The sequence below is a fragment of the Toxotes jaculatrix genome, chromosome 17 (assembly GCF_017976425.1).
Source record: "Toxotes jaculatrix isolate fToxJac2 chromosome 17, fToxJac2.pri, whole genome shotgun sequence".
Classification (NCBI taxonomy): domain Eukaryota; kingdom Metazoa; phylum Chordata; class Actinopteri; family Toxotidae; genus Toxotes; species Toxotes jaculatrix.
Window position 1 is genome coordinate 16,854,945 of NC_054410.1, and position 109,138 is coordinate 16,964,082.

Genomic DNA, 109,138 nt, shown 5'->3' on the forward strand with positions numbered 1-109,138 from the left:
TGTAGAAGCGATGGGGGCCTGTAGAGATACTCAGCCTCTTGGAATTTTAAGAGTTTGAATTTTCAAATCCATTCCTTCTGTTTTTATCAGCTGTCCTTTGGGACAAGTCTTCCTGATCAGGCCCATCGGAACGCTGGTATGTTCTCCTCAATTGCCTAATCAGAGGAGATGGTGAAATCAATGAGATTTATGGATCCTAACAGGAATCTGAAATGAGCACCAGCCTCTAGGATCAATGTGTTTCTTCGTCTGTGTGTGTCTGTGTGTGTGTCTTTGCATGTGCGAGTGTGTGAGGTGGCTGAAAATGTTCGACCTTCGTCAGGACAGCAAGCAGCTTAGATCACTTTTGGGAAATGACAGAGGGGGGAGGAAGGGGAGGGTAGGAGGGGTGTTAATTAGAGGCCGAAGTTCTGCAGAAGAAGGCAGCCACCACAAGCCGCTTTACTAGAATCAGAGCCACAATCTTTTGTGGCCAAATCAATCTATCTACATTATGAAAGGGCAATGGATCCTGCAGGATCAGTCATAGCAAATATGAGGGATGTGCGAGGTGAAGTGAAGGCACATTGATTTAGTCTACGGCAGTTGTGTTGGAAACCGAAGACAATCTTGATGGCGAAAAACCTAAAGCGTTTTGATGGCGACAGCAGGGGAGGGAGTACCCCCAACGATCTGACAGATAAGATAAGCAAAGGACAAAAAAGAAAACCACATAGATGAGAGGTGACGAGACGAGAGGCTCAGGAGTGGCTCATCACCATCTCTTCGCCATCTGGTCCCCATCATGGCTACAGTGATGTCACTCTGAGAGGAGATGGTACCAATTAGAGACTGAAGACATCTCTTGAACAGGGACAAATGGGCTCAGTCCCAGGTCTCTGTATCGATAGCTGCACAGTCAGTGGGTCAGAGGCTTAGTGTCTTATAGTGTCTTTACCATCAAGGCCAGGCGTATATATAAATATATGTTTTTAGTTATAGCTGTTGATATTTCCATACACCGAACAGTTGATCCTACACTTGTCATAGAAGAAGGGTGCAAAGCAAATCCCATTGTCGTTACTCAGCTTTGTAGATAATGGCTGTCTGACTGGGAAAATCCACCACATTTTAAAGCTCCTCTGTCACCTCAGGAGCGAGACGAGCAGCGCTGGCTCTCCTCTTATTTCTTTATCAGGACCGGAGACGGCTCAAGCTCTTTCCCAGAATCTGTCAGGGCCCGGCAAGCACAACGCTTCATCCATCACAGGAGCCAGCTCCACAGGCTTTTCATTTTACTGGGGAGGCCCACTTCAGAGGCCAGGCCCATTAAGTTTTCACATTCGTGTCCCAACGCCTGTCATTTGGCTCACATCAACCGAAACACTCTTTCATTCTCGCCGTTTCTCTCTCTCTCTCTCTATTCCTCATGTCCCATTTATCTTTATTTCTCAGTTTCTCCCTCTTTGCCGCCCCCCCGTCGCTCCATCACTTTTCTCACTTCTAATGAGGAGTGAACTCGTTTTGAAAATTATGACGTGATCTCGGGGTCAAAACTGCAAATGAAACACAGGTTTCGGAGCTCTCCGAGGACAAAACAGGAGAGGGTGTGCAGGGCTTCCAAAATAAAGCTTCTGCAGTGTTTGCAAGCACTTGTGTTCATTTCATGGTGTGACTATTAGTTCTCCCATATGAACAGAACATCACATTATAATTTCTGGTTTCATGAAACAGTCCACCTTAATCCTCGAGTCACTTGCATAACACACGAAAGAGTGAAAACAGCTCTGTCTTCCTCAGCAGTTAAGCAGAAAATTTCATGATCTGCTGAGTCACTAAATTGACCATCTAAACACTATCAGGTTCCTGCCATTACTCCTGAAAGCAATGGCGTGCCGTTGGTGTCGTTGTGGAGGGCCCAGTCAGATTTAGTCTTGGAACAGACCTGATGCGTCAATTGCTTTTTTCCTCCTTCATCTTCTCTGACCATTTAAAAGTGGTTCTGGTATCACTGCCAATCATTCCGCAAACATTTTCCCTAATAGGAATCCGATGACTCAAGGCAATTTATCCCTCATTCTGGCGCTGCCTAAAATTGTTGTGAGGCCACAAATCTGGCACGATAACATATGGTCTCAAAGGAGGCGCAATGGCGTCTCTGCACTATCCTTGCTATGGGCCTATACTGTAGCACAGTGATGCAACACTGACCCTGAAATACCCTCTTTCAGAGAGGTGTCTGTCATAAACAGTATATGCTGTACATGCACACTTACCATATACTGTACATAACATTATTTAATTAAACTATAGAAGATTTGAAAAAATAAATAACATATTTAGGGTTACATTAAGGGTTTTGCTGCTACAGCCTTATTTACTCTCATTGGCTGGAGTGACTGACACCTTATGGTGGCTAGCGTTAGGTAATGACTCTTCCTTACTGGTGCTGTTGTCACCGTGGATGCCGTGTTAAAAGATGGCGTCCCATTCATTCCTGTTAAAGTTGATCACATTGTGCTTTGTGCCAAGAATGTCTCAGTGGGCTCCCTCACACCTCCTCATGCCTCATGGGCCCATGAAGCATGCGGACTACAGGCCCGACTTCCTGTTGACACCCGCACATGAGTGGAATAAATAATAAATACCACATGAGGCCAAAGTGACTGCTGTTCAGCAAAAGTTACATAGTTAAGTATATATAAATTTTGCTGGCACACTACCACTGCCTGTGGTTGATCAGTGCAAAAGCATTAAAATGTGTTTTTCATGTGCTCACACAGATACAAATAAAAATGGTGGGTGTGCACGGAAAAACCTTGCTCCATGGCACCACTAGTGGTTGAAAAGTCCACAGGATCCTTTAATTAATTGTGATCTCTGTCATCTATTATACATAAAACCTCCAGTAACTTTTGATGCTCTTGTAGCCAAAGCAAAGAGAGAATCATTTGTTCTACATATTATAGACACAATCCAGTATAAAAGTAAGGCTACTGTATGTAAGTGCTGTCGAACCCAAACATTTTCTAAAACACAGCTGTCAAGCAAAGAACAACTGAAAACCACAAATGATTTTTGAAAACAATCCACAGGTATTTAATAGGTTTTATAATTCACGGAGGTCTAAAATCATTATCACAGAAACAGTAACACAAATTCTCAGTTCATTTGAAAACACTTCCCTGCTATGGTGAAATTTACTTCCCTCCAGCTCTTCATTAAAAAACACGCCACACACTTAAAGTAGTAACATGTAGTATTTCTGTAATAGGTGTTCTGATTGTAACCACAGCTCCCACCTCATTAGACATGAACAGACATGGCCGGGCTTGGGTTTTGCCATCTCATTTGCATGTTTTCATTGTTGTTGTGCCAAGCAGAAATTTGTGGCAATGCACCTCTGATTGCCAATAAGGGAGCGTTTAAAGTAAACATGCTGAACATTCCTGTGTGTTGTGATTGTGGTACAGTGTGTTCTCACACATTTCTGCCCCCCCCGTCAACACTCAACAGTTAGGGTCCAGAGTGAGAGTATTGATTAGGGGTCAGCGATCTGCACATTGTGTATTTACTCTCCCCTGCTGCTCGCAATTGGAAGAGAGGAACTGACAAATTTTGCTGAAAAGCCTCTTTGTCGACTGTGACTTTTTCTCCTCTCTTATCCATCTCTGCCACTCATACCTCCATCCAGGAAGGAAGCAGTTGTTGTGAAACACTCGGCCGGTTTCCGCTGTACATCATCTGTCAGCTCTCTCAGAAAAACAGCAACAAAGAAAAACCAGTGTGCTTGGACATTGTTCTATCTATCCATCAGTGTGTTTGGGTTATCTTGCAAAGCACCAAACATTTGGTTTTGAGTCTTTTTGCATATGGGCAGTACTTTAATGAAAACTCCACTTTTAGCTAATCTCTACGTTTTGACTAGTTCACTCTTGCTCCCTGTCTCTCCCAGCTCTTTAAGGTGTTTACAAAATGAACATATTGAATTTGTTACTGGGCCCAAGTCTTATTTCCACTTCGCTCTGGGTAAATAAAAGGATAGACCCTATATTAAAACATATTTTTAAAATTATATGATAATTAAACCAATTAGGAGTTGTTTATGGGCCCGTGCTTGGGTTATGGCCACTTTGGGCATGCCATTGAACAATGTGGATCTTGTTTGGCTGACGTTTGAAGCGGTTTGGCTGTTTGGAGGGTCCTGTTAACGGAGCCTTTTAAATAGCTGCTTTTTGAAGCTCTGTCGTGCGCTGTGCACTCAGTCCAATCCGTGGGCTCCTGGAAACCCGAGGGAAACATTATCAAATTTAACACAAAAACACACATTCTGTTTTATATTTTGTCAGCCATAGCCCCTCTACCAGCCTGCCCTTAATAAAAAAGACACGGGTGCCTTTTTTCTACAAGAGCTCCACCTACTGTATTCCAGCAACTTTGTGTTTGTGTTGATCAAACGTGGCCATATCTCTAATTCTGAGGAAAGGTGCCAATGTGTTTCCTGTTGATAAATCATGTGACTCACCTTTACACAGGCCTGACCTTTAGTGTAATACCACTGTCTCACAAAAGCTGCCTTGTACATCAAAATCTAACATTTTTCAGCTAAATTCACATTATCTTATGCTGTTACAACACGAAATTTATAGAGAGCTTCTTTTATTCTCATGTCTGTCACCTCAGCTTTCAACAGATCTGATTTAACTTAACTTTATGCTGCTGCTTGGAGTTGAGCAACGACGGGCGAGAAACTCTGCGTCAGTGCCTTTCCTCCTGGTACATTTCAGAGAAGGCTTTCACAAACCACTGGTAAAAATGTTTGTCTCAAGTTAATGGTCCTCTCCTCACACTTGAGACCAAACAGAACAAACAAAAAGCACTTATGTCAAACAGCATCCTTCATTACATAGGAAAGAGAATGTTTTATTAACTCTAAATAAGCCCCACACCTATCGTAAACACCTATATTACTGTAATGCTATCATTAAATGAGCGAGAGGAAGCCTTTCAGCCTGATAAACAGCAAACAGCTCTCCATTTGCCTCTGACTAAAATGATTTAATGGCCAGATTGAATCAGTGAAATTAAGTTGTTGTTTCAGTTCCAATGTATAAGCAGCTGAGTCTGAGCCAAAGGAAGCTTACAGTATGTTCTTCTATCTCTTGGTGACTGTACTGTATGGAGCCCCAAAGCTGGCAAAACAGTGACAGTAGTAAAAGCTTGTCAGTAAATGTTGTTATGATGGAGTATAAGAAGACATACAAAGCCTTTCCCACACACACAGTTCCTGCCCTGGCCATACATAGACACACCCATCTCATTTTCATATAAGCATAAGGAAAAAATTTGCAAATGTGTTGGAAAAATATTTTTTTAAGGAAATTTCATTTATGTTATTAACTGAAAATACAAAAAGTTTAGCTTTTTTGCATCAACTGATTGGAGATCAAAGAAAAAGATAAACATTTATCTTTCTTTTTACACACCAACAGTGTTTTTTTGGTTGTTGTTTTTTTGCTTGTCCGATAACCTTAAATGCCATTTTGTCGGTTCCGGGGCTCTGTAGTCATAGGATGAGACATGTGACCTATTTTACGGAGCTTGAGTTTTATCAACACTTTGCCTACACACCCATAAATCTATCCACTGCTTCTAATTTTCGCTGAGTGCAGATAGACACAACGTCATTGCAGTGTAACATTGCACGATAAGGCCTTGTTTACTTTTGAATATCAAACAACTTGATTTGTGCCAATGAAGAACCCACATGCCTTCATGTGTGGGAGGACTCCCAGACTCATACTTCTGGTTAACCATTATCTTACATCAGGTTTAGCATGCTAGGCCGCAACCCAGATCAGGCCTGAAGTAGGTGGTTGATGTGAAAAGTGTGAGTGTGTGTGTGGGGCCTGAGCTGCAGAGGTCGGCTCCAGCAGATCGGCGTTAGTTGCAGCAGCACCTCTAGTCCTCCTCGGTTTATTTTTAACTGTCAGCACTAAATGCCTCATTCAGCCCCAGCATACCCCCCCCCCCCCCCCCCCCCCACCCACCCACCCACCTCGTAACCTCAGCCAGAATACCTTCACTTCTGTGTATACAGCACCACAAGCAGGCTTGCCAGCTGTTTACACATGTGCACACACTCAGATACACACACACACACTTGCACACTTAAAAAACACAAGTATGCAGCAGGCTTTCTCTGCTACACACACAGACAAACACTCACACAGAGAGCACATCTATTTAAACTCAGCCTCCATGAAAACATATTCATATTTTTGCAAATGTAATCACACAGATAGACTCTTCCACTCATACTGCACACACACACACACACACACACACACACACACACACACACACACACACACACACACACACACATCATGTGATTTGGCCTGGGCCGTTCTCGTCTGTTGGCGAGTTAGAGGAACGGAATGTGTAAGTAACGGTGCCCACACATCGAGCAGCTGCCCCCAACACTTGAGCTGGCATCGCACACAGCAGGGAAGTGTACCAACTGAGCAGCAGGAGAGGAATGCAGACAAATAACTTGTCTTTATTAAATAATACTGCTGCAGTTAAACACACTCTTCCTCACCTTCTGTCTCACTCTTTATCATCAGATCAAGGAGATAATGGGTGGCACTATGTTATGAGACGATGGTTATCTGTGAGAGCCAGCCTGAGGGCAATCAATCATTTTGGTGAGACAGCTTTATGACTTTTAATGAATTTCTCCCACGCCACCGCCAACACTAGATATTCAGTTGCAGCCAGAAGAAGTTTTTGTCTGCAGGCTGAAATCTGAGGGCACGTATCTGGCATTTATCTGAAGTTGTGCTCTTTTGGCAAAAGAGCCTGGCCTCTTTCTTGGGCGTGGATGAGATCTGAAAGCGTCTCATAGTACACAGGCTTTGTTTTTTCCACACCTACTGTCAGAGATGTTTCAACATTGCATCACCTCGTGCACACAGCCTTCTCTCTGCTTCCCCTCTGTTAGCTCCTGAGTCTGTTCGGTGCTAATGAATGAACGAGGGGAGCTGCGGCTGAGCTGCTCTGTATTTTTAGGGCTGTGTGCCTGTGGTCTATGTGGCCGGTCCCATTCAGAGGAGCCATGGGGGGATATTTTTGGCCACAGCCTGAGTTGAGTCCAGGCCCACACAGAATCGCTGACAGACGCAGGCAAGGAGGAAAGAGGGATGTTTTCCTATTGGGAGGAAACCAGGCCTGATTATGGAGGGGAGAGAGAAACCAAGAGAAAAGGCAGATGACTGTGTTCGAATGTGTGTTTGTGTGGATGGAGAGAGAGAAAAGAGAATTTTTCTGATTTCCACACCCTTCCTCTTTGCAGTCCACATATCTGAAAGGCTTTTAATTTGACATTTGAGTCTAATGAAGAAAACAAAGAGCATCATTTATCATGCCATTACCAGCTTTTTATGGTTAATTGTTAATAGTGGCTAGTGGCTTACTCACATAAGGTCAAAGCAGCTATACACCGCACATGCAAATTAAAACCAAATATTACTAATTACAGTAATTGTTTCCCAGTTTTATGTTATTTTTTCCCTCCGCAGTTGGTTTAGTCCATATTAATGATATTAAAGATAACCATAGTCTTATTTATACAGCTCTCCAGATGCTATTTCAGTTGGCTCACTGATTGGAGCGATTTGCATGCTCCATGTAATGTGGATACAGCTCTCAGGCTATGATTCCCTATATTAATATTTAATTGCCATCAAAGTGTGTTTTCAAAGTATAGGGTGACGCTCCGATCTCTCAGCCCAGTCACGATAGAGCTGATTCCGGAGCAGGGAGAAGAGCGTAGTGTGGTTCCAAAGAGACGAGTTTTCGGTCATCTTATCCGTCCCTCCTCACGCACTGGCACCTGTAGAGCCTCTCCAGCAACAGTAAATCACGTGACTATTTCCTCGCGAAGAAATCCTAATCCTCGTGCCAGATCCGTCCGGGCGTAAGCAGCTGCCTCGGCCCAAGACATGTTGAAACCCGAGGCGACGGCATTAAGAATTAAAAACGCTAGAAAGTGGTCCCTGTGCGCGCCTTGTTTTGTCATCAATGTTCCATTAGTGTCACTTTATTCTGCGCCTCCCCTCCTTCTCCCCTCTGTGTGTTTGAGTCAATATCGGGAAAGCCGGCCCGTTTCTGCCCAAATGGTTACAATATACCTTCTTCACGCCTAAAGAGCTGACAAAGGTTATTAGGCTGACCTGGGCTCTGAGCAGCGGACAAAGCAGAGCAGATAAATCAGAGCTGCAACAGATATGTAATCTCAAGCCATGGGAATTTGCTCAGAGAGAGAAAGTGTGAGGGGGCAGGGGCATGCTGAAATCCATTAATTATTATGAAGATGCAACAGAAGCCATCTTAAAATATCTAGAACGAGTCTGTCAGTAGCTGTTTCTTCTGCAGTTTCCCTTTAATGTCTTGGTGTCAGATGGGGTACCTGACTTCCTGGACAGTGGCCTTGGTGTTTAGAGGGCTGTCCTCCAGCAGGAAGTCTCATGGATATAATACCTATGTGCGGCTCCAGCCAGTGGCCAGTGTGGTGATGTTGATACAGCAGCAGACCTGACACACAGCTGTTGTTTATGATGTGGCTAGCCCAGGTGGACGAGCCATGGCCACAAGCCAACCTAACCCCAAATCCACAGATCTATAGTCCTGACCAGAGCTGTTTTTAAGTCTAAGGGGAAGACAAGTCAGATCTGTCCCAGCAAAGTCCCAGGCAAAGTACAAGCTCCACTGAAACAAGTTCAAGGGAACTCTTATCATAAGCAAGTCACAATGCAGGAAGCTCTTTTAAATAGTGTCAACAGTTAAGATCAAATTTCTCAAATGCCATCACTGACAGGGAAGTCATAACCTGTCCTGTGGTGACTTTTAGTCAATATGTAAATCCAGAATGTTGTGCTTTGCATATTAAGATATATTAATTTATTTTACAAACATGAATGCCCTCTCTCTCACTCACACACAACCTCACTCTGTGCCCGACAAAATTAGGAAGCCCTTCAGTCTCTACGTTCTGTTTCTTAATAATTTCAAGAAAGAGTTTATATGTAACCAGCAATTCCCAAAGAAGTTTCCTGGAACCATTATTATATATTTATTATATTTAAAATGGAGCAAAAGTGCATGAGGCACTGTCGGGAAAGGCCTCTCAGTTTATTTAATCTTTCTAAGAAAAAGTCCGGTAATTATATAGTAGTTACTTACAAAATAAAAGAGGTCAGTTTGATTGAGTTCATAAGAAGCTGTTAATGTCTAAAAATATTTTCTTGGAAAGAACTGTCATGATTCTGGATTTGTAATTGGAAAAATTGAGGCAGAGATCCGCTGAGTAACCCAAACAGGGGAGTAAAGTTTATTTCAATGCTGTAGCACATTTCTAGTGCGAGCATCACATGTCATAACTACAAACAAAGCAAATGACAGACAGTTTTCAGACACAAAAGCATGAGTGCCAGGCTACAGACCAAGCTGCTGCACAATGTCCACAGAAAGGCTGTGCCAAAGTATCAGATCCACAGTGGGAAAAGCTGTGTCACCATCATTGTTAAATGTTGATTAAGGGACTGGTTCAGTGTTGAAGGAATATTTTTGGCATTTTGGCAAATATGCTTGATTGCCGAGAGTTAGATGAGAAGCTTGACATGGCTTTCATGTATGTTCTGTGAATACGAAGCTAGAACCCAGTTTTCACTCTTTACTTTAAGCTAAGCTAACCAGCTGCTGGCTGTAACTTCATCCCATCCAGACATGAGAGTCATATCGATCTTCTCATCTAACTCTCAGCAAGAAAGCAAATGAGCATAGTTCCCAAAATGTCAAACTATTCCTAAGAGTTCTGAGTAAATATTTGTTTACAGGGAAATTTAAAAATGTATTCTTAATCAGTAGTTAAACTATATGGCTTATAACCAAATAGAAAGACAAACTTCTTGTTTGACAAGTCGACTTGTTGGCTGCTGATCAAAATGCAAATTTTAGAAATAATAGCTTCTCATAGCCTCGTCTTAACTTACGACCCTACTTCAATGTTTGATGTACCTACTGTTTTTTTCTTTATTGCTTTTTCGTAGAAACAGAATGTGCCTGCTGTACTTTTTGTTCACGTTCACTGTAATTTGAACATAATGCCAGGAAATTTCTGAAGGTATTACCATATGCAAACAAACTCATTTTTAAGCAGTTACTAGGGAACAAAGGAACTCTAAGAAATTATAACCTTTTATATAGTTTTTTTCTCTCATGATACATGAGATTTGTGAACCCATGAGCATCAGACATCAAGCACTGTTGAAGCCCTATGGCTACATACACAGTGCATGCACTGAGTTGTACTGATATACATCTACACACACAAACACAAAGGCAGTAACAGAACTCTCTGCTCCCTGGCCTTCGAGTCATCTAGCTACATCAATAAATACAGCAAAATAGCATTAACAATAACTTCAACTATATGACCAGGCTCTAATATGATAGAATTAGTATCAGTGTTTTAAGGTTTGGCCATTTAGGTGAAATTCTAAGCCGGGCAGGGAGTAATTTGGACACAGGGAAAATTGATTTTGACCATCAGCACTTTCTCATTTTCAAACAGCGCCTGCGGCTAAATGGGTTAGCCTGTTAAGCACATTACACAGGTAGCTTCTCCTTTCCTCCCCAATGATTATGTGTCCGCCTTGAGCAATTGATATTTCTTGCAAATAAGAAAATTATCATATTCCATGACTGGAAAGAGAAATTAGGGCCTGCTGTTATGGAGTGGAGTCTCTGGACTGAGAGAGGGAGGCCGAGGTACATTTTTCTTTGCTTTTTTTTTTTGTTTTTAAGGGTGGGGTGTGCATATCAAATGTCCCAAGCTATATTGGAATTGGGGCGCTGTCAGGCCTCATCAATAAAAATGTACAGTGATAGACTGTAAGTGGTGGAGGGGGGACAAGGAGGGATAAGAGACAGAGGGACGGGCTTTTACCCTGGGCTGAGGCTGAAAGAGCTGGGAACATATACAGTAGGGTGTGTCATAAGAAAGCTGTAATTTCACCACCAAACTGTGCATTGGTCCCATAAATCATAACTCCAGTAAAAATTTTATTTTGCTGCTGTGTCTGACTAAAGTTAAATAAGCATTTCATCCAAGTCAAGTGTAGTTTTGAATAATTTATTGACACATTAATCTTAAATTAACCCAATTCTCTTTCTTTGTAGAGTCACCTCTAACCTGACCTATCTTATCATCCCAAGTAAGCAAAGCTGAGAACAGCCCAGTAATGATCACTGGACAGTAGCACATTTATTTGGTGCACCAATGAGGCCATGAGGAACCATTTGCTAGCGATGAGGTGTGTACCACGCTGTGGGTTATTTAGCCAGTTCAGTGAGGCCTTGCCCTGCACCACTCCTGCCCTGCGGCCTGAGAGGCTGTCTGCAGACTGTAGCTGGAGCCCCCGGCGGTCTAAGTGGAACCACATGGGGGAACATGATAGCAGCGCTTGGCCAGAGGAGAAGTTAACCCAGGCAGTGCGACAGGCAGCTCCAGGCCTGTGAGATGGATGGGTACTGCTGCTAGGTCTGACCCTCAACATCACACTCAAACATGCACAATATCATCATATAATGCAATCTTACTTACATACTCATTTATATATGTGCTCTCGCAGCCATGCCTTGGACACACACTTTCTCTCATTTGCTCTTATGTACAGACCATCCATCCTACACCCTCTCAGGGGTTTCTGTGGCTGCGGTGCCCTCAGGAGTGGCCGACCGATAAGGAGCATTTACTGTAGGGCCAATCGGCATGCGAACAACACCAAACACACTAATGGGAGGGAGACAAAGCCACAGGCCACAGACATCCAGTAAACAGCAGACCACAGTCCACGAGATGTATGCTCTCTCTTCCATTTGACCATGCAGGTACACCGAGGCACCAACCAGAGTTGTGACTTCCTCAAGTCTTCTGTGTGTTAGTTGCCGTGCAAACTGGGTAACTTGAGTAACTGTCTACAGTAGGCTTTTATATCCCAGCAAAGGGCCAGCTACTGTGCGATAACAGTGTCATTAGGTTGGTCACTCTCTTACACCTGCACTGCGATGGCTATTTAATTGGGAGGTCAGTTAATAGGAATAATCAGTCTCTCTCTGTCTCTCTGCCTCTGTCTAATGTGCTCTGCAGCCATGTGCTTCCAGTTAAGTTGGCGCTCAGCCCTGAGCAGAGGTTAAGTGAAACTACCTGCTCCTCTGTGTCTGGCGATTATTTGCTTTGTCCGCGGCACTGCCAGATCATAAAACACTTGCGTCCACTTTCCTCCCGCTCTCAAAGTCCCTGAGGTTCATTATTGTTACGCCTGGACGTGTGGCTGTACAAGGCCGCCTTTTTAATGTCACGCTGTGACAGCTCACTGAGGGTTTCACTAACAACACGTACCACAGGCCAATATTTCAACAGCAAACTATTACGCACTTCAAACCTTCTCCAAAAAGATTTGCCCCCCCTCTTCATTTACGCAATATTGATGATCATCAGTCTGGAAGTGATACAGTAAATAATGAAAAATGAGGTTTTGGCAAGCAAATGGGATGAGACATGAAAGAGCTGTAGTGCTGGCTCTGGTTTCCTGTCTGAATGGCTGTTAATTAATGGAGCAGACGAAGGCCATAATTCTTCACTGGCCCGAGACTGCCACAGTGCCAGGCAGTTCAGCGATCACAATCATCCACATTCTGCTGGCCTCATGCTTACATTGTTTCAGTGTAGTGCAATTTTTTTTTCTATTTGAAAGAATTCATGTCTATTAGTCTTCGGGGGAAACCCAAGCCATTCTTCCTCTTTCTTTTTTACCCCACACACACACTTGCAGAAAGAGAGAGAGCTACAGAGAGATAGGGAATCTGAAGCAGTGGATCTAAGAAAGATCAAACCTTTTTCACCCCCTATCAGTTTGGAAAGCCAGTCCAGTCTAAATGATTTCCAAAACCGCAGGTGATTCGTCTCTGTCTCTCCCCTTGACTTCATTTGCAGGATCCAAAGATCAAAAGGCCACGCAGCTTGTCTGAGATGAGCTCTAATCGCTTGAACTCCAGCGCGGTCATTAAATACAGTAGTATGGATGTCTCTGCCCCAGTGCCAGCTGAAAAAAAGACCGCTCTAAATTTCTGCTCTCTTTAGCAGACGCCACTCATGGGGAAACATTGGCGCCTCCCATAGACTTTGATTAAAGTAAATGAATGAAATAAGATACAAGGAAATTGAAATGATTAGTTTTTATAGTAACCACGACGACTGGCGAGGCCCCCGTCGCTTCAGAACAGGAACGACTAACAGCGGCATTGATTATGTATTCCAAACCATGGATTTCTCTCTGAAATATGGTCAGCTTTCATACATGGTTGAATTTCAGAGGTACAGTCAGACATCCCCTTGACAATGTCTGGTTTTGATCACTGACAGACACTGACATTTCTGTCATGCAAGAATGTAATTTCCATCAAACTGACATCAGTGAGGGTTTTTGAAATGTGCACGTTAAATCTGAGATAACTCATTTTTTGTCATTTGGGGTAGTAGAAACAAGTTGTGAACACAACACTGGTGTGTTACTACCTTTTAAGTTGAACAAACACTTGCCTTTTTACACATCTATCAGTTATGGAGCCACATTAGGATTCATTCGGAGTCATGTTTTTGGCCACTTGGTGAAGACGAGTCCGGTGTTCACTCTCCTTTTAGCGCTGTTCTTGGTCTCCACTAACTCAAATATCTGGCTTTGCAGCAAGCTAACAGCTGCCTGCTGCAGCCAAAAACATGACAGCGGTGAGGGTGAACCAAAACAGTAAACTTGCGGGCTGCACAACCAAAACAGTGAGCTGAAAGGTGCTAAAAAAGTCCCATATAGTTGATTGGAACTGAAGAGTTGGGCTCATCACAATGAGCAACCACTGTCACATGCATAAAGTCATGTGATTCGTTGTTAGTATAAAAATATTGATTATAGCTGCATCGACAGTTATCCTTCACATTTGATCTCAGCTATAATTTAAAAATTGTAGGTATCTTTGGACAGACTTAAACATGTTATTTTGATTAGTAGAATATTTAGCTAAATTCCTCCCTCACCATAATGAGTACCCAGTCATTCTCATGACTTATTCCCACAATATAATATATTATCTTTTTTATGTATGAAAGCAGTATATAAGCTTTCATACATACTTTATTCATGCTGTTTTTAGAGACTTGACTCAGTGAACTTGTTTTGCACTGTCAGCTTCACTCTACAAGGCTGTATTTCTTACTTATTTTTGTATTTTTACACCTCTTTCACCCTCTCTATGTCTTTAGGCGTGGGTGTAAAAGGGACCACATTCCCAGTGGGGACAGTTAAGTCCCTCACAAGGGGAAGCAATCAGACCCAAACCTCCAAATGATGAGTGTCGTCTTCCTCCCTCCCCATCCGGCCGGAGCCTGCGAGTGGTGGTTGGTTTGTTCCATCCTCACCACCACACTCTGGGCTGGGGTTCCCCACTGAGAGCCCACACGCCTGTGCTGGAAAGGCTGGGATAATGAGACAGTATGGGGACAACAAAGGCATCTGCTGCTGCTCTTAGTCACATTGCAAGTATGTATGTGAAATTCCCAACCTCAAATACAGTATGCAGAATCAGAGTTTGGACAGTGACACTGTTGAGTGGCAAATTACAGACATGGTCATGGTGAAAAACTGGTATAGTTCATTGAATATGCCTGCTAGTACACATGAAGTAGCAATTTAAAACATGAGTGAAACTATAAATACCTCGCATTAACAACTGTTTTTCCAATCTTCTTGTGGTACCTTACGTTTATAGGATGAACAGTGCAGGATGTATTTTCAGTCGAAGGCTGTGTGTCATTTTGCGTGGTATCAAAAAAGGAAATGAAACACTGCATCTAACATTTTAATGAATGGGGCATTAATGGCTTCAGAAATATTCCACAACCAGAGACGGGGAAGCCTCATAAACATTAACAGAAGGGAGAAAAAAAGCCAAACAAAATGCACGGACGATTTGTGCAATAATTAATCACATATGAATTAAAGCCGTCCAGTCAATTGACCACTCCTGACACTCATCACACAACCACCAACCCCCACAGCCACCACCACCCTCCAGTGCCTCTCTAGTGTTTGATCCCAGGCCTGTGTCCACCCACCAGCTCCCCAATGCCCTCTTTCATCCCCCACCCACCTGGCACGAGAATAAAGGCTGCCTCTAAACACAGTGCAGAGTGGGCCGGGCCCAGCGGGCATCGTGCCATGCGTACATTTCCACATTCTCTCATCGCCTGTGTTGTGTTTCCTCTCCAGAAGCCATACATCAGCCACCGCTGGGCCTGCGCCTCGCCCTGCCCAGCTCCTTTCCGCCTCACAACACGACTACAAAGCCATGGGCTAAATGACAGGAGTGGAGACGATGCACAGCATGACAGGGAAAGAAGAGAGGGGGGTGGATATTTAACATGGAAGTATTAAAAAGAACACAAGCAGAAATAAGGGCATAGTCAAAAGCTCTCTGGTGAATTAAAACATTCAGCTGCATCAATGGGTGCCTTGCTGTGAAAGTGGAAGAGGGTGTGGATGTCATGGCTGGTTGCCAAGTTGGAAGCTTCAGTACTTCCTAGTAGGGCACAAATTGTCACATGCACCAGTGGCCAAACCCAAACCACCATGACCAAGGGTGGAAGTGACATCATTCTCTATGGCTTGGCAGGCAGGGATGATGGCATTATAATAGCGATGGCGTCGCGCTGGAGGAATGAGCCAAGAATTGGTTAACCACTGAGGAAAAGACATGGGGGCGCAGCGAATGACAAGAAAGGAAAGGGATGATTTGTCTTGTTTATCAGGTGAAGGTTTGTTGATCTTGTATTTAGCCTTGCTAACGGCCTGGCTTTATGGATGGCAATGTTGGTTGGTCAGTCAGTGCATGAATTTGGTCCAGACTGAAATATCTCAATCAGAGATATCAGAATGTTAGAACTGTATTTGATGCTGCAAAAGAAAAATCTGTCCAAAAACCTAAATTGTAACTTAGTTATGTTTTTTGTTAGCCCAGTACACATTCACTGCAGCCTTATCAAATGGCACCTCTTTCAGGCTTTGCTCTCAGTACAGTGAAGCTCTGTGCTCAGCAGTGGGGCTTTCAAACGAATGATACTCCCGCAGCATCCTGAATGTGTGTTTATAAACAAGACTCAATATTATTGTGATGTCTGAGCTGAATTCGATAGATTCTTCCTCTGTCAGTTGTGCTTCCGCTGCAACACGATCCGAAATTACATTCAACAGCAACAGGAGACGGGCACGGCTCATTCTCTCTGCTGTAGAGCTGCTGCCTCTCTAACTTCATCATAGGGGCTCAGAGGGGCTCGCGAGGGGCCATGGGAGTCTGAAAACACCCTGGTCCATTACTCAGAGTGAGAGGCTAACCTGGAGTTAGAGTGTCTTGGCTACCTCCATCAGAGTCCCGTGTCTGGCTAGAAACGTTCCCTCAGAGGCTTTTGGCTTTAATGGACTCTGCTAAACGCATTCTCGCTGTATATTACCTTTAGGATTGGCCCCTATCTGGTTTCTATGTCCTCTGTTTACACATGGCCCTCGCTTGCCCCGTCTAATGCTCTCCTTTCTTTTCCTTTTCATCCCTCCATTTCTACAAATGTACCTTTTTACTTTTTCTCTAAATTCCTGTGTTTTTGTTTTTTCCTGGTCGACAGCAATGATCTTTTCCTCTAGATGTACAAGACTTAAAAACGGACCTCCAGTCTGAATTTGAGCAGAATATTTTCCGCGGCGCTCCGCCTGCTCCTCCCAAGAGGCTCAGATTATAGCCCACATTAGGGGAAACACCTCATTCATTCACACACATAGCCCTACATCACTGCAGATTGTCTGACTTAGACAGTTCATTGACTCTGGAATATCCGTCATTGTTTTCTCTGTCCTGTTCAGCGATCCCACGTGTGCATCTGGCTTTAATGACTGCAAGTCACCCACAGACCCATTATAACTTGACGGACCAAATAGTGCCAATACCACACTGGAAATTTTTACACTTAAAAAAAAAGCTTTTTTTTCAGTCTGTTCTAACACCAGCAATTGCTTTTGTCATTAATTGTATTTGGTTGTCATGGTTTGGTTGCATGCCATGCCTCTGTCCTTCCTCCTCTTTTCTCTTCTGCTTCTGGCTCTAATTTATCACTTGTGTGTTCACACAGTAGCAACCTCTCCTGTCACCTCAGACCTGCCATTCCTCACCTGCCCTCACCTGCCCAGTCACAGCTCTCTCACCTGCCTATCCAACTTCTCCTTATCAATAAGCCTTCACAATGTTTCAATAGCACAACTATCAGCCAGTATTTACCAGGATGTCCATGTTACCTCAGTGTTGCAATCCTTGTTCTATACTGCCTCCCTGTATCTGTTCTGATGACTGTGTCTGCCTTTTGACTGCCTCAGTCATAGCAGAGACTAGCACAGTGAAACTGATTTCTATTCTGACAGATTAGATGCTACTGGGAGCTTGTAAATTGTGTGGAGCAGCTCATATGGTAGGTTGCTCAATGTTGGAAGACAGAGGTCAGTATTGTTAAGGCAGTTTATAGTTGGTCGTTAACATTCATTTACAAGTCAGTGCTCACCAAATTCATGTTTTTAACTTTAAACACATGAAGACCATGATGCAACACAAGATAACATCCTACAGTAAATCATGAAGAACAGATACCAGGACGAACGTTGGCACATAAAAAACTACAAATACATAAATACGACAAAATGGAATATAACAGTTTCAGGAAAAAAAATGATAATAATTATGCCTTTGTGTAGATTTTAAAAATGAGACCAAACTTCATAGAAAGATCAGAGATTCAAAAGGTAAACACTTGAGGTACAAAGTGATAAGAAACATACTTACATAAAGCATCTTTAATGAGCAAATAAATGGCCCATGTGGACATACCTGTGAAGGTTTATGCAACCACTCCAACAGAATAGAGACAAAAGAGAAAGGAAGAGAAAGACTTGATTTATTCTTATCCTTTCTCCTTTTTCTTTTTTCATTTTACCTTACAACTTTAACTGGTGTATAATAATAATAATACCTTTTTTATTGTTTTTAATGCGTAACATCAAAGAACTGTGCAGATTTACTTTGCCTCTATGTGCTGTGAGCCTTTGGTCCTCTGGTTTTATTGACCTGCTGTGATTTCTTGTTGTGGTTTGAAAGACTACCTAATAATAGCTGTTTTAGGAAACAAACACCTGGTTTGTTTCATGAATCAGCTTTTAGGTACCGAGTCTGTGAACCAGTGTTTTATAGTGTCAAATTGTTCCAGTTAGACGTTTGCTCTGGACTTTGTGGTGTTTCTTTCCTCAGCTGCTGTTTCCATGGTCGAAAGTTAACTTAATAAAACTTAATGAATGAAAAAAGTGTATAACCTATATGACTCGTATGAGTATCTCATTCCACTTTCTCACATCACAAATTCTGCTTTTGACATTCCCAGGGGAAAATACTCTCCACCTTGAAAATTACTTAATTAGCATTTTCTGCCTCACAAAATAAGTTTGTTCATGAATATAAAAGATCTTTTTAAGCCCTAAATAGTTCAGAGAATAAACCATACTGACCACGAAGAAAGAGCTCATTTATCACTCTGCAGTTCACAGTGGTGTTGTTGTTGACACTTGTTTTAGATACTTGGCACTGGTTTGTTCATCATCAGATTTGGAATTAGATCATCAGTGCCTTGAACTCAAGATGAAAGGAGCCACTGCAGTTTTTGTACTAAACAGATTGTTAGTTCTCAGAGCACGATATTGGGTGGGAATGGGTTTCGCTTTTTCTGTGTGTATGTGTGTGTGACTGTGCATAGCCTCATGCATTTTGACACGTGTGTGTGTGTGCGTGTGTGAATTTATTTGATCTGGCAGCTGATTTTGCGTGTCAGGTCGGGAGCAGATAAGGAAGACTGTTCGCCTACACAGCTGCATGTCCAGAGGCTGTTGACTGGCCACCTCTTATCACAGCCCTCTACAACAGCGTATTGTTTGGCCAAGTGAGAACTTTACTCTCTCATTAAGGTCACTGGGTAAGAGGATGGGAACTCAGAAGCGGAAACCCATGACAATTTTGGGCCACGCTCAAGGGAAGACATTTGTGTTGAACTCGTGTGTGGGTATGGTGGTGAATGGATGCTTCACGGCAGATATGGAGCCCAGTGATTTCATCTGTGGTGAGAACTCAAATCTATTGGTGATTGTGGCTGTGGGAAACAGAGACACAATTGCATAAGTAAGGATAAGCATGAAAATGTGGCCTTTTTATTTAATATTCTCAATCAGATTTGATAGAACTGTCATGTCTGGTAAAATATCAGGGAAATGCCTCCCTCTTGTGGTATATGGGAGTCAAATAGGCTGTAGGAGGAGCTGGCTTCAGTCGCTGCCTGTCATCACCTCGGTATACTTTTCTCCTCAGGATGAACATCTCGCAAACACTTCCCTCTGATAGTCCCACTTGGCCCCGCTTACCGGAATCGCTCAAACTTTTTTATTGCCATCCTCTGAGTTTATATTGTTGTTGCACTTTAATTTTGATCAGTAATTATGATCATAAAGTTTGTGGATCAGTCTGAGTTCCTTTGGATGACAACACAGGAGACATCTGTGTGCCCGCAATGTACGGGCCGTGGAGCTGCTCTCCCTGTGGTTGCTGCTAGTGGAAAACCCATAATGGCCTTTAATTGGGACTTTAATTGTGTGTGGTGGAGCAAAAGCATTGACTACAAAACTGGTGGTATTTGAGTGCATACATGCGTCTTTTGTGTAAGTATATGTGTCGCTCACCAAATCCTTTTCCTCTCTTGGTCTGTGAATGGCTTCAGCTGGAAACAGAACAACTAGCACCATGTCAAATCACATACATCACTATCAACATGATATTAGCATTATTTTTGCCTTCAGGGGAAGATGATAATTGGTGAGTCGAGCCTAATAAGGACACACATACTTTGGCGTTTGTGCTGACACAAAGATGCATTTGGTGTGAGGCGTTTTACAAGGACTCCCATACAAATAGCTCTATATTCGCTCCATTCATGCATGCCCTTTGGATATGTCTAACAGCAGCAGCTTTGAAATCAATGGGAAGTATTTTGACTGCGAGGGATTTCTGATAATGATGTGCTGTGAAGAATGTCTCAGCTGAAAATTTGCTTGATGACATATGACCCTGTGAGAGATTTCAATTTCTCCCTTAGAACATGTACAGCTGCAGTGAATATTTGTAGTTCTTTTGGCAACGTTACAGGCAGATCCTCTCTGAACATCTCCAAAGTCCTATCACCACCCTATATATTATGTTAACAAGCGCGGTATCCAACATGGACTGGAGAGTATAGGAGGCATGTCAGAGAAACCTGAGGGAGAGAATAAGATGGAAAGGAAGAGCAGTATAAATGGGGTGGAGAAAAGGGTGGCAGGGCATGTGTTGCACATGCTGAGAAACAGAAAAAGAACAGGAGGAGTGTGGAGGGGAGGAGGAAAGGAGAAGGAGAGAGATGAAACAAGACGGGCTGTGCCTGTCATGATTGTACTGGCACCAGTGGGAACATTTGGATGGGATGGAAAACAAGACGCCATCTTGTGTTCCGCTCATGTCTGCAGCTCCTTGGCCTCTGTTCCTTATACATACATACGCACTCACATTTCCAAATTCACACAAAACACACACTGGCAGAGCAAGGCAGGAGCTTGTGGTTCCAGTCCAGTGACAGCGGCCTGTAGTCAGGGTGGCGACGCTTCAGGAGTAGCTCCTTGTATTGGAGAAGCATGTTTGTGTTGGCTCTGAATTAATAACTTTTCATTTAGTGCGGAAATGACAGGAATAGTAATTAAGGAAATGGAATGATTTTATTGGCCATGATGTTTATATTAAGTTCCAGATGTGAAGCAGCTGCCTGCGCAGCAAGAGGCCCTGCCCCCCATGTGCTATCTAGAGGAACTCCTATTAAGAGCAAGATAACAGCCCTCTTCAAATGTATTCTGTATGTGCAAAAACACACAGTATCTCATTCACAGCATGTAACAAACTGAACTCATATCATGTCCGGTTTGATTAATGGGAGACAGTTGTGAAGTACCATGGGGTCTGGTCTGTATTTATAAATGTGCCCCTAAAGTGTAATTTATTTGCAGATATAATGTTACTCTATTTCAGGTCTGATTTGCCTGACTGGAAAAGTTAATATTGAAGAGTGACTGTTCAGCATTTTTGGGTGGCCCCAACGCATGTGAGATACACGTCGTACTACGCTACAGCGCTGTATCCTTTAAATGGCAGTGACAGCATTACTGAGATCACATTACCTGTCACAAAGCCAATTTGTATTTCACATGTAGATCAAACCAATCTCTACTGAAACTTGTGAAGCTGTTGTCAGGCCCATGACAAGCACTGGCACAGGAATGAACTGAAAGACTTCTTTTCCTTTGCCTTAACCAAACTGTAGCTCGAATATTATTACAGTATGTACCCGCAGTGAACGTGCAGTTACGCTCATGTTCCTATTGTGCAAATGTTACTTTCTCTTGATTGATTTCAGGTGTAACATAGGTTCTGTGCAGCAGGTCCCTAAACATCATTTAAATACATGAGTCTCCATTAACTGTGGCTAAAAAGGAAGGCCGTACCTGGGGTTTATAAATGGCATGAATGATAAATATGAAGTTACAGCCATCGCTGCATAAGTTCTTGCTAACCAGCAACCAACACTTTTCATTCCCAAGCAAAACACGTTAGAGTCTCCATGGCAGTGAGTGAATGCACTCAGAGGGGTTAACATATGAGAATACTTAAGAAATGTAAAAGATGTGTGAACAACATTAACAGAGAGATTATCGTAACGGCTATTTAAGAAATCGAACACACCCATAAGCTTGTTTTGTACTGATTCGTGCAAATTTCAAAGTCTACACATCACTCTGAAAGTCTCTATTCCTGTTGTTTTGCGACTGTTCTGCACAGCAATGCACCCCATTTTAAATTTATATCAAATGCAGGGAAAATGCTATTTTACTTCATGTTCTTTCTTTTTTCTTTCTTTCTTTACTTTAATGTGTCTTTCTCTCTTACTCATTTGAGAGTCGTTTATGATGAAGATGTTTCTCTTTTGCATGGTAATAGCAGAGCCCTGCCCATTACTGTAGCCAATGATGTTTTGTTCTGTTGTGATGTGCTCCCATCTGGTTTCCAGTGAAAATGCATCACTCCATTAACATTGCCTGTGATCTAGAGGATGCTTTAATCTAAGACTATAAACTCCACTTAATTACATCCTCCAAAAGAGCTCTATTAGTATAATGCAATCAAACAGGGAGGACATTCATTTTTGCAAGTCAAACATGCTCAAATGGTTCTTGGAAGTGTTTTCTTTTGTCTTCTGATCAGATCATAGAATCATATTTGGAGGTCCTAGGTTATGTTCCAAAGCCCTGTGTGTTTTTTTGTGTGTATAAATAAGATACACTGGTAATACATATGAGATTCCATTTCTCCATAGTGAAAATGACCATAACAATTGAGTTTAGGGGAGTCTAAACAGACTCTCTGTGTGGCACACTGATGACTTTATGCTTGACCTTTCATGCCTCTCACTGTATAACCTCCAGTCATATTCATAATTGCTGTCTGTGTGCGTCATGCCAGTTTCCATTAGTCTAGCAGTATTTTTTTTGATGAATTTAAACTTCAAAAGGAAACAAGATGGCCTGGTTTAAAATTATACACAAAGACACTACTGTAAAATACAAGATGCCTGACAATTACTTTTGCCACAGTGCCATGATAAAAAGGGCTGACAAGCCCAGAACTGACGCAACATTATAGCAAATAATTACATATCTTTCCAGCTGTTAGAACAGTTTTTACATTGTTCTTATCTCTAATAACTTTACAGAAGGTTGTCAGAAAAAAAAAACCTCCAGACAATATTGTCATGTTCTCTGTCAGCTCCTTAATCGCCTCCTTTGAAATAGGATTGTGACGGCCCTCTCTCTCTGCCTGCTGCTTGGGGAATTTGTATTTCTAGTTCGTCTTGTTATTAAAATTCATACCTGCCCTCAGGTTCAATGAGGGAACCATGATACACTGTGCATTTTTGAAGGAGTAGCAGATGAAAGGAACTGGGATGGTCTTGAACATGGTTTGAGGCACACCTCTGAACTTTGTTAGTGTAAAGTCTTCTTTGTGCTAGCACATGTGTCTTGGGACATTTCTGTGGCTGGTAAACCTTTGTGCTTTTGGTTAGAGGAACTTGTTTTGCTACTTTGGTTCAGCATCCTTAATACGATAGTAATTTGATAACTTGAATTTCCTAACTTTTGAAAATTATTGCTTTGTCTAGCTGCAGACCACTTGGCTGGACAATTGAACACTGGTACTAATTTGGTGCTTAACATTTACATGTATTTAAATGTATTTTGGGTCAGGAAATGAACGTTTAGAGTTCGTACTGACCAAAATGTGTCACTGTTCCCAGCAAAATCTAAAATGTTTGAAATGGATATTATTTTTTACCACCTTACTGATGATACATATCAAACTCTTAATGGTGAAGAGATGTACTTAATGATGCTCTCTCTCGTGTCTTTGTTTGCTTTCACTTGTCAACTTATCGGGGTGGTGGAAGTTTGTGTATTTGTGTTGGTGGCAGGGGTCTCACTTCTGTACACTAACTTTGTTTTTTTGGGGGGGTGTCATACAAAGGAGGAAAAATTATGATAAAATACTCTACGGTACATATGATGAACAAAACTATAAATAATTTGGAGATTAAATATAAATAACTGATGACTGTGACTGTGAATGTGACTGTGAACAAAGCAAATATTAGAACAGCAGAATGCATGGGTTTTGTCTTTATTGGGTGAAAATAAAAGATATAAATCATGTGGAAATTATTTTCAATCACAATTAATTAAGAGTTTTTTATTTTTCAAATTGAAAGAAAGGGGGAAAAATCAAGATTAGAAGAAAACTTGTTCAGTGGTGTTGCTGTACAAACAATATAGTAAACAAAAACTGCAGAAAGTGGTTTGTTTTTGTGTCATTTCAATCCACTTTTCTGACAAAATTATTCGATATGACCGTTTACGTTTGTTGTCTCTCAACATCCGGAATGAACGTCACACGTCACTTCCAGTCCTCTTCCTCCGTGGAACACAACAATGGCGTCTTGTAGTGAGGTTAGTAGTTTCTTTTTAATTTCAGGTTACTCGCTTATCTTAATGTTATAGAAGGTAATAGCCGATTAATATAATTCATTTGAGAGCGACTTTGTATTTCACACACGGATATTGTGTCTCTGATTCATACCTGTTTACGATCTCGAGTTGTTGTGCTAAGCTAACCGATGTTAGCGAGTGCTAGGCAGCCAACGTTAGCTCATCACAGATGTTTTCTTGTCATCGCTGTTTAAAGTTAGTTCTGACTGATGTTTTCGGCTGTCTTGTCTATAATTGGCTACACTTGGCTACAGAAATATCTCATTCTATGTCAGATTTTTCATAAATAACGGTAACCGTCGCTATTTTCAGGAATCTGCTACAGCTACTGAAGAGGAACAGACGGAAACTCCTGCGTCCCAGAAGAGAGAAGCGAGACTACGAAAATTTCGAGAGTTACATTTTAAACGGGTGAGATGTTCACCTTTACCTGATTAAAGCACATTTACGTTGTAAAGACAAATTCTTATGTTCAAGTGGTTTGGTTAAGCTGTGGACTGACACACACCTATGACACATCAACATACAGAGCACTGATGTTTTAGTGTCAGTTCAAGAAATAATTGTTTTTACTCAAAAACTAATCATGTTTAGGTGCACACTCCTGGTGCTTTGGTCTGCATCTCTGATCAATCCATCTGCACACTGCTGCTTGTACAACTCGCCATCACATATAATTTTCCATTGCAGAATGAAGCACGTAAGCTCAATCACCAGGAGGTTGTGGAGGAGGACAAGAGGCTGAAACTCCCTGCTAACTGGGAGGCTAAGAAAGCTCGACTGGAGTGGGAACTTGCTGAAGATCAGAAGAAAAAGGTATTTTATTGCAAGTATTTATTATAATATTCATAAATTCAATATAATTTTGTATATTCAAAAAGATGACAAGTGTTGTTGTCCAGCCTGTCAAAATTTTTATAATGAAAGAATATATATAAATATATATTTGGCTGTCAGGAATGTGCTGACAGAGGGGAGGACTATGACAGAGTGAAACTGCTGGAGATCACTGCTGATGACGCAGAGCGTTGGGAGAGGAAGAAAAAGAAGAAGAACCCAGACACAGGTTTTGCAGGTTGGTATTCTCCAGTGAACACAGACATACAGAGGGGTCCAAAAGTTTGATACCACATTGAAATTGTCTAATATGTTTATGTAAACTTGAAAATAATCAGAATGTTTGGGGATTCAGAAACGTTCTCAGCATCAAATCATGGCTGAAATAAAGGTTTCTAAGCGGACAGTGCGTGGAGCCCTAAAACGCTTTGCAGAAACTCAATCAGTTGTATCCACAGCTCGATCAGGCAGACCTGACTTAGTTCTCCGAGAGTTAGAAAAGCAACTTCACTGTAGATACAGAATTTGCTACAAAAAGAAGAGAGAGAGAGAGAGAGATTGTAACCCACCAACAAAAAGTACTGACAAAAGAAGGTTGTCTTGTAGTGGTCTCAGCAGACAAGTAGCAGTTTTTAAACCAATTCACAGGAGGGGAAACAAGGCCAAACGCTCGGGGTGGGTTAAGAAATATCAGCATTTCACAGTTGATGACTGTAAAAAGTCATAGTTACTGATAAATCCAAGTGGGTTTTATGGGAGTAACAGATGGTGTATTTAAGGAGATGAACGTGAGAAAGAATGATACCACAGTTTGGTATCAAACCCACAATGAAACATGGTGGTGGGAATATTCACGTAAGGGTGTGTTTAGCCTTCTCTGGAGTTGGACACCTTCACCCTGACGGAGAAGTACCTCTCCATTCTTCAGAGACATGATGTGCCCTCAGGTTTATACCTTTATGGAGAAGGTTTCACACTGCAGCAGGATACAGACCCCAAACATGGACTGTACATGGACCTCAGACCCACTGAACATTTATGGGGGCACCTGAAGCCTGAGAAGGCCAAGCACAAATCATGCTGGGATTACATGGGTCATCAGGTTTAGCACAGATTTGCGGACTCCATACAGCTAAAGTGCTGTCATTAAAGCAAAACCCCCTACATGCAGAACAAATGCAGAATAGTTTGGCAAGTGGTCTCAAATGTTTGGACCCCACAGTGGACTTTGGGTACACTTGTTATATATGATATGAAACGTGTCATAAAGCGGGAACAAATTTGTTAACTGATAATTGTCGTGTCAGAGTTAGCCAGCCTAGTCTGGTTACCTGGGGTTAACCTTGTTATAGCTTTGTCAAATTTGTAAGGTGGTTTGATGAAAGTTAGACATTTTCTCTGTCATCATCAGAAGGCAGAACAGATGCTGCTTAACCAGAACTTAGAAGGTATCAATTGTCAGTTGAATTATTAAAAGATTCAGGTTGTTCTAATTACTTTAAAATACAAAAGAGCTTGGAGCACAATGACACAGCTTCCTGCCCTTTTAGTGTCACAGATCAGGCTTGTGTCGATAGGATGAACATCAAGGTTGCCATCTTTAGATTGCCCAACACGTGCTGACATTAGCCTCATGTCCACCTTAACAAACAATCAGCTGTGTGAATCACTTTAGGCCAAAGCACAGTCTGCAGACTGCAGCCTTATTTATCTTTAATTTTGGCATTAAAAGAAATCTGAACTGATGGCACGTTTCTTTACCACTCAGAGGAAAAGATGTTTTTGTTGCTTTCACACCTAATATGATTGGCAGTGCTGATTTAACACACTGCCGTGGACTGTATTGACTTTGGAATCCCTTTGCAAACATTTATAGTCAAATCAGGAAGTAACACTGAGGCAAACAGTGATTAGATCAAACTTCTTTATTTAAGGCATGGGTAACCCTCATGTCACGCCATAGAACCTCAGTCTATTCATTTAGTAAGTAGTAATTTAATACAATTTACTGTTGAGGAAAGTGGTGCACCGTGATTCTAGTCTTCTACTTTGTTTAACTGTTCTGTAGCATGTGATTGTTTGAGAAGTTTTCCACTACTTTACACACAGTGAAATGCTGCTGCCTAAAGATTGTGTTATCAAAGTCCTACAGAGCAGCAGTGTATAGAGCAATACCAGTTACATGTAAGGACCCCTTGGGATATTAATCTTCTCAAATTGCTCCCAATTTAATCTACTGAGAAAAAAAAAAAAAAGTCTTGCTGTGTTTCCTAAATATGGCTGCCATCTGTTGCATCAAAACCACCTCTGAATTAAAACCTCTGGGGAGAAAATTATCACCAGAGGGGCTTGAAGAGAGGAGGGGAGGAGCAGAGTTCCCCCTGCGTCCTTCCTTAACCAGCCGCAGGTTGTGTTGCTGAGCCTCGTGCCTGCTTGCTGTTTGTTCCAGTAATTATAACTCAATTCAACTCAATTTTTTCTCTCTCTCTCTGTCTCACACAATCAACTGCAGGTTACGCAGAGGCCCAATTCCGACAGTACCAAAGGCTCACCAAGCAGATCAGGCCAGACTTGGAGAACTATGAGAGACAGCGAGTGGAATGGTCAGTTGATCCTCTCTCCCCCTCTTCCTTTGCTATGACTGTACTGTGTTAGCGTCTTTCAATGGTTTATCCAGATAGATGGACAGCTCATCCTGGGAGGAAATGTCCTCTGGTGTTAAGAGTTGTGCGTTCCCACTAACAAAGCCGTAAAGATTATTAATGAGGACATGTCTGCTATTAAGACCGTAACTGTGAAATTTGTTTGGCGTAATCATCTTAGCATTCACCCATCACATGTGCACAAAGCATTTTCTATATGTTAGCTTAATTTACCCCCTCATGTGCCCTGGGGTTAGCGTTGACATATTTGCACGCTCCCGAAATAATGTAAAGACGTGTTCACGTAAGGCATACATAATAAGTCCAGTGCCTGCAGGGGTTTTCACCCTTAAAGACTGCCACATGCCGAACTGTGAACGATGCACCAACACATTTTACCCTAAAGCCACAGCATCCTCTCTCATCGGGATGACTGTAATCACAGCGATGGAATAGAGAGGTCATTTGAAGTATGTTAAAATGATGATTATCCATGGTTATGTATTTCTAATTCCTTTGCCTGTGCTCCACAGTGGTGAGGACTTTCACCCCACGTCCAACAGCCTAATCCATGGAACCCACGTCCCCACGAAGGAGGGAATTGACCGCATGGTGGAAGATGTTGAGAAACAGTAAGTCATACTCAGAAACAGACAACAGAAGAGAGATGCAACATCCTCTCCTGACCCTCTTTGAATTTCATTTCAGTCTCAGCCTGCCAATTAAGCATTAGCCTGACTCACTGGGCCGACCACTAAGATAAACCTTCATAAAGTACTAACTAGCTGCTCTTTAATTTCTGCTCTCTGTGGACGTTGCCAATGAGAAATAAGAGGCTCTCTACCAGACTAACAAGCTGAACACTAATGATGGGAGACCATGACAAAGTAATGAACCGTACATAAGGCAGGTCGTAAAGTCGTATGTAAAATCCTCTTCAATAGAATCCCATCCTTCTGTGATTTTATTTAAGAAAAGCGTGGATGAGCGTAGCTCTGTTTAGGCCAACCTTTCTTATTATGATTGTCTCAAGCAATTCAAGCAAACCAACATTTTTTTTTTCATGTATCTCAGAATGACAATGGGTTCAGTCAGCCTTGTTTTCCTGGCACTGGCACAGCACAAACGTTGAGCGGAGATAGGTCTGGAAATATGAGACTATCTCAGTTGTAATAAATCATGTGTGGAAAGAGTGAGTTTGCGTTGTCTTTGCCAATTTGGAAGAGAGGAGGGGTATTTTGAGTGAGCCAGGGCCTGTCAGAGCTGAAAAAAAAAATCAGCCCCAGAGTGGAGATCCTGATGCTAACAGCTGATAGGAGGCAGTTTATTATTATCTGAATAGGAGGATGGGGATTAAACAGTATATATCTCCGGTTCCTAGTTAGACCATCAGAAGACTATGTATATATTATGTCAAACAAATAGTACTGTGGATACCACAAATAATCATACTAAGTATCTGGGTAAGTGGGCGTGGGTAGACTCTTCTCAAACTTTAACAAGAACCACATAAGAGTTACAACACACAGACATCAAACGGTACCTTTGGTGTCCCTGCTTCCTCAAACTGCTTTTTTCTTCCCCTGGTTCTTTGTTATGTTTTTGTCTTTGCTACAGAAGTCCCTTTCACGTTTGATTACCCCGGTCTTTCCCTGAGCTGTTCTATATTTGAGACAGTCTAAGGCTTGTGTTAGAGATGGGACTGTGGGGCATTAGACAAGGATTCAGTTGCCAGTGTATGACGCACAACAATGCTTTGAAGACACAGTGAATCAAGACTGGGAGTCACAAATTGACAGTATTTTCCTCTGAGTGTGTATGTGTGCGTTAGGTTTTCCATTGCCACTGTCCTTGCCAAATTTAAATGCTCATTGCCAAATTATTGCCCTGTAGCCAATTATTGTTAATGGATATGTCATGGATAGTGGCCACACCGGTTTATGAAATCCTCCCTCAGCAATCCCTTTTATTTGCCATTGTCAGGATCGAGAAGCGAGCCAAGTACAGCCGACGCAGGGCCTACAACGACGACGCAGACATCGACTACATTAACGAGAGGAACGCCAAGTTCAACAAGAAGGCCGAGCGTTTCTACGGCAAATACACAGCGGAGATCAAACAGAACTTGGAGAGAGGCACGGCTGTCTAGTGGGTCCATTCACTTCAGTGGATGTGTTTACTGCTTCAGTTTTTTTTTTTTTTTTTAATTTAGGAGTCTTGGGTGCAACTTTTTCTTTTTTCCGTACATGCTACATACATGTTTGTGAAATGCTAAAATGGACTGTGTGTTTTAAAGCAGTTTCTCAGACATCTTATATCATGCTGAGGTTATTTTGAGCTGGAACATAATTCAGTTAACTGTAAGGTTAATGTAACGTGGTGTCCCTTTGTACAGTATTAGAAGTTAAAGCAACACTTTATGAGTATTCTTATCCTTATTTTTAAATAAACCACTTCCAATTATCCAGTTATCTTGCACACTTGTTGGTTTTTCTGTGGGTTTTTACTGTGTGTGGTCTCATGACGGAGACATTTTGAGCGTGAGAATGAACTACTATTAACTACCACCAAACCTCGGGGCAATGTTTAGCAAAAGATGCCAGCCAAAAAAATGTTTAAATGTAGGTGCACACAGAGGACCAACAATTGAGCAATTCAATTTAGCCATTATCTTCCACATCTTAACTTTAACCAACTCGCCCCGAGCTGCGACATGAGCAGGAAAGCCTTGTGACTGGAGAGGAGATAAAAGGCATGAAAACAGGTTCCCAAGCAAGTCTTCCAGTTCTGAGATGATGTCTGTCTGAACGTGGCAGCATTGCGCCCTCTACAGGGCAAACTGTGATCAGTTCATGCAGTGGAAAGACATCAACACTGAACTGAATCAATCACATCAGTTATTATATTATGTTTCACCTTGATAAGTGATTTCTCTTAGTAAATTTATGGGATGCCCCAGAGGATGGTGTGCAAAGACGCCATGGCGCGTTGCTTATGTTTTGCTGATGAAAGGTAGGAGAGGTCTTCAAATTATGCCTTTGATATCTGACTCTGCTTTGGAGCAGTTAGGGAGTGGATTAAGTGTTCAGGTTTATGATTGTGATATTTTTGTTGTCTTATCTGATTCACCTGAGGATATTGGCGGGGAATTTTGTGAGGAACAGTGGTGCATAAATTCACTGTTGTGTCTCTCACATATACAGACACCTTTGATGCTTTCAAAGCCAAAGTTAAAGGTGTTCCCTGCAAAGCACAAATGGGTTTGATTTAAGCCTGGTAAACAAGAAGAGGAAGATCAAATCAATACCAGCACCAGCAGGTGAGTGAGATTTTCCATAGATACAAAAGCCTGCAAGTGACTAAGTGGCACCAACTTGTAACTTTAAAAAAAAAAAATTCACAATGATTGCTTGAGTCATACAGAAATAACAAGACAAACCTGCTTTCTCTGCTTTCCCTTGAAAGAATCAACTCTTCATGTGTGATTATCAGTGCTGTTTTCCCATATTAAGTAAACTGTACATAATTGTGTTCTTTTATCTTCAGATCCAGATCCACCAAGGCTCACTGTGTTATGTGTAAGTATTCCTTATCTCCTATCAAAGTAATTAATCAGAATGAACAGGTCAGTTTACAGCAGGAGAGGGCTGGCAGTAAGACATATTCACAACAGTGTGATTTTACCCTTTTATTACAACGGATTTTGACATGTCTGCGAAAATCATCCTGAAAAATCTTGAAAGGATTCGAATGTATTATTTACTCAGTAGATACTTATCTTACCCAAAAGATAAGTTACCCTTCTTACAATAATTCACTAGCATTTTAACACATGCCAAGAACTTGTCACGCTAAATACACACAAGCTTTAGGGTAAAGTAACACAGCAGCCACAACATCAGATCATATCAAGTTACCCAAGAAGCAACATGCTCAAATCCTGCGTGAGCAGACAGCTGATGGTGATGGATGGTTTGTGATCATTCCGTCAGCGAAAAAAAAAGAAAATGTGAGCGGCTGTGATTCCTGAACAGGTGTTGATAAAATATTACAGGTCTTTTTCACAAGAGACATTTTACCTTGTCATGGTAGGAAAAGTACATTACCTATGGCTCTTTATCTGTTCAAGTGCCACAAGACAGTGTGACAGTAAACTAACATGCACAATACCAGGACCCTGAAACTGATGCAGATACGTGGGCCATCATCACTCATCTGTGTCAGAGTGTCTCTGTGAAAAAGGCCTATTGTAAAACCTGATAAAGAGAGCAGAGTGAACTGCCAATCATGACGAACCTTGTTACTTTACTGTGGAGTGGTTTTTTTTTTAAACACCTCTGTTCTGTAATACACCCTTGTATGGATACATTGGTATTATCATTATGATGATTATTATTATTATTTGTTACCTTTGGAACTAGCCTAATAATCTGACTGACTGAAGTGCCATTTTCTATCACTTCATTCATGTTTTCCCCAGTTTGAGGGATAATGAAAGTACTAAACTTAAACCAAGTGATGCACAGATAAAAACTAATGTAATACTGACACCATGTGGTTACTTTATGAATTGCAGCTAACTCGTCTCCATTTTCCATGTTGACTTATTGTCCGTGTTCTTGGTGCTAGTACAGCAAATCCTGAACAATCAGTCCAGTTCATTCAGTTGAAGTGAAGCTAATATGCCACCAAAGTTGTCTTTCTCAACTGCCAAACCTCTGCCTATCTGTTAGTACATGTACTCAATAACATTATTGTAGCTTCTTACAAGTATGGAGTTACCCTTAGTTTACCTACATTCAGCTTCACATACTTGTGTATTTATGTTGTTGTTGTAAGCCAAACACCCAACTGGAATATCTGAATGCACCATTACTTTACACTGATTTATGACTGGTTGAAAAAACATGACAGAAACAATCAGTATTTTTCATCTTTATTTGATTTATAAACAGCAAAATACACAATGAAAGGGGAAAAAAATAATCCCACCTGGAACGAATTCTTCATTTCTTCCCATATAACTCTTTAACATCTGAAAGAAAACGCCGTCCATGAAATGAACATATGTACAAAATATTTACACTATTTACAATGTCCATGTACTCTGCCACACTAGTGTGACTTAGTTAGTGTGTGTTTGCGTGCGTTGGAGGATTGGCGTGATTTGACTGGAACCCAGAGGCCATAGGGCTTCCTGCTTTCATAGCTGTCCACTCTGGGAGTTACCTTAGCACCGGATGGAGCTGCCACTGTTGGTTTGGCCACAGAATTCTAAAAAGGAAACAAGAGAAAGAAAGATTAGAACAGATCATTATGTGTAAAGCAGCATTTGATTTGGCTTTGAATAATAACAGTTAAGGAAAAAACAGGATGAAAATGCAAATTTGAGCCACTTACATTAATGCTGAAAGAGATTATTCTCCTTTTAGGGGACATCTTTGGGCTGGACATGTCATCAGGCTCCGCCTCACTGCTCTGTTTCACAAAGACAAGACAGACGGACCTAGTTAGAAGTGAGTGGAAAACTAATGGTAGAGTGAGCTTTGACAGTTTGTGAAGTTGATTTAGATGGATTATAGGTTTTACAACTAATATTGTAAAAACAATTCTACTGCATTGATAATTATTTAAGTATTAGCTTCAACAAACTGCAGCTCTCATGCACACTTTCAAACCCCCCCACCCAACTGCTGTCAAAGACTAGGCTCAAACATTAAATGAACACTTCAAGGACAGGCCTTGAAACACAATAAAACAAAAGTTGACAGTGAAATATCAAAGAAAGAAAGGATGTCTTCTCTGACTAGAGTGGCAGAATGATGGTGACGCAGGTTTCCCAGCCCCTCAGTACATGCCTCGTGTACCAACTTATCTTGGGCATACGGAGAGGAGTTCTTCGTCTGTTTTGTTTGTTCTCTTGACAGGAATAGTCACTATAATGCAGTCCACACGCCTGTGCTCCATCAGCGAGTGGAGGACTCTGCTAAATAACAACGACCCATTTCAACTGCAAGCATAAATACATTTGTGATTGTCAAAATTCTGCTGCCTTGCTATATGAAGTGTAGTCAGTGTAACACAATATCTGAACTTGCTTGTACATCATCCAGTTATCTATGTGTCTATTTAGCATTTGAATGAGCTGTGTGCATCATGTCTAAATGTGAGCTAACATATGTGTTGGTTTAAGTTCAAACCTCTAGTTGATACAAGACATTACAACATTACAAGAGTTATCAGTTAACCTTTCACACAAACACATATTGTCGTCACCCAAGTCACATGACAGCCTTTTAATCCCAGGTGCCGATGAGTGAAGGAGACCACTGTCATGTTATCTATGAAGACAGGAATAAATACAGAGAGTATGTGTGTTCCCTCAGGGGTCCAAAGGTTAACACAAGACACAGGAAATTCAACACAACACAGACCTCACGCTAATCAACAGACATCTGTAGACATTACACTGTGCTTGATACACACTGCATGTTTGTTGTAACGTTGGTAAACTGCTGTGACAGATAGGAGCAACTTATAAAAATATAAAATAAAAAAAAAAAATTATTCCTCAACACCCAAATACTTACGAGTCCATTGCCCACTTGGTAGAACAAATTAACAGATGGCCTGTGCATAGTTAAGCGCAAGTGGTATTTTAAAAAAAAAAGACAAACTTGGCTGTCTCTGAAATTCAACACCCCTCGTTTTATATTCACATCTAGTCCAAGGGGAAAAGATGCTTCTAGGTTTTTAATCAGAATATAAGACAAAGTCTTCTCTTGATGATGTGATGTGTTCAGTATGAGCTGACGTTCATTTTAAGACACCCACCTGTAACAGAGTCTTTTCAGGGTCTTGTCTCACCCTTGTCTCTGGCTCTGGGGATGCCTGTTTGGACTCTAACGACTGCTCTGATAGGACTGGTTTCACGCTCTCAGGAAGTTCCAGTGTCTCCACTCCAAGGATCTTCATAGCATTGTCCTTTGCAGCTTTGAGGAGTTCTCTCTTATCTGGAGAAAACAGATTAAATAAAATTGAATTAGTTATAAATTCATCATTTTGTCAACTTTAAAGTATGCCACTCTGGGCAATAAAAACATAGAGTAATGACAATTTAGCCATTTTATCCAATCAACTTACCATCCGCACTCAAACTCAGAGAGCGTCCTGTAGATCTGGACCTTGAGCGGTTCCTGTAGCTTCTGGCTGGGGATCGGGAAAACCGACATCTAAACTGGCTCACATCCCTCCTGTACCTGTTCCAACGACTGGAAGACCTAGAGCGGGACCTATAGCGTCTGCGACGTGAGTACCTGTCTGGCGAGGGCGAGCGGCTGTATGAGCGAGAATGGGCCCTGTAGCGGCGTGGTGGGGAGCGGCGGTGGCGACCATATCTGTGATGGTTGTCACAGCGACAGCGGGAAGAACGTCTGTGGCAGCGAGGGTGAGAGCGGGACCTGGGGCGAGAGGAGGGTCTGCTGCTAGATGAAGATGATGATGATGAAGATGAAGAGGATGATGAAGACCTGTAACGTCCCCTGTGGCTTCTGCGCCCCCTGGAGCCGCTCGAGCCAGAGGATCGGCTGCTGCCACAGCTGCTTCTGGAGCGAGAGCGAGATGAAGCAGGGCTGTTCTGGTCAAAGATTACATTGATGCCATCATTCTGACGGGCGAGGGCCATTGCAGAGTGCGAGTCTTCTCCCTTGGCCATTGTTTTGATTTCTGCCCCAGGCTGGAATGAGACAAAAACACTGCATTAGTATTTAAGAAGGTTCACTTTTTTTGAAAACAATCAGTAATCCTTGAACAGTGTGACACATTAGCATTTTGCAGTCGCAGTCTTTTTGTGAGAAGTGCCTTGATAATACCAGCCTTACTGAATATGTAAGCCTATAGCTGTTGTTGCGTAACAGTTGTTATCTCAGTGCTGCCCCTAGCGAGCAAAGACGCGTAACTGCAATGGCGGACTGGAAAGTACTGGAAATTTCCACAATGACGCAAGCAAAAAATGGCTCGACAACGTTGAGCTAACGTCTCCTATCACTACAATACACATCATAGCCAAATCCTTAACCTATGGTCGAAAAACAATTTTGAAATTCATTTTACAGCTACATAAACAATACATTTACGACAACCGATTAAAACAGTTTACATGTAGCTCCAGATTGGTAAAACAAAGTTATGCTAACGTTAGCTGACGTTGTATTACTTACCGGGTCGACTGTAGCTTGAAACCTTTGTTCGGATAACGTCGATATAAACTAGATCTGTTTTTTTAATCGCCTTCAAAAACGTATCACAATGTGATAATTTGCGAAAACAACTCAACAGTGTTCAAATGTGCTGGTTTGCAGCCAAATACTTTTCGAAAGCGCAGGCGTTGTCTCTGTGTCGAAGTTGAACCCTCTGCCGTCGTCACTCAACTGTAAGCGAGGCTGGAGATGCAGAGGGCTTAAAGCTGCCTTTGGAAATTTCCAGTCGGCTTGTTACGAACGATCGGACTCTTTTGAACGGTTCACCGTCTGACTGACTCAGTGTGGCTCAGACCAAACGTAAAATTCTCCATTCGCTTTGGGTGAAAGTAGTTTTTTTTATGTCCACAATATGTATTCTACAAAAGTGATACTGTCGCATATGCTTTTATTTTCTAACAAAGTGTGAAACGTGGCTTGGTGATCGGTAGAAGCTGATTCAGTGCCGGCTCATTCAGACCCGGACAAAAGAATCACATCATTCGGGCTGGCCAGCAGACCACCAGAAAAGAATGCAGTATTTGCAAAAAAAACAAAAAACAAAACACCCTTCACCGTGTTAATGCATGCATTATAAATTTAATTTCCACCCTGGCATGTGGGAAAGATGAAAATACAAGCATACAAATTCTTTTTACAGTTTGAGTAAATGTACGCAACAAACACATGCACCTGCTTATTGTTTGTTTTTTTTAAAGAGAAACTGTTCAGCGAGAATCAGAAACCAATTTTTGTTTCCCTTCCTGTACACACACACACACATATGAAAAGCACCATTCCCTTGAAATCACTTGAACATAGTCTGTATTTTAAAAAACGGTAATAAAAAAAGATAAATCAAATAACATATGAAATAAGCCTGTGTTATAAAACAGTAAATCATATAATTACTGTTACTGTTAAGATTATGCAACTCATGGGGGGCGGCGGGGGCATTGGAAGGTTTGTCCTTTGAAAATTCCCTCGGCAGACATGAAATCTCGCGATCTTCTAAGTAACCTCTGCTCTGTTTATTTGGTGGCTTCCTGCATCTCACTGGGCTGTCCTTTTTCGCTTCGTTTGCACGCCACCGTGTTCTGGCAACCCGAGACCTGAAAAACGGGTTAAATATCGAGCAGAGATGGATGTTCTCACCGCGCTGCCGTCCAACTTTGGATATGTCATATTTACTTACCTCTACAGTTGGATTATGTTGATGTATTTAGGAGTCAAGGTTGGGGCTGCCAGGAAGAAGTATGGTGTTAAGGTAGTTGAAGTTTGACTTAAAGATAATTATCTTTTAAAATGTATTTACTTTCGCTGAATGTAATCGTTAAAACAGGACTATAATGTGTAGATTATTTGCAATAATGTTATCTAAGCAATTTCCGGTTTTTGTTTCTTGCTTATTTATTGCATGTGTGGTATTTGCTTCACTTTGCAGTATCCCACTATGTACAGTGACAAGGAGCAAGTGTTCAACTGTATCCAGAGAGCACACCAGAATGCCCTCGAGGTGTACCCTCAGTGGCTTGTGTTCCAGACCATCGCAGCCCTCGTCTATCCGGTATGTATCATTTTAACTTAATCATAATCATAGTTAGTCACAGTTATGTGTATGTTTTTCAGTATAAAGTACATACATGTATTTTTTTTGCTGCACTGTCTTGGCCTAGACGTGGATATTAATGACTAGTTCGATGTGTGGGAGGGGAACGCCTCCTGATTTTTGGCATAAATTTTACAGATAACAGAATCAAGCCACAAAGACAGTGTCACCATGATTCAGCATGTTTTCATCAAACTAAATCATGCTTGTATCTTCCCATTGTTTTTGATTTTCTGTTTGTAATCTCAGTTATCAGCATCTGTGCTGGGGGCTATTTGGGTGACCAGCCGGTTTTCCTATGCCTGGGGGTACTACACAGGAGGTAAGGCTGACCTCGTGCTAATGTAATGTGGAAGGATGTAATAGAGGGAAACTGCACCTAAAATCAGTTCACCCACTCTTTTTTACATGTCTAATAGATTTTAAACACACTTCTAGGTTGACATAATAACTTTAAAATATAGCTCACTTAAATGTACTGTCTTTAAGTGTTAACTATAAAATAAATGTCCAGGTGTGTGCAGTCCAGGTGTGTGCAGTCCAGGTGTCTGAGCAGTTTTATTGCTCCTCACCTAGTTTAGCTTAATCATTAACAGAAGATAGTATATGTGCAAAAGGTAATGAAACTAAGACATCCATCAGTGAAGTCTAAATTGTGGTAATTGTTCGACTTACATGGTTAAGAAACGCACTGTCATTTAATGTGTTATCCCCAAAATTTTCTGTGTTCAGAGTTGCAAAATCAGACCATACAATTCCCCTAAGACTAAATTTAGTATTGATTGTTCATACTAAATAGTAGTTTTACTGTATGTTTCCTGATTCTGCTTTGGTGAATGTTTACATTGTCCTGTTTTTATGTGTTATTCCAGATCCAGCCAAGAGGATGAATGGTGTCTATGGCTACATTGGATACTTTGGAGTCATCATCCTGTCCATTTCTGTTGCCTTGCAATTGCTTGGTGTCTTTTAAGATGATTGTCGTCTTCTAGTTGCCCACCGGACTGAAGACTCTGCTCATTTACTCTGGCTTGCATGGCATTTTCAAATTTATCAGCAATAAAGAATCTGTACAATTCATTTAATGCTTATTTCAAATTACGAAACTAAACACATTTTTATGGACCACTAACTTGATACTTGATATTTTTTTAATCCAGTACGTGTTGTCAATGTTTATTGATTGTAATCACTTACAATAAAGTAGATGCTGACTGATACTACTGTCTCAGATATGTTCTTTATAGCCCTTTACCCACAGTTGAAAGCACTGCAGTGTGTGAATAAGAAAAGGGTTAGCAGCAGGGATGAAGGCCCCATGTGACTCACACATGATGTCCCAACTGAGCACAAATCTCCCATTAGATGGAGCATATTGCAAATGACTTCAAAAGATCAACAGGTCATCTTAACAATGCTAAATCTAAGAAAATGTTCTATTTTTTCCTCTGAGATAAACCAATGTGTAAAATGTTCTACCTTTGTTCCAAGAAACATTATATAACATTTAAGTTATTTAACATTTAAGTGCCCCCGCGACCCCGGCCCCGGATAAGCGGATGAAGATGAAGTTATATTTAAGCATTTACTGTTGATGTTTGCTTCGTCAGTCTTTACTGGCAGTGGTGTACGTTTTGCAGTCTGCAATAGCTTCAGGAGTAAATATCAAAGCATATGGTTTCTACAAAATGCTCATCCACCGTGCCTCTTTCATGTACAAGTGCTAAGCTCGTTCTTCGAAAGTAATGACCCGTAGATGCCATTGTGTGCTGCAATTTAAGCATTTTTCTTTGGAAACAATGGAGAAAATAACCCCCAAATCGGCTCTGTATAGTTTGGTGTGTTTAGTATCAAAGCTAGCACACATTTTCAAAACTTTATACTGCAATACTGTAGTGAACTGGAGAAAAATGAGCATGCGGGTTTTTTTTTTTAATTTAGCAGGACGTGTACTTGTTCATACGTTGTTCATGTGTCATGTCTAAGTCCATTACCGTATTAATACCATATATGTACCATGTACATACCAGGTTTATTACTTTTTGAGTGGTCGATGTGCTTGTGTTGGTTACACAAATTCCCGTTTTGTCCAACAGCACCTGAAGGCACCAACATCAACAGCGTCTCAGAGGTTCCCCCATCAAATGGGTGGGGATGAACTGCGCATGTGCGTGACCGAGCTCTTTCAGAAGCGCAGTCGGATTTATTCAAGGGATCCACATAAAAAAGAAACCAAAATAAAAGGTAAGAAGCTCTTTGAAAATGGCATTACCGCAAAGTAAAGCCGTTTGGTTGTGTGTTTCCGCTCGGTACGAGCGTTGTCGTTTGAGTTACGATGTTATTTACGGCGACTTCGTAGCAAGAAGAAACCTTCAAGGAAATGTTTGCTAGTGCCAAAGCGATGAACAAAAGACTCGACACTGTCGTGTTGTTATCTACCGTATGAATACACTGTCTGTTTCCACAGCTTTTAAGTTTAATACGTCGACAGCTTTGTTTTCGAATAGGCGTTAGAGAACTGCTAATTTAGAGCATATATGTTTCAGAGTTAGAGCATTGTTGGTGCTTCGTGTATGAGTCGGGGGGGCAAGCATCATCCTTACTGTACAGCTATTGCGCACAAAGGTGTACATTGTTTTTCTGATTTCAGATATCACTTTAGGAGGGGGGTTGACTTTAGCGATTATATATTGGTTATTATATTTCACGAACACGTACGTTGTCGAGCTGACAAAGTATTCCTGTAAAGGTTTTTATCTTATTTTCACTTTTCCACTTTGTTCGACCTAACCCTCCTCTCCCAGAGTCATGTCAGGTTTCCTGGACGGAATCCGGTGCGGGGACTGCGAGTGCAATGTGGACTGGGGAGAGAGAAGAAACACCATCGCATCTATAGCTTCTGGAGTGCTGGTATTTTCACTGATATCCTCAGTTAGGGCATACAAAGTGTAGCTACAGAGGAGTAATGTCGGCTACTTTGAAATTTGTGTTAAAGATCTTTATTTTTGTCTAGTTTTTAATGATTAGAGTGTGCAGGATTTGCAGAACAGTGGGTTCCTGATTGTAAATGGTCAGCACAAAGATGCATTACATGTTCTTATTACAGCTTCATATGTCAGCAAATAGTCAGTGAACTCCTCAGGCCAACACTGGATCTTGTTGTTGCAGTTCTTCACTGGTTGGTGGATCATCATCGATGCAGCAGTGAAATATCCTAATGCAGGAGAGTTTCATCATGCCTATCACACCTGTGGAGTCATCGCTACAGTGGCCTTTCTCATGTAAGACTGGTTTTGCAGGCTGTTTCTATTGCGGGAAATATTAGCTTCTTCAGTTTGGCAAAACTCTCTTTGCAAGATCCACTCAGTTTGTGTTACCGGAGCTTGTGGCCCCACCCTGAGGCATCCCTCAGTAGATAGAGTTACTCAGTTGTCACCTAGATGGTTTAATTGTTATTACGTGGTTGTATATGAGAGGAAATCAGTACCCCTGTCCCTATTCAGAGATGGTCTCTGGCACTGGATGTGAGTGACCTACTTAATCTCTCTAACTCCTGGTTGGTGACTTCAGTCCTTTTCCAGTCTGTGCTACAGATGTCATGCAGCAGTTGTCATGTGACTGAGATACCTTACTTAGGTCAAATGATAGCACCTAAACCATCTACATGACAATTCATTTATAACCTCTGACATCTAAGTGGCCTTCCTTGGTGGGGACACTAAGTAAGTGGATTCTTGGATGAGAATTTTTTTGTTTTTGTTATATTACTTTTCCCCAGCTCATTAGATTCTTCAGTTTCAGGTTTGAGAATTTCATATTGCTAATAACTTTCACAATCTAATGGGTTTTAGACATCTGGTAAATGGAACTTACCAAGTAGCTTCTGATATGTTTGTAATTGTTTTTTTCTCTCTCTCATTTGACCCATTTAGGATAAATGCTGTTTCAAATGGCCAAGTGAGAGGAGACAGCTACAGTGAAGGCTGCATGGGACAGACAGGTATGTATGATAGAACAGACATGATGATGAACTACTCTGTATTATGAAGCACATTTGCACATATACATGTCATTTTCTTCACTTCCCATTTATGATGATGGTTTCTTCTCTAGTCAGATAAATATTCTGATAGTGCCACATGCGGTTTCCATGCCCTAATTTCAGACTGTTTCCTCGTATTACCATTACAACATATATGCAGTAAAACACAAACCCATAAAGAAGCGCTGTGTTGAATCAACCAGTAATCCACCCTTTCTTATCTCTGTTTGCAGGCGCACGAGTGTGGCTCTTCATTGGCTTCATGCTGGCTTTTGGTTCTCTCATTGCCTCCATGTGGATTCTGTTTGGAGGATTTGTAGTGCCTCGTAAGTCCTGTTTGTCTTCTTTGCACATCGCAACGTGCACTGACTACTCAGTAATCAGTTCTGGGGCGTGACTCTGCAAGTCCTTTTACAGTATTAAGCAACTCAGACGTGTGTTCAGCTGGAAGAGAGAGATTAAATATAAGGCAGTATGATTCAGGAACAAAACATACATAATATGCTGTAAAAGGTGAAGAAAATATTATATAGTTGAGGTGTCATATTGTGCAAAATAATACATGTTGTTTCATTTTATAACCTCTGTAAACCTGTCGTGTCTTTTGCAGAGAAGCCTGTCGTGTACCCCGGTATTGCCATTTTCTTCCAAAATGCATTCATTTTCTTTGGGTAAGTCAGTGATCCTCATCCTCTCTTTGGTGGCATTTTTCTTTCAACCCATGTTTACCCTTCACTCTCTCATACCATCTTCTGGTCTTTTGATGCAGTGGTTTGGTCTTCAAGTTTGGACGTACAGAGGATCTGTGGCAGTAATGGACTGTGTCTTTATGTCCCCTGTTAATACACTTTGCTTTCTATATTGTATCAGACAATATGCTTTAGTGGTTCTTCGCTTTATATATATATATGTATTATATATATATAAAAACTTTTTTAGCATTCAGAGTAACCTTTAATTTATATCATTTACTGTATACCGGCTAAATCATAACTAAGTACAGACTTTAATAGATTCCTCAAAAGTTTGAATATTTTGAAATGTGGCACATCTTTAAATGTGTCTGTTTGCACTCGGACTGTGTCGCTGTGTGGTTAGAAGGGTTTACAACTTGTGTATAACAAAATGTGTATTTTGGGAGATGTACTTTCCTGAACTGTCCATGTTTCCTTTGGGTATACTGACTTCTATGACATTCATTTAATTTGAACGTTGAACTTGTTTGTTGAGAGGAATTTATGTAAGTTATTATGGTACAAAGCAACATTTCAAAATACTATACACTATATACTGAATGTAAGCATATGGGGCTGCTTGTATTTCTTTTGAAAACATTGTCAGCTCTGAAATTTTGGCATCATCCAGATTTATTGTTGAAGGTTAATGAGCTTACACCAATTGACCTGAAGTCACAACTGTAGGATGTTGTTTGTATATTGGAGATTTGTATTTGGCTGCAACACTCACCCATTTTGCTTGTGTAACAAACCATGAGGTCATTTTCTGACAACCATGGCAGCATTAAACATAAACTGAACAGTAAATGAGTTTTCCATTCATGCTTCTCAGGCTAAACCTCATTTTCTGTCACAGCCTTGCATACATAAATGCATCTAATAACTACTTTGAATTAAAAATGTAAATAATATTATAGTATTAAATGATATACATTGACATGAATTTAATCCCGAAAATAGTTTGTACTTCCAGGACTCCAAACTTGGCCTATTTCTTTCTCCGCCTTCTTACTTGCGCACTGCAAGACTGGGAAACTGCAAGAAATGAAAATATTTTATTAATACCAGTCTTTGCCTTTGTAAGACACAACACAAGATGATGCCAAATGCGATAATTCTCACTATCACTGTAGCCATTTTTTTTCAGTGTAAAAAGAGGAATATAAAATTGGTCTCATACCTCCCAGAAAGCCTGATCATCAAAGCATTTCCTGTCTTGGGGTGGTTTCCAGAATTTCCACATGAGCAGAAGTCCTTTTAACAATGGTATATAAAGGTCATTAGGAGAACAAGCTCACAAATGGTAAACATATAAAACAGTATTCACTTGCACCTGCAGTTGTCACCCTGTGTATTTTTGGACAATGTAAAAAGAGGTGATTTCAAGTTAATTCCACTAAAATACTGAAAACCTAGAATTCAGTTCATTGGTGTAACTGTAACACTTTGTTTGGAAAAATAATACAATACAATCAGGAAAAATGGGCCCTGATCAGGACCTTTTCACTTTTTTACAGACCTCATTTATGATTGTGGAGGCTGCTGACTATGGAAACTTACCAGTAATGATTCCCATGGACAGACTTAGAGATATGGTGATCAAGAGACTAGAAATGTGAAATACAGCGAACCGGATTGCCCTGCAAATGAAGCACACAAGGTGTCACACCTTCTGTGTGTGTACGTGTGCTGCCATGCCTGTCATGTGACTCTTGGGTTCTTACATTGTGTGATCATCCAAGTAGTTAATCTGCAGGAGGAGATGTGCTAGCCATCCCAGCAGACCAGGGAGTCCAAATGTACTGAGAACGGCACAGGTGTCATGGCACTGAAATGCAAGTAGCATGTGGATCTGGAAAATAAGAGGCTATCAGGAATTCTGATGTATACAGTATTTAATCATGGGGTAAAATGTTCATGTGGTGATCAAAACCTTGAGGCATCGGTGTCCAATGGTTGATACAACGGCCGCAGTGAATCCGATTATCATGGCTTCCCATGGATGATGAATGGCTGGTATTGAGACCCCAACAGCAACACCACCAGCAAGGATGCATGACTGTATATGGATCTGACATAGGAGTGAAGACATAAGCCCTAAATCAGACCTCGTTGGTATCAAGCATAAGGACTGAATGATCTGATTTTTGGTTTAATCTCATGATCCCAACACAGGCACCAGCCCTTTCAGTCCAGCTTACAGTGGATACATGAAGCAGCATAATTCTGTGTTAAGATATCAAGTGTCAGATCATACCAGGTTGAGTTTTCCCTTGGGACTGGAGAGAACAGACACAGCAGCTGCTGTTACAGCACTGACAGCCAGGGCCAGGTAGGTGCTGCACACGGCCCCTAACTTCCTCCAAGGAGTATCATCATCCACAAGGATTGAGTTGAAACTGGGCCAAAACATCCAGAGAAACACAGTCCCTGGAGAGCACAGAACAGAAAACAGGATTTCTATTTTATCCAGCTAAAGGATTGCCATCCCATTCACTGCACCATCCTACAAAGCCTTCATAGCAGTAACATCAGGGAAAAAAAACAGATTACTCACCAAACATGGAGAACAATCCTGTCTTGCGGTCAAATTTCTCTTTTTCAAACCCCTGCTCTGAACCTTTCCGGTACAGGATCCAGGTCAGTATGAGTCCAAAGAATGTCCCAAAGATGTGAAGTACCATGATGCTGTTAAGCATCCGTTCCTACATTCAGGAGACATCATCATCAGCAAATGACCACCAAAATCAGGACAGCCCATAGCATGCACTGTATGATGAGAATATACTTGGCCTGAAGATCTGCTGTAAGGGTGAAACACAGGATTAAATGTCACTTACTCTCAGCAGAGTCTGGAGGACCCATTTATTCAAGATGAACCCCGACACCTCCAGCAGGGAGATGAGGATGAGCTGAACAGGGTTGGTCTTCCCCAGCACAGCTCCAATTGAAATGAGGACAGAAGCTGCACACATTTCAGCATCTACCAAGCTATATTAAAACATTAGAAGCAGTGACTTAAAAAATAGAACTGTAAAATACATACATTTAATTGATTCTGTTAAATACATCTATGCTCATTGAAGTAGCAATTTATTTTGCCACAAGCCATTTACAGTATAATACAGAACCAGAAGAGATCTTTCATGGAAGAAAATATGTGTCATCGAAATTGAAATGTGAGACCCTACCTTCTCAAGTTTAGCCTGATCTTTCCCCTGTAGGACACAATACCATTTAGTATCATTGCCCACTGGGTGGCCATGACTGCCACAAGGAGGTTGAACGCAGAGGCACTGAAACCATACCGCACCAGAAAAGTGCACAAGAAGCCAAAACCTAGAATGACCATCACATTCACATCCTGGAACTCTGCAAGAGAAAAGAAGTAGCAGGCTTTAAAACCGTCACAAATGTCACATATCTGAATCACAAGACAATATACTCTAGTCTGGTGTATTTCAGGTCATAGCTCAATTTTCTGGAAACAACCCAATTGATCTGCTCCAAAAGAACCAGCAACTGTCGGAGCTTATCAATGTCCAGCAGCAATAACTGCAGCCCCTCCTCCGGGTTAGGAAATTCCAAGATATCACTTTATGTCGATTTTTAAAGAATCCATATGAAGTAGCTTAAAGTGTATTTTTTGTTAATGAGTTGTTCAAATGGAGCGTGAACTGCCTACCCACCCCCTTCCAAACGAACTTCTCACCAGGGTAAATGTTGCTGAAAGTTTTTTCATCTCTGCTCTCCTCCCTTTGGATCTCGGTGCAAAAGGCATATATGACAATGAACCCCAGCTGCAGGAAAAGCAGCAGAGGTGCCAGGCTGGAGCGCAGACTTGGTGCGTACCGAGGAGCCATTGGAGATGTTCTCCGCGTACTTCTCCTCTAATTGACGCATCTGTTGCCCTTTCGCTTTGAAAATGGGCGCAACCCCAAGCACAACATATCGGTTTTATCAGCTGCTGGGCATGCAGAAGGAAAAGGTCTATCTGACTGGTCCTGCATGTGTGGAGTTTGACTTTAATGCTCATTGAAAAATGCATTTTATTTAAACTAAGAGCAATTATCCTCTCTGTTATGCAATTTAATAAAAAAAGATAATTTGGGTAAAGAAAAACATAATAATGGCATAAATGTTGACTTCCTATAGTTTGGCAGCGTTTTATATACTTGCTTATGTCTTGTTTACCAAAGGAAGGACTACACAAAATGCACCAATATTCCCATAATAAAACAACACGTCGTTCTTATAAAATGAACAGCTGATAAGCAAATATAATTTACCTTTATAGAAATCTATGAAGGTCCCTTCACTTTAGTTGTGAATGGATATACCTTTGTAATTTTTTCTCTTTTTATTTTCATCATGCCACTTTGTTTTGGGCCTACAGACAAAGGTATAAACAAAAAGGCACGGGTAAAGTAAATCAGATTATAAACATCGATAACTGCAACCAACACTTTTTGTCAAACGCACGCACACGCTGATTTATAATGCACGCATGTTAACCTGCTAACATAACATAGATGGCATACGAAGCCATTTGACAAGACATTTTCGTGTCCAGCACAAAGGGAATTTCGTCCCAAAGACTGCATATTTTCTGCTCATAATAAACCACAGGCAGAAACCTCTTAGCTACAGCCCGCCTACGCAATCAGTTGATTGGTCAATCAGCGGTGCCCGATTTGTCCACAAAAATCTGATTGGTTTAACGGCGAGACGCTCCACACACAGCCGCCCCGCCTCCTCGCTCTGTCCTGTTATCTTTGGCGGAGGAGACGCGAGTGAGAGGCCACGGTGCAACGCAACTGGCTCATTTCGGTATCCGTCAAAGAGAGAGACCTCGGTGGATAGATTGATTGGATATACCAGCCGTCTGACAGCTGGACGTACGTAAAATACAGCGCGGTTTGGGCTTATTGAGCCTGCGCTAAGAGAAAAAGAGGAGGTTCCCGAATAGAGTCCTTTATTTATTTCTTTGTTTCCAGTGGGGAAAAATAATAACAGCGACATATACCACAAGCACTTCATTTATTATTTTTGTCCGTATACACAAGAAAACTGGATAAGATTACAGTGGGTACTCGAAGGCCAAAGCCAAGGGGAGGAGGATGAAGCGGCGCAATGCGGACTGCAGCAAACTCCGACGGCCGTTGAAACGGAACCGAATCACCGAGGGTATATACGGCAGGTAACTTATATGGAGCCTGACGAAGGGGTCCTCCTCACGACAATAATGGGGGCCACTGAATGGAAATGCTTGCGGCTTGATAGCTGTGGAACGTTAAACTTACTAACGTTGCCATTGATGTGTTAATGAACTACCACAGTTAGCACGCTTATTAACCTAGCTAGCTGCGAGTGATAGCGTAGTGGATGCTAGCAGTATGTTTTCGTTGTACATTAGTTAGACGGTAACGTTAGCTGTTAAGCTAGCTGTAGCGCTAGGCCGCAACACAGCCTGTTTTGAACCATGTCACAAGGTCTTCTTTCATAGCAGCGTTACTGTCTGAAATACAATATTGTGGGTGTTTACATACTGATGAAACAACCTCGACTATCTGTCGTTTTCCCACGTCAGTTGTCATCTGCTAGCCACGTCAATAATTAGCCGCTTCCCTGTTAGCTAATGTAACTTCTGTTAGCTAGCACCACAGCAGCTTTGGCTGCTCATTGCCAACTTCACCTCACACACCTTACCTGTACACTAATATCCTAATTTATGTTATCATTAACCGTAAACAGGAGTTGATAAGACTACAGTCAACCAGCCTGACATCGGAAGAGGTTCTGTTCATTTTGGACAACTTGAAGTTGCTTGGTTGTCCTTCCAGCAACACCTGACAGGTCCTACTTCTGTTTGACTTCCTATATATGTGATAAACCAAACGTTAAAGGCCACTAGTTACACTCGTGGCATCTAGACCTGGAGCAGTGGGGCAGTCCTTGAATTATTGAACAGATATCCCCCCATCACACAACAGTCATCCTTTGGAGATCAAAGAACACCCCCACTGTGTCACTGTCTAGGTCTTGGTGTTCTAACAAAAAAAAAAAAAAAGTAAACTGAGATCAAATGTATCTGTCTTATTAAACTGACTTGAATTATGACAACATTCATATATGATAACATTCATACATTTAACAACTGTAGGGGCACTATTGTCAAAGCGGCATCACATAACTAAGTCTAAGTGCAGACATAGATCCCTTCCAGAATGCCTTCACAAGTCTGAAATTTCTACATACTTGTACTATATACTCACCTAGTTGCATTTTATAACATAAGCTGCTTAGACTAAGGGCAGTGCACACAGGCACCTAATCTGTCAAACAGCAGCTCCAGACATGCATCTTACAGTTGATTTACCTCCCCCCCATACACACACTCACAATCAAGCCAAATCTGTTTGATATATTTACCTATCAATTAATTGCCATATAGTCTTGAGGCTACCATTCCTGTTAACACAAGTTACATTGCCAATAGGAAAAAAACACTCTTGAAGGTTGTAGTGTATTTGAGCTTCAAAACACATTGTTGTCCAATTTTTCTTCTCATTTTTAGTACCTTCCTGTACCTGAAATTCCTGGTGGTGTGGGCGCTGGTGCTACTGGCAGACTTTGTACTGGAATTCAGGTTTGAGTACCTCTGGCCCTTCTGGCTCTTCATTCGGAGCGTGTACGACTCCTTTAGATACCAGGGGCTGGTGAGTATCTATGGCCTAATTGTCTTAGGCTGGCATTATGCAAAAAGTTTTTGTCTTGAAAAAACCTGTGAAAAGAAGGTTGTTATTGCTAACTGTAGATCAAAGAGTACACACCTTTGATAGCTCAACGGTGTGTTTTTTGGACATCTGTGTCAAAGTGATATGCTAACAAACATAAATGTACTTTGTATAAAAGAAACAGCTCATATCTGAGCGACCCCTGTGCACATTTGACTTTGAGCAGCCTGGAGGAGCATAATTCCAACTTTAAACATGGCCACCTTTTCAGACTTTCATTTCTCTCTCTTCCACACTTAGCTTTCACATATTGAGTGTACAAGTACAGAGATGTGCTGTCATTATGGACTTGGACTACCCCGCTGTTCTGACTTTCCCATTGAGATGTTGAGTTTTGAAAGAAGTCTTATTATGCCATAGTCAGTCCAAATGCTCAAACCATAAAATAAACAACTTATAACAAGCTTATTGTTTATCAGTAAGAAGCTTAAGTTGTGTCAGCGTTGAAGTGATTTCATGCCTCACCTGAGTTCTCCCAACAAGCTGATTTCTTGTGTGCATGTAAACATAATTAGTGATTTATTCATTATTTAAAAAAAGGAAAATAGGAAAAGTGATTGTGTTGAGGAAAGGGTCAGACGATTTATCTCTGAAATCCCTTCAGAATCATAGACTAACCTACAGATCATTGATAACTGACACAGTAAAACCCAGACAAAGGACCTAGAAACTGCATGAGAACCTGGAGGGCAAAGCAGCTCTGATAAACAGGAGAGAGCAGCTATAAATGCAACAGGCACATGGTTGAACAGGGATGCAGCAGGTGTACAATAAATATTGCATTTCAAATTATGAATGTTGCACCATCCCAAAGAAATCAGAGCTTCAGTCAGTTTGCCATCAGTTCAGTTCAGCTCTACTACACTGTCAAAAGCGAGACTCTGTTTTCACCTGTACCTTGTTTCTGACTTCTTTGGCTCAGACCTCTCATCTGCCATAACATACAAACTGCAGCTCTGATCAGGCTTGCAGGTCATTAGTCTGCCTCTTATCTAAATTTTGTATGCTAATGTTAATCTGTCATAGTTTTATTTGTCCTCAGATCCATTATTGATGCTGGACAGCTTGTTCTTTTTGAAATGCATTGTGTAGGTGTGTGTTTGTTGGTGTGTCTGACAGAGAGGTAGAAAGAGAGAACCAAAAATGTAATATCTGTATAACAATTCGTGGTAGAATTTTTTTTATCAATGAAATATGGTGTTTGATCACCCAGTACTGGGTCACTCCCATTATAAATGATTAAGATACGGCATCCAGCCTCCCATGAACTGGTGTCCTCACAGCTTAACGATTGATGTCAACATGAAAATGATTTCCATTTAACCGTTAACATTTGGAGCCTTGATGTTCTTAACTTGTCATTTGTCAGAGGAAAAACAACCTACATCTCCTGTTGCTGCACATGTTGCTCGTTTATCATAACCACCTCTCCTCTCTCCAACAGGCCTTCTCAGTATTCTTTGTGTGTGTGGCGTTTACCTCGGACATCATTTGCCTCCTCTTCATCCCAGTGCAATGGCTATTCTTCGCTGCCAGTACCTATGTGTGGGTGCAGTATGTTTGGCACACAGGTACGACCGTCCTCGGTTTAGATTTCTTGATATTTGTTAGATTAAATACTGAATGGGAAATTGGCAGGCACCAGTGAAAAAGTTGACTAATGGTTTGTGAGTGGCTCATGCTTAAACAAGAAACAAAAGCTACATCATGGCTGTGACCCTTGTGCAGAAGTTCTGTTTAACAGTGCAAACAGAAAAAAGGAAAGGAAGAAGCTTTCTGTTTATTTGCTCAATAGACAATTAAGATAAATCGTCCTTATAAGTCATATATTCGACTAATTCTTAGAATTTCCACTTAGTGCTTCTGAGAAAAGCAGATGTGAAATGTGTGGAGAAGTACCCGTGCACATATTTGCAAATAGATGGCTTGCTTCTTAGAATTTTGCATGGTGTGTGTAAGTGAGCTGCGCTCTGCGGATTAGTTGTCACTCTGATTTAGCGGTATCCCCCTGTGTTGACCAAAGGCCAGGTGTCAGATTGAAATCCTAGTGCCAGTTGGGGGAGGGAGAAACTCAGGGTGGTTCCCAGTTGCTTTCTGAACCGTCCAGCTTAACTCACCAGTGACATTCACAACCGCAGCATGTCACAGAAGTATAAATATCTCTTAACACTTGAACTGGTGGTGAAGGTGTCTGAGTATATTACAGCCAGGGAGACAATAGGTAATCAGTGGTTATATGGTAATGGAAGATCACAGCAGAAGTTTTAACAGGTTGTTAACCTGCCCTGACCATGAACGTGTTTGCGAAGGAGGGGGGGCAGATCTGTGTTAACATCCGTGTCATGCTGTTGCCCATATTCCCGAAATAAGCCGAGACAGTCAAAGTGGTTCAGATGCTTTGTTTTAACACTAAAATACATAAAATTTAGGCAGTAGCTTATTAAAGAAAAAGTACACAATGACCAAGAATTCTGTGCCAGCGTTTGGCAGTTTATGATACTCTTTACCATGGACACAATTAGGTTAGATGTTCAGTTCTAACATCTTCGGCCTTCTTTGTTTTGTTTTTGTTCTTTTTTCCAGAGAGAGGTGTCTGTCTGCCCACAGTGTCTCTATGGATACTTTTTGTGTACATCGAGGCAGCCATCAGATTCAAAGACCTGAAGAACTTCCACGTGGACCTGTGTCGTCCATTCGCTGCACACTGGTGAGCCACTCTTGTGTTTTAACTTGGGGCAGCGGTCGTTGACAGGCATGCTTTGACTGAAACACGTGTCTGGGTTTTGTGTTGACTGTGACTGTGCCACCATGGTGCAGAGGAATGATGTGAAGTAAAGACAGCATTAAATGTATTCATCTAAATTTTCACACAGCTTCCCTCATCGTTGTTTACTCCCCTTTTCTCATTTTCATGATATTTATTATTTTCAATAATAAATTAACTTAAATATGCCTTATTTTCAAGTAGAAACTGTTGTAGCATGTTGTAGCAAAAAGCAGTTATTTTTCCATCACTGACATTGTGTTATGTTTGCCATTAGCTTTAAGAAAACTGCCTATTGGTATTTGCCTGAGAGAGGTTTAAAGTAGCACTTGTACATTGTAGATTCATATACTGCAAAAGGCCAAGAGGGTTCAGCAGATTTAATCTAAGAAGTCTTTAAGACCTTTGAGCTGGATTTGGTTGTGTATTATGTATTGAAGTTGGGCAGTTTACGTAGTATAATGAAGAATTATAAGGAATTGATAACTTAAGTACATTTTTGCAGCAGTGTTTCCTTGACTGAATCAGGGCTTTGTAATTTTTGATCTATTGTGGAGCACACTTGTGATTGTACTTGCCCTGTCCATGTCCGTAGCATTGGCTACCCAGTGGTCACGCTGGGCTTTGGCTTCAAGAGCTACGTAAGCTATAAGATGCGCCTCCGGAAGCAGAAGGAAGTGCAGAAGGAGAATGAGTTTTACATGCAGCTCCTACAGCAGGCTCTACCTCCAGAGCAACAGATGCTTCAGAGGCAAGAGCGAGAGGCAGAAGAAGGTAAGGTTCAGCACATGAGGCACCAGGTTCAGGAAATGAGAGATACACTATCCACTAAATCTGAATAGTAAAATCACGTTATTTGATTAATTTGACATGTCAAAAGCACAAAACAGAGATTTCTTCAAGTATATAGATTTCTTCAAGAGTCAGTGATGACACAAAATGATCTGCCAGTCAGTCTTGCATCAGTCAGTCAACACTGTTAATGGATATAGCAGGTACCTACTAGATAGTTCTGAAAAAAAGGCAGCAGTGCATGTTGGTGATACAGAGGTGGTTTGGTCTCGTAAAGTCCTGTGGCACTGCTCCAAAAATAAAATGGTTTTGAAGTGGTGCCCTTCTGTTAGTTTTGTACAACTGTTGTGGTACATGAAACGACTGTGTTTGAATTATATCTTCAGTTGTGTAAAGTTGGTTGAAATGATGCTTATCCATAGCTTAGATCTTGTTCGGTTTTCTGTTGGGCCTGTGAGAGACAATTAACAAGAAATTTAGGTCAAAACAGAACTATCTTTTTCAGCACAACCAGGCTTTTATCAAGTTCTTGTTAAGTTGTCATAAATCCAACATTACTCCAACTCATAATCGCAGCTCGTGCATCATTTCCCTCTCTATCCAAAGTTTGTGGTTACAGGTGTACCTGCCTCACATTTTAAACAAACATCCCATGATCTGAGAGGCCCTGCTCACTGGGTGCGATTAGGCAAAGATCACTGAGATGCAACACAGCTGTGTTAGGCAAAGTCTGTCCATTTCACGAAAGCAGCACCGAAGCAACACATGTGAACCTGAACTTGTTGAGTTATGTTTGAAATACAAGATATGAAGAATTACACACTTGTTAAGTGAGGATTATGGAACTTCAGGAAACTCTCTTTAAGATGAGGTTTCATGGCAATTGTGATATATAGACACACACACATACGGATTTCATGTGTACCCCTTTGCTTCCTTTTTTCATACAGCAGCAGCAGCAGCTAAAGGAATATCTGAAGTGGACACACCTCCAGTATCACAGAATGGCGCCCCTGCCAATAAAAAGACATCGGCACCACTGCCGGAACTAGAGTATAGAGAAAAAGGGAAAGAGGGAAGGGGTGGCGGGGAGGCTAAAAAGCAGCACAACAGCAACAGCATCCTGCCATCATCAGTGGACTCTAAACTCCAGGAGATGGAGTATATGGAGAACCATATGAACAACAAGAGACTGACCACAGAGCTGGGCAGTACAGAGAACCTGTTGCTTAAAGAGGACAACAATTCTTCCTGCTCCTCCTCGTCGTCCTCCTCCTCTAAAAACTACAAAAATGCTAGCAGCAATGCCGCAACGCTCAACTCCTCGCCCCGCGGCCATAGTGCTACCAACGGCAGCGTGCCCTCCTCTGCCCCATCGTCCTCATCTTCCTCAGGGAAGAACGAGAAGAAGCACAAGTTAGCAGTGGGGAAGGGGACATCGGGTGGCTCCCACAGGGATCCCACAGACAACTGTATCCCCAACAACCAGCTGAGCAAGCCAGAAGCACTTGTTAGGTAAGAAGCTCATGTTCAGACATCGAAACATTCATTAAGACACATACTCATTAAGACCATACTATACCACGCTGCACTGAACAATGCTATGCTATACTCTACTAACAAACTATACTGATAAAAACATTGTTGTCACGTTATGCATTGAACTATTTTAATGTATGTGTTGAGGATAGATTTGACCAGTTGACATTTTTCCTTGATCCTGATAATGATACAGATTCTAATTCAACCACACTTTTTTGTCAGTAATGGTTTTCTCTGAATAACACAGCTGCACTCAAGCTAAAGTACATAAACTACATTAAATTTAGTAAAGTAGTCTAAATGTTTTAATAGCTGAATAGTTCTCCATTAGGAAAGTATGGCCTGCATCACAGCTGAACTTTAATGGTTTCTTGTAATATAGTGTAACATCCTGTAGACCTGTAGTGTTTTGTATGATATATCTGGTCAGAAGAGGAGTCTGGATTTGATGTGGCAGAAAAGCTGCAAACTTCTGGCTGCTCTTTATTTTGACATTTGTGTGGTTGTGGTATTTTATGCTGCGTTCAAAAAAACCATGTGAGTGTTTTTACCAATTACATGTTGACAGTTAGTGTACCTGGAGCAAACAAACAAACAAAGGATCAGAAATTGATTGTGTTTTATATATCCAAAACAAATCAATTTAAAAATGCCCAAATCGGCTCTTATTCAGCTGACCTACCAAGCTGAGGCCACTGATGATATAACAGAATCTGCACAGAGCAAACAGATGGTCATTAGGACCGTCTATTCTTGGTGTGACTTAATTGGACTGAGGGTGTTGAAAAATGCCGTCTCACTCCTGTTGTTATTTGCAGTCTTTTCTGTGCAACATAGGTGATTTAAAAACAGATAATGTTGTTTGTTATGTCAGATGTAACAGTAGGGTTGATGGTGAAAGAAATTGGACTTAATGTGCAGTGCCTGTCATTGTTTTTCCTGCCTCTCCCTGCATGTGTTTTCTATTTGATATCGTCAGTGGTTTACTTTTTGTAATTTGGATTTTTGTTGCAGACTGTTCTTAGTGACTGCAGACAACAGCAGACAGAACAACATAAATTCATGACAGTATTTGTAGCATCAGGTTCTACTTTGAGGGCTTATCATGTTTTTATCCCAGATCTTAGACGACTCTCGTGCTGAAGGTTTGATAACATTCTTTTCTCAGAGTAGGATATGAAAGTGGTTATGAAACCTCCGTCACACACGTTCAGGTCCTGTAACAGTGAATATGAATGAATGACCTCACCATTTTTACAACACCCAGAGGAATTAGGAATTATTAGGAATTAGTTTTCTTGGTTACACTGTTAAATTACGTTGTTAAGTTTACTCAGTTTAAAGAATTAGCTTTGTCTTTTAGCCATATGTCTGTATAGATTGAATATGAACTGGCCTTGGCAGCAATAATAACTTAAGCAATGCTTTGGTGGGGCAGCTGTTTTCTATATTCATCTGGGCATGTGCACCATGCATGGCTGAACTATTAGACCACCACATCTGGAATTGTGTATCCATAACTATATACGTGTATTGGTACTAAGCTATAACACACCTTGGAATGCAGCTTCATCTGTGCTTATAGCCATGGCTTTGTGCATTTTCAAAAAATCATGATCAATGTCATGTGAGCAGCAGATCAGTGTGTCTCCTCTGTTTACTCCTCCCACCTTGGACAGATTGGAGCAGGATGTTAAAAAGTTGAAGGCGGACCTGCAGGCCAGCCGGCAGGTGGAGCAGGACCTTCGCAGCCAGATTGGCTCACTGGGCAGCGCTGAGCGCTCCATACGCACTGAGCTGGGCCAACTGCGCCAGGAGAACGAGCTGCTGCAGAACAAGTGAGTGGTGCTACAATCCAACAGGTCTGAGCAGGTTAGGCAAGTGATTGTTTTGGTTTAGGATCATTACTATTCGAGGTATTCAGGGTGTTTGTTGTCATGCATCGGCAAATAAATAAAATATAAATAAACACTGTAGGGAAACCGCAGTAGTCAGTAGCAAAATCATCACATCACTTCCTGCTAAACAGCCTTTACGTTCATAAGCTAGTTTCTGATTTGGAAAGAAGAGTCTTCCAGATCGGTGCGGAAAGATGGAATCACAAATGACAGCCATTCAGGTTGGCTTGAACAAACCAGTGCTGTACATGTAAAACAATAATGAACACATACAGCACAGGTAAGAAATACTGATTCTGCCACCCCGTATTTCCTATTCGATAACATGCTGTTCTGTGATATGTGTGTCTGTGCACTTGCAGGCTCCATAATGCTGTGCAGGCAAAGCAAAAGGACAAACAGGCAGTGGGCCAGCTGGAGAAGAGGCTCAAAGCAGAGCAGGAGGCTCGAGCCACCGCCGAGAAACAGCTCGCAGATGAAAAGAAGCGAAAGAAGTTAGAGGAGGCCACAGCAGCCAGAGCAGTAGCACTAGCAGCAGCATCCAGGTAGGAGCACATCTAATGTTACAAATTTAGTTTTCAGCAACCATTTTACTCCTGACTTGTCTTTCAAGGTTTGGTTTGTTATTAGGTTTGATATAATTCACTACTTTTTTTCATGGCCTTTTTTGTCAGAGGGGAGTGCACAGACACACTGCGGCGGCGGATCACTGAATTAGAAACAGAGTGTAAGAAACTAACAATGGATATCAAGCAAAAGGAGGACCAGATCCGAGAGCTTGAATTGAAAGTGCAGGTGAGGATATTTTTATGAGCGAAAGTACTTATAAGAATTGTTACCATCAATCTCTGAAAAAAAATAAAACAACATTTTTCCAAAAGTGTTGTACTTAAATACATTTGTCTGTTTATTTTGCTCCTGTTTAATTCTTTTTGCTAGGCACAGTAGGTGAGGTACAGCGTGCTTGATAGTTTTCAAAGTTGTGATATATTAATATATTTTTAATTCTGCTTGTTGATCCGTGAAAGTTTGAATTCGTGCAATGTGAATCTCCTGCGGTGCTGCCCGCATTGCCAGATCTGCATATAACAAGCTTTTACAATAATGTGGACTGCAGTTTGACTTAGCTACACAGCAAAACACAACATGTCTCTTTTGATGCAGCATTTCTTGCAGCTCCTAGAGAAGTTCTCAGAACAAGCTATGGTCTGGGTGCACAAGTCAAGTGAACACCATATGAAAGTTTCAACTTCTGTGGCAACATTGAGAAAGTTACTGTTTATAATTTATCTATTTTACTTTTTTGTCTAACAAAACAACAGTGCTCATACATAAGGCAGTAAAGGAGAAGCCACACAATCCGTGATCTACAGACTGTTACACTTTCAAAGAGGAGCCTGTCAATTGTTATCAGCCTTCGTCTATGTCAGACAGCACAGAACATTCAGTCACCAGTGTGCTAAAGCAACCAGTCACAGACACTAACCTCCTGACTTGACCCTGACTCTATCTCTTCCCTTTCATCTTTCAGGAGCTTCATAAATATAAGGAGAACGAAAAAGACACAGAGGTGCTGATGTCAGCGTTGTCAGCCATGCAGGACAAGACCCAGCACCTGGAGAACAGCCTGAGTGCAGAGACCAGGATCAAACTGGACCTGTTCTCTGCACTGGGAGATGCCAAGAGACAGCTGGAGATCGCACAAGGTCAGACTTATTGACAAACAAGATATTTATTCACACACAATATTGAAGAGTGTGAGAAGTATACTCGGGGTTTTTGTTTTTGGACTGACTTGTTTAATGTCTGATTTCAGGTCAAATCCTGCAGAAGGACCAAGAGATCAAAGACCTGAAGCAGAAGATTGCCGAAGTGATGGCCGTCATGCCCAGCATCTCCTACACAGCCGACACCAGCAGCATGACCCCCGTGGCCCCCCACTACTCCTCCAAATTCATGGACACCAATTCCTCCGGCCTAGACCCCAACGCCTCCGTTTACCAGCCACTGAAAAAGTGAAATCCTCGTACCCGCTGCTCCCTCCCTTCCATCCTTTTTATTTTACCGGCCCACCACCTTCCAACCAATCTGCTCGGCACGTCTGTGGCTGAGAACGGTGTTTCTTTTTTGTTTTTTTTTTGTTCTCTCCTTGCCAGGTCAGAAGGATGTTGTATTGTGTGACTGTATTTGTTGTAGTTAAAACAAAAGACAAAAAAAAAACTTAAAACGGACAACTAGAAAGTCCCAGTTTTTTTTTTCTCTTAAGTGTCTAGTGAAACCTCACAGAATTGGGTATGTATCTTCATCTCAAGGGTGTTGCTCTCTCTTTCCCGTCACCACTGCAACCACCTGCAACCAGTTACCTGCTCATTGGTCCTGGGGAAGAGCTGCTTTTTCTTTTTTTTTTTTTAGGTAGATTTTTTTTTCCCCCCTCCTCTTAAAATTGGAAAACAGAGTTCTCCTCCATCATACAGCCTGACTTGTGTCCCAGTTTCTTTGACAGATTGTTTTTTCTCCCAAGGTAGTACGGCAACATCTGTACAACCAGAGGAATGTAGTGCAAAGTTGGCACAGCCTCCTGCTCCCTGTTATGTTTAATTTGTTCTTTTAATCCACAATCAGACGGCAAATTAACCCAGCCCTCAGCTGCTTTGGGGTTTGGTGGTAAACAGTTTTTACAGTGTATTGTGTGGTCCTATTTGTTCCCTCTTTAAGATTCAAGTGTTGATTTCAACAAGCTGGAAAAGATCTTGTGTTGTAAACAGAAACCTAGACCTTGAAATCAAATAAACCTAGGAAGCTCCAAATGTTCAGCATCGGTGAAAACAGCAGTTTGGTTTCCCTCGCTCTATCTTCTGAAAGAGTTTTTGAGTTGAAGGAGTGCAGTAAGAGGAGACTGTGTATGTTAAGTGCACAGCTTCTCAGTGCTCTGCATAGTCTTTGATCAGTTGTCATGATCTCAGTGCCTTGAGTTGAGGACATAGAGTGAGTGTGATAATGAAATGGCCCAGCCCTTCTGAATTAGTTTTGAAGCATCTGGCTAAGCCGGAATGGATAAGAATTTGACCGTGCCCAGTCAAATGGGACAGAGCTGCCTTTCGGACACTGATGTGGATTTCGGGCTCCTTGCTGATTTCCACACTGGTGGGGAAGCACTCTGGGGCTGCTATGTCCCTTATTGTACAGGTCACATTAAACAAGTACAGTGGACAGCACCAAATTCTAAACTTTTCATTGTACCCCTATTTGCCCGTTGGTCAGTATGTTGACGTGATGTTAGCCACCACAGAGTCTACTCCACACAGGTCTCTGGCTCGTCACATGTCTGTACACAGAAGCTCATCTCTACTGCTGTCAAAAACCCCGAACCTCCCGGTTTAGCTATTGCCCCCTCTTTTCTTTTTGAGTTCCAGTTAAAAGTTGCACTGTAGAAAACACACGCTGTTTGAAAGGGAAAACTGTAAAGATGGACTGTGCAATGTACACAAAGCTTTGGAAATGCCAACTTGAATATAGCAGTTAAATAACTTTATTTAATTAATCTTCCACTTCAGTTCGTGTGCCAAGACTAGAATGCTTGTTTCTCTAGTCATGTGTTCAAGAATGTACTGCAAATACATTGGCTGACCTTTTTGTCAAATATCCAGTTGAATATCACTTAATGGAAGTTTCTGTTAAGCAGGTAGAGAGAGTGGTCACCTGTTTGTAGTAGACTGTAGTTAAAAGTAAGGGACTAGAAAGTCAAATTTCTTTTTGTGAATGTTACAGTATTTGCAACTGTTGGGTAAGTGGCTGTTTTAAAACAGTTTTCCTTACTCCTGTTTCTGGTATTGTTGTTTTCCTGCAGGGAGAAAATCGCTTGAGTCTGATGTGGTTTCACCATCATCTGAAATGATCATTGTTGTGCGTGTGGTTTTCACCAACTGTTTATGGAGAAGCTTTTTTTTCCCCGCTCAGGCTGCTGACAGTGGCTCCTGGGGGGGGGGGGGGGGAGAAAAGCTGTGAAAATTACAGCTTAGTCAGTTGTTTGGTCAACTGATTGTTGAAAGTTATAGAGAAGTGATTTTGTTTGTTTTTTGTTTTCTATGCCCACAGTCACTGCTCTGTTTCTCCCCAGGTCTGACCTTGGCTGCGCTCTCGCTCTGTGAGGTTTGCAAGGAATAAACTTTTTTTTTCTTGCAAATTGACTTTTCTCTGCTTGTTGCTGTTACTCGGACATATTTCAAAACAACTTGTCGGCTTTAATTACGAGTTTGTTTGGTTAAAGGGATACTCTGCTCCAAGTTTACTCACTTTCTGAACCCATTAGGGGATCTAATAAAAGATGCTATTGTGTGGCATTATGGGAAATGTAGGATCCAGTATTTCTGCAGCTTAACCCATACTACAGACTAAAAGTTAGGATATCTCTGCCTCTGTTGCTTCATTTTTGACCATCCTTTTATTTTATTTTTTTAACAATCTGTTGTGAGTCCCTAAACTTTATGGAACTGCAATACTAAAATGCTGCCGTACCCCTGAACCATTTTCCCTGTTTCAAACCAGTTTCATTTTGTTCTAATATTATCTTTGAAGAAGTTCATCTTTAGTGAGTGACTCAGCTCTAATAAAAGACTTTTGCTACATTATTGTAGTTGAAGAAGATGATCAGACATGATCTGACATTAACCCCCAAAAAGCTTAAAAACAGTTAACAAGGTCATTAAGTTTTCCATATTCTGGTATTTGAAATTCACGTGGTGCACTGTCATCTCATTGCCAGTAGGAGGCAGCACCCATCTCCAAACTGTAGGTTAAAGGAGATTATCTGTGTCCACACAGAATCTGGTTACTAAGTCTGTCAAAAATCACTAATTCCCTCTTTTCAAGACTATAAAATCCCATTAAGCTCGCACAAAAGAAACTTATGAATAATTTGTTCATGCCAGCCACTAATCACAGCTAGTCAAAACAGGGTGACCAGCCGTGCTTCCACAATGTGATCGGGCAGCATTGTGCTGGAAGGTAAATGAAATTGGAAGTGTGCACCATTTAAACAATGCCAGAGGGGGAAACACGGAGAGTATTTTAGAGCATTTTTTTCATCCCCTCTTTGTCTACATTTCAAATTCAGACATCACCATCAGGGGTTTTCTGCGCTCTGCTGACCTCTGGGCCTGAGGATTTCAGTGATGGAACCATGAAAGGGAGCAAATTATGGGCTGCCACACGTTTTGATTTGAATGATAACTCTGTTAATGCACTTTGAAAATTTGGGAGGGAGATAACGAATCCTTCTGCCAAGGACACAGAATTTCAATGCATGAAAGAAGCACCCTGCTCAGCAATCTGTCACATGCCAGGCTTCCCCAAATACACCTGATTAACCTGTGCAGCGAGACGAATGTGGGTAAAGCTCCTCACTCGTTTTCTCCGCATTAACCAGTGCCTAGGTTAGGCATGAATTTGTCTTTGCAGTCAATCCTCAGTATTTTATTGCTCTCCCAGTTCCAAATTGGCACCACACTACTTGGCAGAGTCAAGCATGTGGAATTAACAGATTATAATAGGCCTTTTCTAGCAGTCGACATTTGGCACAGCTGTACTCACAATACCATTAGGCCTCACAAATCTACAGTAAATCCAGCTGTTTGAAGAGAATAAGCCATAAATGAGAAATTCCAGGTACAGCTCTCCTGTTTCTCTTGACCTGCTCAATTAACATAAAGTACACGAGCAATTTTCTTGGTGGAAATGCACTCTCCATCTCCCTGCCTCTGAACCTGTCCCTCTGGAAAACAAGGAACACAGTGAAACATATTAAAACTGAATTGGTTTTTCTCAGACGCTCACTTAAGGTATAGTGAATTTGCAGCTCAGGTGACTAGATATTTGTATAGATATACTCCCATAGCTGGGGCTATGAGGTCTGCTTACATGTGTTTGTCGTCATGAATAAATAAATCACAAGTATTTTGTCTTTTACACTCACCCTCGGAGTGAAGAGTCATCTCTATTGAATGCTGGCAAACCTTCTCAGTCCCCCCACCCCCAAGTGCAATTGGACCCGTCTCTCTCCCCACCAGCAGAAACTCATTGATTCTTCTCTCCAAACACACCTACTGTAACTATTTCCCATGTTGCTGCTTTAAAAGTCAATATATGTCTTGCATGCTTCAATAACTGGCAGATTTACTAACAGATAGTGCAGACTCTTGTCTAAAGCCCTTTTTAGCGAAGCATGGTTGTAGCTGCCAACAAAGAAACGGTGATTTAAAAGGAATGCACCTGCCTGACTACAGATGAATTGTTTAGTTTACAGCACAACACGGATGCGGTGATTTTTCTTTCTTTTCTTTTTTTTTTTTGTGCAGAGCATAACCAGTACTTTAAGCACTGCTACCTGAGCTTCATATTGAAGCTAGTGGTGGTGTTGCCTAATATGTCCTTGGGGACGTATTAGCCTGTTGCACTCTTATCTCTGAGCTTGTCATCTCCAATGAAATGTGGTACTGCAAGAGTTTTTGAAAGCCAGTCTCCTGAGTGATTCATTTTACAGTGTGATGATGTAAGCTCAGTGAAACTCAATGTAGAAATCGAGCTTGGTATCATTTAAAATGTTTTGATAATGGAGCCAATGCAATACAAAAGGTTCAGCACCAACACCCAAACCTAAAAATAGTCTACAATCAACAACAGTAAACCAGGAAGCTATCGAAGAATTTCTAAATCATACTAAAAAATACTCTGTGCTATGGACACACTTTGATAGGTACTCATAAGGTATTGAACCAAGCATAAATCGAAAAATATTATCTGCTTAATCTATACTGCTTTCTTGCATCATCTAAGAAGTCTCAGCTCTTAGATGTTGAGACATCTAAGAGTTGAGACTTCAACTCCTCAACCCCACACACACACACATCAGAGTACTAAGGCAGAATATGAGAATATGGGGGCTATGGTTACATATAGCATAGGATGCACTTTGCCTGAAAACAATGGTATTATATTCAGTGTAAGTACTGTATCACAGAAAGCACCTGATCTGACAAAGGCAATGAATGGACATTGCTTTAAATAGGTGAGAAAAATATGGCTTTCAGCCTGTAAGCATGAGGAAAATATTCATAATTATAAACAAAAATCCCTTACAGGTGTAATGCTCAGAAGCTGATTCTTACTGTGATGCATAATGTGAACTGCAGCTGCTTTTTAGCTCTTTATATCAACCTGTAAGGGTGAGTGAGCTCAATTAAAGTAGTTCCAGGTTATTTGGTTGTGGTATTACAGACATTTCCACCGAACAGACTGTAGGAGCTCGGGAAAGAAGAAGCCAAGTGGCTGAATTAAACATGAGAGGTGTGACCACTGCCCGTGACACGACTACCGAGCTACTTGTCACACAAGACAGTGGGTGGGAGTGAAACCGTACCGTGTGTTCACGGGAACAACATCTTTCTTGTCACCGCCCGCCCGGGATGCGAGCTCTGCTGCTGCAACAAGCTCACTCGCGTGATTCCACACACGGGCGTCACGCGCATTATCCTTAATTTACATATATAACACCGCCCAGGGGGACGAACATGATAATCTACCGTCGGCTAGAAGCTAACCGTGAGGAGGGGAGGAAAAAAGGACAGAAACAAAGTTTGGACGAGAGAGGGCTGTTTTAAACCAAGCGAAGGGTTTCGACAGAGACGAACAGGCGCTTGTCGGGCTCTTTGCCCCACTTTTGGATTACGATATGGACGCTTTGAAATCCGCTGGAAGGGCAATTATACGGAGCCCCAGTATCGCCAAACAGTCGTGGGGTGCGGGCAAACATAAAAGTAAGTATTCAGTTGTTCAATGCATCACCACGAAGGCGTTAGCTGGTGCTAGTTTGGCTAAACCACGCTAGCCTCGACAAGTAGCTAACACTATAACCGGCGTTTACTTAGCGTTACTTTACAACTCGCCTGTGGACGCCAGCTACGGTTGGTGGGGTCAGAACAGCTGCCAGAGGGCTGGGTGTTTGATTGACCTAGGAACCCAGAAAAACAAATAAGCTCAGCAAAAAACAAAAAAAACAAAAACAAAGCTTAAGAAGCGAGTGGGTGTTTTATGTCGGAAATGTTTTGTTGTGCAATTGAACTTGACTCTCAAACTGACAGCAGCGCCCCGCAGCTCGTAAACTGACTCCTGTTGAGGCGTTTGCGCACAGAGCAGCGGGTTCAGGTCCCGTAGTGGTTCTCCACAAATCTGACAAGCCGATCGAGGCTTTCGTTTTTAGCTCACTGAGACCAAAAACAGGACGCGTGTCACGACTAAAGTTTGAGAGTCCCGTGAAATCCTGTAGTTGTTGTTCTGCCACGTCACTCCACCGGGTGACAGACACGGGTTTGAAATGTGCAGCAGAGACTCTCAGCTGGGAGCTGAGATACTGCCGTGAGGACCTGCGGGCGACCACAGAGACAAGTACTGGAGACATTGGAGTGAAAAGGCACAGGCAGATGAGTGGTCGTCTTCCTGGCAAGGCTGTACAATCCTAGCAACCCACTGTTGCTAGGCGATACACTATGTGAAACAAAAATGAGGGGCTGTGCAAGGAGTGGTTGCGGAGTCTCTGAACCTTTATGGAGGTCTCCGGTTCAGCCGAGCACGAATCAGGGGTTTAATGATCACCCCCTCAGGTTTATTTTGGATTTCCACACGGATGCCCGGCGTCATCTCTCCAGTGTGTACAATCACTGAGAGCTGAGCATGACCATGCTAGCATGGCTTTCACATGCAGGCTGAGCTGCCTAGACCCTTTTATGTTTGCTTACACAAAGGGGAATGTCCCCTGCTCCCATGCCTCTTCCACCCCCCCCCCGTTTTTTATTTATTTCATAGACAATAGATCAGTTGGCAGCAGGATGTCACACGTGCCACACAGTGCAATCGATGCTTTGTTTCGCTTCACTCCTCCCTGTGGGGGGAGAGTGATGCACAATAAACATGGTCCCTCCACATCTGACCAGGCAGTGACCACAGAGGGCCAACAACCAGTCAGTCGCTGATGTTGAACTTTGCCATACCTCCACATCCAATCTGTGGCAAAAGTCACATCTTCCCCCCTCTCTCTGTCTTGTTGCTGCCAGAGCTGGCAGAGGAAAGCTGATCTTGACAGTTATTTTTATATATATCATGCTATGTCTTCATCTACTTTACTTTCCTGTTTTGAGGTTACTGATTTTGCCTGTGACTAAATAACTGTTGGTCTTCCTCTTTTTTCCCCCCAACCTGTTGGTGTAATTATAGGCTATTAACTGTGTTTCAGAATGCACCAGTGAACTGCTGTGTCAAGAATAAGCAGCAACTTGTTTCATCTTGTAGTGTCTGTGAGCTCCTGCCTTAAGGAAGACCCAGTTGTTGTCTTTTTTGCATTTGACGCATGCAGATATTGTGATTTAGGACCACATAATGAAAACTGTGGGGACTCTTTTGATGGCATGTCCTCTGACTCTGGGTTGTTATTTCTAAGAAAAATTTCTTGATGTAGACAGGTTTATAATTTGGGGCAAAGTTTTGCCACATATCTCCAGTAAAATTGTTTCTCCCTCCCATGTGTTGAGCTTGGTCTTGTCAAAGCAGCCTATTCACTTCTTTGGCATCTAACAGCACTGCATTCCTTCTCTCCCACTGTCAGTGGTGGATTGTAACAGGTTCCAGTATTGTTTTCATAAAACTGTCAGTGTCTCTTTAATGATCTCTGCACATCAACATTGAAAGTAGGCTGACATTAGCGCATGGTTTGCACTATTTGCCCTTCTTTTGCAGCCTTGTTCCACAGCACGGGCAAGAATGTGTCAGCTCTGTCATTTCCTGTATGGTTTTAAACAGCTCAGTTTCTTTTTGGCAGTGTGCTGAGCTGAATGTTTCTCTGCTCTGCCCTCTCATTCCATCAAAATAGTTGCCATTTTACAGAAGGGGTGAAAAAGGGAATGTAACATCAACCATCTTTTTAGGTCATGAAGGCCCTGTCTTTTTTTTTTCTTTACTAATCTGAAAAGTGTGGGAGGTAGAAAATCCCTGTCTGCATTGAACAGAGACAGTTCCCTCCCACATTCCTGGTCAAGGAGCTGTCTTCTGTGGGCTTGTCAATATTGAAACAGCTACATATCAGGATCGACCTATACAGATGGCTAATGGGGAGTGTGTATGATCTCAAACCACTTGAGCTGCATCAAATGCAGCACCTCCTCTAGATGTGTGAGTCCTCATTGTGGTTACAGTTACCGGAGGCAGTAGCTGTTAAGCCATTTGCATATTGTACATTTTTCAGAAAAACATATCTGCAGTGACAGAGGTTGACATCCGTAGGTTTAATGTACATTTCATAATGCAAAATCACATAAATAATAGGTACTAAATTTAAAAGTACCATTCATTCTACAGCATATACTTGTGTGGTCTGCACTGGCCAGTTAACACCCCCCGAACCTCTGGCCCTTCTCTGGCCTGTCAGTGTTGTGTCCTCTGCACAAAGTCATCCAAAGGGGCCTTCCAGGCTGTAATGGAGATTGCTTCCTGCAGGACCCTTTATGGAGTTGTAAAGTCCTCACTGATTTAAAGCCCTGTCAGATCATCTGTATCTGTAAGCTGCTTCTCTGTGTGGAATCAGTGCATGGAGTCACATGTGAGTGTGTTTGGATAGGACTGCACAATCACGCTGTGTCACCGATCCTCCACGAGGGCAGTTTGTAATCCTGTGAGGAAATAGATGTTTGACTTTCTCTTGTATCGGCTGACACGGCAGGAAAAATATGATACTTTAAAAAGGTAATGTGTGAGAATTTACCAACTGTCAAATTTATACTCCAAACAAATAGAAGGCGGCATGTTACCAGAGAGTTGTATCATAAGAAACAAGGATGTGCACTCTTTGGTCTCTCCTACCCCCTCTCCCTGTGCAATAGTCAGACCGGTCGGTCATTTAGGGTGCACATGAGAGCCTGCCTCATACGTGCTCCAGTGGACTGTGTTCCTTTATGTGTAAACTGCAAAATTTGCTCCAAAAGAAAAAAAAAACACATTTATGGCAGAAACTAAATTAGAAAACCAAGTCCCCACCAAGGTGTGTTTCTTTTCTGACTCAACGAATTAGAGCACTTTTTATTTTCACAGTGGAGACTGCTTTGAATGACTATTCCATTCTGTATGAACAGGAAGCACTGCGGCTCACCACCTTCCTGGTAAGAAATAATTGATGTAATCTCCTTCGGCCATATGTCTAGACATATGGTCAGTGTGGTAGTTCACAGTTCTCTGTCAGCAGGACGTCTTGGTGACTAAATATATGCCCATTTGAGACTCGGACAGCAAGAGGAAAGCCTACAAATCCCAATTAAGTATATTTAGACAGCTATCTCAGCCTGGAAGCAGTTCACCTTGTTGGTCATTCTGTGTCCCCAGCAATTTCAACTCCTTTCCTTTTAATCTGTTCTGAGCAAGTGAGTTAATGTTACCAGACGCTGCTACAGCCACGACAAGAACATTGGTCTACGGCCTCTGAAGCCGGAGTAAGATATTACTGGGCACCAACAGTAGGAATACCCCCTTTTCTCTGACTTATCAGTCAGGCTGTGAGGGGTGTGGGATGTCTTTTGGATGTTTGACCCGTAGACAGGAATGAAACTTGTGTAGTTGATGCGGCAACCTGTCCTTTCCCTTCCCCCTTACCTGTAATTCAGGTGGGACTTTCCAGTTTTAAGGACCTGCTCTTAAAACCAATGCTTGTTCTAAAAGGTGTCTTTTTTTTTTTTCTTCAAGGTCCCAGTATACCCGGGGCCATAGCTTGGAGAAAATCCCTGCTGTCTTCTGGCAGTGTTAGTGAAATCTTGTGAAACCACACATGACACACCCTTTCCCTTAAATTCGTCTTGTATACGACGTCCCTGGGAATGCAAGGGGGATTATTTTCAGCAATGGAAGATTCCTTTACCTCTCACCGGGCTGCCCTTCTGCCCACCACCTGTGTGTCTGCACTGAGGAAAAAAACATAGTCGGAATGGAGAGAGGATGCAGAGTCACATTGCACACATTTCTGTCAAGAGCTAACTCATTGTACAAGAGGCATGTTCATAAATCCCTTTAGGTAATATGGTAATAAAACACAGACTCAAACAGTCAAAGCAAACAAATGGTTCATTTATTTTTCTTGTACTGGGTCCTCTTGGTTCCAAGCAACTGGAGACCTGACAAGGACTTGGTTCAAATTATATATAGTTTTTTTTTTGCTGCAGGTCTTGGGTCTAAGTGTCAGTATGTCTAATACCTGAGTAGATCCAAATGGACTCTCTGTCAGGTGGTGTGTAAAAGTCCCAATATATTGAGGTGACAAAGAAAAGCAGAAAATTCTTCATGTTTGAGAAGCTGGAATCAGACTGTTTCACATCTTTCCTCAAAAACTTACCGAAACGATTTATCGATTATCACAACAGTTGCAGATTATTTTTATGTCAGTCCACTAAACGTTTCAGCTCTATTTTTTTTCGTCCACAGCTGCTCATTAATTAGTGATGCACCATGCTGGTGGCAGTGTTGTGTCTCTGTTTTGGTCTTTGCAGGTCAACCACATTTTGGATTAAGTCTCATTGTCTGGTTTTATTTCGGACCGGCTCTGGCTGTCCTTGGTTGTATTTGAGATCGGGATGGGTTTTCCACAAGCCTGTTTTGGATGAAGTCCAGGGATTTGGTCACTGTCAAGGCATCTAGTTTGATGCATGTGTATTGAACATGAAAATTGTTTTTAGCAATTATTTTTCTGAATGATTATTTGACTGATGTTTACATTCATAGACGATGATACGCTCAGCTGTTTTATAAAATCGCCATCCTTATTTGTCAGTATTATGTGAGTTGCAGTAGGATCCAGCTCCTCCTGTTTAGCGCTGCTGTGCACAGGGTGCTTTAAAGATCAGTTTCATAACCCTGATTCTTGTTGAGAGTACATTCTGGCCTCAGCTGGTCATCAGCTGTAATCCCTGACTGGCATGACCACTCATTTCTCCCCTCTCTCTCTCTCTCTCTCTTTCCTATCTTTCCTCCTTTGAGTGGATTTAGCCAATACTGAAAGACACGTGTCTCAATGTTAGGACTTAAACCGTGATTATAAGACTCTTATCCTCTGCAAATCCTTTTGCTTCACCCAACTGGAATTGTTTTGGATGGTCATCAAATTAAATACTGATAGCTGCACAGTCATGTATCATTTCCTCTGGATCTTTGGGAATGCTCCAACATGGATATTTAAGAACATCATAAGCCTGCTGTAGAAGGTAAAACGAGAGGAGCGTCATGGTGCCCAAGGACACAGACAAAAAAGGGTCGCAGACTGCTGGGCATAAAGTCCCCACTGACTGTTCATCTTACTTACTGTGTGTCGATTGCTCCTTTAGTGAACTGGCCGGTAGTTTATGTCTCTGTGGTCATTCTTATCTAATGCTGTTATTTGTGTATGTCACACAGAGAGACTTTGACCTGGGTTACCAATAAAATGTAAAACATTTCCTGTATCCTTTCTCCAGAAGCTGAAGTTGAGAGGGGAAACAGTAGCACCGGATCAGTCGTTGCACCAGGCGGGGACAGACAGTCACAATCGCCCCCATGTGTACTAACACACTTTTTTTTTTCCCTCTAACACTCAGTCTTTCTCTTCTTAACAGTTCTCTGTTTCAGCCTTTTCCCCTTAATGGCTGTGTCTGTTGTTAGGAATTAGTGATGATGGTGCTCGTCTCTGACCTGCACTGCACAGCCTGAACGGCTTACTGACACAGAGCACGCAGCACACAGCAGGGTTACATGAGACCACAGTCAGTAGTCTGCAACAAAAATGTAAGACTTAACTTTTTTGTGGAATAGTTGTCCAAAGCTCTTTCTTAACAAGCTTTGTGCTGTGTCTCTGTGTATCCCTCTAGGCATCTCTCATCCCTCATCTGAGTCGGCAGTTTCTAAATTAGCCCAAAGTGTCCTGATTGGAATCTAATAATGCTGGAATAGGTTTTTTTTTTTTTGCACGTGTCCTGTCGTCGTGAGATAAGAGGAGGTCATGTCACCACAGGCGTAGGTCAGCTGAGGCCTTGAAGAGCTGAAGACAAATGAGCAAATTTTGCTTTCCACATTGTTTGCAGTGTGGCTGTATCAAAAATACAGGAAACTATTATATACAAACATACATGCACAGTAGCACATTGTTGGTTTTGATCTCTGTATTTGATTGTTAACAATAAGAAACAGAGAATTGTGCAACCCTTATCTTTTAAGAGATTGTTTGTCTACTGTTTGCACCTGAACGTGACAGGCTTGTCTTTGCCATCAGGTATTTCCCTCCAGTACCAGTTTGTTTAGGTTGAGAACTGACTATGATTTTCACATGAACATACAAAGCATCCCTGGCTGTAGAGTGGATTGTGTAACCTTTGTCCTGAGTTAAATACTGATCCTCTGAGTAAAACTGGCTATGTGACATCAACCAAAAATCACACCATGGTATTTTTAGGCTGAATGGCGATGGACGATATAAATCTATGTATTTTCTATGAAGTGAGCTAAATGTTCAGCTGTAGGTCAGAGCTACATGAGATATATCACAAGCTCTTTTATTAAAACAGCCTGTGATCTAAATGAAATGTAAAGGCAGGATTTCCTTCCTTGTTTGAAAATATACAGTTGCAGATCATGTTAGTGAGAAATTATATAAATTCAAAAGCCTGTATTAAATAAAAATAGGCTTTGCGAATGCGCCTTCACTTGTTTTCAATAACAATAACTGGCTGATTAACATAGAGTACAATTACAGGTTTTCCTCCTCTGCTTAACAAAACACACAGCTGTGCAAATAACAATAAAATATCTTTTAAATCCGAACCATCTCCAAATGGGTGAACCATTGTTTTTTCTTTTTACAAACCAGGACTTCTTCAGCAGTGTGGATCGGCTCTGTGTCTACATTCATGTTGCAGGAGAACTTGTGAGCGGGTGGGCCAGGTTTGCGCTCAGACCCAGAGGGAGAGTGGGGGCGGGGTTGTGTAGAGAGTGTGAGAGAAGAAAGATGCAAACACTGGCACCACTTTACGGAAGAAATGGGTTACGTAATGCAACATTAAACTATTTCGATCTAAACGATTTTGTCTCATCCTATATCTTGTTTGAAAATATATTGATGCACCTTAAAACGTTGACATACCGCCCAGTTCTACCTGAAAGGACCACACGAAAGGCAGCCGTACAACACGCCTTATCCCAATATCCCGCGGTGATTCACATCTCCATCCAAAGCCAGGCATCGGTGCTTGTTTCACTGTACGGTCACAGGTGTGTTTTAGAACAAAAGAAGCCCCAGTGGAGATTTTATTCATTTCCCATCCTGTTCAGGAGATGGTATGCAGGTGGGCAGGAGTGTGTCCAGCCAGACCAAAAACAATGAGTCATTCATTTGGGATCCAGAGGGATCAGATGAATGCGGCGGGACTCCCTCTTCTCATTCATTCACTGAAGCCAATGCGACACCACGCGGAGAGCTCTCCGTGCTCAGAAGCTCCTTTCAAATCTCAACAAAGGGGAAACTGTTGATGCAGCAGGCTCGACTTGTGGAGCCTGCTGGAGCTGTGGAGTGGCTGCGGGGCTTTGACTGTTGACCCCAGAGTCTTTTTTTGTGCGTGTGTTTTTGTATGTTAAACCAAGCTGGACCACTTTGCTGCCAGTCCCCCTCCCCCTCCCCTTCCTGAGAATCCCAAAATAATCATTCATGACGGACTGGGTTGAATATCTAACTGCAGAGGCTTGCTCATGTACTCATAGCTAGACTGACATCTGGTATCTGGTATTACTTGTAGAATGATGTCAACAACAAGGATGTTAAAAAAAAAAAAAAATCCTGAATAGTGGAACATTAACTCCTACAGTTTGATGTGATGGTTAATCATGGTGTAGAGTCACAGCAGACCAACTCAGTCACACCAAAGCCTGGTCACCTGCTCAACTTTGTCACCTTTTGAATTTGTTGTTGGCTGAGAAATGTGTCACTGACTGTGATGAAGAGTGGGCATTTACATCTTCATCACTGTCTGTCCTCAACCATTGGACAGTCACATCTTGTATTTAGAGACACATTTTCATTCATTTTTAAATAGAGAAACACTATTAATGTTGGCTGGAAACAAGCTCTAGATCGCAGTGATGAAACGACCAAGTTGTCAGGATGGCTCCGTGGTGATTTGTGTTTTTATCCCTGTATCGCTGCATGCATGTCTCCCTCTCTGCCAGCCCCTGAGTATTAACTACATTATTTAGCCTGCACTCACAGCATAGCAGACTGCTCCTGCTGTTTCCACGGTGATTAAACTGTTGCATCTCCCTAATTGTCCATTACATGTGTTGTGTGAAGGGGGCGTGTGTGTGTGTATGTGTGTGTATGCGTGTGTGTGTGAGAATTTATGGTGAGAATTTTGACTCCCTGCCATCATTTGCATATTTTTCTTGGTCATCTGTCTCCAGTTCATGATTACCTCACTTCCCTTTTCTCTTTCATCAGCTTGTACTTCATTCACTTATGTCTCATTGCCTCTGTCTTTTCTCTCTGTCCATACCCTTCTGTCTGTCTGTCTCTCTGTCTATCCGTCCGTTGCCTTCCCTCCTTAAAGCAGAGTCAAGGCCAGGAGGAGCAGATCCTCTCTCCTCATTACTGTCACTGTCGCTGGCTGTTGACAGGGATAGCGATAGTGATCCTCTCCGTCCCTCCCTTGTCCAAATCGCCTGCTTCATTTCCTCTGTGTTGGCTTTGACCGAAATACCCACCACATCCACCACGCTTCTAATGCTCTCCTGCTGCACGGGCTCAGCCCTCAAATCCCTTTGATTATAATTCCCGAGACCTCTGTGCTGTCTCTCTGCTCTATATCTCTTGTTGCATCAAAAGGGCCTGACTGCCTTTACAGTTTTAGCTTCATTTGAACTCCATGGAAAGCCCCAGACTCATGCATGCACTCAGATCATCTTAAAGTAGAGGCTGAGGCCTCTCCAGAACGTTTCCCTCCACGGCGATCTGGTGTAACCCCCAGAGGAGTCAGATGACCGCAGCTTGGCCTGACACTCGGAGCTCTCTGACAACAGAAAGACCTCCAATAACCCGCCTGAATTCTGCAAATACTCAACACTGTTGGTGGTACGCTGTGTAACCTGCAATCACTGTTAACACTGGTATCCCTTCCTGTATTAGAGGGAAGTCAGGCAAAATAGAGGCGATGGAAAAGGTGGTATTAAGGGACCAGTGCAGAATCATTTTTTGAGAATTTTTTTTTCATTGACATGTAGATTTCTTTCCTTGAAATGGTCATAAATTTGAAATATGGTGAAACACTGCAGATTTTAGGAACTTGAAATATCTGTTAATCACATTCGGATCTCTCGTGCTGCGTAAAACATGATGTGTAAAACGCCATCAGACAGATCCTTTATGCAGAAATCTTATGGCTTTAATGACCTGTTATCACACCCACTTACAGTCTGATGTTCCTGTATTATTAAACCTGTCTGTTTTTTTATCATCTACACAGCTGACAGTGAGATATAGATATTTTAAAGGTCTGTAGGCTTACACTACAGTTCAGGTGAGGTGAACTGCAGAGTGAGGAAGTACCTGCATGTTTGTTCTTTGTTCCTCTGCTCTTCTCCTGGTCGAGTTTTACCGGTGTAGTGTTGAGGCTTGTCCTAAACAGGAGGAGACAGAGGAGACGGGAGCGAGTTTCCATCTGAATGACAGAGTGGACTTCACACTGTGATTCCAGACTGAGCATGCTTCAGTGAGTGGCTGCTGGGGGGCGGGTTTGTCAAGGGTTGAGTAGGGCATACTGCTACATGAGCTGTTATCACATCACAAATTACACGTGAAATGTTTAATTATTTACAGTTAAAACTAGTTGGTCAAAAGGTAACCAGAATGGGTTTTTTTTTTTCATAAGTGAACAAGAGGAAAAAAAACTTTTGGGCACTTCTGAAAGTTTCAGCCTTCTTTTCCTTGAACAGAGGGATCATTTCTGTGGCAGAGTGCAACATTAACTGTCTGGGATACTTACCTACCCCAAGTTCATACAAGTCAGTCTTCGAAGCATCCTCAATAAATCAGCTGAGGCAAGAACGTGATTTGGCTAGATGTGGACTGAATCGTACCAGGACTTAGGCTGTGATTGATGACATTCACATTCATTCTTCCATAAGAAGACAAGTACAGACAAGAACAATGATTGTGAAAGGTCTGATGTTTCTCATGGAGTCATCATCTTGTGTGAGTATTGTTTATTGTGTTTTTTTGTAGGCTCAAGTCTTTGTGTTAATACAGTCTTTTCAACAACAGAGCGAAGGGGAATCTCACCATGCTGTGTGAGCATTTTGATGTAATCCACCATTGAGAAAAGGCTCATCTGAGACTTACTCAAAGGTTGACAGATACTGAGTGATAAATTCTTATTTTTTCAGTCCCTCCAACATTTGCTGGTAAGCCAGGTGATATTTTTGTTTTGTTTGGGTTCAGAGTCTTCTTCTGTGAAACATATTTCCCTCTTCTGGCATGAGCATCTCGATTTCAGTGGGGTTAATATTTCTGTGATGGTTTATGTGTGTGTGTGTTTTCCAGAGATTCGGGGTGCAGGCACCTGGTCTTGTAAAGACTCGCAGAGCAGAAACCAGAACAAGACCGAACAAACCACACTGGTTTATTATCCACACCACTTTTTCTTTTGGGTAATCAAACCCTCATACTTCCTGTGCTCACTGATGTTGGCAGCAGCTGTGGTCCTCTACCTGTCCCCCCCACCGCCACAAAACCCTGTCCCCTTCCACTCAGCAAAGATCAGTCCTCCGTCGCGTGCTCTCTCTGGCTTATTTACAGGCAGTGTCACCCAGGCGAGCAGCACTCACTGACCAGCCAAAGCTTCCAGCGTAGCCAAGAAGCCTTTGAAGTTCGCTCTAATCAGCACCGCAGCTGCAGAGAGTGGCCGCGGTGGAGGGGTGGTGCTGACGGTGGGTGCGGGGTTGGTTGTGTGCATGCAAATGTAACCAATATGAAAATGGGTTATTATTTCATACAAAGCAGCGCTCTGGGTATATGCACCTGTCTAAAAATAGCTCCGGTTCATGAGTTGCTCATTTGAACTGCTGTGGTGTCAGCTTTTGAGGAAAGCGGGTGTTTCATTGCTCACTAAAACGGCTACAGTAAGGTTGCAGAGGTTTGCAGAGTATTCATCTATTCGTCTATTTTAGGCAGGCCAAACTAAAGATTTCCCATCATCAGCCAAGTCTAGTCAGACAGTAGTAGCCTCCTCTCTGTCTCCTGGGATGGGGTATTCCTAAGACTCTGTGGTCAGAGTGAACTGCTGGTCTTTCCCTGGGGAGTTGGCTTTTGCGAGCATTAGCATGGGCAGCTGAAGCCGAGGGACTTTCTTCTGATATCTCTGCTGGACCAGCACGAGCCTGCTGCTGCGCTTGTGTGTATTATGTGAACGACGTCTCTCCTAAGCCTCGACTCACTCAGAGAGTTTTCAAAGCAAATCTGACAGATTGTTGAAATTCAGCAGAGCAGATCAGTCAGCAATGTTTCCTTTTGGAAACACTGAAAATCTCCGGACTGAAGGTGCACTGTTGCTTTTACAGACACGAGCGAGCACTAAAGGTTAGAAACATCATGGCAGCTGAGGTTAAGCTTATTCATCTTCATCATATTTGTGTAACTGTTTGCAAATGTCTTAAGTGGCTGCACCTCGTAATGGACTTTTATAGTCCACTTGGACCACTTGGTAACATGACTTTACGTCATGAATAGCAGCTAGTGACTCCTCGCCACATATTATATTATGGTAAACGTGCTACTTATCCAGGCACTAATGTAACACAAGAGGGTGACTGTCTGATCTGCTCACCACACTTAGGAACGCAAAGACCTTGGAGTGGATGTTCGCTGTTAAGACTCGCCCATTACTTAAGTATGGGTTTGGTTAGAGCTGCATTTAGACCATTAAAAAACATTCTCCACAACCAGTCACAGCTGGCTTGGTTTGGCTGGAGAGGAAAGGAATGTTGGAGGTTAACCTCTGCTGCTTTCTTCAAATGGTACTGTTCACAAAGCTTTAAAAATACCTCACTTACTGGGCTGAGTACTGGCCCAGTGAACGTTGAACGTGAACATTACGTTGTGCTTCTTTTTTTTCTTTTTTTTTTAAAAACATTTTTAAATTAAATACTTGAAATGATCATTTTATGCGATCAATTTTATGATTTAATCCCCAGTCATAATAACTGTCAGTGGTTTATCATCAAAGCTTAAATATATATGAGGAAGACAGATATGAGGAAGAAAGCAACAGCTTTTACTGTGCTGAGAATGAGCCTGTTAATTCAGAACTGTACAAAACTCATGTGTCACTGAAGAGACAGTGAAAACACTCAAGCTAAAATGGGGAGAACGTATCAAAGAATTGTTTGAGTGCCATCAGATAAATCCATTTTAATTTCAATTAATCAGCAGATTATTTTCTCAAATACTCGACTCTCATTTTCTCGATTGAATAGACTGCATCGAGTTGTCAGAGCCCAAGTTAACACATTTAAATGTCTTGTTTTATCTAACCAATGGTCCAAATCACAAAGATATTCTGTGAACTGCTACAGCAGGAACCAGTGAATTTATAGTATTTTAACTCAAAAATTTTTTAAAATCTTTAACTTGACTAATCGTTTCAATATAAAATATGAAACGATGAGTTAAAAGCATATAGCTGGCTGCACATCTGCTTGGACAAAAACATGGTGACAGTGACAACAGGACTGTATTTAGATCAGCCTGAAGATACTGGGTGACATGAAGACCACCCAGGAGGGAGGGGTGATGCTGCTGATTGTGTTTTCTGCCGGACCTTTTGAAGAGACAGATGGCCTCCGCTCAGTGTCACTCCGCATAGTGGCAAGTCCATAAACTTTTTATGAGCTTCAAGGAGAAGTTAGCATGTTTATTGCCGCAGCAATTGGCCGAATACCGGAGAAGCAGTTTGTCATCTAATTGCGTGAACTTCCACTCTGACATATAAGTGTGGTGAGTTTGAAAGCTGCTGAATGTTGGAGATCTTGTCTGGACTGTCAGTATAATTTGAATAATGATTTGGTGTGAATGTGGAAGGCAGTTCAGTTCACACAGGCTGTTTTGTTTCTTTCACTGCTCCATCTCTGTACTCTCAGTCCTGTGACCAGGCACACCCAGCTCACTCTATACTGACGTAACATGAAGAAAACTGAGGTTTCCTCTGATAAAAGAAAATCAAAACCACAGCCTCAGTGTTTTTATTCTCAACAAAATTTACAATGTAGAGTTCTGGATAAGTGCCATTGTCAGGAGAAGAGGGGCCAGTTTTACCTCTGGAGCCTGTATTTGACACCTCATTAAAAACATAATTATTCCAAATAACCACCAATGATGTTTCATATTTAATTTATATTTTTATGGCAGTCTGATCAGTCTGGATTCTGTAAGTTATAGATGAGAGGAAGTTTACAGTGGAGTGTAGATGGAGCCAGTTTAATTATGTGATTGATAAGATAAACTTTATTGACCCTATGCAGGGAAATTGAAATGTCACATCAGCAGAGGTACAGAACAGGTGCACAGATAAGTAACTTTAAGAAAACTTTTAAAAATTATATAAAAATCAAACATGCAAAACTAAAATGGAACTAAACCCAACCTTCTGAGAAATTTCAAAGACTGCTGGATATTTATTTTTCAGGAAAACTGCTTCTTGGTCTGCTACTTTACACTCCTCTCCTCCTGCTGGGGAGTCCATGTTTGGCAGGACTACAGCTTCGGCCACCTTTTTAGTTAGATTTGAAAGAAAACTCAGTGCCTCGTTCCTTATTTTTAACTAACTCCAGGCTTATATATTTCTGTGTTTAGCCAGTGAAATATACAGTCCATATAATCTGAGATTTCACCTTACTTCCAGGAGGAATAGAAAAAGCATGTGCTCCTTACACACAGCAGTAATGAGGACATGGTTTGGCTGCTGTCGTATCTTGCTGAGTCTGCCATCCTGCAAGTGGACTGAGAAAATGCTTTACTGACACGTCTGGCTGAGGATCTTTCAGCCTGCCTTACATTAAAAGCAGCAGTGTTGAGTGTTGGTGAGCAGAAGTGTCACTGGTGCGTGTCTCTCCTCTTCGCAGAGCTTCCAGAGAACTGGACGGACACGAGAGAGACCCTGCTGGAAGGCATGGTGTTCCACCTCAAGTACCTGGGGGTCACAATGGTTGAGCAGCCCAAAGGAGAGGAGCTGTCTGCGGCTGCTGTCAAGAGGATAGTGGCCACGGTGAGATATGCCACACCAACCAAAATCTCTAGTCAACACACTCCTGTTCAGGAAACGAGTTTCTCTCAAGCAGATATAATATTTCTCCCATCATCATCTGACCTGACTGACACCTCCACCTCTGAGGCCCAGGCTGACATTTAGAGGAGGATGCAATTAGTTTGGACACTGTTTCTCATTGTATGGCTCCACCAGCTTTATCATGGTAGAAAAGGCTTAATGTTATTGGATCTGGCAGCTCAGTGGATAATGAAGTTAGTGGCAGCAGAATGATGGGACACAGTGATGTATGGAGAGGGAGGCAGAGGCTCTGATTGGGCCTAATCTTTTGGCTGCCCTTAGTGTCCCTCTGAAAAGGATGCCAGGCTGCTGAATGGGAGCTTTTTCTTAAAAAAAAAAAAAAAAAGTGTTGTTTTGGATAAAAGGTGGACTTGGTGTGAAATAATATTTTGTCAGGCCATAGTTGGAAAAGATTTCATTTACTCTGGACAGTGTGTCTCTTTGGTTTTCACTCACACACTTGCTGATGTATTCAGATTTGTTTGTGTGTTTGTTCAGAATATGTCTTTGTTAAATGGCTTATGGCAGATACATATTTTCTTACTGCTAATTTAGCCAACAGCTCTACAAATGTTTGGTTCTGTCAGATCTCCAAGCATTTAACTTATTTTTTGTTTCTTTTTAAAGCTTAATGAAAAGACTTGATTATTTGTAACATTATTTTAGTATACCACTTTCCCTGGCATTTTGATTGGCTGCCTGATTAAAAATTAGCCCTTTGAGTTGTAATTTACATAAATGCAACCTTGGCACTTAGCTAGACAGGGTTTTTTTTTTCTTTCTAATCTCTCTGCCTCACATCTTTTCTCTTTGTGACCTCCACCCTTTAATTCTCCTTCTTCCCTTCCCTGTCCTCCAGGCCAAAGCAAGTGGAAAAAAACTCCAGAAAGTCACGTTAACAGTCTCCCCACGAGGAATCATCCTTTATGACAGTGCCTCCAACCAGCTCATAGAAAATATCTCCATATACAGGTCAGTCCTCTTCCAAGTCCTCGGGCGATCGTTCTGTGTCGCTCATTCTGTGTCCCGAACTCAGTTGGGCGTCTCAGATTATGAAATACTTTCACCCTGAATTTGTCCTTTTTGCTCGCAATAAAACAAAAGTTGTTATTACTCTCTGTTTCTCATCCATCACTGGATAAATGTGAGTGTAAGGGGGTGTGGTACTCCCAAGGCACTGTAAAGTATTTCTGTGTGTGTGTGAGAGAGAGAGAGAGAGAGAGAGAGAGAGAGAGAGAGAGAGAGAGGAGTAGACAGTCCATCAGCAGTATGTCTCATCAATCTCAACTCTCATGGGAGCACTACAACAGCTGTATGCCTGAGCTATTACCTCAGGTGGGACTGACTGACTGGCACATACACCCCCCCCCCCCCACCACCACACACACACACACACACACACACACACACACACACACACACACACACACACACACACACACACACACACACACACACACACACACACACACATACTCGTCTCCTGTAGTAAATGTCTACAGATCTCACTTTCCTGCCACAGCCTGCATGCTTAAAGCTGCCTAACCTCCACTGGCCTCGAGCTTATGAGAAAAGCTTGAATCACTTTTCTAAAATTCCACATTTATGAGTCTACATATCAAGGCGGGATGGGACTTTCCCTCATTTTCCCAAGCATGAATAGGCTTATGCTGAATAATTTCTTCTAAAAGCTGAGAGACTGAGGACAAAATCTCAATTTGTTGACAGTTTTCCTAAGTTATCTTAGAGCAGATAGATTGACAAGTTGTCTTCACCGACCATGTTTCCAGCTCCCCGGTGTCACCTTGCGGTGATGAGCTGTTTTAGAGAAAAGTCTCAGTCTTCCCACCTGTTCAATTTTGCATCTCTTGTCATGGAGTGACTGTGCAAGATGAAGTCAATTTCTCAGGCTAACAGCATTTATCTATATTAAAAATCTAGTCTCTACATCACTGGGCTGTTTCTTTAGATTGAACTTGAGTAATCTTTGCACAAAGGTCCATCACAGGCAGGATAACAGATGTTACTGTCTTCGGTTTAGATAAAATTAAGTTGATGTGTTGGTTGCTGTAAGTGTGTCAAAATGAACTCTGAGATCAAACTGAACAATGTGAAAAATGAGCATCCAAATTTCCTGAAGCCCAAATGTGTAACCGTCCCTAAACCAAAAAAAAGTTGCCGAACTTTAAGTTTTCAAAGCAGGAACCACAGATTATTTGATATTGTTGATGATTCAGTGATTACTGGATTATCCAAATTGCTGATTAATTTGCATTTGACTAATTAATCAGCAGATTCTGGCTTTTTCAAAATCTGACACTCCTTCATCCCAAGTTTTAGAACTATGACTTCCTCACAGCTTTTGGGGGATGTAAACAGGAAGTACAAGGTTGTTGTGGAGTCAGTTAGTTAGCTGTGTGTTACAACTTGAGTTCCCCCTTTTTTTTTTAGCCTGTATTTGTTCCATTTTTAGAAAATTAACTAAGAATATGCTGAATTTAGCTTTTAGCAGGGCCTGTTTGATGTTTTTTATTATTATTTATTTGCTTCATGCCATGTGCATTCAGATTTCAGCAGAGTTATGACTCTTGAGGCGAAGTACCTGAAGTACCTTAATTTCCTCCATGAACTTTATTTCACAGCCACCGCTGCAGCTGTTGACTCTGTGGTTAAGTGTCTCTCACCGCCTCAAAACTTCGAGACGAATCATATGACCTCTACAGATGATGTCCTCCTTACAGATTTGTCGTACAGCACCATGTCAAGGTTTTTCTGTGTGAAAATACCTAATTCATCCAGTCCCTCCTTTTATGCATTGGCAGTAAAATGCAGCACTGATAATGGATCCTGTCGTTTAAAGAATATAAAGTACATAAATAGCACAGTAATTAAAAGGATGATTGGCTGAGGTGAGTCCAGCTGTAACCTCAGGATGGTGTGAAGACATAAAGCAGCTGGTTGTATGTCGCACCCCATTGGAGCTCTCCTCCCCAGACATCTGCTGAGAAGATGGATGGCCAATAAAAGTAATGGATTTGCCTAGACACCCAATTTCCCTGACCAAACGTTGGCCCGTAAATCTTGGCTGTGTTGTGCAGACCGCAGCTGTGATTCTCAAAACTCTCCCAACTTTTCCTCCCTCGCTTTTATTTATTTATTTATTTTATTTATTTATTCATTCCAAACTGTATATTCCCTAGTCATTAGTTAGCCGAGTGTGTGACTGCACCACAGAGAAGCTGGAGCAGAGTGCTCATGCTCAAAGGAGAAAGGAAGGACAGATGGCAGACATTCATTATAGCCTTCCTCCATCATTTTGGATCTCCCTCCCCTACTGGCCAGTGTGCCCATCACTTTGATATTAGGGTAATGACGTGATGATCAAATAGTGGAGGAAAGCTATTTGTGAAGCATTAGAGCTTAATTTAAATCCCTGCTCAGCACCTGAGACTGACAGGTGAGACTGATACCTCACAAATGCACGACATAGAGGAATCTCTCATCGGTAGGTGACCTTCTCCTCCACAACAAGACAGGAACAATCACCTCTGTCTGTGTGAGTCTTTTTATGTACCTTGCAGGAGCTGGACCCTAAAGTCTAAAAGCTATAATTTAAAACCCTGTGCGTCTAGGTTGTCTAACAGGTGGCCACAGTGGGAGTGTGATGCAGTAACTTTAAAAAAGCAGAAAGGAATGGCATCCCTTTGGTGGAACAGCACAGATGTCCACCGTGCACCATTTAGTTCAATTTGGTGACATTGTTCAGCTCTGTACCTGCACACAGCTGGGGTGTGTACTTGATCACGTGCGGAGCAGCGAAGTTGTGAGTGCAGCTGGCTTTAAGAATACCAGGGATTTTTTTTTCTGTAATAGTTTTTAGAGAACTAGATTGAACAGTTTAAATCAGATTGCAGGGCTAGCTTAAGGGCTTAGTGCAGATGAAGTTGCATGATGGCCCCACTTGATCTGTGAAGACTCTATAAGTCCTAGTGTTTTATAAAGTATGTGCATCTGTTTGTGTGTGTGTGTTTGTCCATACGTTTCTTTCAGAATATCATACTGCACAGCGGACAAGATGCATGACAAAGTGTTTGCCTACATTGTCCAGAGCCAGCACAACGAGACTCTCGAGTGTCATGCCTTCCTCTGCACTAAGAGAAAAATGGTGAGTAAATGAGTTTGTGCAGTTAAGTGTCTCTTAACATAGTCCAATAACTTGTTGATGAGAAAACAAAGTTGAACTTATATAAAGATTGATGCCACTTTCATATCTGCGTGTGGAATATGAAGCTACATCCAGCAGTTTCTTAGCTTAGCTAAGAAACAGCTATCCTGGGTCTGATCAGAACCGCCTACATGACCTCTAAAGCTCACTAATAAACACATTATATCTCACTCTTTCTTTGTCAGGCACAGTCACTTTCTGAAGTCTTGTCATTGCTGTGAGGTTACCAGGCAACTAGCCTGCTCCTAGCTAAGTAATAGTCCCTTACCGGACCCCCTGTAAAACCACAACTTCTTGCTTTTATACTTTTTATATAGTTTTTGGACTGAATAAACAACATGGGGACTAATGAGCTTTAGAAGGTGGATTTTCTTATGTTTCAGAATAAAACGCATTTCCAATGTGGCTACATATAAGTAAATATATAGTGAAATCAGGCTGCAGGCTACAGCTACAAATGTAGGCTACCGATTCTTTGTGCAGTGAATTTTGCATTCAGCTTTTGCTCCTGGCAGTGTGTGGAAAGCGCTTTATGCAGATATGTTGCAAGAAGAACTCGGAACAACTGCACTGCCACTTTGAGTCGCACTTTACTTGCAAATGTCCAAGTATTAAGTCAGGAGAAAGACCAGGAGTGAGAATATGAAGGGCGGGGAGGCTGTCATCCCTCTCTTGGCATTCTCTCCATCCCTGGAGGTTTGTAGAAAGAGTGAGCCACTCCCTCCTCTTCCTTCCCCTCACTAATTTAGTTCTGGCCAAAAGGCCACGTATCCTCCCAGTTACATAAACAACTTGTCATGGAGCCCACGGGTTTCTCTTCCTCCTCTTCAAGTATCTGTGAAGGAACCCCTCCTGTGTTAGTGGTCAGTTCCTGTTTTTATCAAGGTCGTAGTTCCTCTACTTCCTGGAATTCTCTTTCCTGTGGATGAGATGCATATGAGTATTAATCATCTTCCTTTTATTCTTTCGCCGTTTCCCTCTGTCTCACTTTTGTCTCTCTCTCTCTGCTTCCCACCAACAGGCCCAGGCGGTAACCCTAACGGTGGCTCAGGCTTTCAGAGTGGCGTTTGAATTCTGGCAGGCTGCCAAGGAAGGTACGCATGGTCGCCCCTGACGACCAGAGTGTGACGGATGAGTGAAAACGTTTCCTCTCTTCTCCCCCCCCCCCCCCCCCCACTGTTGTTATTCCCCACTCTTTATCCTATCTTTTATCCTGAGATTTCCCAGACGGTGTGGAAATATAATTTTTCTTGTCTCTTCTTGGCCTTGACCTTGACAACCACTAGAGGGGTCATCTGAACTACTGGAGAACTGAGTGGCTGACCCTGAATGTGACTGTTGTCCTTTTCACACACACACATACACACACACACACATACACACACACACACACACACACAAACACAAACACACACACTCTCACGTACGGTAGAGGTATGTCCCCATTGATTGGACAAGTTCTCCGCACAGTGGTTAAATCATCGCCCGCAGAGCAGAGAGACAGGTTTTAGTTCAGTGACGCTTCTTCATTACAGGGAACTCAGTCATGGTTAAAGACTCATCTAGGTATCGACGTGGGGCACGGAGGAGAGGAATTAAGGTTAGCCTGGGGCAGAGGTGGGCTGACTGGATTTAATCTTCTCAGTTTCCTTTATGATGAGAACAGAGCTCAGATGTGTCTGGGATTTTCCCAAATATATATGTATATATATATATAATTTTTTTTTACTGCAAAAATATTCTTTTCTTCTCATAATATATTTATATTTTCCTGTTTTATATCAGACTTGTAAAGCCTTTAACCTCTGCATTTGTGAGCAGGCAGCACTGTGGACACAACACGCAATCAAAGTGCTGTGTAAGGACGGTGTCACACACATGCTCTTGAACAGCTCAGCAGAACATGTATGTAATTTACTGCATGTGTGACTCCAGTGTAAATGAGCAGTTCTTGCCACATAATATTGGTTTCTGCACCACCACCACCTCCACCCTCCCTTGTTCCTCATCTTTCCATGCGTGTTGCCTTTTAGGTGCTGTTTGAATATTGTGATCGTCCATTGTTGCTGTCCGCCTTGTTTTGCACCTGGCACCTTAAACCCTCACCCCACACCCGTTGACTTCTTTTCTTTTCCCCTCTCCTCCCCCCATTTCCAGCACTCGCTTCTGTTTGTTACAAGGAGTCAAGAGGAGGAGAGCAAAAGAGGGGGGATGGGGAGAAGGAGCGAGGGCAAGAGAGGATGAAGGGCGGGGCAGAGAGGGGTGTTGGGATGGCGAGTGTGTAAGAGAGAAAGGAAGATGATTGTATGCGTTGTGTCAGTGGGAGCTCAACCCCCTGACAGATTCAATGTCGGTGCCATTGATCGTGTCTCATGCGAAGGCGAGCTTATTTATTCAGTCCTTTAGAGACGCACACTCTCACTGTATGAAAATTCCAACCGTCTCTTTCGTTCACTCCACATTTCTACCCCTTCTTCTCTTTCTGCTGTGGCGTTTGAGAATGTTTTGATGTGTGCACATTTCCATTTTTGGGGGTGGATTATTTTTCCTGAGATCAAGGCCACAGGCCCCTGCCTCGCGCCTCTTCATTTGGATGTTTTGTATTTTTCAGTTGAATGTTAAATCTAAAAATTAGTGCATACTGCCTTCTCAGTCTTTAACCTTACTCCTTTTCTATAACTTTACCCCCCCCATCTTTTTTCTTTTTCTTCACCTCTCCGCATCTTTGTTTTCTACACGGGTTTAGCACCCCTTTTAATTTGCCAGAGCTGCTTTCTCGTAGTTCAGCACGGTGTCACTGATGAAGGGGACTGATTCCTAGCTGGTAGGGGGCTATGGAGGGGAAAGGAGGAATATTTGTTTCATAAAGAAATCGTAGCGTTCTCTTGTGGCAGAGAAGAAGAAAGTGAGATTGGGAGAGGAAAAAAATTGTTTTGAGTCTGTTTCATTAAAGTTACAAGACCCCTGAGGAAAAGGGCAGGAAGAGGGGGTATCTACTTTATGTCTATCTAGTTTGCTGCATCTGTTTCTTACAAACTCCCTCCCACCACCCACGTGGTTCTCCACAGACCACCACACATTCCTGACCCACATTTCTCCGTATATTCCAGCTCCCGTCTCTGTTCATAAATCTGTGTTTCATAGATTATTCACTGTAAACACTGCAGCAAGCTTTGAATTTGCATATCTTTAAGTTGGTTCCATGTTTAATGGGAGTTTGATACTTTAGTCAGGCTGAAAACTACTCACTGGAAAGGCTGCACGGAGAAAACAGGTGCCTGGGGAAATTTTTGAAACACTGCCATCACTTAGATACATGGGCTCATGGGATATAAGAGTGTGTTTTTTTTTTCTGACCAAGGATGGTGATGAAATAAAACCACGTCCTTGCTTTAAGCAGGTGTCATTAGGACAGACAGAAATGAACATTAAATCTCTAGCCACTGAGTTACAGAGGGTCAGATTCTCTGCCTCTCGGGGAGTTATCACACTGGTGCAGAAGGTGTTATGTTTTCCTGTGTGGTTCCTTAATTTGTTTGTGCATCTGCGTAACTTTCATATCATGGGGTGTCGTGATATTTTAGTTAGGGCAGAGAGAGAGGTGTTTGCCAGCATTTGTGAGCAGACTGAGAGTAGTTAGTCACTCAAAAAAAAAAAAAAATTTGTATCAAGCATCGCAGAGTAGGAAATCACACCCAACTGCCAAAAAACTCTGACTGATGCATTTTGAGATTATGCAGAGAGGAAGAAAGGTATGACATGCAACAAAAGGCCTGTAGAAGTGGATGTTGCACTGTGGTGTGTGTGATGGCTTTTACGGACGAGCAAGCAACCGAAGCTGAAGAACCAAACACTAACTAAGTCTCTTGCCTGCATCTTGCAGCACTGCTACGTGCCTGAGCTGTGATATTTGAAAGGAGAGGGTGCACCATAACAATATACTGTACGTTCACATTGTTATGGTGCATTTCCCAAGACCGCGGGAGCTTACAGAAATAACTGTTCCTATTTCTGTTCCTCCCATGTAGGGCAAGTTAACAAGGGGTGTTGTTAAAGGGCGAATTAAAGAGTGGAGAAGGAGATTTCCTGTTCTTCGTGGAGTGGTGTGCCACATCACATAGATTGTTTGCAACATGTTCCTGTGCAGTAGGTGGTTGGGTCGGGCTGGTTTCATACAGCTGAGTCACATGACCTGCTGTTTTAATGCACTTACTAGGCTGCATGTATTTTGTTTGCAGTCTGCTCTATGTACTGCAGTATATATGTAGTATACTCTCGCACTTGTAACCATACATGGTTACCTGGGTTATTTACACATATACATACTAAAGTGTTGTTACCGGGACAAACCACAGAGTACAACAGTACGCCATGATAATTTCTACGTTCCTGGATCTTGCTAAAAATAAGTGTAAGTGTTTTTAGTCTTAGATTAGCTTTCAGTGCAATTCCTAGGAGTCACTCTGAAATGCCTGATGAATAAGACCCTTGAAACGACTCCGCTAGACTGAGTTCAAGAGAGCAGTGTTGTGGGCAAATACTGTGAAAGCTGTTTACAGTTGCACTTGTGAGCAGAGCCTATTATCATCAAACCCAGATGCTACGTCTTCTCTCTTTAAATGCTGCAGTTACTGTACTTACTGTTGTATACAGTAATGAAGTGTGGTGAAGCCCAACCAGGCCCTCGAAGTTTCAGCTGACAGATGGTTTGAGTAATGGCCTTAATCTCAGATGTCAATTTATAGCTGCTAATTTGTTTACACACGTTATAAGCTTGGTTAGTGAAACATTTCAGTACACACATTTTCAGTTGCTAGAAAAGTAAACAGTTCAGCGGTGCACTGTGAGGGCGTTCACCTAGTGGTTGCACGCCCCTGATTGCTCTCTTCTTTATTTTTTTTTTCTTTTTGTCTTCCTCCAACCCCCCACCCAAACGTACCCCACACAGAGAAAGAGAAACGAGTGAAGTCAGGTTCAGACGGGGAAGGAGCCAGCAACTCGCAGTCAGAGAGCTCGGCCAGCCTGGGCAGCCTGAAGGGAGGAGGTGAGTCATGTCACCCATCATCACGTCTTTCTCCCTCTCTCCCTCACCCTCTCTGTCACTGCAGTCGTAGCCTCGGGGGAAGGAAGAGTATTCAGCCACTTGTCAAAGGTTGGCCTATATTAAGGCTGCAGGTCAGCTGACAACAGTCTGCATTGTCTTGGTTATCCTTTCTCACTAGCATCATTCCAATGAACAGCAGATGACATTTTTAGGTGATTATGTGTGATGATAATGATGATGCGCTCTTTAATTTGAAAACATTAAAGCCCCCTTGCCGTGTAGTGGATCCATTAAAAACAAATCTTGGTTCAGCGATCCCTGTGACATTTTATGATAATAGAGAACTCTTCATGGACACACACTCATCCTCTGTCTGACTCTTGTTTGTGTAAGAAGCATGAAAGGAGCCTACATTTTCTGTGACCCCATTGTTCCATTAGATTTCCTGAGATTCCAGGACTTTAAGACCGGGGTCATGCCTTCCAAACATGTTGTTGATATCCACTGAGCCAAACAACCTTAAGGCATGATATGCTCCACATATTGTCTACAGCCCAGGATGAAATGAGATTAGGAGCATCTTATTGTCAGTGGCTCATTGGCTGTACACTTATTCCTCATAATGCTTTTTTCTTTCTTTGTTTATGTGTGCATGCCTTTTTCCTGCCTCACTGTGTACCCTAACAGCCACTGTTAGCATTTTCCCTGATCCTTTTGGTATTGGAGGTTTCCGTTTGAGACAGAGGCAGTTATTTATTTATTTTGCAGTCAACTCCAAAACCATCTGAAAACATGAGCTTTGTACTGAGCTACCCCCTCTGCCCAGCCAGGTGGCCTCCGGCCAGAGAGGGATCTCTCTAAATCTGTTCTGATACTTTATTTGGGGCTGTGGCCCTGGATGTGAAGCATTTTATGACCGATACAGGTTTTAAGGATGATCCCTAGGGAGAAGACACAACAGAGTTGGACTTGGAAACAGATTCTGGTAACAGAGAGGCTTGGTGTGCTTTTTTTTTTTGGGACTAACATGATCCCACTGACCGTTCTGTGGGACGACGAGCTGCCAGTGAGAGGACTGCAAACATAAATTGGTGTAATTGTACAGCAGAATAATACACCGTACTGTAGAAGCATCTGAGCTCCCTTTGAAACAGGCTGAGCGTTTGTCTTGTGACAGTTTTCACTGCCAGTTCTAAAGCAGTGATTGGGGACAGCAGAGTTTTACAGTTACATTTATGTACCCTTCACTGTGGCTGATCAAATGGCATACCACTGAGTCACAGGGATTCTCAGGATCAGTGCTGTTGTCAGGGGTGATTCAGCTTTATTCCGGAGACATGATACTTTCAGTTCGCTCCCAGCGCCAGGCCTGCGACAGCGGACACAAAACGTAAATGCCACTTTTTCCTGTGTTTATCTTGGTTGTTTCCTCCTTCTCTTCACAGGTTTAAATGTAGAGCTACAATGTATGATTATATAGAAAATGTCAAAAACATCAAAAAAAAAAGCTCATCGCAATTACTTATTTTTACTTTACTTATTTTGTCCGACCAAAAGACACCAAAAACCAATAGACATTTCATTTACTGTCATAAATAATGAAGAAAGGAAGCAAAGTCTCATGTTTGAGAAACTGGAACCACTAAATATTTGACATTCTTCCTTGAAAAATAACTGAAAACTATTAAACGTCTATCAAAAAAATTGTCATTTCATTTTTTTTTTTTTTTTTAAATCATCTTATTGATTAATTGACTAATCGCTGCTCTAGTTAAAGTGTCAGCTGGGTGTTTGCTCCCAGAGCTCTGCTTCTACTTTAACTAACACCTTAAGCTGTTAACTGCAGGACATTACCATCAGACGAGCCTCGACACCCTCTTCATATCGCCTTCTTCATAACAGCAGAATACTCTAAATACCATTGAGGTAGCGTTGACAGAGAGTACAGGTTGAAGAGAATTGCTTTTGTGTGCTGACTCAGTTGTATATGAGCCAGTCGTTTGAGGAACAAAGACGTTGGGAGGGAGGGAAGGGGAGGGGTTCAGTTAAGGATAGCCAAGTTTCAGCATTGAAGTGTGAGCTCAACACAGTGAAGTTTTGTGCAAGCATCGGAAGAGTCATTGAGGTTTTACTGTTCTCGGTTTACAACATTAGCCTGAAGACTAAGACAGAAATTAGTGCTGACACATAGTATTGACAGACATTTATCATTAGGCGAGGCCATTACGGACCAATCCCGTTACAGATCAGCGGCGTCACCGCGGTGAGGCGTGCAAGTCAGGGGGTTACTCAGCGCTCACTTATCACAAAGTGACAATCCACAGATGGCTGCATTAATGAGAGGCTTAGGTGGACCTTAATGAATAGCATGGCATTATACTTTGTGCATCCGTGCCGCTGTTTACTGCTGCATGAGCGTATGATGACCACAGGGGCCGATCAAATGGTTATGTGAAGCAAATGTGTGTTAATTGTTATGATTACCACTGTTAGGTTCTTCTTAAAACTACGCAGAACTTATATGTAATGGGAGATTTGAAAGGTTGTATGTGAATTTCCATTCATTTAAGTGTAAAAACTCTAAAAGTCTTGCTTGTTTGTTTCATTTTGCAGAGGTAGCCACGGGGAAACTTCTGGACTTGGCCGAGGGAGCCAACGCGGCGCAGGTCCACTCAGGAACAAAGCAGACTGAATCGGATCCCTTTATGGTGCATAATCACACAACAGAGAACAACAATACTGTATGGGTAAGGCAAGAGTCAGGCTGGTCAGTAAGTTTCAGCTGTTTAGGCTGGATAAGATAGGAAAGAGTGGGATACGGTGAAGGAAACACTGATTCATTGGTGAAAGTGCTCCGTGATGTACGGTACCTGCTGTACTGAAAGGAGTGGACTCTGCAGCTGTACCACTGCTGCACAGAGTTAGACAATAGCCTATTGAGTAGAACTGGCCTTATCAAATGGTCACATAGCTGGAGAGGGTGTGGGGACCAGTAGCCCAGATTAACCTCCCAAGCCCCATTGTAGGTTAGAAACAAGTGGCAAGAGGTGACTGTGTTCATGTGTAAGTGTGTTAACATCTCATGAATACGTTTACTTATCATCTCTCAAGAGAAAGTGTCACCAGTATGTGTGTGTTCTCTGTGGCAGGAGTTGGAGGACGGTCTGGACGAGGCTTTCTCAAGGTGAGAACCAGTGTGGATTTAGGTTTTCCCTCAAGCCCAGACTCTGCTGAACAGCCACACAAGCTGCTGTTCTGGAAATAGCCGCCTGCGGTTTGGGCTGCTCTCGTAATAAACACTGCCTCTCCCTCGGCTCGGCTCAGCTCACCCCGGTGCACTCCCACAGACAGGAGACGGGCTCAGTTTACAGGCCCTGGCACAGCCGACACCCTCCCTGAGTCATGCTGCTTTTGTAGGCTCCGTTTACCATCATCTCAGGCCCACACACTGATTTCATATGAGCTCTGCAAGCCTGTGATTACCAATGGGTGCTGCTGAGGGACGCATTGCTTTGGTTTATATTTTATTTATATCACAGAACCATAGGAAAGGAAAGGAAACTTATTTTGCAGTTCAGCAGCACATGGAGAAGAATTAAGGAAAAAGGTCACGTCTCATAATCTTCAGGTTCAAGGCTGACAGGAAAGTCCATTATCTGTGCTGTTTGGGTTTCCTTAAACTCTGTCTACCTTGTCAACAAGCTAATCAGAATGGAGCTAGAGTCAGATGTGATTGATGTTTCAATTTAGCGCGTATCACCAGCACTTAGAAAAGCTGTGACGGTCTGCTGTCTGACCGCATGGGGCAGCCGGTCACAGCTATTTGTTCTGGACTGCCATAAAGACTCATTCAGCCCTGTAATGGTGCATTCATTTCCTGTGGCTCCGCTTTTCATTCCCTCTGCTAATTCAACAGCGGCCTTCTTATTCTCTCGCTTCCATTTATTGAAGGGGAGAATGGGCTCTACAGTCTCTGTAATCAAGCATTAAGAGGCCCTTTTAGCCCTGTTATCAGATGATTATTTGTCTGCACACACTGTAATTACACCCTAATGCCGTTAATCTCCCGCTCTGTGATTAATGAGGATGCTCCCAGCATGAGCACATGCATCCACATGTAGACTTCTGGATTTGAAGGTAGTTCAGGGGCCGGAGCGTCAGGTTGATGCCTTTGTCTGCGAGGTGTAGCTGAATCGGAAGAGATAGTTAGAAACAATCCACGATTCAGTGACTGAGAACATTACTGAATGACAGTGACTGCATCATTTTCACCGCACCTGATAGTTGGTGTGTGTCGCACGTACACTCTTTGCATGAGGACTGAAATAAGCTTTGTATTAATGGATTGTTTAGTGTTGAGTAAACATAAATGTCACAGAGTGTAACTTACAGTTAGCTAGAGAAACAGACACATCACACACCGATACTTTGAGACTGGGAAAGACTTTTTCTTATCCATCATACGCTTTTCTGGTCACAAATTATGCTTCTGTTAATTTGATCAAAGTGCTCAGTATGTAAAAGACACTCTTGATCATGTAACAGGCAGCAAGTTGTGGAAATTACAAAAATATGTGCTCCCTTACTGCAACACCAAAGTTTTACCTCCGAGGTTCAGAGAGTCTGTTCCTGAGTTTAATTCCTCTTTATTTTTTAATGAGGGAAGATTCGGTTCTCTTTAGCTTCTCAGTAGCTGTTTTATCTCGACTTTTTGCTGTGAACTGCAGATAAATTCATATCCTGAGCTAATTTCTGTTGCTATTTGTGAGGCTGCACTGCCCTCTGCTGGCTGTGGAGCATTTATCACTGCTGTAGATGAGAAAGCCGCTGAAATGACTGTTGATCATTATGAGGAAAAAGTCAATATGTTACACATGTGTTTTCATATGTATAACATATGTGTCATGCAAAGAGAAAATGGATCTGTTTTATTTTTTTATTAATGTTCAACTCTGACTTTATGGACCTTTGTAGGTCTAATTATAACCACAGGTATTTGGACCTAAAGTCAAACTGTGTTCACTTTATTATAAGGCAGAGCTCAGAACAGTGTAATTGTTGCCTGACTTGTGATGTTTCCTTTGCACCCCCAGCCGCAGTCTGGATAGCTTTGAATCCTACTCAGGTAACAGTATCATATATGGATCTAGTGACTTCCACCTCATTCTCCCTTAGTCAACCCAACATTCAAGCCTGCTCATCTGCCTGGATGTCCGTGTTCGTCCAGATTCATAAAGACACGTATAGTTTCACATTTTCTTTTACAGCCATAAACCATTAACATAGCTCAGAACCTTCGTTCAGCTTAGTGAAAGGGGGGTCTCCCATTGTCACAACCTGATTAGTCCACCAGCGTGTCCACGTCTTCATCATGAATGTTTTGTGTGTCTCTGCCTCGCACTCATCAGCTTTACACTCTGTTAGTGCCATGACACAGAACCACAGATGATGAATGAAGATGATGTGTCTTCTTCATGTAGTGTAGGTCTAACATGTTTGTGTGTATGTTAGGGTGGTATGATGTTGGCTCGCCACTATTAGTTCGCAAAGAGAACCATTTTATCGCCACATCACATGGCATGTGGCTTTTTTTTTTTTAAACCATGATTCTTTTCATTACAAATAGGAATGTCACTTGAAGAAGTCACGTTTATGTCCACACTGTGCCTTCCATTGTTCACAAGGGTTTGTTTTTGTTTTTTTACCCCCGTTTCATCACAGCAGGTACTAATAAATTGTCTCTTTTCTGCTGCTCCCCCAGACTCGCTGAGTCTCGCACTAACCCCCAGGTCCTGGACATTGGGGTAAACCCTCAGGACTTAAACACTGAAGAGTGCCTGTCCCCAGGCAAATGGGACCAAGAGGACACAGACTTCACTGCACAAAAAGACACTTTTGGGTGCTAATGTGAAGCCTCCGCCAAGAAGGGAAACAGCAGGGAAAGATGAGGAGAGATGGTGTTTAAAAGAAGAGAAGTAGCAGAGCAGACTTTTGTGACATTAAGCAAGGCGTCCCACCTTCTCCCTGCTGCCGAGTCCTCGCACTGGTGCAGCCTCGTGGCTCTCTGATGCTTCTGCATCTGCACGACCAGAGGAGGACAACATGCTCACAGAACAGGCCAAAGCAATAGAAACTAATTTCTCCCTTTTCTATGGAAAAAAAACATGCAGTTATTTAATGTTTGTTACAGTCAGTGTATTACTTCCTTTTTTTTGTGTCTGTTTACCCATTCACTGTTTGTAATGTGTTTGTGGTATGTGCTTGTGTACATTGTGCACAGAATGTGTGTGTGTGTGTGTGTGTGTGTACAGTATATAATGTACAAACTGAGAAATGAGAATGATGATGAGTTGAGTGTGGGACAGTTCATTAAGTGAGTTAAAGGTCAACAAAGGTCATGTATTTTATGTACTTAGAGATTGAGAAATGTAACTGGATTAGAGGCTAACAGCCGCTGGTGAAGGCCACTGACGCACCAGTTCAAAAATTCAGCAAAACAATTAAGTTACTACCTATGCCCTTCAAGACATCAGCCTTTAATTGGGCAACAAAAGCTTTACAAAAAAATGTGTGTATGTGTTGGTCAGAGAGTTTGTGTGGGGTGGGGTGGGGGGCGGGGGATGAGAACAAGTTGACAATCTTATTTTTTTTTTTCTAATGCAAAATCTATTTTTGCACTCAGCAGTCATCCATCTTTAAAAGCACACATTTCATGTAAGGGAATTTAATGTCAAAATGCATAAAACTCATTATTTAGGCTCATACACAGTGCCTCTATTCACTCCTCTGTGTGGACTGTTTCATGTTTTACTGTTTAACAACTGTGAACACAGTGAATTCATTATGCTGCTTTTACTGAAATGTTTAAGGATCGTAGACAAGATTGGACGGATGGGGAGGCAGGGGTGAGTCGCAGGGGTGAGTCGAAACTTGCTTTGTTTCCCTTTGACATCACGGTCTTTTCTTTGATCATGTCAGCAGGCCTCATTAAATGACTGTGATTCATAGCTGAATGAGCAAAACATGAAAGTCCAAAGGGGTGAATATGTTTTATTGGCACTCTAACCTTGTATGTTAAATTATATTGTTACATTGACTTTGGTAGTTTACTATTTTTTTCCAGGTATGGTTCCCTGCGTTACTTTCGGCATTTTGGTTATGTATGAATTTAATTTAATTCATTAATTTACATAAATTTCAATAAAAGCAAAGTTGTATGTGTGTGATGTTTATTAAAAATTCATATTGTTGGATTTTTTGTAAACTCTGATGCAGATTGAATCCCAAAAACATCATGATGCGATTGTTACCTCTTTTTTTTTCTTGCACCTTTAGTCTAAATGCAGTTGATGCTTAGAAGAAATAGTTTAGCAGTGACAGTTTGTTCTGAGCTGTATCTAGTTCCAGTGTGGAAATATGTTAAACTCATACATTTACAATCTGTCCAAAGGCAAAAGCTGTTAGCATTTTTAACTGTGGTATAACACAATGTATGCGATGATGTTGAAAGGTCACATGATTACCAAAACAGCCAATGGTTGTTGAGATATTTTGAGTGAAGGGGCAGATAGACATCAGAATCTGTGCAGTATATTATCCCTCCAAAGCACCTCGAACACCGCAAAGCATCAAAGCACTGTGTGGCTGCGATAACCTGCTGAAACCACAGTGAATCAGGACCATGGGTAAGATTAGACCTGAAATAATGAATCTCTTCTGGACACTTTCTAATATATTTTCATATTTTATGGACAGAATAGATTATGTTCATTCATATTTTCTTTTCCAGTCCAAACGCAGTCCTCATGGCCCTGCTGAGGGTCTGCCTCATCCAGCTCTTCTTCTCTTCACAGACTGGTGCTCCAGAGCTTTCTCAGCATCCATCTGTGTCCACAGGTAAGAGACATTTCAGGAGGCTGACAAATGCTCTTTGATCCCTCATCTCTGGGTAGAGCTGGATTTAAAACAAGTAGATGACAGCTCAGTTTATCTGCTTCCTGTCTCTCAATAACAGTAAATTGATACAAATGAATTCTTCACTCATGAAATGGACCACTTACTGTTATCAGCTCATCCAGGGACCTGAAAAGACTTTTCCCATCTTTTAGGCTCCCTGCTGGTTCCCTGCTGACTTCCCTTGGACTCAACAGAAGCAAAACAGGTAGGTCAGATAATTATACCTTAATGTTTTTACCATTTAAAACAGTCTCTGTCTAATTAGGAGATAAATGTACATATTTAACAGTTCAAGGAAAAGCAGAAAAAATTTAAAATACCAACGTCTATGAGCTGGACTCTGAAGGGCTTGGTTCTCGTGGTTTACCAGCATGTTGTTTTCTGGGTTCAGATCAGAGCTGATGACCCCAAACTCCTTCAGGGTGTCAAAGATCGTCGGAAACTGCAGGGACAGAGGAAGAAATGGTGATGATTAAAGGCACAATTGACCAGGAAGCAGAGTTTTACAGATCAAAAAGCTTTTCTGCTTCTGTGTTAATAATAATAAAAAAATACATTATTAATTTTTACATGTTACATTGTCTCCTTTGCACTCCTGACCTCTTGTGGCTGAAAGTTGGTAATCACATTTTCAATTGAAGGTCAAGTTCATGTTTTATGATTTGTCCCAAGAAGGGAATTTGTGCTGCTTTGCTCCTGGTATTTTCTTCACTGGTTCGTGTCAAGTGTGACATATGAACAGTAGAATAAAATAAACCTTTAGGCCCATACTGTTTACACTGCAGTATGAACAACAGGAAGCATTTACTACATTAGAACATTTCCTAAGCATTTAGTGTTAGGGAGGGTTAGACTTTCCTAAACTCTTTGCTTGTTACTGAGTGAATTCACCACAGCAGAGAAAACAGGTCACATGGGACATAGAAAAAAAAAATCAGTGTATCGCTGCAGTGGCACAACTGCTGGTTGTAACAGGACTGCTACACTGTTACAGCACTGCTGCTACAACTACTTGTAGCACTGGCAGCAGATGTATCAGCTGTCATGCCAGTACTAATAGTAATAGTAATCAGTGTTGTGCAAGTTCACACTAAACAAGAGCTAGTTCAAAGTTCAGTTCGTACAGATTAAAGTCAATTAGTTCAAGTTCATAGTTCACATTTTTTAAATTTGAACTAAGTTCATAGACTCCAAAAGGAACAGTTCGCGTTCATTTTTTTCTTTTTTAAATGAGCAGCTTCGAGCTGTTCTTGTTCAATTTAGAATCTGACTGACCTGCTCATCCATCCCCAGCCCTTAATTATTTCCTCCACTCACTTCCCAAACTAAATGAACTGTACTGTACTGTACTGTACTGTACACTACTGTGGAACAATAGAGAGAAATTACTTTTAAAAATCAAGAAAAAGCAATGGAACTATATGTTTTACCACTTAAACAATGTGTGATATTGGATAGAAGAATCTGTCTTCTTGAGGACACACGCCTGGACGGCTGCAAACCAGTAATTAATATGATGAAAGACGGTTTTTCAACTTTGGTCAAAGGTTGCAGATCTCCTACAATACAGTCTAATACAAGTGTGGATCAGTTGCTTCTGCGATTCCGGAGGCGGCTTCTCAGCTGAACCAGCCATGCAGTAAGCCGAAATTCGCACGTTGACTGACAGCTGTCGTAAAAGTTTTTTTGTTTTTTTTTTCCCCCTGAACGGGGGTGAACGTCAGAAACTTACGTCTGCGCTCACAGTTGGGAAAATTATGCGCTTAGTTCACGGTTCACAAAAATCTGCATGCACAACACTGGAAGTAGTAATAATAATGACATTATCATTGTTATACTGTCAGTGGTTTTAGTGGCATTTTGAGCTCTAGTTGTAGTGACCGACTGTAAACAGAAAGTAAGGCTAGCTGAACTGTTACTCCCCCCCTTCCCTCCTGGTTCTACTATTACTATACTAAATTATTTGTTCTAACCAGGGAAGGTCATTACATTGTATGGTGTGTAACCACCTGAAAAACAAAAACAAAAAAACAAAAAAACAAACAACAACAACAAAAAAAAAAAAACCCAAAACAAAAACTAATGAATGGACCAGAAGTTGCACTTAATATTTGTAATAGTTTATTTGAATAATTTATTTGAATAAGGTTAAATATTTTTTCATTATTGTCAGTAATAATACCTGTTGTGTTTATTTGCAGTATATTTCAGTTTATGTAATATAACTTGAAAGTAACAGACATAAACTACGACCAAATCACCAAAGTCTGCCTCTTGAAAGCCAGTCACTACCACTGCCAACATTTTTCACGTCTTTACAATCGAGTTTGTAAACAAACTTCCAGTAATTCACAGGTAATTCTCAGTCTTAGTGTCTCCCGCTGTATTGATCATTGTTTAAGTGTTGGCTATGTATTAAAAACTGTTTTGGAATTGAGTAGATAAAAACAGGCCAGTCTTAATAACAACATAACAACATTATAGTACAGAGTACAGAGTTGTGTTTGTGGATTTCATTGTGCAAAGGTACTGAAATATTTGTGCGACGAGTCGTCGACATCTTCCTGTCAGGTTTGTCCAGCCGCTGCCACTGGTGCCACACCCCAAGTAGTTTGGTAGTGGTGAATATATTGTTGTGTTGGTTGCTTCCACTAGTCACAGAGAACACGTCCCGTTTCACATATCTCCTTATGTACTGTGCCTGTGCCGTGTAGGGCGGGGTAGGGGGGTGGTGTCAACAGGGAAGTCTCGTGTCAAGTGCATTGACTACTTTGTCTTTGACAAACTGGATACCGGTATGATGCACATTAGGACGCTGCTCGTATTTGGTTGTGAGTAAAGTTTCATTTTAATCATTCGTTTAAATCAAAGCCTGTAAACCGCACAGGGAAGGCGAACGAATTACTTAGTGTTAAAGGTTTGTTTGCTGAATCAAATGTGAAGGTTTATTTTCGAAGGAAGTGGGTCATGCGGGCCACGCAGTTTCAGTGAGCCCAGTAGTGATGTGCAGAGCCATAGGAGGAGGACTATTTAGTGTTTTCTGTGCAGGTTGCCTTTCACGTTCACACCTGATGACGGAAGAATGATGTAACGAAGTTTTTCTGTTTTCTAGAGCAACTGTAAGTGGAGTCAGTTGTGCGGCACTGTAATATAGGAAATAAAATGGGAGTTATACGGAGTTTTGGAAGTGGACCTGAATCTTTTCATGTGCTTAACACCAGTTTCTCTCTCACCGCGGCTTGTTGATTCATTTCGTTCTTTCTTTCTTTCTTTCTTTTAATAAGTCAGAAATGAGGAAGAAAATCTTCTGGTTAGATTTGATGTTTTCATTGTCGGTTCCATTATTGTTGTTACAATGTGCGGTTTTAACAAGTCGCGAGAGCTGTTTAAAATCGGAGACAGGCTGTCATGGTGAGTGAAAGGGATTTGTTCTTTCGGGCCTCCTTTTGGATTCAAACTAAAAACATTACTTCCGCCTGCTACATGTTCTGACCTGGGATAAAAAAAAAAAAAAAAAAGCTGATTTAGCTAGTGGTGAATACTGAATACCGCTGTAGACCTCTCTGTGACGTGTTTGTTTTTTGTGTCCAGATGTTTTGCTAATGCTCTGCAGAACATCACCTGCACAGAACATCACCTGCACTGTCACTGAGGGTGGCGGCCTCACCACGTACAGCCTTTCAGATGTGGAGGAACCTCAGTGCGATTATTCCTGGGCCAACGTGAGCGACACGGGCGTAAGTTTTCTCACTTCTCTGTTGTAAAATATTTGCTATGTTTTCATAATTCCCACTGATTTGTCACAGCAAGAAAAACGCTGTTGTAATTAACAACACTATTATTCTTATTCTTATTATTATTATACACTGCGCACAACTATTAGGCAAACTATGTTTTTATTGTTTAACATATAAATTGCTCTCAGCCAGTCCAACATGTTACTGAACCTCAAACCTGAATGCTTAACAAAGGAAACGTTTTGTCTTCATCAGCTTTATCAGGGTAACAAACAAGTGTGCAAAAATTATTAGGTATCTGTTGGTGTGCATCATTATTTGGCAGCACAAAATCTTTTCCCAAATCAGTCGCTTATTCTCGGTTTTTAAACTAACTGTAAGAAAATGGTAACACAAAATGACAATTAGATAACACTTTTTTTCAAAATTATTCAATGGCCAATACAGCCACTCTCCTTTTCAATAACTGCCATGAGCCTTCCATCCGTGGAGTTTGTCTGTTTCTTGATCGGCTCATGATCAACTTATGCTGAAGCAGCAGCCACCACAGCAGCACTGTCCTGCATAAAGATCATTGCCTTCTTGAATGCTGCAGACTTCTGCCTGTACCACTGCTTGAAGAAAGTATCTTCCAGAAACTGGCAGTAGGTTTGGGAGTTTATTACCATACCAGTACCCCTCCTCCACCTTGCTGGCGCCTCACTCAGAGTGGTTCCCATGTGCCCATCCAGCTGGTCCATCAAGAGTCACTCTCATTTCATCTGTCAATAAGACCTCTGAAAAACCTGTCTTCAGGTATTTCTTAGTGGTGGTTGTTTTTCAGCCTTCTTTACCATGGCTTTATCTCTGAGCACTTTACACCTTGTACTTCTGGACACTCCAGGTAGGTTGCAGTTCTGGAATACAGTTACACTGGTGGCTAATGGATTCCTGGTAGCTTCACACTTTATTCTTCTCCAGGCTTTTGCAGTAAATTTTTGGCTTTTTTATTATCAGTTAAATGTCTTTTTTGGCCCAACTTGGCAGAGGTATAATGATGCACACCTTATATAAGATCTGAATCACTTCAGGCCACACTGTCCCTCATTACACAAACACATGTCACCTGAAAATGATTAAACCCAACAAGCATTCAAGTTAAAGTGGTTAGGAGTTGGAAACTGTGCATAGAAATAATGACAGGGTCAGAATACTCACTCAGTGTATAATAAGGTCAATATGCACCATAGCCGGGCACATCTGGAGAGAGTGATTACTGATGTTAGCTATTGTGCTATGACATGTCAAATTGTCTGCAGTGAAAAGGCAGATTAGCTGATAAACATTACAAAATATCACCTCTGTCCATTTGTATATATTATCAAATTACCTATCTCTGTGAGCTATAGCAAAGCTTATTTTAATGAGCTGTTCACAGGTGAGCCTGAGGGTTTTTGTTACATGGTTTGTGTGATGGACGAGTTATTTTTTTCCGTTTGTATGTTGACTGTAGCACAGTGTGATTGCCCATCAGGAGGGGAAAAAGGATGAAGTGGTGAGGAGTAAGAACATCAGCACCCTCATCACCTCAACATGCTTTGACAGGATCATCTACGACAGACGCTGTGTGTCAGAGGTATTACTCATAATGTGAGAAAATGTTTCTGCACACTGACCAACTGATGAAATGAATGAAGTTTTTATGCAGAAACATTAGAAATGCAAAGAAAAAAATACAGTGAAGAACAAGATTCTTTGAATTATGTGACATAAACTGTTTTAGTCCAAATAACACTGTGTGCTCAGGAGAGTGAAGAGTCTAGTTTCCCTTGGGAATCAGATAGTGACACAGGGGATAACTCAGACCTCAGAAGTACAACAAACATAGAGCTGAAGAAATGAATTTGAAAATATAATTATTCTGCAAACTTCCATAATAATCTCACTGTATTTTGTTGTTGTTTCTTCTCTATAGGGTTTACATTTCACAGTTAACTGCACCAGTGAGTATCTGATGAGTATTTTAAATTATATTATCATTGCAATGCAGTTTCCCTTATCTCTTATCTTTGATCATAATCTTTAGTTTCTTTCCTTAATTTATGTTAAAGGGAAATTTGTATTTCCATTTATCCAGTGTTCTCATGTAAGAATATCTTTTTTTTCACAGCCAACTGCAGTGGAAAAGGTAAGGATGAACTGAAAGTGATAAATGACAGTTACAGTTATCAGTTATCTATCTATTGAAAATGGCTCACATGCTAGAGGAGACAGGTACAGTTAACTAAAAAGAGATAAAGCTCAGGTGTGAGAAATGGTTTGACAGTAAATTGCAACATAAATTGGTGGCAACTACATGTTTCCAAGAGTATCTCAGCCCATTTTTCCTCTGAGATATTTCTTATTGCTGATGTGCTTGATGGTGGCCCCTCTTACACATGTGAAACAAAATGTTGTCTGTTGGTAGATTAACTATCAAACTCTATTTTCTCCTCACAGAGACTTCCCAAGTTCACACGATTGTGGCTGTTGTTGTTGTCCTTGTTCTGGTGGTCATTGTGGTGATCTACAAACGTTACATTCACAAAAAGTAATTTTTTTTTTCTCAAGTCAGTGTAGACATAATATCATGCATTGTCTTCGTCTGACATGCTTTGAATAATGTTGTCTTGTCATTGGTAGGACCAGAGGCAGTTACACCCCAGGCAGAGCTGATGTGGAGGAGGGTCAAATCAGTTTGTCAGCCAGCTGATCTGTGTGTGTGTGAATGTGTGTAAATGATGTATGAATCTAATTAGTCCAGGACAATCAAGTGCATTAATGAGATTTGTGAATGTTGATCTCACTTTGGCCTCAGGCAAAGACTTGTGAGACAGTGTGAGGGTGTGCTGACTGTAGCACAGTGTGATTGCCCATCAGGAGGGGCAAAATGATGGACTGGTGAGGAGTAACAACACAAGCACTCTCACCACCTCAAAACACTTTGACTGGATCATCTGCACAAAAAAAGCTGTGTCTCAGAGATATTAATCTTAATGTGAGAAAATGGTACTGCACACTGACTGACTGAAAATGCACTGAAAACATTTCATTCCATCATGTGCAGAGCAGATTTCTTAAATATTCTGAAGCATGTATTTTTACACCAATGTTTACATGACAGCTCAGTAATAGTAATTGTGTTTTTTTGTGTGTGTTACTGCCACCAACTGTGAATCAGTATAATGCTGTGAAAATGTCGGCAGGAACATGTATTGACATGTGCGTCTGTGTGCACATGATAAATAGAGCACAAGGCTCTATTTATCATCAGGGTTCCTGTTATGGACCTTGTATGAGCACTGAAAAACAATGCACTCCTGACCTCTTGTGGCTGAAAGTTGGTAATCGCATTTTCAATTGAAGGTCAAGTTCAGGTTTTATGATTTGTACCCAGAAGGAAATTTGTGCTGCTTGGTATTGTCCTGGTATTGTTTTCACTGGTTTGTGTCAAGTATGACATATGACATATGTCAAGTGTGACATATGAACAGTAGAATAAAATAAACCTTTAGGCCCATACTGTTTACACTGCAGTATGAACAACAGGAAACATTTACTACATTAGAACATTTCCTAAGCATTTAGTGTTAGGGAGGGTTAGACTCAGGTCACATGGGACAAAGAAAAAAAAAAAATCGGTGTATCGCTGCAGTGGCACAACTGCTGGTTGTAACAGGACTGCTACACTGTTACAGCACTGCTGCTACAACTACTTGTAGCACTGGTAGCAGATGTATCAGCTGTCATGCCAGTACTAATAGTAATAGAAGTAATAATAATAATAATAATGAAATTAGCATTAGCAGCTTTTTTGCCAGTGATTTTAGTGACATTCCACTGACATAAACTACCACCAGATCACAAAAGTCTGCCTCTTGAAAGCCAGCCACTACCATTACTAACATTTTTCATGTCTTTACAATCCAGTTTTAGTGTCTCCCACTGTATTGGTCATTGATAATTTTTAATGTTTAAGTGTTGGCTATGTATTTAAAACTGTTTTGGAATTGAGTAGATATAAACTGGCCAGTCTTAATAAAAACATAACAACATTACAGTACAGAGGGACAGAGTTGTGTTGTGGATTTCATTCTGCAAAGGTATTTAGCCATTCAGCAGAGAGCCATTGACATCTGCCTGTCAGGTTTTTCCAGCTGCTCTCACTGGTGACACATCCCAAGTAGTTTAGTAGTGGTGAATATCCACACTGTGAAAACTGAACGACTTTCGCCAGCAGTAGGAAGCTCTCACGTATGGAGCAGCGTATTTGGTGCCATTCATCAGTCTCACTCCATTTCCACTTCCTTTGATATAAGGCCTCAGCCTTGACAAAAGTTGCACAGCCAGCAGATATTCATGATGAATAGTTCTTAGAACTGGCCAAATTTGTGAAACCTTTATATCTTTATACTATTTAACATTTTTATAACTCAAATTTAAGTTTAAGTTGAATCCTTTATTGGTCCCTCAAGCTGGGGAAATGTATTTTCTGCATTTTACCCACACCAAGTGAACGAAACACACACAAGCTTGCACATGCACTAGAGACGCTGGGGCAGGGGGCCGCTGTTTATTGTCTATTATCCATTTCTAACACATTACTATGTTTAATGTTCCACTCTGCTACAGAGACATCTGCTACAATATTCTATGCAGACTGTAATGTAAATAATCATGAGCACACAGTATCCACTAACTGTTCTGCAATCTGAATGCTGGCCCTCTAACAATGTCCATTGCCAACCCTGTTTGTATCGTGTTTTATATGCTGCATGTTCTTCTCCTCCATTCCCAGCTGTCCTATCTTCCTCCTTTCCTCCTTTCACCCAGCCTGGCCATCAGCAGGAGGGCCTCCCATATGAGCCAGGTTCTGCTCAAGGTTTCTTCCTGCTAAAAGGGAGTTGTTTCTTGCCACTGTCGCCTTAAGTGATAAATAAAATTGAATTGCTCAGGGGCACCATGGCCAGTACTTTGCCTAAACAATTACTTCAGTATACATTACATTATCATGTGGGCAGGCCGCTGAAGTCAACACGGAAGTCTCGTGTCCAGATTCTTCCATTAGTCAGTCGTGGAAAAAACTGGATGCTGACAGGATGCACATTAGGACGCTGCTCCTATTTGGTTGTGAGTAAAGTTTCATTTTAATTATTCAATTAAATCAAAGCCTGTAACCCGCACAGGACTGAGTATTTAGTGTTTTCTATGCTGGTTGCGTATTTATATTGTATTCATGATAGTTGCTGGCATAGTCTTTGAAATAACAGTGTTATTACAGTCTGTCTAGCACAGACCTGAGAGTATTTTTGTAACAGTATTTTAGTTCTGGGATTTTAACCGCATTCAGAATCAGTCGGAAATGAGGAAAAATCTATCTGCTGGTTAACTTTGATGTTTTCATTGTCGGTGCCATTATCAGTGTTAAGGGTGCGGTTTTTACAAGGCGCGAGAGCTGTTAAAAATCAGAGCCACACGTGAAGGACCGCACGAGTGAGGGGATGTCCGTAACGCTAGGACTAAGAGGCAGTCATTTTGCAGTGCAATAATTTTGTCAGAATAAAACCCATGAACATATAGGACCTTGACTTTTCCTTATGTACTTTATTCTGATATTTTTATTTTATGAGAATTACAAAACTTCTACCTTGAATAGCCGTAACAGTCATTTTGACCCCCTGCATTATCAATGGTATGTCATTCTGTGCTTGATACTTTTTCCTGCTCTTGAAGAAGCGTGTCACTTAGCAAATATTGTTCCGAGGGTTTTTTTTTTTTAATATTATTGCAAAGCTAGCTTAAGCTAAAACCAAAGAGAAACTAAAAGGTCAGCAAGAAGGAGAATGACTAAGACAGAGATTTGAGCCATGGCTGAGCCTGATGGAGAAGCAGGTTTGGATAGTGACATCTCCTGGTCTCTTGAAGTCATCTGACACTGGCTCTGACAATGATTCAAGGAGTGACTGATCAGGGATTCCCCTTCATAAAAAGAAGCTGGCTGGACACTTCCATTTCTTCATCTCATTCCATATGCTAATGTTCCGGTTATGAGACCTAGAAGGCCTATTTATTATTATTATTGTTATTATTATTATTATTATTATTATTATTATTATTATTATTATTATTATGTTTGTGTTAAGGTATAATGTATATTACTATAATGTAAGTCTGTAGGTTAGGAGGGCAGGGGAAAGCATATGGAAAGTAGAGATTACCTGTGCTGACTGTGAGTAAATGATCCACAAGCACCACTGATGCTTGATGTTTGGTCCCAAAACAAACTGATGCCTTGTTGAAGTGAGCCCACTTAGTGAAGGATATTTTCATTCTAATTTTAAAGAATATTTTTGCTCATTAATTAAATATTGCTTTCAGTTTGTTTTCCTGCAGTTTAGCAAACTTCCATAGTCTTCTCCTGTGACAGACTGACTGTTACGGGCTGTATCCATAAAGGTTTTGTGTCCATAAAGGTTTTTGAAAAGTATATTGAAGTTAGTGTATCCTAAGATCCAAGAAAGAATCAGTTTGTTTTTATTTCACAAAGAAAATAATAGGAAGTTGATCTTATCTTAAATTTGTATCTGTAATCACATTAGCAGGTTCTATGGGTAATCTATTAATTAATACATTTTCACATTCATTAAAATTTAAATTTTGTGTCCTGATGTTTAGTATTACCTATACTAATCCATTTATTCTTCGATTTTAGATTTTTTTTTCATTGATTATTGAAATTACATGCAAATAATGTATAAACAGTCAGAATGACTGCTATGGCCATTCTAGTAGTTTTAGTAGTAAGAATTCTGGTAGTTCGAGTGTTAAGTGGTGAATACTGATGCTCAACAGGCTGCACCACTATAGACCTCTGTGTGATGTGTTTGTCTTTTGTGTCCAGGTGGTTTTCTAAGGCTCTGCAGAACACAGCACATCGCCTGCACTGTCACTAAGCAGGGCAACCACACTACGTACAGCCTTTCAGATGTGGAGGAACCTCAGTGCGAGTATTCCTGGGCCAATGCGAGCGCCACACGTGTAAGTTTTCTCTGTTTTCATAGTTTTCATCACAGGTGTCTTGATTTGTCACAGTGAGAAAAACACAGTAAGTAACAGCTACATGGTTTGTGTGATGGACTGATTTCTTTTGTTCCCTGTTGTATGTTGACTGTAGCACAGTGTGATTGCCCATCACAAGGGGCAAAATGATGGACTGGTGAGGAGTAACAGCATCAGCACCCTCATCACCTCAACATGCTTTGACAGGATCATCTACGACAGACGCTGTGTCTCAGAGGTATTACTCTTAATGTGAAAAAATGTTACTGCACACTGACCAAGTTTTTTATGCAGAAACATTAGAAATGCAAAGAAAAAAATACAGTGAAGAACAAGATTCTTTGAATTATTGAATTATGTGACATAAACTATCCATCCGTGGGGAGCTGGAGCGTATCCCCGCTGACTATGGGCGAGAGGCGGGGTACACCTTGGAGTGGTCGCCAGTCAATCGCAGGCCCGACACACAAAGACAGACAACCACACACGCACACAGTCACACCTGGGGGCAATGTAGAGCAGCCAATTAACCTAATGTGCATGTTTTTGGGATTGTGGGAGGAAACCAGATTACCTGGAGAAAACCCACGCAGGCACAGGGAGAACATGCGTGACATAAACTATTTTAGTCCAAATAATACTGTGTGCTCAGGAGAGTGAAGAGTCTAGTTTCCCTTGGGAATCAGATAGTGACACAGTGGATAACTCAGACCTCAGAAGTACAACAAACAGCTGAAGAAATGAATTTGGAAATATAATCTGCCAACTTCCAGATGACAGTAATCTCACTGTATTTTGTTGTTGTTTCTTCTCTATAGGGTTTACATTTCACAGTTAACTGCACCAGTGAGTATCTGATGAGTATTTTAAATTATATTACCATTGCAATGCAATTTCCCTTATCTTTTATCTTTGATCATAATCTTTAGTTTTTTCCTTAATTTATGTTAAAGGGAAATTTGTATTTCCATTTATCCAGTGTTCTCATGTAAGAATATCTTTTTTTTCACAGCCAACTGCAGTGGAAAAGGTAGGGATGAACTGAAAATGATAAATGACAGTTACAGTTATCAGTTATCTATGTATTGAAAATAGCTCACATGCTAGAGGAGACAGGTACAGTTAACTAAAAAGAGATAAAGCTCAGGTGTGAGAAATGGTTTGACAGTAAATTGCAACATAAATTAGTGACAACTGCATGTTTACAGAAATATCTCAGATATTTCTTATTGCTGATGTGCTTGATGGTGGCCCCTCTTACACATGTGAAACAAAATGTTGTCTGTTGGTAGATTAACTATCAAACTCTATTTTCTCCTCACAGAGACTTCCCAAGTTCACACGATTGTGGCTGTTGTTGTTGTCCTTGTTCTGCTGCTGGTCATTGCTGTGGTGATCTACAAATTAAAATGATCTAAAAAAAAAGTAATTTTTTTTTCTCAAGTCAGTGTAGACATAATATCATGCATTGTCCGTATCTGACATGCTTTGAATAATGTTGTCTTGTCATTGGTAGAGTCTGTAACTCTATTAACCATACCAGAGGCAGTTACACCCCAGGCAGAGCTGATGTGACTGTGTGAATCACACCCCACTTCTAAGAGGACATACATACACCTCAACATACTGCACTATGCAGCTGAAGTCCACTTTCTCCATGTGCAATACTGTGTGCAATAACAACAAATCAATATTTGTATGAGCTCTGTCTTCTTGTCAGAGCTCATACAGGTCATCTAGGTTGCTATAATTTCGTTGTATTCTTGTACAATGACAATAAAGGCTTCTGATTTTGATTTTGATTCTGATGTGGAGGAGGGTCGAATGAGCTTGTCAGCCAACTGATTTGTGTGTGAATGTGTGTAAATGATCGATGAATTTAATTAGTCCAGGATAATCAAGTACATTAGTGAGATTTGTGAGATGTTGATCTCACTTTGGACTCAGGCGAAGACTTGTGAGATGTGTGATGGTGTGCTAGCAAAGCTTATTCGAATGAGTATTACACTGTTTACATGTGAGCCTGAGGGTTTTTGTTACATGGTTTGTGTGATGGACGAGTTATTTTTTTCCGTTTGTATGTTGACTGTAGCACAGTGTGATTGCCCATCAGGAGGGGCAAAATGATGGACTGGTGAGGAGTAACAACACAAGTACTCTGTAATATTGTGTTTTTTTGTTGTGTTACTGCCACCAACTGTGAATTAGTAGAATGCTGTGAAAATGTCACCAGGAACGTGTATACATCTATACATATGTATATTACTCTGTACTTTACTGCCTTTTTGCACTTCAGTTAGCAACTATTGATGACTGATGACAGTAAATGCTTTACAGTATCTGTAAAATGCCTTGTAATATGTAGAGTATGTGCTGATCAGAAACTTGGCCTTGTATTCAAAGATAATCACATTCTGAATTTGGAGCATTGTTCAAATATACTTTA

At 41.6% G+C, this 109,138-nt stretch overlaps 7 protein-coding genes across 11 annotated transcripts; 5 read left to right on the forward strand and 2 right to left on the reverse strand.

Annotated features, from left to right (window-relative positions):
* The first annotated feature begins 24,178 nt into the window (after window positions 1-24,178).
* syf2 (SYF2 pre-mRNA-splicing factor) lies at window positions 24,179-30,290 on the forward strand. Its single transcript, XM_041059916.1, has 7 exons — window positions 24,179-24,305; window positions 24,657-24,755; window positions 25,035-25,160; window positions 25,302-25,419; window positions 27,694-27,784; window positions 28,357-28,455; window positions 29,807-30,290. Exons 1-7 carry the CDS (start codon window positions 24,288-24,290, stop codon window positions 29,970-29,972), a joined length of 717 nt encoding a protein of 238 aa, XP_040915850.1. The 5' UTR covers window positions 24,179-24,287; the 3' UTR covers window positions 29,973-30,290.
* A 2,456-nt stretch (window positions 30,291-32,746) lies between these two features.
* Window positions 32,747-36,248, reverse strand: rsrp1 (arginine/serine-rich protein 1). 2 transcript variants are annotated; one of them, XM_041060866.1, is made up of 6 exons: window positions 36,043-36,248; window positions 34,967-35,558; window positions 34,658-34,836; window positions 33,224-33,301; window positions 33,053-33,097; window positions 32,747-32,858 (listed from the first exon to the last, which is right to left on the reverse strand). In XM_041060866.1, exons 2-6 carry the CDS (start codon window positions 35,535-35,537, stop codon window positions 32,769-32,771), a joined length of 963 nt encoding a protein of 320 aa, XP_040916800.1. In that variant the 5' UTR covers window positions 35,538-35,558; window positions 36,043-36,248; the 3' UTR covers window positions 32,747-32,768. The 2 variants fall into 2 exon arrangements, with proteins under 2 accessions (XP_040916800.1, XP_040916799.1); XM_041060865.1 differs by having other exon boundaries at window positions 32,747-33,097.
* Window positions 36,249-37,107: 859 nt separating this feature from the next.
* Window positions 37,108-38,889, forward strand: mgst3b (microsomal glutathione S-transferase 3b). The gene is made up of 4 exons (XM_041060869.1): window positions 37,108-37,327; window positions 37,505-37,627; window positions 37,919-37,991; window positions 38,542-38,889. Exons 1-4 carry the CDS (start codon window positions 37,202-37,204, stop codon window positions 38,640-38,642), a joined length of 423 nt encoding a protein of 140 aa, XP_040916803.1. The 5' UTR covers window positions 37,108-37,201; the 3' UTR covers window positions 38,643-38,889.
* An 889-nt stretch (window positions 38,890-39,778) lies between these two features.
* On the forward strand, window positions 39,779-43,268 carry tmem50a (transmembrane protein 50A). Its single transcript, XM_041060868.1, has 7 exons — window positions 39,779-39,913; window positions 40,474-40,579; window positions 40,838-40,950; window positions 41,602-41,669; window positions 41,945-42,037; window positions 42,322-42,382; window positions 42,481-43,268. Exons 2-7 carry the CDS (start codon window positions 40,478-40,480, stop codon window positions 42,524-42,526), a joined length of 483 nt encoding a protein of 160 aa, XP_040916802.1. The 5' UTR covers window positions 39,779-39,913; window positions 40,474-40,477; the 3' UTR covers window positions 42,527-43,268.
* Window positions 43,269-43,351: 83 nt separating this feature from the next.
* On the reverse strand, window positions 43,352-46,368 carry rhd (Rh blood group, D antigen). 2 transcript variants are annotated; one of them, XM_041060863.1, is made up of 10 exons: window positions 46,161-46,368; window positions 45,640-45,820; window positions 45,289-45,439; window positions 45,006-45,153; window positions 44,706-44,878; window positions 44,382-44,519; window positions 44,173-44,300; window positions 44,009-44,088; window positions 43,629-43,702; window positions 43,352-43,483 (listed from the first exon to the last, which is right to left on the reverse strand). In XM_041060863.1, the coding sequence occupies exons 1-10, from the start codon at window positions 46,309-46,311 to the stop codon at window positions 43,457-43,459; spliced, it is 1,251 nt and encodes a 416-aa protein (XP_040916797.1). In that variant the 5' UTR covers window positions 46,312-46,368; the 3' UTR covers window positions 43,352-43,456. The 2 variants fall into 2 exon arrangements, with proteins under 2 accessions (XP_040916797.1, XP_040916798.1); XM_041060864.1 differs by having other exon boundaries at window positions 46,138-46,217.
* Window positions 46,369-47,399: 1,031 nt separating this feature from the next.
* On the forward strand, window positions 47,400-60,424 carry maco1b (macoilin 1b). 2 transcript variants are annotated; one of them, XM_041060861.1, is made up of 11 exons: window positions 47,400-47,648; window positions 49,026-49,167; window positions 50,690-50,816; window positions 51,829-51,952; window positions 52,605-52,783; window positions 53,752-54,316; window positions 56,023-56,181; window positions 56,604-56,786; window positions 56,916-57,036; window positions 57,773-57,947; window positions 58,058-60,424. In XM_041060861.1, exons 1-11 carry the CDS (start codon window positions 47,569-47,571, stop codon window positions 58,258-58,260), a joined length of 2,058 nt encoding a protein of 685 aa, XP_040916795.1. In that variant the 5' UTR covers window positions 47,400-47,568; the 3' UTR covers window positions 58,261-60,424. The 2 variants fall into 2 exon arrangements, with proteins under 2 accessions (XP_040916795.1, XP_040916796.1); XM_041060862.1 differs by having other exon boundaries at window positions 53,755-54,316.
* A 3,263-nt stretch (window positions 60,425-63,687) lies between these two features.
* Window positions 63,688-95,165, forward strand: ldlrap1b (low density lipoprotein receptor adaptor protein 1b). 2 transcript variants are annotated; one of them, XM_041060591.1, is made up of 9 exons: window positions 63,688-64,052; window positions 78,451-78,593; window positions 79,513-79,625; window positions 82,704-82,818; window positions 83,900-83,972; window positions 87,827-87,922; window positions 90,536-90,669; window positions 91,072-91,106; window positions 93,684-95,165. In XM_041060591.1, exons 1-9 carry the CDS (start codon window positions 63,968-63,970, stop codon window positions 93,826-93,828), a joined length of 939 nt encoding a protein of 312 aa, XP_040916525.1. In that variant the 5' UTR covers window positions 63,688-63,967; the 3' UTR covers window positions 93,829-95,165. The 2 variants fall into 2 exon arrangements, with proteins under 2 accessions (XP_040916525.1, XP_040916526.1); XM_041060592.1 differs by having other exon boundaries at window positions 63,690-64,052; window positions 90,536-90,630.
* Window positions 95,166-109,138: the final 13,973 nt, after the last annotated feature.

Bases quoted from the DNA above. Each gene is read 5' to 3' on its own strand.
- maco1b (XM_041060861.1), top strand. From the start codon at position 47,569: ATGAAGCGGCGCAATGCGGACTGCAGCAAACTCCGACGGCCGTTGAAA. The intron at 49,168-50,689 runs GTGAGTATCTAT...TCTCTCCAACAG, and splicing joins CCTTTAGATACCAGGGGCTG to GCCTTCTCAGTATTCTTTGT. The intron at 56,787-56,915 runs GTAGGAGCACAT...CTTTTTTGTCAG, and splicing joins GCACTAGCAGCAGCATCCAG to AGGGGAGTGCACAGACACAC.
- mgst3b (XM_041060869.1), top strand. From the start codon at position 37,202: ATGGATGTTCTCACCGCGCTGCCGTCCAACTTTGGATATGTCATATTT. The intron at 37,628-37,918 runs GTATGTATCATT...TTGTAATCTCAG, and splicing joins TCGCAGCCCTCGTCTATCCG to TTATCAGCATCTGTGCTGGG. The intron at 37,992-38,541 runs GTAAGGCTGACC...GTGTTATTCCAG, and splicing joins CTGGGGGTACTACACAGGAG to ATCCAGCCAAGAGGATGAAT.
- rsrp1 (XM_041060865.1), bottom strand. From the start codon at position 35,537: ATGGCCAAGGGAGAAGACTCGCACTCTGCAATGGCCCTCGCCCGTCAG. The intron at 34,837-34,966 runs GTAAGTTGATTG...TGTTTTCTCCAG, and splicing joins TCTGAGTTTGAGTGCGGATG to ATAAGAGAGAACTCCTCAAA. The intron at 33,098-33,223 runs GTAAGTGGCTCA...TTTCCTTTTTAG, and splicing joins TAATCTCTTTCAGCATTAAT to AATTCTGTGGCCAAACCAAC.
- tmem50a (XM_041060868.1), top strand. From the start codon at position 40,478: ATGTCAGGTTTCCTGGACGGAATCCGGTGCGGGGACTGCGAGTGCAAT. The intron at 40,580-40,837 runs GTATTTTCACTG...TTGTTGTTGCAG, and splicing joins CTATAGCTTCTGGAGTGCTG to TTCTTCACTGGTTGGTGGAT. The intron at 42,038-42,321 runs GTAAGTCCTGTT...TGTCTTTTGCAG, and splicing joins TGGAGGATTTGTAGTGCCTC to AGAAGCCTGTCGTGTACCCC.
- rhd (XM_041060863.1), bottom strand. From the start codon at position 46,311: ATGGCTCCTCGGTACGCACCAAGTCTGCGCTCCAGCCTGGCACCTCTG. The intron at 44,301-44,381 runs GTTTTGATCACC...CTTATTTTCCAG, and splicing joins TTGGACACCGATGCCTCAAG to ATCCACATGCTACTTGCATT. The intron at 43,703-44,008 runs GTAAGTTTCCAT...CATTGTTAAAAG, and splicing joins GTCCATGGGAATCATTACTG to GACTTCTGCTCATGTGGAAA.
- ldlrap1b (XM_041060591.1), top strand. From the start codon at position 63,968: ATGGACGCTTTGAAATCCGCTGGAAGGGCAATTATACGGAGCCCCAGT. The intron at 64,053-78,450 runs GTAAGTATTCAG...TCCTCTTCGCAG, and splicing joins GGGTGCGGGCAAACATAAAA to AGCTTCCAGAGAACTGGACG. The intron at 83,973-87,826 runs GTACGCATGGTC...TACCCCACACAG, and splicing joins CTGGCAGGCTGCCAAGGAAG to AGAAAGAGAAACGAGTGAAG.
- syf2 (XM_041059916.1), top strand. The intron at 24,756-25,034 runs GTGAGATGTTCA...TTTCCATTGCAG, and splicing joins GAGAGTTACATTTTAAACGG to AATGAAGCACGTAAGCTCAA. The intron at 25,161-25,301 runs GTATTTTATTGC...TTTGGCTGTCAG, and splicing joins CTGAAGATCAGAAGAAAAAG to GAATGTGCTGACAGAGGGGA.